The 129,167-nt window shown below is 50.5% G+C and overlaps 2 protein-coding genes and 1 long non-coding RNA gene across 5 annotated transcripts; 2 read left to right on the top strand and 1 right to left on the bottom strand.

Moving 5' to 3' along the window:
• The first annotated feature begins 23,674 nt into the window (after positions 1-23,674).
• Positions 23,675-36,647, top strand: LOC117089371. The gene is made up of 3 exons (XR_004439568.1): positions 23,675-23,805; positions 31,697-31,702; positions 36,526-36,647. It is a non-coding gene; the product is annotated as an uncharacterized LOC117089371 (long non-coding RNA).
• Positions 36,648-42,473: 5,826 nt separating this feature from the next.
• On the top strand, positions 42,474-83,991 carry DTX1 (deltex E3 ubiquitin ligase 1). Its single transcript, XM_033220513.1, has 10 exons — positions 42,474-42,745; positions 43,257-44,251; positions 63,196-63,886; positions 79,127-79,188; positions 79,494-79,655; positions 79,968-80,029; positions 80,723-80,881; positions 80,975-81,136; positions 81,249-81,338; positions 82,683-83,991. Exons 2-10 carry the CDS (start codon positions 43,993-43,995, stop codon positions 82,905-82,907), a joined length of 1,872 nt encoding a protein of 623 aa, XP_033076404.1. The 5' UTR covers positions 42,474-42,745; positions 43,257-43,992; the 3' UTR covers positions 82,908-83,991.
• A 1,261-nt stretch (positions 83,992-85,252) lies between these two features.
• RASAL1 (RAS protein activator like 1) lies at positions 85,253-123,664 on the bottom strand. Of its 3 annotated transcripts, none has more exons than XM_033220510.1 (21): positions 123,305-123,662; positions 118,498-118,554; positions 115,714-115,827; positions 115,462-115,523; positions 108,218-108,347; positions 106,093-106,174; positions 105,859-105,990; positions 103,513-103,601; positions 102,069-102,186; positions 101,771-101,924; positions 101,340-101,404; positions 100,942-101,054; positions 98,144-98,336; positions 94,209-94,346; positions 93,208-93,352; positions 91,517-91,689; positions 89,978-90,115; positions 89,755-89,890; positions 87,904-88,024; positions 86,593-86,645; positions 85,253-86,034 (listed from the first exon to the last, which is right to left on the bottom strand). In XM_033220510.1, exons 1-21 carry the CDS (start codon positions 123,367-123,369, stop codon positions 85,895-85,897), a joined length of 2,418 nt encoding a protein of 805 aa, XP_033076401.1. In that variant the 5' UTR covers positions 123,370-123,662; the 3' UTR covers positions 85,253-85,894. The 3 variants fall into 3 exon arrangements, with proteins under 3 accessions (XP_033076401.1, XP_033076403.1, XP_033076402.1); XM_033220511.1 differs by lacking the exon at positions 85,253-86,034 and adding an exon at positions 86,049-86,222 and having other exon boundaries at positions 123,305-123,664; XM_033220512.1 differs by lacking the exon at positions 86,593-86,645 and having other exon boundaries at positions 85,886-86,034; positions 123,305-123,664.
• Between the last annotated feature and the right edge of the window lie 5,503 nt (positions 123,665-129,167).

The following is a 129,167-nucleotide window of genomic DNA, read 5'->3' as shown; positions in this document are numbered from 1 at the left end:
TGATTTAAGCAATGATGTCTATGTAAAGAAACCCCAATAAAAACTCTGGACAGTGAGGCTTGGCGAGCTTCCTGGTTGGTGAACATTCCAATGTACTAGGAAGGTAGAGCATCCTGATTCCACAGGCATGAAGGCTCCTGAGCTCTGGACCCTTCCAGTGCTTGCTACCATACATATCGCTTTATCTGGCTCTTCATTTGTATTCTTTATAATAAAATGGTGATTCTAAGTAAAACATTTTCCTGAGTTCTGTGAGTCATTCTGTAAATTATCAAAACTGAAGGAAAATCATGGAAACTCCCAAGTTTGTAACCAAGTCACACAGAGGTGTAGGTAGCCTGGGGACCCCATGTATGGCTGGAGTCTGAAAGAAGGGTGGACTTGGTGAGGACCTTGCTCTTTAAATTGTGGAATCTACACAAATTCCAGGTAGTCAGTGCCAGACTTGACTTAAATTGCAGGACAGTCAGCTGGTGTCACAGATTAGGTATTAGAATGCACCACTACTCTTATCCAGGACGCAGGCAAAAGAAGTATATATGAAGATGTCGAAAAATGGAGGAATACAGGAAACAAGCATGAGAAGAAAAAGCAAGAAAAATTTTTAGAAAGTTTTTTAAATAATAAAAAACACTTAATGAAAGAATGACCACTTTAAGTACACATCTACTCAATCTACAACTATTACCGGGGCCTTCTGGATACCCAAACTTGCACTAGATACATAGGCAGGAAACAAGGAAGAGGAAACTGTAAGACGCTGCCCCCATCCCCATGGGGCTTGGCTGGAGGAACTGAAACACATAGCCCTAAATCCCTTAAAGAAAAATGAAGGGCTGGGCTTGGTGGCTCATACCAGTAATCCCAATACTTTGGGAGGCCGAGGCAGGCGGATCACTTGAGATCAGGAGTTCGAGACCAGCCTGGCCTACATGATGAAACTCCACCTCTACTAAAACTACAAAAAATTAGCTGGGCTTGGTGGCGGATGCCTGTAATCCCAGCTACCTAGGAGGCTGAGGCAGGAGAATTACTTGAGCCTGGGAGGCGGAGGTTGCAGTGAGCCAAGATCTCACTGCTGTACTCCAGCCTGGGCAACAAAGTGAGACTCCATTTCAAAAAAAAAAGAAAGAAAGAAAAGAAAAGAAAAATGAAGGGCAGTTTACAACACATGCCAAGTGAGATGTATATGATGAGAAAGACCATAAAGAACAAGGTGAGCTGCTCAAAGCCACACAAAGACAGAACGGGACCATTTCAGTCTTTCTCATCAATGTCTTCTCAGCACTCAGTAGACATTTAAATTCATTAAAAGCAAAGAGAATAAAAAGTTCACAGTAATCGAGAAACATGCAGTCATGGGTCACTACTGGAAGTAGCTAAGGCACCAACCCTTTCTCAGAAAATTGGCAACAAATGGCCCTGAATAGGCAATAATTAAACCCAGCCTTTCTTATACAAATTGTATTTCAGTATTAAAAGAGCAGCCATAACTGATGAGGAAATTTTATTCTTTTTTTATGGAAGAATTCCATTTAATACGTGTTTAAAAGATGACAAATTAGAAACATCATCATTTTGTAGCCGTAATAGGTTTCTTGCCCAATGCACACAGCAAGTCAATTGACTGAGACACCAGGTTGCAACAGACAAAGAGGTTTAATTGTAGGGCTGCCAAATGCAAAGATAGGGGGAAACCTCAAATCTGCCTCCCTGAAGAGCTGGGGGCTAGGATTTTTAAGGGTTTGGGAGTGGGCCAAAGTGTGGAGATCGTTGATTGGTTGAAGAGTGCAGCGTGAAGTCACGGGATAGGGAGAGGAAGAAACTGTGTTCTCATAGTACTGCTGACTCAGTGCCTCTGTTGGGGTCTTCAAACTGGTTGCCATCAGCTGTTCTGCTGGAACTCAGGATCAGAAGAACATCTTAGGCAATTCTTAAACAGAAGCCTTATGATTTTGGCAGGGTCTAGCTGTGTCACCCAGGCTGGAGTGCAGCAGTGTGATCTTGGCTCACTGCAGCCTCCATCTCCATCTCCCAGGCTCAAGTGATCCTCCTGCCTCAGCCTTCTGAGTGCTAGGACTACAGGAACATACCACCACACCCAGCTAATTTTTGTATTTTTTTGTAGAGACTGGATTTCACCATGTTACTCAGGCTGGTCTTGAACTCCTGAGCTCAGGTGATCTGCCTGCATCAGCTTCCCAAAGTGCTAGGATTACAGGTGTGAGCCACCATGCCTGGCCAAAAGCCTTATGATTCTAATGTCAGAGATCCTATAGGAACAATGGGGATGTAAATGGTCAGTATCTAGTGCTCCTGACATTCAGTTACAAGGAAGCGGACCAAAGCACAGCATGATTAATGCTTAATTACAATAATATTTCTGTCCAGAATTCACTTTAACCCTATGAGGACGGCTTTAATTTTGCAACCTATGATGAAATAAATTATTTAGGCAGAGATTGTCAATGGATGAAACCATTAGATGAAATGATGGGGAAGGCTATAATGGGGTGGGGAGATGTCACCTCCCAAATCCACAGGGTTTATTTTTATTTTTTTATTTTTAATGTTGAGACAGGGTCTCACTCTGTTACCCAGGCTGGAGTACAGTAGCACAATCACAGCTCACTGCAGCCTCAATCTCCCAGACTCAAATGATCCTCCCACTTCAGCCTCCTGTGTAGCTGGAACCATAGATGCACACCACAACACCTAGCTAATTTTTAAAATTTGTTTATAGAGATGGAGTTTCACCATGTTGCCAGACTGGTCTCAAACTCCTGATGTCAAGCAATCCTCTCACCTCAGCCTCCCAAAGTGCTGGGATTACAGGCATGAGCCACCATTCCTGGCACCAAATCCACAGTTTAATCTCAGTGTTAGCAGGAGGAACAGCCAAACATGGTGGCCTCCAGGCATGAGACAGTACAGAGCACACAGCACAATCCATTACGTGTTCTTGCCAAATCGATTTTTTTAATTTGGGAGCAACATTAGCTACGAGAAACATAAGCCATTAAGTTAGCAAATTCCAGAGAAAATGTATAGGCCAGACAGACTTCAAAGAAAGAGAACAACAAAATATGGAGAAACCAGGACAGAAATGTGGAAGGGTGTGCATTCTCCTAACCACAACAGGGAAACGAGCCAAGAACCTAACAAGAATCCAGTTAAGCAGAGTTCAAGGGCAAGACCCCAGACCTATAGTTCCACCCCAGTTACCCTAGCAACCAGGTCCCCACTTACATCAAAGGAAGGAAGCAATGACTAGATGCAGGACTACTGATGGCAAGTGGCCAATGGCCAAAGGGGCAGTTTAGGAAGAATTTGAGCGACCGACCACAAATAAGGTCACCAGTGGGGAGAGGTTGTGGATAAAAGGAGCCTGCATGCTGGAGGGCTTTGGCTGCTCTGACCCGAGGCTCCTCCAGCTGAACTTAGTCAGATCACAGTAGGTAAGATGCTATCACTCCTCAGTTCCATTCGCTGGCACCAGTGCCTGGGATAATCCTTAGATGGGGAAAGGTGAGGAAGGAAGCTCTCCTTTGCCTTGTACTGCCCTATGTGAGTTGGGCTGGGTGCACTGGAGTGCTGTGTAGACCTGGAGGGAAGAATCTGGCAAGGAGAGCCGGATACGAGGATCCCAGCAACTCATCACACCCAAGAGGGTCCCATCCAAGCAACAATGTCCGGCATGCTCATCTCAGATGGAGTTCCTCAAAGAGGTGCCATATCCAAGCCACTGTCCCTTGGTTGTAAGGCCAGGCTGGGAATTGCAGAGGGGAACTCGTCATGTTCCTGAGGGAATGGGGATGTGGGGCTCCAACTGGCGGGGCAGGGAGTTATCAGCAGGAAAAGGAGAAAAGCTCAGTTTGCGGGCAGGGATGCTTACGAAATAAGATCCTTTGCCAAGGCTCAGCCAGGAGAAAAAGGCTCACAAAGGGCTTAACTGAAGCTCTGGCCAGAAGGGAAAATATTCCACAGTTGAAAGAGCGAGATAAAAAGGCCTCGGTGCACCTGTGTCCTGGGTGAGGTTCTTCAGGGTTCTTTAGGGCCCGAGGCCGATGGAGGCAGAGTCTACATAGAACTACGTTTTGTGGTGTTCTGGGGAAAACCTTTCGACTTGGCTGTGCTATTCAGTATGGCTGTATAGTGCTTTTGAATACGTTAGTGATGTTGTCATGTGTTCTGGACCATCAGTGGAGCCTACCATTCAAAATTCAGATATTGTCTTTGCAGAAAATCTTAGTGTACATTTTTGTGGTATCCAAAGAGGTGACACTGTGATTGCAAAAAGCCCAAATGATCCAAAATCAAGTATTTGTAAAAGAGTAATCAGAAGGAGACCAAATCCTCACCACTAGTCCATCAGATTTCTTTAAAAGCCATAGTTATGTGCCAGTGGGTCATGTTTGGTTAGAAGGTGATAATCTACAGAATTCTACAGATTCCAGATTCCAGGTACTATGGACCTATTCCGTATGGACTAATAAGAGAACAAATCTTCTTTAAGATTTGGCCTCTGGGCCGGGCGTGGTGGCTCAAGCCTGTAATCCCAGCACTTTGGGAGGCCGAGACGGGCGGATCACGAGGTCAGAAGATCGAGACCATCCTGGCTAACACGGTGAAACCCCGTCTCTACTAAAAAATACAAAAAACTAGCCGGGTGAGGTGGTGGGCGCCTGTAGTCCCAGCTACTCGGGAGGCTGAGACAGGAGAATGGCGTGAACCCAGGAGGCGGAGATTGCAGTGAGCTGAGATCCGGCCACTGCACTCCAGCCTGGGCGACAGAGCAAGACTCCATCTCAAAAAAAAAAAAAAAAAAAAAGATTTGGCCTCTGAGTGATTTTGAGTTTTTGCCTGCCAGTCCTAATGGCCACAGATTTTCTGATGATTGGTAAGCATTTATTCTTTTGACTCGATTATTGTCTCGTGTTCATGTGAATTTATTACTCCCATTGAAATCATGTACTTACCAATAAACTATTTGCTATTCAGAAAAAAAAAAGAAAGGCCTTTGGCCAGGCACAGTGGCTCACGCCTGTAATCCCAGCACTTTGGGAGGCTGAGGTGGGTGGATCACCTGAGGCCAGAAGTTCAAGACCAACCTGGGCAACATGGTGAAACCCCGTCTCTACTAAAAATACAAAAAAAATTAGTCAGGCCTAGTGGCATACCTGTAATCCCAGCTACCTGGGAGGCTGAGGCACGAGAATTGCTTGAACCCGGGAGGCAGAGGTTGCAGTGAGCCAAGATGGTACCACTGCACTCCAGCCTGGGGTGATAGATCGAGACTCCATCTCAAAGGAGGATTTGGCCAGGATGATGGCTAGGATAATGGAAGAATGGGGTGGCCAGCAGGTGACCACTATGAGCTCAAAGCTCAATTCCTTCTGATAGCAGGAGAGAAAATGCCACTAAACCCATGGGAGGCAAGGAGTACAGGAGAGCAGAGGAATAGCCCCCCAAAGATGTCCATATCCTAATCCCCAGAACCTGTGCGTATGTTATCTTACGCAGCAAAGGGGCTTTGCAGATATGACTAAGGTCATGGATCTTGAGATGGGGTGACGCTCCTGGATTATGCAGGTGGGCCCAATCTATTACCTGTTATTTTGATGCAATTACTTTTGCACCAACCTACTAATCACCTGAGTCCTTAGAAACAGAGGCCCTTTCCTAGCTGAAGGTAGAGAGATTCACTGGAGAAGAGGCAGGAGAGAGACCTGAGCTTCTGTCACCGGTTTGAAGATCAAGGGAGCCATGGATCAGGAAACATGGCATCCTTCAGAAGCTAAGAACAGCCCCAGCCAACATCCAGCATGCATATAGGGCCCTCCCCCCTGCAACCACATGGAACAGAATCCTGCCCACAAGAGTGAGTCTGGAAGCAGCGTCTCCCCAGAGCCTCCAGAAAGGAAGGCAGCCCAGCTGTCACGGTGATTCCAGCCTGGCGGGGCTCAATCGCCCACATTGCTTGGTTTACGACCCCTTCCCGGTATCACCCTAACCTCTTGATTTCCTCATTGCTTCTCCTACTATTGACACTTATCTCTTGTCTCCCTCGTCTAAGGACCCTTGGGATTACATCAAACCCTCTGCTAAATTCTTAGCTGAATCATATCTGCAGAGTCCTGCATGCCATATAAGGCAACATATTCACAGGTTCTGGGGATTAGGACATGGACATTTTGAGGAAGTAATCATTCAGTCTACCACACTGGGTGTATTACTCTGTTCTCATGCTGCTATTAGAGACATAGCTGAGACTGGGCTATTTATAAAGAAAAGCAGTTTAATTGACTCACAGTTCTGCATAGCTGGGGAGGTCTCAGGAAACTTGCAACCATGGCAGAAGACACCTCTTCACAGGGCAGTAGGTGAGAGAATGAGTGCCGACCAGAGGAGGAAGCCCCTTATAAAACCATCAGGTCAGGCCAGGCGCAGTGGCTCATGCCTGTAATCCTACTACTTTGGGAGGCCAAGGCAGGCAGATCATGAGGTCAAGAGATCGAGACCATTCTGGCCAACATGGTGAAACCCTGTCTCTACTAAAAATACAAAAATTAGCTGGGCATGGTGGTGTGCACCTATAATCCCAGCTACTCGAGAGGCAGAGGTAAGAGAATCAGTTGAACCCAGGAGGCGGAGGTTGCAATGAGCTGACATCGCACCACTGCACTCCAGCCTAGCAACAGAGCAAGATTCCAGAAAAAAAAAAGAAAATCAGGTCTCATGAGAACTCACTCACTATCACGAGAACAGCGTGGGAAAAACCAGCCCCATGATTCCATTATCTCCACCTGGTCCAGCCTTTGACACGTGCGGATTATTACAGTTCAAAGTGAGATTTGGATGGTAACACAGAGCCAAACCCTATCACTGGGCATTAGCAAACAGTTGGTATTTAAACCATGACACTGGAGAAAGAACCTAGAAAGTGAGTGTAAACAGAGAAGAACAGGCCTGGGCTGGGCAGTGGCTTACACCTATAATCCCAGTGCTTTGGGAGGCTGAGGCAGGAGGATTGCTTGAGGTCAGGAGCTCAAGGCTGCAGTGAGCTCTGATCAACCCACTGCACTCCAACCTGGGCAACAGAGCAAGACCCTGTCTCTGAAAATTAAAGAAAGGAAAAGAACAGCTCCAACGACTGAGACCTGGGGTTTCAATTGCCCCAACCTGTGTCAAACTCTCTTCAAAGACCTCCAAAGTCCCACCTGTTTCTCCTCTCCCCTTTCTTCCTCCCCCATCTAGACAGTCTCTGTGCCCTGGAGAGGAAGAGGAAGAAAATGGCAGCCCACTCCACAATCCCAGTGCCAGGAGGCCTGAAGCCACAATATGCTACAACAAAAGTACCTTAGAAAAAATTTACAACAAAATGACTGGGCATGGTGACTCATGCCTGTAATCTCAGCACTTTGGGAGGCTGAGGCAGGTGGACCGCCTGAGGTCAGGAGTTCAAGACCAGCCTGGCCAACATGCCAAAACCCCGTCTCTACTAAAAATACAAAAATTATCCAGGCGTGGTGGCGGGCACCTGTAATCCCAGGTACTCCAGAGGCTGAGGCGGGAGAATCACTTGCACCCAGGAGGTGGAGTTTCCAGTGAGCCAAGATCGTGCCACTGCACTGCACCCTGCAGCCTGGACAACAGAGCAAGACTCCATCTCAAAAAAAAAAAAAAAAGAGGAAAGAAAAGAAAAGAAAAAAGAAAAAATTTACAAAAAAGTAAAAATATAAATGCAGCCACAATATACCTGGAGCTCTGGGGATGTGGGGCTCCAGGGACACAGCTGCCACCCACAGCACACTGGGCAGGAACAGTCACGCCCAATTGCTGGGCTAACAGCCTCCTGGTGAATTAGGAATGAGGACTCGCCTTCATCTCTGCTTTGTCAAAATTCCTCCAGGAAATGAGTAAGATAAAATTCATCCCATTCTTGTTCCTCCATGCCCTGCCTCTTCCTTCACTGAGCAGTTTTCCTCCTGCAAACACAATGCTCATGTCAGAAAAAAAGAGACAGAACTACATCATTCAACACCTACTGATTAAATGCCAACTTCTGAACGCTGACATCTGATGCTTCTGACGTACTCTTGATAGATTCACATTTTACAGAGGCGGAAAGGGACTTGGCAGTTGCAGAACTGATTCAAGGCTGCAGAGCTTATAAGAATCTGGAATTTGATCCAAGCTGGAATTTGATTCTTTCCTATGGCAGCTGTAACAAATTACCAGAAACTTAGTGGCTTAAAACAACACAAATATATATATATTCTATTACAGTTCTGGAGTTCAGAAGTCTGAAATGGGCCTCCTCGGCCTTCAGTACCTCTAAGATTTGTGTCTAGCATGCTTTTCAGAGATCCACTGCCTATTTGCAGTGAAACCAAGGTATCAATAGAGCTGCTTCCTTCTAGAGCTCTAAGGGAGATCCATTCTCTGCCTCTTCCACCTTCTAGAGGCCACCTGCATTCCTCAGCTTACAGCTGCAATTGCTACAATCTCTGCCTCCATGGTCTCATTACTTTCTCCTTATACCTCTGGCTTTGACCACCCTCCCTCCCAGCCCCACTGCTTCCCTCTTATAAGGACCCATTCCTAAGGTATATACCCAATGAAAATATATATCTGATATGGCTCGGCTCTGTGTCCCCACCCAAATCTCATGTCGAATTGTAATCCCAGTGTTGGAGGTAGGGCCTGGTGGGAGGTGATTAGATCACGCAGCTGTTTCTCATGAATGGTTAGCACCATCCCCTTGGTGCTCTTCTTGAGATAGTGAGTGAGTTCTTGAGAGATCTGGTTGTTTAAGAGCGTTTAGCACCCCCGCTGTCTTGCTCCTGCTCCCACCATGTGAGACATCTCGCTCCCCTTTGCCTCCCACCATGATTGGAAGCTTTCTGAGGTCTCCCCAGAAGCAAAAGCTACTATGTTTCCTGTAAAGCCTGCAGAACCATGAGCCAATTAAACCTTTTTTCTTTATTAATTACCCAGTCTCGGGTATTCCTTTAGAGCAATACAAGAGTATATAAGAATACCTGAGACTGGGTAATTAATACAATATTTTTTAAAAATTTGCATTCACATGTTCATAGGAACTCTATTCATAACGACCAAAAACTAGAAACGACCCAAATGTTTCAACAACAGAGGAACAGAGTAATAAATTGTGGCAGAGACATGCAATGGAATACTACCTAGCAAAAGAGAAGGAACAAATACCAATAACATGGAACAACATAAATGAGTTTTGTAGGCTTAACATTGAGTACAGAAAGCCAGACACAAATGAGTGCAGGCAGCACAATTCCATTCACATGAAGTTCAAGAATAAGCGAACTACTTTCGGTGATAGAAATCAGATGCTGATTACTGGACAGTGGTTGCGGAGCAGGTGGAGTAAGGTAGTTCTTTTAAGCACATTTTTAGCATTTGCTAATCTGTCCATTTGTGTTTCTGTACTTTTATGTATGTTTGCCATATTTCACACAAGAAAAGTTAAAATTTTACATTTTCTTCATTACCTGTAAGATCTGTGTCTAGCATGCTTTTCAGAGAGTCACTGCCTATTTGCATTTATCTTTCTAATACCACCTGCCCGTGTCCTTTGTCCACCTCTCTAGGTTGGTCTCCTTTTACCTAGATTTGTGCAAGCTCTTTCCATATTAAATAATCCAGCCTTTTTCACTAGTGCTGCAGGCATTTTCCTCTGGTGCTTTGTTTATACATTCCAGTCATTAAATTGTGTGATTTTTTTCCTTTGAGTTTTATGTCATTGTTAGAAAGCTCTCCACTTCTGGGACTTCGTTTGTTTTAGTTTTTACATTTTCATTTTTTATCTGAGAATTTTTTCATGGCTTTGTCCAGAATATTTTAGTGTAAGAAATCACACAGAAATTCGGCTTTATTTTATTGCTAAGGCCAGTTACCTTAACATCTTACCACTTTCTCACAGGTAAGTGGTGCTAGCTTTATCATACACCTAATTTCTTTTGTATTGGGCATGGTTTTGAACCTTCTCTTTTTTTCTTTTTTTTTTCAGCAGAGTCTTGTTCTGTCACCCACACCAGAGTGCAGTGGTGCAATCTTGGCTCACTGCAACCTCTGCCTCCCAGGTTCAAGCGATTCTCCTGTCTCAGCCTCTTGAGTAGCTGGGATTACAGGTGCTTACCACCAGCCCCAGCTAACTTTTGTATTTTTAGTAGAGACAGGGTTTCATCATGTTGGCCAGGCTGGTCTCGAACTCCTGACCTCAGGTGATCCACCTGCCTCGGCCTCCCAAAATGCTGGAATTACAGGTGTGGGCCACTGCGCACGGCTCTGAACCTTCTTTTGTGTCACTCATACATCCACCACCCATTCCTGCACCAGGGTCTTCATGGAAGAAAACTCCAGCCAATTGAACTGTTATCCTGCTATGGAATATGTCTTTCATACACACACACACACGGACTGACTCATGCTTCCGCTTTACCTGGAATATCTTTACCCCATATCTTAGCAGCCACATTCCCATATTTCAAGCATCATGGCAAATACCACCTCCTTTAAGTCTTTCTTAATCTTCTGAGTGATGTGCACTCAAGGGAAATCTAGCATCGTGGCTTTGGACATATTAACAAAGACTATTGCCATGATTATTTCCAAAGACTATGTTGTTCTGTAGGAAGAGAATTTTGGATCTACCAATAAATCAACTGACATCTCAATGGTTATTGAAGGGAAGTTCATCCGTCTGCAGGTAACCCCTGCTGAGATAGAGCTAGAATGAGAACAAGAACTGACAGTTGTATAACTTTGCTGGTTGCTAAAGTATTAAAGTGTTGCATGATATGGTGTTTTGGTCCATTCTCACATTGCTATAAATAAATACTTGAGACTGGGTAATTTATAAGGAAAAGATGCTTAATTGGCTCACAGTTCTGCAAGCTGTACAAGAAGCATGGCAACATCTGCTTCTGGGGAGGCCTCAGGAAGCTTCCAACCATGGCAGAAGGCAAAGGGTGAACAGTCACATCACATGGTGAAAGCAGGAGCAAGAGAGTGAGGGCAGGAGGTGCTACATACTTTTAAACAACCAGATTGCATGAGAACTCATGCACTATTGTGAGGGCAGTACCAAGGGGAGTGGTGCCAAACCATTCATGAGAAATCTACCTCCATGATCCAATCACTGCCCACCAGGCCCCACCTCCAACACTGGAGATTACACTTCAATGTGAGATTTGGGTGGGGACACACATCCAAACTATCTCATATGCCACGGTGCGTTTGCTCTAGATTGTAAGTTTCTTGAAAGTAGAAATAAAATACATCTTTGTGGAGGCCAAAGCAGCTCCATCTCAGACACTAATCCACCATATGGGCTTCTGGTTAACCCCAGGTCCAAGAGGGCCCCTAAAATTTCCAGCTTATCTATTGTTCCTTGTGGAAGAGCTGGTACTTGCTATAAATCTTACTCTCAGGTCAAACCACCTCGATGTTTTCTATGTCAATTGCCCTAAGCATCCCCTCTGAATCACTCTTTCTCTATGGTATATAAGCCCTGGGTCTGGGAGTAATGGTGAAACTGCCTTTGCAAAAATTCTAATAGTGAGAAAATTATGACAGTGAAGAGATCTGACCTAACCAACTCCATCTTGCCTTTAACTTCCAAGCTTCCTTGTTCACTCCTGGGTGTAGGCTGAACTAACTTTGGGGAGGAATTTAGTTTAGAGTTTAGCTTTAAAGCAAAGGTGATAAGATTTCCTTCCCAAAAGAAACTCCCTCCTTGCTTAGAACTCAAACCACCTTTGTAAAACCAACACATTAACCACAAGATTAGAAATTGTAGCTCAGGAGTCGTGCAACCAGAGGCCACAAGATTCCTAACCTCCCCAGTTGCGCCTAAGGATAATGTTACTATTGTAAGACCTCAGACTGGTGTTCGAGATATTTTTCAGCCACTGAATTCTGATGGATCAGTTGGTCCCACCCAGACCAGTAAACTGCCTCATCTGGCCTTATGGCCCCCACCCAGAAACTGACGTGGTACAAGAAGACAGTTTCAACTCCCTGTGATTTCAGCCCCGAACCCACCAATCAACGTTCCTCATTTCCTATTCTCTGTCTGCCAAACTATCTTTTTTTGAGACAGAGTCTCACTCTGTTGCCCAGGCTGGAGTGCAGTGGCACAATCTTGGCTCACTGCAACCTCCACCTCCTGGGTTCAAGCGATTCTCCTGCCTCAGCCTCCTAAGCAGCTGGGATTACAGGCATGTACAACCATACTCAGCTAATTATTTTATTTTATTTTTTTAGTAGAGACGGGGTTTCACCATGTTGGTCAGGCTGCTCTCAAACTCCTGACCTCGTGATCCATCCACCTCGGCCTCCCAAAGTGCTGGGATTACAGGCGTGAGCCACCATGCCCGGCTTAAACCCTTAGCCTCTGAACTTTCAGGGAAGCTGATTTGAGTAATAATAAAACTCCAGTTTCCCGTTTAACTGTCTCTATGAGTATTAAACTCTTTATTGCAATTCCCCTGTCTTGATAAATCGACTCTATCTAGGCAGTGGGCAGGAGAACCCACTGGGCAGTCATAATAGCGTGGGGATCCACCATCTGGTCTTCCCACTGCCCAAGACACAGACATGGCTTTGGTTTGTAAGACACTATTAAGTATTTTTTCCTAAGAAACTTGATTTACCAGCCTCTTTCTTTGGCCTCTCAGCTTCTTCCAACTTTTGGGGATAGGTTTACATAGACCTGCCCACTGCAGAACGACCTTGTATTCATGTATTTAATCACTGACGTCCAAGGAGATTGATCAGCAGAAGGAACTTGGAATATCCAGTAAACTATAATAATGTTATTTGCCTCCTGTCTCAAAATGCTAACTGAAAAAAAAAAAAAAAAAGCCAGATATTTGACTAGGTTCATTCATCCAAAACACGCCTAGTTGTGATGTGCTTCCTTGAGTACAATGACCAAGTTGAGTCTTACTAGGTGGAATTTAATGGTGTCTGTAATCCCCACTGCAGGGGCCATTGAAAATAATATGCTAAGAATAGATAAGGCTCAAGGACAGTATCTCTAGCTAGTTGCACTTTCAATGAACTCCAGTAGTCAAGGACAGTATCTCTAGTTGAACTTTTAATGAACTCTAGTAGGCGCCAAGAAGGCAGACAAAATAAGAAAGAACTTAGAGACAAGGAACTAAGCAGAAGGTTACATCTGGGTGCAGAAAGTTTGTTTTGCATTGTGTTATTTTTGCTGAGGTGGGATTTATGGAGTATAAATACAGTGAGGCGGAGGCTCCAGGCGCGGCCGCCATGTTCTCTGTTTGTCTTTGTCTCTTGTGTCTGTTCATTCTCCACCACCCCCGGCCCGGGCCCCAAGACCCACTGTTCCAGCATTCCAGAAGTCCCTCTCTGTTTGACGCTTAAAAATAATACCACAAGCAGTTACCATTTCCCAAGCTCTCTGTGTGTGCTGGACACCTAGGAGACATTAGCTCCTTTAGTCCTCACAACAGCTCCCTGAGTTTCATACCCCCAGAGCAGAGCTCACAGGGGCCACGGGCATAGACTCTGAAGCAGGGCTGTCCAACAGGACTTTCTGCAATGATGAGAATGTTCCAGATCTACAATGTCCAACTCTGTACCCAACAACCACATTGGCTACTGAGCACATGAGATGTATGCCTGAGAAAATGAATTTTAAATTGTATTTAATTTTAATTAGTTTAAACTTAAATGGCCTCCAAATCTAAATCCCAGCGTTGCCACTTACTGAGTGGGCTTGGGCAAGGTACTGTACCTCACTAGCCTGGCTTTCCTTTCTGTTAAATGTTAGGAACTGAATTGTGTCCGCCCCTCCCCCCCCACCCCCACCAAAATCATGTGTAAAAGCCCTAATCCCCAGTACTATTTTTTTTTTTTTTTTTTTTAAGACAGAGTCTTGCTCTGTTGCCCAGGCTGGAATGCAGTGGCATGATCTCAGTTCACTGCAACCTCCCAGGTTCACACGATTCATTAAGTAGTGATGGTAAAGGAGGTCATGAGAAAGGGGAAGTCATGACATCAATACAATAAGACCAGTGTCCTTATAAGAAAAGGATGCAATGCCAGGGGTACATGTACACAGAACACAGGAAGTGTGAGGAAGCAGGAAGAAGGTGGCCATCTGCAAGCCAAGGAGAGAGGCCTCAGGAAAAACCAATCCTGCTAGCACCTTGACCTTGGACTTCCAGCTTCCAGAACTTCGAGAAAACAAATTTCCACTCTTTAAACCACCCAGTCTGTGATATTTTGTTATGGCAGCCCTAGGAAACTAATACAGTAAGATAAGAATTATAAGAATTGGCTAGTCATTTTGGTTTGCACCTGTAATCCCAGAACTTTGGCAAACTGACGTCAGAGGATTGCTCGAGGTCAGGAGTTCGAGACCAACCTGAGCAATATAGTGAGATGAGACTCCCTTGTCTCTACAAAAAAATTAGCCAGATGTGGTGGCATGCATCTGTAGTCCCAGCTACTCAGGAGGCTGAGGCAGGAGGATTGCTTGAGCCCAGGACTTCAAGGCTGTGGTGAGCTGTGATTGTGCTACTGCACTCCAGCCTGGATGACAGAGCAAGATTCTATCTTTTAAAAAAAAAAAAAAAGTGTAAGAACTGACTTGCAGGGATTGTCGTGAAAGTTAATTAACAGATATGCAAAGCACATGGCATAGTGCCCAGCACCTAGTAAGTGTTCACTAATAGTCACTAATGTTATTATCATTACTGATGAGCAGGCTGAGCTCAGAGCAGGAGGAACTTGCCAAGGCCACAGAGCCAGAAAATAGGAGAACTAAGTCTCAAACTTGGTTCTATCTGATGCCAAGGGACACTGTTCTGCTCTGCTACCTTCCTTCCTTCTTCCCCACCTGGAATAGGAGACCCCTAATCCCTATTTGGTGCAGATAGATGGCACACAGTGGGAAGAACACAAACCCACTGCTACCTTCCAAGTCTGTCTCTTCCCAGTAAGGAATCTTGGCACATGGATTCCAGGTATTATTCTGGGCCCAGATAAAAAACTAAATGTCCTGGCCGGGTGCGGTGGCTCACGCCTGTAATCCCAGCACTTTGGGAGGCCAAGGCGGGCAGATCACGAGATCAAGACCATCCTGGCAAACACGGTGAAATCCCATTTCTACTAAAAATACAAAAAATTAGCCAGGTGTGGTGGTGGGCGCCTGTAGTCCCAGCTACTCGGGAGGCTGAGGCAGGAGAATGGTGTGAACCCGGGAGGTCGAGGTTGCAGTGAGCCAAGATCGTGCCACTGCACTCCAGCCTGGGCGACAGAGCCAGACTTTGTCTCAAAAAAAAAAGAAAAAAGAAAAAACCTAAGTGTCCTATCATGGAAGTCTCTTAAGGAACACCAGAAGACAGGAATGGAAATGTTCACTGGCTTAAACATCTGGTTCCTTGGCATTCCCAAAGATGAGACTAATGTCCTATTGATGCAGGACAGGTGAGCCCCAAAATTGGGGCTTAGCCCAGGAGGGTTCTTGGCTTCACGCAGGAAACAATTTGAGGCCTAGCTAGTGGTGTTAGCAACTTTTATTGAAGCAGCAGTGCACAGCAGCAGCAGAGGTCCTTCTCCTTGCAGAGCAAGGCTACCTCACAGGCGCTACGCCCAGAGTAGCAACTCAGGGGCAGTTCTGCAGTCGTGTTTATGCCCATTTTTAATTATATGCAAATTAAGGGGCAGGTTATGCAGAAATTTTCAGAAAAAGAGGGGTAACTTCTGGGTTTTGGGGTCATTGCCTCAGAAAGGGATGGTAACTTCCAAGTGTTACCGAGGCAATTGTAGACTGCAATGGCACAGGTGGGCATGTCTTACGGAAAGGTGCTTTTGCCTCTTCCCTGTTTCAGCTAGCCTTCAATCTGGTCCAGAGTCGGAGCCTGCCTCCAGCAACCAGTCCCGCCTCCTACCTTTCTAGTGACTCCAGAGAGTGTCCGAACCTCTGGCTGTCTCATCTTGGTCAGTCAAGTTAGACACAACCATGCTTGTTTCTGTCAGGAATGCTCGAGTCCACCACATAACCAATTCCACTGCCAAAGCTGGGGCTGATTTCTGGCCAGGGGCCCCCAAAGACTTCTTATCCTCAGTTAACCTAAACACACTGTTTGAGCCACTCATACACAGAAATACTACCAAGAGAAACGAGGCATCTACCAAAACCAGATTACTTCTTTTTATTTTTTTAACTAATTAATTAATTAATTTTTTGGAAATGGATTCTTACTCTGTCGCTCAGGTTTGGAGTGCAGTGGTGTGATCTTGGCTCATCACAACTTCCACCTCCCAGGTTCAAGCGATCCTCCTACCTCAGCCTCCCGAGTAGCTGGAATTACAGGCACGCATCACCATGCCTGACTAATTTTTGTATTCTTAGTAGAGACAGGGTTTCACCATGTTGGCCAGGCTGGTCTCTAACTCCTGACCTCAAGTGATCCACCCACCCCAGCCTCCCAAAGTGCTGGGATTACAGGTGGGAGCCACTGCACCCAGCCAAAACCAGACTACTTCTTGCCACCACATAAGGCCATTCCTGAGAAGGAAGTAAGGAGCCTGCCCTCAAATGCTGCATAGCCTCTCCTCTCTGAGGGGGAGAACATTAGTACCTCCCAGGAAATCAAGCTTTAGACTAACACAATTCAGCAGAACAGCCAATATGGTCATTGGAGCTGAAGAACTTTTCATCTGATGAGCCTCAATAATCAAGAAAGTGATTGGGTGCAGACAGGAATTCTGTCCCCACTCTTCCATGAAGAAACTTGACCTCCATTTTTTTAACTGGCAAAGACAATTGTATATATTTATGATGTACACCATGACGTTTTCAAATATGTATACATTGTGGAAACCTAAATCAAACTATTTAACATAAGCATTACCATATATACTGATACGGTTTGGCTCTGTATCCCCACCCAAATCTCATGTCCAGTTATAATTCCTAATGTTGGGGGAGGGACCTGGTGGAAGGGGATTGGGTCATGGGGGAGGATTTCCCCTTGCTGTTCTCGTGACAGTGAATGAGTTCTCATGACAGTGAATGAGTTCTCATGAGATCTGGTTGTTTGAAACTGTGTAGCACATCCCTCTTCACTGTCTGTTTCCTGCTCCACCATGGAAAGACGTGCTTGCTTCCCCTTCACCTTCTGCCATGATTGTAAGTTTCCTAAGGCCTCCCCGCCATGCTTCCTATACAGCCTGCAGAACTGTGAAACAATTAAACCTCTTTTCTTCATAAATTACCCAGTCTCAAGTAGTTCTTTATAGCAGTGTAAGAACAGACTAACACACATATTTTGTGTGTGTGTAGTGAGAACACTTAAAATCTACTCTCTGAGCAATTTTCAAATATACAATACATTGTTATTAACTACGGTCACCATGTTGTACAATAGTTCTCTTGAACTTATACCTTCTGGCCTCCATGTTCTAGTTTCTAAAATGAGTGTGTTACATTAGCAGGATAACTAAGTTCCCTCCCAGTGCTAAAATGTTAAGTACAGAAGAAGAGAATTCTATAGTAATCTCTAAAAGTACTTTAAACCACTATTAAAATTTCCCTTTATATAGTAATGATGCAATAGGAAAATGAGTGTAATCTTATCTTTCATTGTAATAGCCTAATCAAAAAGAAGACAACACTGAATGTAATAAAATTGTTAACTGCTCTGGGCTTGGTGGGCAGGTTGAGCAAACGCAGTGAGAAGGGGTGAAGGGAAAAGGCGCTCTCTCTGATCACAATGAGAAGACAACGGTGCCTCCATCCATCATCATGCAGGGGCTCAGAGAGTTGAGAGGAGCCCCAGGGTCAAGGGCTTAAACTTTCTGAGCTTTGAACCACTTGGGCAAACCACTCACCCTTCTTGCCTCCCAAAACTGACTTCTCTAAAACTATGAAAACTTCAGTGCTACCATGGATTAAAAAAAAAAAAAAAAATACAGTGGCTCACACCTGTAGTGCCAGCATTTTGGGACGCCAAGATAGGAGGATCACTTGAGGCCAGGAGTTCAAGATCAGCCTGGGCAACTGAGCAAGATCCCATCTCTGCAAAAAATTGAAAAATTAGCTGAGCGTGGTTGTGCACTGCTATAGTCCCAGATACTTGGGAAGCTGAGGTGGGAGAATTGTTCGAGCCTGGGAAGTCAAGGTTGCCATGAGCTATGATCACACCACTATACTCTAGCTCAGATGACAGAGCAAAACCCGTCTCAAAAAAAAATTATAAAAGATCTTTCCACCTAGTAATGTTTAACACTGAGTAGTTGGCAAAACTTGTCTGGGTATCAAGAGTGACTTGAGATAGGTAGGGGGATGGGCAGAGTTTGGGGGTCCTGAGATAGAAGGACCAGTGCTCTGAGGCAGTGCTCTGGGAAGGATTAACAGCATGGCACCCCGATAGAGATGTGCCCCTAAACAAGGAATTCCAGCCTGAACAAAGAGGCCCATTCCCCAGGCAGTAAAAAGAAACAGTTGAGGACCACCCAGGTGCCATATGATTGGAACAGTGGACATTTCAGTGGAGCCCAAGTTCAGAGATAGCCAGTGGCCAGGGACTCAGCCCCTCCTTTGCACTGCAGAAGATCCCTTCACCAGGGAAGAAAGTCCCAAAAACCACCAAGGTGGAATTTTCCACTCTACATGGATGGGAGCCTGGAAACAAAACTAGGCTGATTCAAAGAAAGCAAAGACACGTGTTACGTCTAGCACACCTGAGTATGTGGGCTGTGAGACATTCTCATGCCATTCTACAGGGGGCCCCTTCTGTTCTTTCCTACTTGGTGGCTGGTGGGACTTGCTAAAACTCCTCACTTTTAATATCTTCGTCCTTAAATCTGGATCTTCTAGAGGGATTGAAGAAGGATAGACCATTCAATCCAATCTTCTTTTTTTTTTTTTTTTTTTGAGACAGTCTCACTGTGTTGCCCAGGCTACAGTGCAGTGGCATGGTCTCATTTCACTACAGCCTCCAACCCTCCAACTCTCAGGTTCAAGAAATTCTCATGCCTCAGCCTCCCAAGTCTCTGGGATTACAGGTGCTTGCTACCACATTCAGCTAATTTTTATACATTTAGTAGAAACGGGGTTTTGCCATGTTGGCCAGGCTGGTCTCAAACTCCTGAATTCAGGTAATCTACCCACCTTGGCCTCCCAAAGTACTGGGATTACCAGCATGGGCCACTGAACCCAGCCTTTTTTTTTTTTAGCTCGAGTGCAGTGGTATGATCTCAGCTCACTGCAGCCTCCACCTCCCAGGTTCAAGTAATTCTCATGCCTCAACCTCCCAGGTAGCTGGGGCTACAGGTATGCAGCCACCACACCTGACTCGTTTTTTGTATTTTTAGTAGAGACAGGGTTTTGCTGTGTTGGCCAGGCCAGTCTCAAACTCCTGAACTCAAGTAATCCACCCACCTAGGCCTCCCCAAAGTGTTGGGATTACAGGCATGAGCAACTGCGCCTGGCTGATCCAATCCTCATTTTACAGTAAAGCAAACTGATGTCTAGAGACTTGGAGCCACTTGCAAGGTCAGCAAGTCGGTGGCTGGGCTAGGACTTGAACCTAGGTCTCGCACTCTACCCTTGAATTCAATTCTCTTTTGGCTTCTACTCTATCTCCATAGCCACTTATCTCAGTGATCCAGTGGGTTTTGCTGGTTCATTGTTCCATACTTGCTATGCACTAGAGCTCTCTCTATGGAACACTTTTGTCCATTTCATAGGGAGCGTTTCTAAGATTCTAACATTTCTAAGGCAGGGGGCGTTTCTTTGATGGGAGATTGCAATTGTTGAGCATGTTGTCATGTAAAATAGCTTTCCATCAGTGGACATAGGGAGGAAGACGGAGAAGTTCTTTGCTGTCCCTAATTTCCCCTGCTTCCTCCATGCTCACTATTAAAGGAAAATCCTGGTTTCAAAGAGTTTCGTGTGTTATCTTACTTCAAGCATGATAACCCACCTGCACAGGGTGGTTGCACACCCGTGGTCAGTATCCTGGGCCCGCCAACATGCAAGTCCACAGGGTGGCGTCTGTCCTGCTCATGCCTCATCCTCCTCTCTCTCTCCATCTCCTTCCCCCATCTCCCTCCTTTTCTCTTTGTGCCTAACTTTTTCTTCTACTCCTGCACTCTTGGCTTAGGGTGGCTCTGCTCTTGCTGCCATCTTGTGGTATTAGAGAGAATTAAATTAGCCTGAGCAGGACGTAGAAAAGTCCTAGAATATGGTTAAGTACAGTTAAAGCCACTGTAATGTGATTAGGGAAGGGAGGTCCATTCTGAATCTTGATCCACGTAACCAGGGCATCTTTAAGCACTTGAGTGTTTCCACGTACTGTGCATTCGCTACTCACTAGGAGTACAGAAGGATGAGCTGGCCAAAGGCTCAGAAACAACCTTTATTCTTCTAATTTGGCTTCCTACAAATTGAGGGACACTGGATGGGCTCTACCAAATTAACCCACTGTGGTATTTTTGAGATCGTTCTGTGCTATGTATTCGAAAGACAGGTCTTCCCTATCGACCTCAAATTTGACCATTATGGATGGATTCACGTCTTGAAGTTCTGAAGGCAGTCCCATTTTTAAGAATTACCTCCTAAGGTGTTAATAAATGGAACAATATTGTTCACAGATTGGAAGACTTGATGTTGTTAAGATGGCAATACTACCCAAAGCAACACGCAGAGTCAGTGCAATCCCTATCAAAATCCCAATTGGATTTTTTGCCAAAATGGAAAAACTCATCCTAAAATACAGAATTTCAAGGAATCAGAATAGCCAAAACAATCTTTCTAAAAAAAAAAAAGTTGACTGCTCTGATTCCTTGAAATTCCGTATCAAGATTTGATACAGAGCTACAATACAGTAATCAAAGCAATGTGGTACTCACACAAAAATATATATGTGTGTGCGTGTATATCAATAGAATAGAACAGAAATGAGAATCCAGAAATAAGCTTTCAGATCTATAGTCAGTTGATTTTCAATAAGGGTGCCAAGACCATTCAATGGAAAAGAATGATCTCTTCAATGAATGATGCTGGGAAAACTGAATATTCACACACCAAAGAACGAATTTGGATCCTTACCATACACCATATACAAAAATTAACTCAAAATGAATCAAAGACCTAAATTTTAAAAGCTAAAACTATGAAATTCTTAGAAGAAAACACAGAGGAAAATCTACATGACCTTGTATTTCTTAATATGACGTTAAAAGCCCAGGCAACAACAACAAAATAGAATTTATTAAGATTACAAACTTTTGTACACTAAAGGATACTAGCAAGGTAGGAGATGGGGCTTGACTCCAGAAGCAGGGCTCAGACACTGGACCAAATTGAGGACTAGCTAAAACAGATCTGGAGCAGAAGCAGAGCAGCTTTCCATAAGACACACCCACTAGTGTGCCATTTCAGTTTACCATTACCAAGGCAACACTCCAATGTTACTGACCCTTCCCATGGCGATGACCCAACAACCCAGAAGTTACCACCCTCATCCTAGAAATGGCTCCATAAACCGCCTCTTAATTTTCATATAATTAGAAGTCGGTAAAAGTTTAACTGAAGAACTACCTCTGAGCTGCTACTCTGGGCATGCTGCTTAAGGGGTAGCCCTGCTCTGCAAGGAGCAGTACCCTGCTGCTACTATACATCACTGCTTCAATAACAGTTGCTGTTTAACACCACCAGCTCGTCCTTGAATTCTTTCCTGGGTGATATGGTTTGGCTGTGTCCCCACCCAAATCTCTTCTTGAATTGTAACTCCCCCAATTCTCACATGTCATGGGAGGAACCCAGTGGAAGGTAATTGAATCATGGGGCAGGTCTTTCTTGTGCTGTTCTCATAGTAGTGAACAAGTCTCATGAGATCTGGTGGTTTTAAAAAGAGGAGCTCCCAGGCCAGGCATGGTGGCTCACGCCTGTAATCCCAACACCTTGGGAGGCCGAGGTGGGCAGATCACGAGGTCAGGAGATCGAGACCATCCTGGCTAACACGGTGAAACCCCATCTCTACTAAAAATACAAAAAATTAGCTGGGCGTAGTGGTGGGCACCTGTAGTCCCAGCTACTGGGGAGGCTGAGGCAGGAGAATGGTGTGAACCCAGGAGGCGTAGCTTGCAGTGAGCTGAGATGGCGCCACTGCACTGCAGCCTGGGTGACAGAGCGAGACTCCATCTCAAAAAAAAAAAAAAAAAAGAGGAGCCCCCCCTGCACAAGCTCTCTGTCTTTGCCTGCCACCATCCGCCTAAGATGTGACTTGCTCTTCCTTGCCTTCTATCATGATTGTGAGGCTTCCCCAGCCACGTGGAACTGTGAATGCTCCATTAAACCTCTTTCCTTTGTAAATTGCCCAGTCTTGGGTATGTCTTTATCAGCAACAAATACACTGGGCAAAGCCAAGAACCCTCTAGGGCTAAGCCCCAGTTTTGGGGCTTGCCTTTCCTGTATCACTATTAAGAGCATTGAAAAGACAGCTCACAAAATGGAATTAAAATATTTGCAAACCATATATTTGATAAGGATTTAATATTCAGAATATATAAAGAAGTATAACTCAACAACAAAAAGATAAAACTGCAATTCAGAAATGGTCAAAAGACTTGGATAGACATTTCTCCAAAGAAAATATGCAAATGACTAATGAGTTTATGACAAGATACCCAATGTCATTAGTCATTAGAGAAATCCAAATCAAAACCATAATGAGATACCACTTCATACCCATTAGGATGACTTTTTTTTTTTTTGAGATGGAGTCTCACTCTGTCACTCAGGCTGAAGTTCAGTGGTGTGATCTCAGCTCACTGCAACCTCTGCCTCCCAGGTTCAAGCGATTCTCCTGCCTCAGCCTCCTGAGTAGCTGGGATTACAGGCGCATGTCCCCACACCTGACTAATTTTTGTATTTTTAGTAGAGACAGGGTTTCACCGTGTTGGCCAGGCTGGTCTTGAACTACTGACCTCAGGTGATCTGCCTGCCTCAGCCTCCCAAAGTGCTGGTATTACAGGCATGAGCCATTGTGCCCAGCCAGCTATAATTTTTTAATGAAAAAATAACAGTTGTTGGAGAAGATGAGAAGAAATTGGAACTACTATACACTGTTGGTGGGAAGTGGAAATGGTGCAGCCACTGTAGACACAGACTGGCCATTCCTCAAAAAGTTAAACATAGAATTTCCATGTGATTCAGCAAATTCACGCCTAGATATAGATCCCAAAAAGTTACAAACAAGGACTTAAACAGATGTTTGTACACAAATGTTGATAGTGTGCTGTTCACAACAGCCTGAAGCTGGAAACAACCTGAGTGTCCATTCACAGATGAGTGGCTAAACAAAATGTGGCACATAACACTATGGACTATCATTTAGCTGTAAAAACAATAACATTCTGATACAGACTACAACATGGATGGACCTCAGTGCTAAGACACAGTGCTAAGAATGAGCGTGGTGGCGCACACCTGTAATCCCAGCACTTTGGGAGGCCAAGGCTATCCATGAGGATTGCTTGAGCCCAGGAGGTCAAGACCAGCCTTAGCAACATGGCGAGACCCTGTCTCTCCAAAAATAGAGAAAAAAAAAAAAGTAACCAGATATGGTGGCAAAAACCTGTAGTCCCAGCTACTCAGGAGGCTGACGCAGGAGGATAGGTTGAGCTCAGAAAGTCAAGGCTAGAGTGAGCCATGATCGTGCCACTGCACTCCAGACTGGGCAACAGAGCAAGACTCTGTCACACACACACAAAAAAGTGCTAACTGAAAGAAACCAGACACAAAAAAAAATACTTCATAATTTGAAATTCAGAAATCATACAGACAAAAAGTGGTTACCAGGGCCCGGGGGAAGGAATAATGAGAAGTTACTGCATAATGGGTATGAAGTTTATGTTTGAGATAATGCATAATGGGTATGAAGTTTATGTTTGAGATAATGAAACAGTTTTCTAAATAGGTAGAGGCAATGATTACATGGCATTGTGAATGTGATTAATTCCACTGAATTATATGTTACAAAACAATTAAAATTACAAATCTTATGTTATATATACTTTACCACCATAAAAACAAAAAAAATAGAAGTGGGAAAGACCACTTAACTAAACCCACAAGAATGAAAATGTCATAATAAATGGGAGTAAGAGAACAGGCTTGATTGTGGAGCTATCTTGAAAAATAACAGGCTGGGCATGGTGGCTCATGCCTGTAATCCCAGCACTTTGAGAGGCTAAGGCAGGAGGATTACTTGAGCCTAGAGTTCAAGACCAGCCTGGGCAACATGGAGAAACCCCATCTCTACAAACAAAAACAAAAGCCTACAAAAATTCGCTAGGGTTACACCTGTAGTTGCAACTACTCAAGAGGCTGAGGTGAAAGCATTGCTTGAGCCCAGGAGGTCAAGGCTGCAGTAAGCCGTGATCATGTCACTGTACTCCAGCCTGGGTGACAGAGTGAGAACTTTCTCAAAAAACAAAAAGGAAAAGAAGCTTATTTCTATGATATTTAACATATTTTATATTATGTTTCAATCAGCATATTTTACATTGTGTTTCAATTAATTAGTAACTCAAAACAGAGACAAAATGAGGAGCCACGGTGACTCAGGCGTATTGTCCTGGCGCATAAGGAGGAGACACTAGGCGTTCGAGGCCAGCTTAGGCAACATAGAAACCTCTCATCCATATAACCAAAAAAAAACAGAGACAAAAATTAAGTCTTCATTTTTTTCTCCCCCGCAAAAAATAATATCCTTCCCTTAAAGACACCCAAGCTGAGCACACACATACCTCTACTGTGGGGCAGGAGGGACGTTTGAGTGCAGTCTAATTCTATGATGGTCTGCTCCCTGGCGAATGATTTTGCATCTTGAGGTCTTTTGTTTCCCTAAGGTCATAAATATATGGGAAACCAAGAAACCTCTGGCCTCATAGGAAAAGTGGCTGTAGCACCATGAACAGTAGACAAGGCCAACTCCATGACCTGTGAGGCCCAGTGCAAGGTGAAAATGCAGGACCCCTTGTGGAAAAGGTCTTAAGAGTTTCAAGACTGGCTGGACGCGGTGACTCATGCTTGTACTTCCAGCACTTTGGGAGGCCAAGGTGGGAGGATCACTTGAGAACAAGAGTTGGAGACCAGCCTGGCCAATATAGTGAGACCCCATCTCTACAAAAAGTTTAACAATTTAGGTGGCTGTGGTGACATGAGTCTGTAGCCCCAGCTGTTTAGGAGGTCAAGGAGGGAGGCTCGCTTGAGCCCAGATCGAGGCTGCAGTGAGCCATGACTGTACTGCTGCACTCCAGCCTAGGTGATAGAGCAAGACTCTGTCTCAAAACAAACAAACAAACAAAAAGGGTTAAGGCTATACCACCAGAGTGTTTAACCACGGGCACTTCTGAGTGAAGGGCTCTGTGTGACACACCTAGGAAGCTGTCCCTGGCTGTAGCTAAGAAGCTAGAGTGTTCAGGTAGAAGTTCAGAGAAAGAAGAGGTACCTGAGTGGCCCCCAGGTACCAGTGGGGTTCACATAACTGAGGAGGACACAATCAACTGACGGGCCCAACAGCCATCCCCACGCCTTCTCGCCTGCTGCTTCTCACTGCAGGGGCTGAAAACCTGTCTCTTCTCAGAGTCTTTCACAGCTAAAGGGAGCCTTCTGCTGGATCCCCATGCTGACGGATGGGACTGATGGGGAAATCTGCTAGGAGGCTTCAGAGAGTTTTTACTTTCCTGATAAAAGGAACAGCCCAGCCACCACCACCTGGGTTCCCCTTACTTGCCCTTGAATGCAATATCAAGTCTGTGGCTGCAGCAGCCATCTAACAAGGACAAGGTGATGTGCATGCGACCCCACACACTAAGTGTGGCAGTGCAGAAGCACCTGCGTATGTCCTCCATCACACGGTGAGCAGCCCATACAAAGCTAGCACCCGCCCACCTCCAGGTCTGTCTCCTCCTGCCACCAAACCCACCTATCCCCATCCCTAACACTGCCATCTTCCTATGGGGCACACACTCCACGCTTCTCCCCGGCCTGCACCCCCATCCAACCAAACTTACCAGGCCCGGGTCAAGTTCCAGCTAAATGCTAGCTCATAACTCTTTCTTTCTTCTTCTTTTTTTTTTAATTCTTTTATTTTTGAGACACAGTCTTGCTCTGTCACCCAGGCTGGAGTGCAATTGTAATGGTGCAATCTCAGCTCACTGCAACCTCCGCCTTCTGGGTTCAAGCAATTCTCCCGCCTCATCCTCCCCAGTAGCTGGGATTACAGGCACCCACCATTACATCCGGCTAATTTTTTGTATTTTTAGTAGAGATGGGGTTTCGCCATGTTGGCCAGGCAGGTCTTGAACTCCTGACCTCAGGTGATCTATCCACCTCAGCCTCCCAAAGTGCTGGCATTACAGGTATGAGCCACCACACCTGGCCCATAACTCTTCTTACGGCTCTTGGGAAATCCTGTTGGACTAAATACACTGGGTTGCATCCCCATCTTATTCTTCACTCATCCAAGGCCAAGCTAGGCTCAGCCCTGGGCATCCTGTCCAACGCAGAGAGAACAAAAGCAGCTCACTCTTACAGTGTTCTGTGTGCTCAGCTCAAAGTTTTCATCCATCTTCATTGGACCCTTGCCTACGAGGTAGATATTTTCATCTCCATCTGACCAAGGGGGAAACTGAGGCTCAGAGCAACTCTCCCACCCAAGGTCACTGCCCAGGTCTTGATCAGGAAGTATTCCCACACTCACACCCTGGAATCCTCATTGTACAAGATTTGGAACCTCAACTCAGCTGGACGCTGGAGAGCCTCACTGTCTTCTACCTGCCTCCTCCTGCAGGCGACTAAAGGCTCACAGTCCTTCTTCTCCCTCCTCCCATCCCCACGTCCTCCAAGTCTCCTGCAGCAAACAGTCCAGAAAGGCCCAGAGCCAAGGCAGAAACTTCATTAGCAAACCACATTTCAGGGGCACTGTCGGGCCCTGCTATTTCAAAGCTGCTCTGAGTCCCGATATCCTACTGATGGGCAATGCGTGTCCCACAGTCCAGCTTGATTTAGAAGACTGAGATGGCCTCCTCCAAGAAGCCAGCAATACAGCTCACTGCAGACTGAGTGAAGAGGGATGGCCAGGGAAAAGAAGGAACCTGCGGCGGACCCTGATCTGGCCCAGGCGAAGGTGACAAGAGCAGCCGCTATTTACCGAGCACTCACTTCCCTTGTGCCAAAACCTTAGATAAGCGCCTCATAGCCCTGAATGCCTCCAAACTGCCCTCTAAGTTGAAGACCATTATTCACATTTTACAAATAGGGAAACTGAGGCCCAGGGACGTTAAGTCCCTTGCCCAAAGAGCCTGCACAAACAAGCAGCCTGGCAGAATTCTACCCTGGGCCCCCTCGACCTCCAAATGCTCAGCTTTTAATTCTTTAACTCTATGGACTCCCAGAAACCTGGTTTTGGGTAGGACACCCCCGGGCTAAGATGTCACTTTGCACAGAGATAAGGTTATAATGGCCATGGGTAATCAAAAACAAAAGTATTGACGAGGCACCATGGCTCATGCCTGTAATCCCAGTACTTTAGGAGGCGGAGGCAGGCAGATCACTTGAGGCCAAGAGTTCAAGACCAACCTAGCCAACATGATGAAATCCTGTCACTACTAAAAATACAAAAATTAGCTGAGCATGGTGGGGCACATTTGTAATCCCAGTTATTCAGGAGGCTGAGGCAAGAGAATCACTTGAACCTGGGACGCGGAGGTTGCACTGAACTGAGACCACACCGCCGCACTCCAGCCTGGGTGACAGAGTGACTGTGTCTCAAAAAAAAACAAAAACAAAAACAAAGGAAAGAGAAAAGAAAGAGAGAAAGAGAGAAAGAGAAAGAGAGGAAAGATAGAGAGGAAAGAGAAAGAAAGAAAGAAAGAGAAAGAAAGAAAGAGAAAGAAAGAAAGAGAAAGAGAGAGAGAGAGAGAAAGGAAGGAAGGAAGAAGGAAGGAAGGAAGGAAGGAAGGAAGGAAGGAAGAAAGAAAGAGGAAGGAAGGAGGGAGGGAGGGAAGGAAGGAGGGAGGGAGGGAGGGAGGGAGGGAAGGAAGGAAGGAAGGAAGGAAGGAAGAAGGAAGGAAGGGGAAAGAAAGAGAGAGAGAGAAAGAAAGAAAGAAAGGAAGAAAGAAAGAAAGAAAGAGAGAGAGAGAGAGAGAAAGAAAGAGAGAAAGAAAGCAAGCTATTCTCCCTTGAATGATAAGAAGCCCCCAAAGTCTTCCCACTGAGCCCTGAAGCCGGGGTGCAGCCCCCCACACCCAGACTGGGTTCCTCCCATTGTAGTCATGCTGATTGAAGACCCAGAGAAAGACCCTCACCCACGGGGGTTATTTTCAGGACTGCCATAACAAAATACATAGACTGGGTGGCTTAGAAACTACAGAAATGTGTTGCTCATAGTTCTGGAGGCTGGCAAATACAAGATCAAGGCATCCGCAGATTTGGTGTCTGATGAAGGCCTTCCTCCTGGTTCATAGGCAGCTGTCTTCTCTCTGTGTCTTCATATGGCTGAAGGGGCAAGGAAGCTTTCCAGGGTTCCTTTTATAAGGGCACTAATCCCATTCATGAAGGCCCCACCCGCAAGACTTAATCACCTTCTCACACCACCTCCTCACACCATCACATTGTGGGTTAGGAGTTCAATGTATGAATTTAGGGGTTGGGGAGACATAGACATTCAGTCCGCTGCACCAGTGCTGCCCAAAGCCTGGTGGATCTCATCAAGACTCCTCAGCTGCAGGTTGTTGGGGGCACCCCTCTTGAGCTACAGTTAACTCAGGCTGTGTTAAAATAGGCTGGGCTAGGTGGCTCACCCCTGTAATCCCAGTGCTTTGGGAGGCTGAGGCTGGTAGATTACCTGAGGTCAGGAGTTAGAGACCAGCCTGGCCAATATGGCAAAACCCCATCTCTATTAAAAATACAAAAATTAGCCGAGTGTGATGGTGCATGCCTGTAATTCCAGCTACTGGGGAGGCTGAGGCAGGAGAATGGGAATGGCTTGGACTCAGGAGGCAGAGATTGCAGTGAGCTGAGATGGCGCCACTGCACTCCAGCCTGAGCAACAGAGTGAGACTCCATCTCAAAAAAATAAAATAAAATGAAGATCCCAGTCTCATTACTGTAATGATTTCAAAGCAGTGATGAGTAAAGGCAATATATTTTGAAACAGCACCAACAAGTGAAATGTAATAGGAAACTATAGGATTCTATTCACGACACAGTCAGACACTACTCAGGCCATTGTGGTTTGTTGCCTATGTTCATAGTAGAAGCAAATGCTGTCTTTCAATTCGTGGTTAATGAGAATAAAGACAATCAATTTCCCCATCCAAGTTCAAAGGAGTCTGTGGTCCCCAGGCTGAGAACCCCAGCCAAGAGGTTCCTTGCTGTCTTCTAGGCTAGAGCTTTGGGATCTGAATGTGTCAGGGTAATGTCGCCTGGGTCTGCCAAATCCTCAATGAATCACCAAGTTCTCCCCTAACCTTCTTTCTCAAGGATCATCTCCCATCCCAAGATAATCCAGATACTGCCCTTCTACTCTCTGCATCTATGAATTCGACTCTTAGATTTCGCTTACTAGTGAGATCCTGCAGTGTTTTTCTTTTTGTGTTTGGCTTATTTCACTCAGTATAATGTCCTCCAAGTTCATCAAGGTTGTTGTAAATGGCAGAGTTTCCCTTTCGGAAGTCTGAATAATCTGTGTATATATACCACAGTTTCATTATCCATCATCTGCCCTGAACACCTGGGTTGTTTTCATACCTTGGCTATTGTGAATAATGATGGAATGAGCATTGGAGTGGAGCTGTCTCTAGGTATTCAGATTTAGTTTCTCACCCTGAATGTTGAAACCTTAATTTCCTGCAGGGTTTATCCCAGGACCACATCCAGGATTGTCCTAGGCAAGTTCCTGTTCAAGCTTGGAGTTACTCATCACCTCCTCGCTGAGGCCTCCGTGACTCCGTGGGATGCATTAGTGGTTTCTCTGTCCCAGGCTCCACCTCCCAACCCAGCACTGACCACCCCATCCCTGCCTCCACTGACCTGGTTCCTGGGCTGGAACTGGAGTGAGACTGACATGTGGCTTTGGGAGTTAAGGCTATGGAGAGCTGGTGTTGCGAAATGGAGCAGTCCCACTGCTTTCCTGCCCTGCCACAGTGACCCTGAGCCACGTGTTCTCTCTGGGGAAGGGCTGCCCTCCTCCTTAGAAGAACAAGAAGCAAGCTTGATTGTGTTTCGCCACTGCGAGTCCAGGGTTTGTCTGTTGTGGCGCTGGCATTAAACACCCTGGCACACTCAGACCTCAAAGCTCAAGCCTAGAAGACAGTGAAGCAACCTGGTAGACGGTAAATGATGAAATATTCTGCTTTTAATAATTTTTTTTGAGACTGTCTCACTCTGTCACCTGGCTAGAGTGCAGTGGCGAGATCTCAGCTCACTACAACCTCTACCTCCTCGGTTCAAGCGATTCTCATGCCTCAGCCTCCTGTGTGGCTAGCACTACAGACATGCACCACCATGCCTGGCTAATTTTTTTATTTCTAGCAGAGACTGGGTTTCACTATGTTGCTCAGGCTGGTCTCGAACTCCTGACCTCAAGTGATCCACCCAACTTGGCCTCCCAAAGTGCTGGGATTACAGGAGTGAGCCACAGCACCTGGTCAATAATGTTTTTGTTTAATTTTTTTTTAAGCTAGCTAACATTAACTGAGGTCATTCTGAATTAGGTATTGTTCTAAGAATGCAAAGTCATGAAGTCATTTAATCCTCACACCCCATACCTGTGGGACTGGTACCTATTATCTCACTCCGATTAACAGATGAGAAAACAGAGGCACAGAGAGGTATAGTAACTTGTCCAAGGTCACACAGCCACAAAGCATTGAAGTCAGAATTTCGACTCAGACAGCCAGACTCTGGGGCCCATATGCTCACTTCTTAACTAAGAATGGCAGCTGGGCATGGTGGCTCACGCCTGTAATCCCAGCATTTTGGGAGCCTGAGGCGGGCAGATCACAAGGTCAGGAGATCGAGACCATCATGGCCAACATGGTGAAACCCCGTCTTACTAAAAATACAAAAATTAGCTGGGTATGGTGGCGTGTGCCTGTAATCCCAGCTACTCTGGAGGCTGAGGTGGGAGAATCGCTTGAATCCATGAGGCGGAGGTTGCAGTAAGCTGAGATCACACCACTGCACTCCAGCCTGGTGACATAGCAAGACTCAGTCTCAAAAAAAAAAAACAAGGCAAGTGCAGGATTCACTAAAACGCTGCCACTGAGGCATGCAACCTCAGACAGAGTTGGTCAACGACTGCAGCCCTGGCGAAGCAGATGAGTGGTCTGGGAGCAAAGGAGCAATGAAGAGGCTCAGAAGGTCTCAGCCAGTCTTCAGCCAGGTAGCCGTGATAGGCTGAATAAGGGCCCCCAAAGATGTGCATATCTTCATCCCCACACCTGCACATACGGCAAAGGGGCCTTGCAGATGTGACTAAGTAAGGGTCTTGAGATGGGAGATGATCCTGGATGATCCAAGTGAGCCCAGTGTCATGACAAGGGTCTTTATAAGAGGGAGGGTCCTTCTAACAGGAGGCAGAAGGTCAGAGTGGAGAAAAATGTGACAGCAGAAGCAGGGAAAGGGACTGGAGGGTGCTGCTGGCTGTGAAGACGAAGGAGGGATATATATAATTTCAGAAAATTATATATATCCATGTATTGTGTTTGTTCGTGTGTGTGTGCGCGTGTGTGTGTGTGTATATATATATACACACACACACACAGAGAGATAGAGAATAAGAAGCAGGAGGAGGAGGAGGAAGAAGAGGAGGAGGAGAAGGGGGAGGAGGAGGAAGAGGAAGAAATCAAATATAAGGTTAACATTTGAGGAATCTGGGTGAAAGGTATAAATAATTTGTTGTACTCTTTGTAACTGCTCTATAAGATCTCAAATTAATTTAAAATAAAAATTTTAACAAAAAAAAAGGAAAGGAGCCAGGGTTCAAACTTGATTTGGGGCTTTCCATAGGAGACCAGGGTTGCACACTGGCTCCCAGGGTCCCAGAGTTGATCTCAGGTCAATCTGAGGCTCTCTCAAACTCAACTAAAACATACTCCACAAAAACGGCATGAGGATTAAGCCCTCTAGCCAGGAGAGTTATGGTGGTGATGCTTTCACTGAAGCAAAGGCTGTCTGCCTCATTTTTACTTTAGGGGAATTTAGATTTTGGTAGGTGGGATTTTCTTGGAGTCATCGGTGCCCATATGAAGGCAGAATAGGATATTGAGTTAGAATCCTGGTTGTACCATTTAGTTGCCATATGACTTTGAACAAGTAAATTGAGTTTTCCGTGCCTCAGTTTCCTCATCTGTAAGATGAAGATCAAAATAGTAGACATCACATAGGGTTGTTATGGATTAAATCCATTAAAATGTATGTAAAGAGCTGGGGACAGCGCCTGTCACAGGAGTAATGCTCTGTAATTGCTGCTTGTCATCATCACCACCATCACCACCAAGATTAATAGGATTTCCATTAAGATTCTCGATTTTAGAGTCAAGAAATCCAACTTGGAGCCAGTGATGCATGTAGCACTTATTCATTGGTGAGACTGAGTTAGTTACTTGTCCCATCAAACCACAGTGTCCTTATCTGTAAAATGAGAATGATACCAACCACTGGGCATGTGACATACTCAGCCTGCTGCTGGGCACACAGGAGCCCTCACTGATGGCTGGGAGAAAAATTACCTGGAAAACCCATTCAGATGGCTACTATTATTTTAATAAAAAGAAAGACAGAAAATAACAAGTGTTGGTGAGGATGTAGAAACATTGGATCCCTGTCCACTCTCGGTGGGATGTAAAATGCTCTGGGAACAGTATGACAGTTCCTCAAAAATTAAAATAGAATTACTCTATTGTATTTGCTCTGGCTGCCTTAAGAAAATATCGGGCCTGGCGCAGTGGCTCACACCTGTAATCCCAGCACTGTGGGAGGCCGAGGCAGGCGGATCACCTGAGATCAGGAGCTCAAGACCAGCCTGGCCAACATGGTGAAACCCTGTCTCTACTAAAAATACAAAAAAAAAATTAGCTGGGCGTGGTGGCCTGTACCTGTAGTCCCAGCTACCTGCTACGCTGAGGCAGGAGAATCACTTGAACTCCGGGGGTGGAGGCTGCAGTGAGCCGAGATCACACCACTTCACTCCAGCCTGGGCTACAGAGCAAGACTCTGTCTCAAAAAGAAAAAAGAAAATATCATAGACCAGGTGGCTTAAACAACGGAAATTTACTTCCAACAGTTCTGGAGGCTGAAAGTTTGGGATCAGAGTGCCAGCGTGGTCTGGTTCTTGTGAGACCCTCACCCCTGGCTTACAGGCAGCTGTCTTCTTGATACTCCCTCACAAGGTCTTTCCTCATTGCCTGTATGCACAGGGAAGGAGAGAGAGAGACATCCCTGTTTCTCCTCTTCTTATAAGGCCACCCATTTCATCAGATTAGAACTTCATCCTTATGACCCCTTTTGATTTTTTTTTTTTTTCTTTTGAGATGGAGTCTCACTGTGTCATCCAGGCTGGCGTGCGGTGGCGCCATCTTGGCTCACTGCAACCTCGCCCTCCAGGGTTCAAGGGATTATCTTGGCTCAGCCTCCCAAGAAGCTGGGACTATAAGACCATGCCACTATGCCTTGCTAATTTTTGTATTTTTAGTAGAGGCAAGGTTTCACCATGTTGGTCCAGCCTGGTCTCAAACTCCTGACCTCAAGTGATCCATCCACCTAGGCCTCCCAAAGTGCTGAGATTACAGGCATGAGCCACAGCGCCCGGCCCCTTATGATCTTAATTACCTCCTAAAAGCCCTATCTCCCAATACGGTCACATTGCAGGTGACGGCTTCAACATATGAATTGGGGAGAGGGGAGTCCAGTCTAGCTCGTATGATCCAGCAATCCTGCTTCTGGAGATACACCCAAAAGAAGTGACAACAATGTCTGAAAGAGGTATTCGTACACCCATAACTCATAACAGCTCTATTCACAACGACCAACAGATGGAAGCAATACAAAGGTCCACTGATGGATGAACAGATAACAAATAGAGAACCAAATGTGGTACATACATACAGTGAAATACGATTCGCCCTAAATAGGAAGAGAATCCCGACACAGCTACAACATGGGGAAACCTTGAGGACATTATGCTCAGTGACATAAGCCAGGCACAAAAAGGCAAACACTGCATGCTTCCACTTATAGGAGGTACTGGACTAGTCAAGTTCTTAGACACAGAAAATAGAATGGTGAGTGCTACAGGCTGGAGGGAGGGGAAAATGGTAAAGGTCTTGTTTAAAGGGTACAGTTCCAGTTTTGCAAGATGAAAAAGTACTAAAGATTGGTTGTAAAACAATGTGTATATACTTAACACTTAGCTTAGATAGAATTGAAATGGTAAATTTTATGGTATGCATTTTTACTGCAATAAAAAACATTAAAAATAAATTATCTGGAAATGTCTGCAGCATTAGAATGAGAGACCAAAATATACCACTAGGGGGCGCTCTACACACACACTCCCATTTTATTTCTTGGCCTTCCCTGCTGGACTCGGGCCGTCCATTTGTAGAGCGGGGAAAAGGACTACAGTTCCTCTCTCCTTTCTGCTCCCCACCCCTCCCTTCCCCAGATGGACCAGCTCTGCATAAGCAACACACACACACCACACACACACACACCCCTCCCCCCAACTCCCTCTCTTAGTGCCCTAGCCACACCAAACTTCCACCACACCCAAGGGCACACTAACTCTAAACCCCGTTCTTTCTCTGGGTCCCTTCCCTCCATGCTGGAGACACAGCGAGTCCCAGATTGAGTGCTCCCACCTCGCCTGGCTGCCCACAGGCCTTCTCGATGGCCCAGGGGCTGGTGAAGAGGGGAGAGGAGGCAAGGACCCATCCACCCAAACTATAGAGGAGAGAAACTGTGGTCCCCAAAGACAAAGGGACACCACACTGGAAATAGATCAGATACCTCATATCCCAGGTGCAAGAGCTCCGACGTCAGCCAGACCTGGGGTTTTCAGGCTCAGCTACTCACTGTGTATGCCATAACGTCTGCTGCCTCAGTTTCCCCACCTGTAAAATCTGTAATAACATCTGTCAGGGTTTTTGGGAGGACTAAAAGAGCATAATAAGGTGGCTCACAGCTGCAATCCCAGCACTTTGGGAGGCCGAGGTGGGTGGATCACTTAAGGTCAGGAGTTTGAGACCAGACTAGCTAAATGTACAAAGCTGGGCATGGTGGCTCATGCCTGTAGTCCCAGCTACTTGGGAGGCTGAGGCAAGAGAATCACATGAACCTGGGCAGAGGAAGTTGCAGTGAGCTGAGTTCATGCCCCTGCACTCCAGCCTGAGTGACAGAGTGAAAAACCCTGTTTCAAAAATAAAGAAAAGAAAAGAAAGAGTGTAATAAAATCCCCGTACCTAGAAATCACTCCATGAATGGGCTAACTACTATTCCATGCCCCTTAGCTGGTGCTGGCCTGGGTCCCCTTCCACCTCCCAGGGGCTTCTGTTATGCGAGCACCCACCCTTGAGTTTGCACTTTCTCTTAAGAAATCTTTCTTGAAGAAACTCACACCATGATCTTCTGACCACAGGGCCAGTGATTTCACCAGGTAGGAATCACTGGCTTACAAGTAATAGAAACCCAGTTAAATCACCTCAAGGAAACTGGAGTGCCTCATGGAACCTAAGGAAAAGTTGAATAGCCAGTCGCTGGAAAGAGCAGATTCGAGATTTGAACCTCTTGGGGAATGCAGGAAACATTCTCCCCCTCTTCTGCCCGCTCCCATGTCTCCATCTCTCTCCCTCCCTACGCCTGCTTCTCACATGGCTGCACTCACTTCCTCCAGCTTGCCATTCCTACAGCATGTCAAGCACCCTCCCACCTAGCGGCCTTTGCACCTGCTGTGCCCCCTACCCTATGCCCTCTTCCTCAGATCTCCCCTTATTCACTATTCTCTCCTTCAAGTCATGGCTCAGATGTCACCTGGGTAGTACCTTCCCTGACCAGCTGATTAAAGTTGCAACCCCAGTCTGGAAAACATGGCCAAACCCCATCTCTACAAAATATACAAAAATTAGCCGGGTGTGGTGGTGCACACCTGTAGTCCTAGCTACTCGGGAGGCTGAGATGGGAGGGTCAATTGAACAAGTGAGGTTGAGGCTGCAGTGAGTTGTGATTATGCCTCTGCACTCCAGCCTGGGCAAGAGAGCAAGACCCTGTCTCAAAAAAAGAAAACACAGCAATCATATCTCCACCCCCAGCATGAGCTGGATGATCTAGCCCCTCCCTGCTTACTCGCTTATTTCTTTAATCTTGGTCCACAAAAAAGGGGGTTAATAATACTTTCATCATCTTTTAATTAATTGGTTAATTTTAAGAAGGGCTGGGCACCATGCCTCACACCTGTAATCCCAGCACTTTGGGAGGCCAAGGCAGGAGGATCACTTGAGCCCAGGAGTTCAAGACCAGCCTGGGCAACAAAGGGAGACCCTGTCTCTACAAAAATAAAATAAAATTATTTTATGCTGGTATGTGTCCATAGCCCCAGCTGAGGCAGGAGAATTGCTTGAGCCCAGGAACTGGAGGCTGCAGAGTGCTGTGATCGCACCACTGCACTGAAACCTGAGCAATAGAGCGAGACCCTGTCTCTTAAAAAAGAAGAAGAATGTAATAAACACCAGTCAAACCACTACCCAGACAAAAGCTAGGATCTTGACAGTGACTTACATCTTACCATATGGTCCCCCAACCCCCAGCGCCATGTTCCCCTCTTAATCCTCATTCTAAATCCTGTATTTATTCTTCCCGTTTCCCTTTCATACAGTCTATTATCGCGTATGTGTGCCTATAATTTTAGTTGCCTTTGACTTTATAAAAAGGGAATATGTTTATGTAAGAGGAAATTTTTCATTGAATATTTTATTTCAAAGATCCATCCATAGTTCCTTCATGTTGAGTGCCGTGTAATATTTCATCGTGGGAGTTAAACCATAGTTTATTCATTTGCTCTCTCACAGATGGGCATTTGGGTTATTTCCCAGCTTTGGCCACTGTGAACAGAGCTGCTATAAACATCCTTCTACAGGACTCCTGCTGTGAATGGGCAAGAATTTCTCCAAGGTCCATACTCCAGAGTAGAAAGGGTGGACTGCAGGGTGTGTATGTGCTTAACTATCAGAGATAAAGCTGGGCTGTTTTCCAACATGGTTGCACCAAGTCACGTCCCCACCAGTAATGTCTAAGAGGGCTTAATTTTTCTCCACGGCACTTACATTACATGATGCACTCTATATTTATGCATTTATTTACTTTTTCTCTCCTGCCACCTAGAAGGTCAGCTCTAGGAGAGCAAGCATTTTGTGTCTTTTATTCGTCACTGTATCTTCAGTGCCTAGAATGGTATCTGGCACATAGTAGGTGCTCAGTAAACAGCATCTGATTAGATGAATAAATGGATGGTTCTAAATGGGCCCTAAAAGCTCACAGTATCGCATATGATTAGCCCAACTACCTAGAGACAGGTTGACAACCATCTCTCAGTTTTAATCCCTTAAATCCAGGAAAAGAACCATTGGCCAAAGCCTACAAATACCTGGACCCCCCAGCCAATGACATCAGTTTCTGAGGGTGGGGCTTGGACGTGGGTGATTTGTACGCACTCTGCAGGAGATTCTCACGTGACTCCAGCATGGAATCCAGCGTGGGACCCAGCGCTCTGGGGTGGGGAGGGCGTTCATCTCACCATCTCGCCCATAGATGCTCAAGCTGCCTTCAACTCTGGCTGTATGTGAATTTCAGAGCAAGACCCCGGAATGAATCTGTGCTCACCTGGAACCAGCCTCTGGCTGGTGATGGGGAGACACTGCTCCCAGGAGCCATGACCTGGACACGCAGCCACGAGAGCAGTGCCCACCCTAACCTCAGGCCTGCAGACCCTCCTCGCTAAGCAAGGCCGGCTGTGGGTATCACCCTTCTGAGGCTTCTCCAATTCCACCACCCATTCTCAGCAGGCAGCAAAAGACCTTTCACCACTCCCGCCCCACAAGTGTCCTGCAGGCCCAAGGAACACTCTGACTTCCAGGGGCCCCATTTCAGTCCCCAGAGACACCTAAACAGTCCTTCTCACTCTGTTTCTTGTTTTCCACTTAAACTTTTTCTCAGCTGCTGAAGGGGAGGTCACAGCTGGTCTGCACAGAAGGATGTAGAGGGCTGGAGAGAAGGGCTCAAAAGAGCCTAACTCACTTGGCTCCACAGGCTGGGGACAGGGGTGGCATGTGTCTCCCAGGGCTCATACCCTAATTGCACATGTCCCTAATGGGTGGCATGTGTCTCCCAGGGCTCATACCCTAATTGCACATGCCCCTATTACCACCTTCAGTGTCACTCGTTTTGTTTTGTGTCCCCTTCCAGACTCTCCTGTACTTAGACCAGGGCTGGACATACAGTAGGTACTCAATAAAGTCTAGTTAATTCCAGGCTCTTTCCAACACAAATCAAATCACATCAAATTTTTAGTAACTCCCCATGACTCAGGATAAAATCGCAAACCCATACTGGGTCTTCCAAGGCTCTGCATGGTAGCCCTGCCTCATCTGGCCCCAGGCTCACCCCCTTCTTTCTCAGGGGTTACTTGGTCTTCTTTCTGTTGCTCTAACACACCAAGCTCTTTCCCACCTCTGGGCCTTTGCACATCCCTGTTTCCTCTGATTTAATCATTCCCCCTCCTACCCCACTCAGCCACATTAAGACCTATGAATCCTTCAGGGAGTAGCTGAAACATCAACTCCTCTGAGAAGCCCTCCCTGATTCCTTAGACCGGATAGGACCCCTGTTAGATGTCCTCATGATATCCTGAACTTTTCCTTCATAGTCTTTGCAAAAGCTTGGAATTACACTTTGTGTGATTCTTTGATTCATGTCTGACTTTCTCACTAGACTCTGAGACCCAGGAGGGCAGGGACCATGCTGCTTGGGTTATATCTGTATCTCAGTATATAGCCCAGTGCCTGGCACATAGGAGGGCATCGGTATTTTTTGGATGGATGGATGGATGGATGGATGGATGAATAAGTGGATAAAAGGAAGGAAGGGGCCGGGCGCGGTGACTCATGCCTGTAATCACAGCACTTCGGGAGGTCGAGGTAGGCGGATCATGAGGTCAGGAGATCGAGACCATCCTGGCCAACGTGGTGAAACCCTGTCTCTACTGAAAATACAAAAATTAGCTGGGTGTGGTGGCATGTGCCTCTAATTGCAGCTACTTGGGAGGCTGAGGCAGGAGAATCGCTTGAACCAGGGAGTCGGAGGTTGCAGTGAGCTGACATTGCACCACTGCACTCCAGCCTGGTGACAGAGCAAGACTCCATCTTAAAAAAATAAATAAACAAAAAGAGGAAGAAAGGAAGGAAGGGAGAGACAGAGGAGGGGAAGGGAGGAAGGTGGGAAGTTTCATACATGAATGTATAGATGAATGGATTAATAAATGGATGGATGGATGGATGGATGGATGGATGATGGCTGGGTGGGTGTAGGATGAATGGATGATGCATGAGTGGGTGGATGGATGAATGACTGGACAGATGGGTGGGTGGGTGGATGGATGGAGGATGGGTGGATAGATGAATGGATAGATGGGTGGATGGATGAGTGGATGGTGGATGGCAGAACAAAAAAAATATGAGTTCGTCTCTTTCTGCCATCTTTCTGAGCTGCTATAATGGTGCATGTGAACGTCCTGGCCAATGCTCTCAATAGCATCAACATGCTGAGAAGAGAAGCAAACAGCAGGTTTGTGTTCCAAAATCGTCATCTAGTTTCTAAGTGTGATAATGAAACTTAGTTTATATCAGTGAATTTGAAATCATCAATAATCACAGAGCTAGAAAAATCACTGTGGACCTCACAGGCAGGTTAAACAAGTGTACAGTGACAAGCCCCAGTTTGATTTGCAACTCAAAGATCTAGAAAAATGGTACCCCTATCTCCTTTGGTTTCACTGTCCTGACAACCTCAGCTGGTCTCAGGGACCATAAGGAAGCAAGACAAAAACACGTAAGGGGGAAAATCCTGGGATTATTTTTCTAGGGATGTAATAAATTTATATAAATAAAATGCCTCAATGGACCAAAAAAAAAAAAAAGCAGTTCATGATTGATTGCTTTTGTCCTATTGACTTCCTCATTGGCATCTGAGCCATCCCTCCAGTGAATTGTGGGCTCCTTGGTGGCCAAATTCCTTCCCTCTCCTTGGAAATCTTTTCTCCCCAAGTTCCTGGGAGCAGTTTTGCATTCCCAGATGTTCCAAACCCAGTTGAGAGGGGCCATTAAGGGCCACGCTGTACCAGATCCTCAGCTGGATGCCATCCATTAGTCACTCAACAAACACAGAGGCAGCATGGTGCTATGGGAGGTGCAAAAGCATTTGGGACACAGATCCTAGCTCTGCCACTTACTCCCTGTGGGAACTTGAGTAAGCTACTTAGCCTCTCTGAGCTTCAGGAGGTTTTCTGTTTCCATGTGTAAAATGAGGACAATATTACCTTCCTTGTGGGGCAGTTGTGAAGAGTAGTAAGTATTTTATAAGTGCCTAGCACATAATAGGCACTCAGTAAATGACACCCTTATGTAATGGGCACCAGCTACACCACACCAAGATGAATATGATGGCTATCTCACTCTAGCAGGGACAGACTTCATTTAAGAGGCTAATTGTGATACAGGGTGTCATGTCAAGTTATGGGCAAAGGAACACCGAGGAAGATGGGATGAATTCAAGAAAGGCTTCCTGGAGGAGGTGACATTTAATCAGACCTTAAATAGCATTTGACAGGAAGTCCAGAGACTTGTGTTCTTTTTTCCAATCTGCTGCTAAATCACCACGCGACCTTGAGTCAATCTCTTCTCCACTGTGGGGTCCCCAGATCCTTCTATAACATAAAGTGGTTGAGCATCTGCTCTGAACCTGTTCAGTTATAGTCTCCTGTGAGAAGAATCTGCTGACAGCCAGTGTCCTTCTTCCCAGACACACAAGGCACACAATGCCTAGACACACAAGTTGCCTATAATGGGAGAAGGGGACTTCATGGACCCCAGAAGGCCATCCATGGACCCTAGGCTAAAATCCCAGAACTCAGTGATCCTGTGGGAGTATTGTCAGTCCTGTCATACTGCAGACTTGGCCCTGCTGTATGCAAAGCCTCTCTCTGTAGTCTGCAGCAGGAGAAAGAAAGCAGAATCATTGACCCAATATGAAAAAGCCCATCCAACACTGGGCTGCTGGTCAGAGCAGGCGCCTGGGGAGGCGAGGTCCCTCCAGCAGGCTGGAGAGCCAGAGCTGGGTTCCAGGAAAGCACCCCTGAGCAGCCTGCCCCTGCCCCTGCCTAGTGTATCCCCATCTGCCCTGGGGAGGCAGGCGTGGGCTGCTCTGGGCAGGCGCCCAAACAGGTCACTGACCTCCGTCAGCCACCCAGGCTAGAGTTCCCGGACGCATCCTTCATCTTCCCCAATCTAAACATCCAAAGGCCCCGGGTGGTCCACCCCCTCCCAGCCGAGGTGTGTCTCAGCTGCATCCAGCTTGCTGAAGGAGAGAGGAACTGGCCCTCTCATTTAACACTTGAGCCGCTGCCATTTCCAGTCATCCCTTCCATCCAACCAATGCTCACCCACCATTTATTGAGCACCAGTTGTTTGCAGGTGACTGTGAATGACATGGCAGAGGGCCTGCCCTTCTCTTCCTCCAGGATCTCACCTCCTGGCCAGGGTCCCCTCGCCTGGTCCCACCCCCTCTCACCTGGAGCAGGTGGGTGCTTTGGGGGAAGCGGGCTCAGGGCTGGGAACTGGGTACTGGCAGGAGATTCAGATCGGGGTTGGTGTCTGGGCACCGCTCTAAGCTTCTGTGATCCTGGGCCTGGGTCTTACTCTCTCTGGCTTCAGTCTCCTGATCTGTACTCTTCAGATTCCACGGTTTCATCTGAGTCTGAATCAGGCCTTGTCAGCACCCTCCCGCCCCCAGGAATAGTTAGAGGAGGAAAGGAGGCTAGCTCTGAATGCTTCAAGATCTTTCTTTAGACAGTCTCTGGATCTTATTCATTCATTCAAGCATTTATTGAGCACCTACTCAGTGCCAGGCCCTTGACTGGGAGACTGGAAATAAAGATGACAAAGATTCAAGCCAGCGACTCCTAAACACCCTACTCCCTGCCTCAAGCCCTGCTTGGGGTCAGAAGGCCCCTTGGGTTCTCGGGAGGGCCTGGTCGAGGATTTGGGGCGCCCTGAGACTCGCGTGTCAGCGCCGGTGGCGCTCAGGGCCGCGATCTGTCTCCTCCCCTTCCTCCTCCTCCGCCCCCTCCCCTCTCCCTTCCCGAGCACTGCCGAGGCCGCCTCCCACCCGCGGGATCCCGGCGGCCGCCAGCCAGCTCCTGCGTCCGTCCGTCGGCCGGGCAGTCTGTCCACGCGCGGAAAGCTCGGCGCGGCGGCCGAGGGGCCTGGGAGGGAACGGGCGCGGAGGCAGGACCGCGGCTCCCTCCCACTCCGGGGGGAGCCCAGAAGGCGGCGGTGCTGGAGCGCGAGCCGGAGCCGGAGCCGGAGACGAAGAGAGGCGGTGAGAGCGCGGGTGCTTAGGGACCCCACCCCCGGCTCCAGCTGGGGGCCCGCGAGCGGCTCGGCGACGTCTGAGCTGGGGAAGGGGGGCTGTTATCCCCAGGGCGGGAGGCAGAGACGGTCCAGCTCCTGGCTTCGCCCCCTCCGCGACGCGACCCCCGAGGGGCCCTGGGCCGCGCCTGCAGCTCCGCTCATCCCCTAGCTTCCCGACGCATCCCCGCGCACCCGGCATCCCCCCACCCCCCGGCAGGGTGAGGGCCCCAGGGGAAGGGAAGGCTCTGGGAGCTAAGGAGGGCACCCCCCAGGCGGAGAGTCTCTGAAAACCGCGCCCCCGGCCCCAGCCCTCCCTCCAGGCCTACCCCAAGGGAAAGCGGGCGGGGCGACCCCGTATGCCCCCCTTGCTGTCCCCCTTCGGTCCCCCATTGTTCTCAGCCGAACGCTCTCCTGGGAATGGGGGAGGGGGTGCTGCGCTCTCCTCTTAAAGAGCCCTCTCCCCTCTTGTCTCCTGGCAGGTCGCGAGCACGAGTGGGGTGGGGCGTGCCCACAGGCCCCCGCCCCCCTCGTCCCCCAGCCCAGCTCCGGAGCCGCAGTCCAGGCGCACCCCCTCGGGGGTCCGCGCCGCACCCCTCCCCCGTGTGTTCTGCAGCCACCCAGGCCTTCCAGGACACCGTGGAGAGGGAACAAGGGGGCAGGGACGCCCCCCTTCAGCAGGAGCCGTCGGAGAAGGGGGCCCGGACTGGAGGGAGGCAAGAAGCCCCACTGAAGCCAGGCGCAGGGTCTGGGACGCAGTTGGGAGTGCAGAGGGCTGACTGAGAGCCGCAGGAGCAGCAGGCTGTGGCCCAGGCCTCCTGGGTGACAGGCCCTGTCTGGCGGGGAAGAGGGACCAGAGACAACACTGAAGAGGCTGGACCTAGAACGGGGGCGGCTGCCTCACTCCCTACCTGAGCCAGCCGAGGGGGCCAAGGACTTTAGAGCTGTTTCCTCCGGCATAAGAGAGACACTTGCTTTCCAGGGCAGCACCCTTTATCCGAGAAGGCTCTGCAGGGAAGAGGTCTTTGCAGCCTGGATGGCCACCCCACATTCCTTTAACGGAGGCCTCTAGGCCTCAGAGAGAACCCAGAGTTAGAAAGGAGGCCAAACGGTCCTTGCTGTCCCCCTGGGGAGAGAGGAAGTTGCCGCCTGCTGCCAGGCCCAGGAGTAGCTGGGCCTGCAATAGTGGGGGACCTGGCCCCTGAGGCAGTGGCGGCCATGTCACGGCCAGGCCACGGTGGGCTGATGCCTGTGAATGGTCTGGGCTTCCCACCGCAGAACGTGGCCCGGGTGGTGGTGTGGGAGTGGCTGAATGAGCACAGTCGCTGGCGGCCCTACACGGCCACCGTGTGCCACCACATTGAGAACGTGCTGAAGGAGGACGCTCGCGGCTCCGTGGTCCTGGGGCAGGTGGACGCCCAGCTTGTGCCCTACATCATCGACCTGCAGTCCATGCACCAGTTTCGCCAGGACACAGGTGAGCAGACTCCCTACCCACCCCATGCCACCCGCCCTGCTGAACCACCACTACCTTGCAGCGTGGGCTGCTGAAAATCCCAGTAAATCTGATCCCAAATCCCTTCCCTATCTCCCTGCCTCACCTCCAGAAAAACAGGGCAGTCTAACCTTGTCCAGTTTAAGACTTGGATTCCAATACAGCCTCTGAGCAAGTTGTAGGGCCTTGGGCAAGTTGCATCCTCTCTCTGAGCCTCAGTTTCCTCATCTGCATAATGGGTAGATCAATATCTCTCACAGCTGAGTGAGGATTAAATAAAATGGTGCTCACTGAGCACAGAATCTAGAATAGCAGTAGCATGTGATTGTAGAATAGGGGCTTCACATGCACTTCCTCATTTAATTTTTTCTAAGAATCACAGGCAGTAAGTCTGTTTATTGTTGTATTATTATGAGTCCCATTTTATAGATGAAGAAACTGAGTCTCCCAGAAGCTGAATGATTTAAACTCAGAGCTGGGATTTAAACCCAGGTGGTTGAATTCCAGAGCCAAAACTCTTAACTGGTATCCTGTACTGGCTCCAAGTGTTGGTTCGGGGGGTGGAGTCATGCTGGTGGTAATTAATTGGGCATGGGGGCATTGGTGGTGTTGATGGGGGGGCTGGCAATGATGGAAGAGACAGTGTTAGCAGTTGTGTTGGTGGTGACTCAGTGATAGTATTGATGGTGGTGGGGTCTTGGTGATAATGGAGGGATGGATGATGGTGACGTGGCAGTGTTGATGATGTCAGTGCTAGCGTTAACCCTGGAATTCATTGGTGTTGGTGACATTGACAGTTGTGTTGGTGGTGGTGCTGGAAGTGGTGTGATGGGGTGGTGATGATGGAGAAAATGATGTTGGTGGCAGTCTTCATGGCCATGTGGTGTGGCTGGTAGCCCTGTGTGTGGATGTTACTTCATGGTATTGGTGATCCTGTTGTGGTTGTAATGATGGTGATGTTGATGGTTGTGTTGGTGGTAATGTGATAGGTGATGATGGTAATAAAAATGATGAGGTCCCACTCTCAGGCCTACTCTCTTTTGTTCTGGAGATTTGTCATTGTTTGGGAGATCTCCCTGAGTCACTGCCCAGTGGTATCTGTGACAAGTTCCGTGGGCAGTGGGGAGTGGTGGGATCCTGCCGTGTAAAAGCAGCCTAGAAATCCTTGGCACGTTTGACCCCCCAAGGACTAGCTGATGGGGTTTGGGGAAGTCCCTACGAATTCCTGGATGTCAGAACCACACGTAATAACCCCAGGCTAGTCAGGTGCTCTCCTTCTCTCTAGAGCTGTGCCAACCAACACGGTAGCCACCAACCACATGTGGCTACTTAAATGTACATTAATTAAAACTAAGTAAAATGTAAAATCCAGTTCCTCAGTCTCACTAGCCACACTTCAAGTGCTCATAGCCACATGAGTCTCGTGGTACCTTGTGGGCCAGTGTAGATCCAGAACATTGCGTTATTGCAGACACTTCTATTAGACCGTGCTAGTTAGAAAGAAGGCCAGCCTTTCTAACTAGCACAATCCAATAAAAGTTTCTGCAATGATTGGACGTTCCAATAGTCTAGAACATTGCTTGGTACCCACAGGGTGCTTACCATGTCTAGAAACACAGGTGAATTCTTAACAAATGGCTTATTGATGGTACAGATTAGTACATCTATGTTTCTGTAACTCCAGGCATTGACCACCATCACTGGTGGTGCCAATTGTTTGTGCATTCCATCGTGTGATTAGTTATTGATCTCTGCTGTGTGTCCATTTCTGTGCTAAGCACTGGAGTACAGCAGGGAGCAAGACAGAGTCATCAGTCGAGGTTTTCTGCTGGAGGACCTACACTGAAGGTCCCGGTGTGGTCAGGAAGCAAGCAAACACGCCACCGCAGAGACCATCAGTGGCAGATCTGAGAGCATGAACTCAACCTGGCCCAGGGGTACTCAGGGAAGGCTAGCCTGAGAAAGCGATGTTTGAACAGAGATCTGAAGAATGAGTGAGGGCGCCAGTGTCCCTGGCAGAGGGCACAGCCAGTGCGAAGGCCCTGGGGTGGGAAGGAGCAGAGGACATTTAAGTCCGTTCTGCTTGGGATGCATCTCCCATCAAGGGGAAGATGGAGCAAGATGCAACTAAGCAAGGACCAGATGTACAGGCCTGGACAGCCATGCAAAGAACTTTGAATTTGATCCAGAGAGTAGAAGTCATCATTAGCTCCCTGTGCCCATTCTTCCAGAGAGGCACCAAGGACCTGATGGAGGAATGGGAAGTGTTGCACATTGCCCGCCCCATTCTCTTTTCTCCTAGGGGTAGAGGGCAGGGCTGTGAGAGCAGAAGTGGGTGGACATCACTCCTTGCTAGGAGGCCTGGTGTTCTGCAGGTTCAGAGCTAATGCTGGGTGTAGCGATCCTCCAGGACCTAGCTGGTGGGGGATGGGCGCCGGGGTCCTTAGAAGCAGGGACAGACTCCCCACAAGGCTGCCAAGTTGGCAACTTTACCTTTGATCCTCTTATCTTTGGGGGGACCCTCATTTCTATTCCTAGCATCCCCTTATGTTCCCGAGTACCCAGACTTGCACACTCCCCTTTCATCAGGCCTCATTCTCTCAATAGTACTCCCCTTTTACGGTTCAGCCTCACTGGATCCCCCAGAAGTTCAGCTCCGGTCACTTCCCCTCACCCCCTCCCCAGAGCTGCTCACTCCACACCTGCCCCCTGTTTGCCGGAAAAGGGAAAAAAAACACTCATTCCTAAATGGACTCCTGGGAGCCTGCCAGGAACCCCCTCCCACCCCAACCAGAGAGGGAGGAAGGCCTGGAAACCTATTGCGGTTGGCAGGAGACCTCGGCTGCCTGGGAATCTGCTGGAGAGTGGGGCAAGAGGCTTCCTCACCAGACATGTGAGGGTTTCTCCACCGCTTTACCCAGGAGCAAAACAATGTCAAGAAAGGACGTCTTGTCCTCATTGGTAACGGACTGGGAAAGAGCCTCAACCGGCAAGGAGCAAACCTGAGTGCCAATGGTGTGACCTCAGGCCTCTCCAGATCTGTTTCCACATCCATGAAATGGGTGAGAGCATCACTTCTCCAGCAGCGTTCTCAGATTGACAGAGAGAATCTGGCTGACTTTATCCCACAAACATCAACGAATTATCTACTGTGCACGTAGCACGGGTTCACCACTGTGTGTATGAGAGACCAGCAAGAGATCTTAAATCTTTTTTTTTTCTTTTTTTGAGACAGTATCTCACTCTGTCGCTCAGGGTAGAGCACTCGGCTCACTGCAACCTCTGCCTCCCGGGTTCAAGTGATTCTCGTGCCTCAGCCTCCCAAGTAGCTGGCATTACAGGCAAGCTACTACATACCACACCCAGCTAAGTTTTGTATTTTTAGTAGAGACGTTTTAGTAGAGACGGGGTTTCACCATGTTGGCCAAGCTGGTCTTAAACTCCTGGCCTCAAGTGATCCACCCACCTCGGCCTCCCAATGTGCTGGGATTACAGGTGTGAGCCACCGTGCCCGGCCGTGAATCTTGAAAATATTATATTTCATACACACACACACACACACACACACACACACACTCCAACATAATGCTGTAAAGCCCAAAACTCACGTGTATGTGCGGAAATCAACACAAGCTTCTGTCTAGATTTTCTAATTGTAAAATTCTCGATATGTTCATTGAAGCTGAACTTTAATTTTGGGGGGAGACTGCCCTAGCTTTGCTAGTTTCCCAATACAGAAGCTGGCTGATTTTTTTCTGATCGCGTCAGATAATAAATCTTTTAAGCTTTGTGGGACCCACAGTCTCTGTTGTAACTATTCAACTCCATCAAAGCAGAAAAGCAGCATAGACAATATGTAAGTGAACGAGTGTGGCTGTGTTCTAATCAAACTAGTTGTGGACACAGAAATTTGAATTTCATATCTTTTTCACAGGTCATAAAATTTTCTTTCCCCCCTGCCAACCATTTAAAAATGTAAAAGCCATTCTTACTTTCTGAGCTGCACAATAGCAGATGGTGGGTGGATTTGACCTGTGTGCTGCAGGTCACTGACCCCTGCCCTCACATGTTCTTAACCTGAGCATGGGGTAAGACTGTGCTGGTGCCACGGAACACCCAGCATGGCTTCTCCACGCCTCGTGGTGTGTACCAAGGTACACGTGCGTATGCGTACGCACACACAGCACCAGCCTGTTCGCACAATGCTGACACACACACGCCCTGTGTATGTGCCTCTCGTGCAGTGCAGCCATGCGGAAGAAAGCCCAGGTGTCAGGCTGGGGCCACAGGTGAGAGGCCAGGCTCTGGCCCCACGGGGGCTGCTGTTTGTTCAGCCGGTGCCCCCTCACCTTTCCCCTGCTGGGCTGTTTTCACTGCTCCCTGCAGGGGGTGAGGTTCCCTTTGAAGCCCTCTAGGTCCAGAGCCCAGAGTCTGGACTGGAAACTGGGGCCCCTCCACGGGGAGGCCTGATGCTGTGACCCTGAGCTGGATGATATTAGATCAATCACGGTGGTGTCCCAGGCAGAGGGCTGGAGGGAGAGCCACAGCTGGGCGAGGGTGGGTGGTTTGCTCGCTTTGCAGTACTGAGCCAAGTGCCCGGTTTCCCTCAAAGCTTTCTTTCTTCATTTCCCTCTGTCTCCAACCATCCCTCCCACAGACAAAGATTGCCACATATGGGAAGCCTAAGGCCAAGGAGTGCTCAGCGGGTGGCTGGGCCGGGCCCAGGAGCCGTCAGGGTCTTGGGGTGAGGGGTTGGCTGCCACCAGCAGTGGGGGAAAGTTTTGAGATTGGCTTTCTGCTCCCAGAGAAGAGGCCACAACTTCCCTGGGGGATCATTTACATCCCCTGCCACTGGGACAGCCGCCTCACCCAGACCATAAATTTCCCAGTCCACACAGTTGGACAGAGGTGCGACTCAGCCACTTCTGCAGCAGCTCCCAGCTCATTCCCTGGCCTCGTACAGCTGGAGCTGGGGAGGGGCACCTATCTGCCTGGTATCTCCCATGTTGCTCTCCATGTGCTCCTGGAGGGGTGCATGGCAGCCTCCTGCCTACTCTGCTGATGGGATAGCTGAGGCTGAGGGAGGCCAGCTGGGGACCATCCACGGATGCCATATCCGAGGCTGCAAGCCTGGCCTTTTCTGGTGCCCCCAAGCTGGCCGACAGGTTGGAGTGGCAGGTGGTGGCTGGTTCCAGGATCTTCCAGCCTGCTTCTTTCCCCGGAAACCTTGAGCTTCACTCAGCCCTGGCCCCTGCCCTGAAAGTAAGCACTATCTGCGGACACTTAGGCTGGAGCCCCTTAGGCTGTTACCACCCAGATAGGAGGAGCTTTTCCCATCACCAGGGAAAGGACCTCTGGAATTTAGACACCAACTGGGGACAGTGAGGCCCAGAGAGGGTGAGTGACTTCTCCAAGGTCACACAGCCTACCAGTCCTAAGCTAGAGCCCAGGCCTCCCAGACAGGCCTTAGGGATAGAAAACAAGGTGACATTTAATGCCAGGGCTGAGAGAACCCCCTCCCCCTTCTCCCTTGAGAGTGCTCTTGGGGCTTGTTGTCGGAGTCTAGCCCAAGGCAGGGACAGCCTGCACTACCCTGGAGGCCTCCAGGGCTCAGCTCCTGGTTACAGGACCCTTTGGGACCCTCTCTCCAGCCTTCTCACTGGAGACTAAGGCTGGCTCTGATGCCAGGAGCAAGAAAGACTATGTGTAGGGGCAGGGAGTGGTCCATCTCTGGTAGCAGCAGGTCCAGCTAATCCACATGTGGGTGTCTCCCCAGCCACCAGTCACACGGTCTGTATTTCCACCATTGCAGACCCATGGTCTCTGGCTGCTCAGCTAACTCCAGAAGCCTGTTTTGAAACTATAAATTCATCGCTCATATTTGGTAGTCATTGGTGGCTTCTCAGTACCAGGTCCTGGGATGGGTCTTGGGGACTCAGACAGAAGGACATAATGCATTTCAGAGTCTAATCTATGCACTTCAGATCAATTTCAGAGTCTAGTGAAGGTGAAGGCAAATGCATATCATGGGAATAGCCTTTGAACCCTCTGACTCATAAGGACAACAGATACAGAACTAAAACCCAGCTTGACCCCTTGCTGGCTTTGTGACCATGGGCAAATTCCTTAACCTCTCTGAGTTTGTTTCCTCCTCTGTAAAATGGGGATAAGAATAGTCCCTAGCTGGGAGGGTTGTCATGAGGATTAAGTGAGATATGTAGGTAAAAGCATGGAGGATACAACTTTGCACATAGTAAGCACTCATGCTCAAGGAAGAAAAAGATGTAAATGCCTCACTAGGGAGATGCAGGGTGCGTTCAGCCATAGGGTGTGCACAGTGTATGCCTAGAGCCTCTGAGAGGAGGACTTCCTGGAGGAGGAATCCTTTGAGAGTGTGTGGTTTGGGTAAATAGAATGATGGGAGGAACACTTCCAGGTGGAGGAAATAGCAGGGGTCCTTCAGCAGGGTCCTGGAGGAGGGTCTCAGGCCTGGGTGGCAGAGGGAGGCTGTGATGGGAGATAGGGGATGGGTAGAGGAGGCCTCTTGGGGCCCACTGGGGCCTGGCAGGCTGGGCTGCCAGCTGCTGCCCTTTAGCAGCCAGGCCCCAGGGGACTTACAGCCACACCGCAGGACCAGCCTCATTAATCATGGGCCCTTGGAGCTGGAGCAGGTGGGGCAGGGGCAGCCTCAGGCACTTCCTACAGTCTGTCTGGGTTCCCTTCACCCAGTCAGCAGGCGTCACCCCCTTTTACACATAGTAAAGCTGAAGCTCAGAGGGTGGGGAGCCACCTGCCCACACTGGGAAAAGGTGGATCTGAGATCAGATCCAGCTCTGCAGCTGGGTGGGCAGGGCCCTTCCCAGGCTCGCCCAGGCCACTGAGTACCTTGGACAGCACCATCAGCGACCCGCCCACGCTGGGGGTGGCGATGCCCGGGACAGACCCCCCTTGCAGCTCTCTCCCTCTCCCTCTCCTCCCCTGACCCCTTTTTCCTCCTTCTTCCCTCCCTCCTCCTCTCCCGCTTCCTCCCATCCCCCGCCTCACCCTTCCAAAGGAGCTGTGGAGTCTGACCTGGAGAGGAAGGAGGAGATGGAAGCTGTGATGGGAAGTGTGGGGGCTAGAGTGGGGGAGGTGATGCGGAAGTGACAGGTAGCAGGACTGTGGAGGGGATGGTGAAGAAGGTGGTAAGGTGTGAAGGGCGAGGGGATGGGAGGGGAGATGATGGAAAGTGTGATTAGAGAGTGACGAGGAGGGGCCAGGAGGGGGAGGTCATGGGGAGGCCAAGGGGATGGGGCAGGACTGGTCACAGTGGCTCCAAGTGCCCATTCAGGCAGTAGGCAATGGGGCTGGGATCCCTAACTCTCTCCCCAGTGTGATGTTCTTGGGGCATGGGGGTGCCTGGGGTGCTCCCGGGCCTCCGCCCGCCACCTTTGTCTCTCTCCCTGGGCCTCCATCCTTCCACCTGGCTCTGGAATCACAACCAGTGGTAGCCAGTCCCCAGGACAGCTCCAGGCCCTTAGATAGTTACCCCCATGAGCCCACCCAGCCTCTGGGTTGACATAGACACCCCCACCAGCCCCTAGCTGCCTCTGGCTGACATCAACTGAGGACATGGGGCCTGGAACTTGGAACCAGCTGCCTTGGGGAATGCTGCTGGTGAGGGCCGGGCTATGGGTTCCCGTCCCAGTACCAGCTGCTTACTAAGAATCGTGGGGTGTGTAGGCCAGGTGTGGTGGCTCACGTCTATAATTCCAGCACTTTGGGAGGTCAAGGCGGGTGGATCACCTGAGGTCAGGAGTTCGAGACCAGCCTGGCCAACATGGTAAAACCCCATCTCTACTAAAAATACAAAAATTAGATGGGCATGATGGTGGGCACCTGTAATGCCAGCTACAGGAGGCTGAAGCAGGAGAATCACTTGAACCCGGGGGGTGGAGGTAGCAGGGAGCCAGTGAGCTGAGATTGCGCCACTGTACTCCAGCCTGGGCGACCGAGTGAGACTCCGTCTCAAAAAAAAAAAAAGACTTTGACCTTAAGTAAACCACACTCTCTCCCTGAGCCTCTGAGCCTCTGTTTCCTCACCTGTAATAGGGACCTGGTGATAGTACCGAACTCGTGTGATTGTGGTCACCATTCATTCATTCATCAGGAATTTCATGAGCACCTACTGTGTGCCAGGCAGTCTGGGCACCAGGAATGTCACAATCAACAGGACAGACACAAATCCCTGCCCTCAAGGTTCTTCTGTTCTGGGGGTAAGGGGTGGGGTGATGATGGGTGTGATACAGGAGGCTAGGCGCCAAGGAAGTCCCAGCATATAGGATTGTCCCCCACATTGGGGCCCAGGAGCTGCTGGGCTAGGAACTGAGTCGCCTCCAGGTCCCGCATGGTTGTGTCCTTGCTCGGCCACCCTGGCCAAGCGCCTCTCCTTCTCTGGGCTCCTTCCATCATCCCTCTGGAGCTGCTCCAGGCTGCTACTGCTGCCTGCACAGACAGCAGTGGCAGGCCGGTGACGGGGTGCATGAGGGAGTCTGGCACTGGGCCCTGGAGCTGAGCACCCTGAGATGCAGAACAAAGGACGAGGCAATCAAAGGAGGCTGCCAGGACAGTCCTGCCAGCAGCTGCAGCACAGCCACCTCTTGTCCCGATGACCGACTGGGCCTTTGTCCCCTCCCCCTCCAACTGCAAGCAGAGCACAGCAAGAGGAAGCGCAGAGTTTGCCTGGAGTACCACCTTCCCAGGGCCCTCCGCCTGGCTGCAGTAAGCATTGCCCTCCCCAGCTTCCTCTGTTCTAGGGAACAAAGGTTCATTCGTTCCAAGGTGTTACTCACCTGGCCCTGTGGAAATGACAGTCAGGGAGCCTGGGTCCAAGACCTGTCTCTAATTTGCCAGGTGATCTTGCCCAAGTTTCTCTCTGCAGCTCAGCTTACCCATCTACACAAAGGCTGCAAATTCAGATGCTTACAAGGCCTGGGCAACTAATAGAAGTGTGTGCAGTGTCTGGGAAGGCAGAGGTTTTTTAACTGTCTTGCTCTCCAGTGCCTGGTACGCAGCAGGTGCTCAGTAAATACTTGAAGGCATGAATGGGGCCAGCATAACTCAGCTCCTGCTCACTGTTTCCAAGGAGGCCAATCGTTGTGGCCCCACCCTTGGATATCTGGGGATTTCTGAAATCTGGACTGGTGTGAGTCTGCCCCAATTTTTAAATGTGAGGCCGATTGAGGTGGCTCATGCCTGGAATCCTGGCACTTTGGGAGGCTGATGCAGAAGGATCACTTGAGCACAGGAGTTTAACACCAGCCTGAGACCCCATCTCTACCAAATAAAAATGAAAAAAAAAATAGCTGGACATGATGACACACACCTGTGATCACAGCTACTCAGGAGGCTGAGGCTGGGGGATTGCTTGAGACCAGGAGGTGCAGGCTGCAGTGAGCGATGATAGCATCACTGCAATCCACCCTGGGCAACAGAGTGAGATCCTGTCTTAAATAAATAAATAAATAAATAAATATTGGTCACTATTTTTAAAATGTAAATAGCATGTGAACCAGAACAAAACCATATCTGCCCAGCTTGCAGTCTCGAGCCTAGTCATGAGCAGCATTCAGTTAGGTTCATTCAGATGTATTTGGTTATTCATTCATCCAACATTTTGCAAGTACCTACCTCCCCACACTCCTGACCACAGAGGGATGCCAAGGTGACTGTAAACCAGCCCAGCTTTGGAGAGACTGCCAGGCTGGAAGGAACACAGACACCTCCGCACCTAGTGAGCTATGTGCTTTGATGGCAGCATTGCAGGTGCAAGGTGCTTTGGCGGCCCCACAGAGCGAGTGGTTTGCCCTAAGGATAGCAGAGAAGATTCCAAGAAGACAGAGTGCTTGTGCTGAGCCAGAAGATTGAGAAAGAACTCAGCAGGGAGGCCAATGGGGTGGGGTGGGCAGGACACTCTAAACAGATGGAACAGCATATGCAAATACAGAGACATAACCACACACACGGTGTGTTCAAAGAATAGCTGGAATTTTGGTGTGGCTAGAGAGTGAGGCTGTGCAGACAGCTTGTGATGGGCTTCAGAGGCTACACTAAGGAGCTTAGACTGATTCCTAAGGGCACTAGGGAGCTATTGATAGCTGTTGAGCAGAGGAGTGACACAGTCAGCCTTGAGGCTGTGAAAAATCCCTCTGGCTGCCATGTGAGAATGCACTGCACATTGCAAAGAGTGGATACTGGGACATGGGGAGAGGAGGCCCCTGCAACAGTGCAGGCTAGCACTCTGGTGACATGGGCCAAAGGGCCGACAGTGGAAGTGGGGGAAGTTCAAATCCTGGCTAGATTCAGTCTTCACTTAGTAGCCCAGTAGCTATGTGACTTTGAACTTCAGGCAAATTGCTTCACCTCTCTGTGCCTCACTCAGTGTTTGTACAAGACAGTAATAGTAATAGTTATCATTATTATCATATGTTTATTATCATTATTATCACAACAACCTGCCCGTCATTTTGTGGCTGAAGAGTTGACTTACATGAAGCATTTAGAACAGCGCCTGGCACATAGCAGGCCCTCTGGGAGTGTTTATTATTATTATTATTGTATTATTATTATAATTATGCCGTTTCACAGATGAGAAAGGAGCAGCTTGGAGGGCTCAGGCGGTGGAGGACTGTCCAGCCCTCTGTCCCCTCCCCCTCCACTTCCTGCTTTGCTGGGGATCTGAATCCCCTGCTGGGTGTGTGGGAAACCGGGTGACCAGAAAGCCCCCCACACAGCCCATGGCATATGAGTGCCTGCCTCCGCCTGCCAGCAGCTTCCAAGGTGGTAGCCTCTCCGAGTGCCACGCAGCCCCTCCGCCTTCCTTAGGCAGCGCTGCAGACCCCCTCTCCTCCCCTCATCTCCCCACCGCCCTGGCCTGGCTTCCAGCAGACCCTGGAGAACCTGGGCTGGCTTCAACCACGAGGAAACCACTAATGGGCCACAGCTTAGCCTGATGAGTCCCAGAGGAGAGTTTGGAGGGAAACAGAACACTGCGGGGTTATCGATCTTAAGGCAGGAGCGGGCGAGGCAACCTGGATCCACAGGCTGCAGCTCCAATCCCAGCCCAGCCAGTGCCCCCAGCCAGACTTCCATGTCTTCTCAGGGAGCCTCAGTCTCCCCATCTGCTCGATGGGGCTAATATTAGCACACACCCCTGGGGTTGCTGTGAGGACTGGGAGATGACATGCGTGAGCCCCCAGCACAGTTGCTGGCACTGCGGAGCATTCGGTAAGGTGCTGGCTGTTGCTGTTGTCCTTGTTGTGGGAGAGAGATGAGCAGCCACGCAGATGCCAGCTAAGGGACTATTCCAGAAGGTCAAGTAGCAATCCGGGGTTTGCCGGACAGCCATGTCACTTACTTACCGTGCAACCACTGTGCCTCAGTTTCCTCCCCCAGAACATGGGCTCATGAGACTAAGTCAGAGGGAACAGCAAATGAAGCGAGGCGGCCTTGTGTGGGCTTCGGCTGGACCACTCACAGATGGCATCCGGTGCGCTCCTAACTGCTCCGTGCCTCTGTTTTCTCGCCTCTAAAATGGGCCAGCAACACCCCCGCCTCCGAGGGGTGCTAAACACACCCTTCAGCTTAAATGAGCTAAACACAGCCTGGGGCAGAAAAGCGTGCTCTTTCAGTGTGGATGGCTGTTAGTATTATGACTTCTGGGTTGGTGAAGGATTCAGTGACGTCTCTCACTGGGGCCCAGCCACTGCCCAACCCCCGGTCACAGGCCTCAGCCTGTGGTGGGACTCCCCCAGCCCGACAGGATGTCCCATGACTGCCTCCCACGTGCCCCCTTCCCGTCAGGGTCTGGGTGCCCCCAAACTGAGATCATTTCCCTCCGGGAAGTCAACCCCAAAGGGAGGGGTTCCCTGCTGGGCCTTGAAGCTGGCCCAGCCCAGAGAGGAACCGTTTAGAGTCTGAGGGACCGGCAGGAGGAAGGCTCAGGGGCTCAGAACCCTCCCCCTTCTCCAGAGTCAGCTGTTTCTTAAGGCTAAGACGTGGGGGCTGAGGCACCCACATACCCACCTCTAGGCAGCGGGGTCAGATCGGTACCATGCTCTAGGGCAAAAACCTCACATGGCTAAACAACGGAAGGTAAAGCTGAAGTAGTGAGCTCTCCATCGCTGAAAGTATCCTAGGCTGTGCTACCACTTGGTGAGGTTGAACCCCTTGGAACCAGTCCAGCCTGGGCCTGCCTTTACTCCATGAGTGTGGCATTAATCCCAGCCCTCTGCTCTCACCCTCCCAAGAGTTCACCTCTCTGGGCCTCAGTTTCCTCATCTGTAAAATGGAAATAGTCCTGGTCCCTCCCTGGAAGCAATGGTGTGAGGATGAAATGAGTGAGTGCAAGGAGATTGCTGAGTGCAGCATGTGCCATACAGTAGGTGCTCAATAAATGCTAGCCTTAGTTTCCCTGATTCTCCGTGATGGTCTCAGCCTCTAGGTTTCCAGCTTCCCTTTCTTTTCATCTCTCAAGCTAGTTCTATCGCTGACTCCATCTCTCTTTGTATCTGCTTCAGTTTCCCATGTTGGCCTTGGCCTGTCTCTGACAGTCTCTTCGATCAAGTGTGTCTCTCTCTGTCTCTCTCCATCCCACTGTCACCCTGTCTCTGCCCCAGGCATGAAGCAGTCACTGGCTGCTGTGGCTATGGCCGCCCCCACACCCGGTCTCAGGGGGCCCGGCTTGTGCAGTGCTCCAGCTGACACTGACCAAAGCCCCTTTCTCCGGTTCAGCTGGAAGAAGCCTGGAATTTTTCTGCCAAACATTTTTAAGCAACTAGGGAGGAGAGGGAAGGAGAAGACAACAAAGGCAGACACACAAAAACAGGCCGAGGCACGGAGCCTGTGTCTGTCATAGGCCCCTAACTGCCTGGGGGACCCAGGCCCTGTGGCCAGCATAGCAGGGTGCCCTGAAGGCCAGAGTGGGGTGTGTTCTGCTCCGGGCCACCAGCCTGAGGCCCAGCCTCTCTCCCAGGCTGAAGAAACTCCAGCCCCTTCTTAGACCCATTGTTCTGGCTGAAAATCTAGGCCACGGCCACTGCGGAGGAGAAGGAGCATTTCCACCACTGCTCCCTTGGAAATCTTGAGATCGAAGTCCAGGCAGGTCACCAGGGAACCAGCTGCCCACCCCCTCGGCCTGGTTCGCGGCCAGCCTGGGCCAGAGAGGCAGACGGATGGGCAGGCGGGCAGCGGCGGGCGCTGCAGGGTGCAGGGCCCAGCGGGGAGGACAGCAGCTGCCCTAATTACTCCCGCTCTCCAGGTTCCAATCTTGTTTCAAAAGGACTCCAGGGACACAGCCTTTAATAACTACCAGTAAACAGGCAGGAAAATCGATACCTGGTAAATAGAGCCCTGGAGAGAGGGAGGCCTGGGCTAGCTGGCCCTGATGAGCTCCCAGAGTCCTTTGCTGCAGAGCTGGCCAACATTGATGTTAAGAATCCTCCTCCCGGCCTGAGGGTCCTCCCCAGGGACCCCTCGACGCTTGGCCTCCACCCTGGGGGCTGCTTGCTCTCCAGTCGCCACTCCCTCTCCATCAAGCCCAAATTTTCCTCTTTCCCACTCCTCCAAGTGCCAAGTAGGTTGCCTGTCTCGGTTGCAGATGCCTTCTTTGCACCAGGCTTTGTGCCTGGTGCTCGAAACATAGTTGCGTATCTGACCTAGTAGTCTTTGTCCTCCCAAAAATCATCTACCAATGAGAATGACTAAGAACAAAAACAAATAATGACAGTGTGAGGACAGACATGCAATAAAAGACTGCTGCGTTTGCCAACTATAGCAACAGAACAGAGAAGCCCGTGTTGGAGGAGATGAGCACATGGAGGGCTTTGTTGGATGAACAGGAGTTCACCAAGTGAACAAGGGCTGGGGGAGGATGAGTGTGGGTAACGTACGTAATATCAGCCATTATAGCTGTATTCATTGAGTGCTTACTAAATGCTAAGTGTTCTGCTAAGCATCTTTGCCTATGCATTATCTAATTTTGTTCCCCCAGTAATTCTTTGGGGTAGATATTAACACCCCCATTTTATAGATAAGGGCACTGAGGCTATGTGTGGTGCCAGCCAGTTTTTGCACAAGACCTGAGAGACTTTTTTTTTTTTTTTTTGAGACAGAGTCTCACTTTGTTGCCCAGGCTGGAGTGCAATGGCGTGATCTCGGCTCACTGCAACCTCTGCCTCCCAGGTTCAAGCGATTCTCATGCCTCAGCCTCCTGAGTAACTGGGATTACAGGCATGTACCACCACACCTGGCTAATGTTTGTAGTTTTTAGTAGAGATAGGGAGTTTCACCATGTGGGCCAGACTGGTCTCGAATTCCTGACCTCAGATGACCCACCTGCCTCAGCTTCCCAAAGTGTTGGGATTACAGGAGTGAGGCACCGCACCTGGCTCGACCTGAGAGACTTCTGAGTTGTTTGAATCACTTCACTCTGCACCTCCTGTCCCGGCCCCTCCCCTGCCGAGCTCAGGACTTGGCACACAGGGGAAGTTAAATAAGGTGGGTTCCCATTGCTTCCCTTCCTATCCTGCACATTTTTCAGGTAATACACTGCCTTCCCCTCACCAGGAGCTCAATGGTAGTACTTCATGCACATCAGCCTTGAAGATCAGTCATCACAACCCCTCAGTTTGCAGGTGGGGAAACCGAGACCCTAAGAGGGGAAGACCAGCACACAAGAGCAGGTGGGGGCAGGATCCAGGGTTTTCTCTCTAACTCATCCCCTCCTGGGCCTGCTGTGGAGGAAGCCCCATCACCAGGGAAGAAATCAATCTGCACACACTCAATTAAAATGATAAATCAGGCATCAGAGTGAGGCTGCCCCAGAGGTGCAGGTGAAGTTTTTGTCTGATTGGCTGGAACATGATAGGCCCCAGGGACCTTATTTCCTGGGGCTGGGCCGCCAGTCGAACCTCTCGGCCTCTCCAACCCCGCCCCTCTCATATCAGCAGCCATAGCTCCATGCCTCGATTTCTCCAGCTATCGGGACCTGGCCAGTTGGCAGGGCACACCGCTAGTCTGTAGCCCTTGTGATTCTAACAGAGGAGAGGGAGAGGACAAGCTCTTTCAGCCCTGAGTAGGGACATACCAGTGCGGAACAGTCTGAGTTCCCCTATCCGGTTGCAGATCCCTGGGCCAGGCACCCGAGGAAGATGCCAATTAACAATGGAAAAGCCTTCTAGGTATTGAGGGCCTACTGTGTGCAGGCACTGTGCCAGGTGCTGGGAGTACAAGAGTGAGCAAAGCAGACAAGATCCCTGACTTCGTGGCTGACAGCCTAGAGTGAGTATACGCAGTGTAAAGAATGCATGCAGATTAATACATCTTGCCTGGCTCAGTGGCTCACACCTGTAATCCCAGCACTTTGGGAGGCTGAGACAACTGGATCACCTGAGGTCAGGAGTTCGACACCAGCCTGGCCAACATGGTGAAACCCCATCTCTACTAAAAATGTAAAAAAATTAGCTGGGTGAGACATACTCGTAATCCCAGCTACTCGGGAGTTTGAGGCAGGAGAATCATTTGAACCTGGGAGGTGGAGGTTGCAGTGAGCCGAGATCACGCCACTGCACTCCAGGCTGGGTGACAGAGAAAGCCTCTCTCTCTCTCTCTCCTCTCTCTCTCTCTCTTTCTCTCCTCTCTCTCTCCATATATATATATTCAGGTAATGCCAAGTGCCAGGGAGGAAAATAAAGCAAGCTCAGAGGACAGCAATAGGAGGGCTGCATTTTTAGATGTTTGAACACACACCTGTAAGAAAGAAGGGAGGAAACGATGAGAACATATGGGAATGGTGAGGTCATATTCCAGGCAGAGGGAACAGCCAGTGAGAAGGCCCTGAGGCTGGACAGTGCCTGGTGTATTTGAGGAACAGCAAGGAGGCCAGGGTGGCTGGAATGGAGTGAGTGACAGGGGGAAGTAGGCAATGTCAGAAGAGGACAGGACCCCACAATGTGGGGTTTCATTGTAGGTCATAGCAAGGACTTTGACTTTTACTCCAAGTGAGCAGAAGCCCGGGAGGATCTTGAGGAGAGGAAGGATGTGATCTGAGTTGCATTGAGCAGGACCCCCCTGGCTGCGGTGCGGGAAATGGATTACAGAGGTAAGGGTAGTATCAGAGGCCAGTCATGAGTCTACTGCAATGGTCCAGGCAGGAGAGATAACATGGTGTGGACTGGGTGGTGTGAGTGCAGTGGGGAGCAGTGGTCAGATGTGTATGTGTTTGAAGGTGGAGATGACTGGATTTACTGGCAGATTGGAGGTGGGATATGAGGTAGGAAATCAAGGATGAGACCAAGGTTTGGGGGTCCAAGGAAGAGCATCCGGAAGGGTGGAAGCTGCCAGGAATTGTGATATCAAGACTTCGGGAGGAGCAGGTTTGGGGCAGGGGAGAGCAGAGCTGAGTTTAAGGTGTCTGTTAGACCTCTCCAGGGAAGGGTCATGAACCTGGCTCCCAGGGGAGAAGATGGGGCTGAAGATGGCAGATTTTGGAATCATCAGCATAGACATGGTATTTATCTCAATTGATCCTCTTAGCAACCCCACAAGCAACTGTTGCTATAGCTGGCAAATGCAGCAGTCTTTTATTGCATGTCTGCTTGTGCCCATTTTCAAGATGAGAAAACGGGCCCAAAGATGTTGAGTTGCCTACGCACAGTCACAGAGCTGGAAAGTCAGAAAGTCAGGACTTGAAGTGAGGTCTGTCTGCCTCCCAGCCCTGACGTCTCATCCAGACCCTCTGTGGCTGTTCTCAGTCACTCCTCCCCTAAACCCTGTGTGAGAGGGAAGGGGTGGGTCATGGATGATCACCCCTCTTTTTGAGATGGGGCCACTGAGGCCTGGGGAGGTTTAAGGGACTTTCCCGCAGTTGAGGAGCAGTCGAGTGTGCAGTGTTTCTGCAGGTGTGCCAAATGAACCCAGCAAAAGACTCACTTCATCAGCCCCAAGACACAAAGCAGGCTAAAGGCTCTGAGAAGTCCTGCAGCCTCGACCTTAGGTTATCTCTGGTTAGCCCAGAGTTTCCTGTGGAGCCTTGCTGTCAGGGGAGCACGTAGAGCTTTGGCAAACACAAAGCTGTGGTTGAGAGTAAAGCCCCAGTGCCCTCCTTTATGAAAGGGGGCCCACCTGGCAGTCAGCAGGTGTTTGTTGAAGGAAGTAACAAATGAAACAAACAGATGAATGAAAATAACAAATAAGCAAATGAAGGAATGGACCAATGCAGGGATGAGCACAAAGTGTGAATGAATTTTTTTAAAAAATGGATCCATTTGTGACCTAATGAATTCATTCATTCATTCAACAAATATCGCTGGAGCACCTGCTGTGTGCAGGTGCTGGGGATACAGCAGAAAATAAAACAAAATCCTGACCTTGTGGCTATTACATGCTAGTGAGGGAGAGATGGACAGAAACCAACATAAATGGGTAGAATGTGAAGTATATCTGATGGAGAAAATGGAGCGGGGAAGGAGAGAGGGGAAAGTATGGGGGGGTGCACATTTTTAAAGAAGATGGTGGTAAATGAAGGAATGTCTGAATGCCTGAATACGGGAGTGGGCTGAAGATGGAGAATACATAAAGGTATCAATTTAAAAAAAAAAAGCATAAGGGGCCTAGGGGCGGTGGCTCACACCGGTAATCCCAGCACTTTGCGAGGCCAAGGTGGGTGGATCACCTGAGGTCAGGAGTTCGAGACTAGCCTGGCCAACATGGCAAAACCCCATCTCTACTAAAAATATAAAAATTAGCCCAGCAAGGTGGTGCATGTCTGTAGTCGCAGCTACTTAGGAGGCTGAGGCAGAAGAATCGCTTGAACCTGGGAGGCGGAGATTGCATTGAGCCTAGATTGTGCCACTGTGTTCCAGCCTGGGTGACAGAGCAATACTCTGTCTGAAAAAAAAAAAAAGTGGGGCCGGGCATGGTGGCTCACACCTGTCATCCCAGCACTTTGAGAGGCCAAGGCGGGTGGATTGCTTGAGCCCAAGAGTTCAAGACTTAGCCTGGGCAACATAGGGAAACCCTCATCTCTAAATAAATGAATAAAATAAAATAAAATAAAATAATGGATGACTGCAGGCAGGAATGAATGACCTAACAAAAGAATCATTGAATGAATGAATCATTGAATAAAGGAATATATGAATATGTGAACTAGGGCATGGATAAATGAATGAACTAATGCAAGAATTGTTGAATGACTAAATGAACTAGTGCTTGAATTAATGAAGGAAGGCATGAACAGATTGATGAATGAATCACTGAATGAGTGAGCGAACTATAAGGAAGGAGAGGACTGCATGGGGCCTCTGTGCATAGCCTTGGTCTCTGTCTGTGCCTGCCCCACCTTATCTTACTGTGGTCTGAAGAACCCCAAAGCCCCCTTTGCCCTCCCTGGCACCATCCAGGGCCTGTGATAAACCCCCACTCCAGTGTCTGTCTTGGCCCTGGAGAGATGGAGGGTGGGGGAGCCCTCCACACCTTGCTGGTTTCCTACCTCAGGCTATCTTGGCACCCCCACACCACTTGGTGGCTTTCCCACCCCTGTCCCAATCTATTGATCACGCGCACATGACCACCTCTCGCCCCAGTACTATGTGCTGAACCTTTAGCCCCGGCCCCCCTCACCCTGGCTCCCGCCTGTCCTGACCCTCCAGCCTGTACTGAACCTCATGCCTGGGCCTTGACCTCCTTGCTCTCAGTGCATGTGTTGACCCTCTCCCCAACTCTGGATGGACCCGTTGGAGGCCTTTGCTGACCCTCCAACCTCCCGCCCACCCCTGCCTTGCTGTGGCCCGCCCTTCCAGCTGCGCAGACCAGCGCTCGGCGTCCTCACCCGCGGCCGAGCCGCCCCCACCCGCTGTGCTGACGCCCCCTCCTCATTTCGAGTACAGGCACCATGCGGCCCGTGCGGCGCAACTTCTACGACCCGTCGTCGGCGCCGGGCAAGGGCATCGTGTGGGAGTGGGAGAACGACGGCGGTGCATGGACGGCCTACGATATGGACATCTGCATCACCATCCAGAACGCCTACGAGAAGCAGCATCCGTGGCTCGACCTCTCGTCGCTGGGCTTCTGCTACCTCATCTACTTCAACAGCATGTCGCAGATGAACCGCCAGACGCGCCGGCGCCGCCGCCTGCGCCGTCGCCTGGACCTAGCCTACCCGCTCACCGTGGGCTCCATCCCTAAGTCGCAGTCGTGGCCCGTGGGCGCCAGCTCGGGCCAGCCCTGCTCCTGCCAGCAGTGCCTGCTGGTCAACAGCACGCGCGCCGCCTCCAACGCCATCCTGGCCTCGCAGCGCCGCAAGGCGCCCCCCGCGCCCCCGCTGCCGCTGCCGCTGCCGCCGCCGCCCCCTGGAGGGCCTCCAGGCGCGCTCGCCGTTCGCCCCAGCGCCACCTTCGCAGGCGCCGCGCTCTGGGCAGCTCCCGTCACCGGCCCCGCCGAGCCCGCGCCGCCTCCCGGGGCGCCCCCACGGAGCCCGAGCGCCCCCGGCGGCGCGCCCACCCCGGGGCAGAACAACCTCAACCGGCCCGGGCCCCAGCGCACCACCAGCGTGAGCGCGCGCGCCTCCATCCCGCCGGGGTAAGACGGGGCCTAGGGGGAGGGGGTCTCTGTGTCGTCCGCAGGCAAGGACGAAACCCGGGGGTGGTTGGCCACTAGGGCAGGAGCAAAGATTACAATAATATTAATGACGGTAAGTAATATCCAGCATCCACTAAATGTTCATTTTGTGCCAAGCATCAACTAAGCACCTTTACATGTTCCCACGCATCTGTCTCCATGCATAAGGACCCTATGAGGTAGATACTGTCATCACCTCCAGTTCACAGACAGGAACTAACTCCCCCAAGATCAGACAATTCACGTGATGGGGCCATAATAGCAACATCAGCAATGGTGCGTGTTCCATGTTTATTATTTGCTAAATTCGTTATATGTATCACCTCGTTTATTCCGCCAAAATGTCTACCATGTGCATATTCCAGATGGGGAAGCCGAGGCTGGGAGAGCTATGGTGCCTTCTCAGGGTCACCGGGGAAGGGTAGTCCTTGGAGTCCAGACCTGTCCGATTCCAAAGTCTGTGTTGTGTTGTCTTAGGATTTTTAGAGGGCTTCAGAGTCCATCTGTCCTTGTCCCCGTCCATACCTACCTCACATGGTGGCTCGAGCAAGCATCAGCTGCTTGTCCAAAGTATTTCCCCATAGGCTGCACCTGAAATACCACAATTACTCTGGGTTAATACTATGGTTTGCACACTGGGCTCCAGGGACTCCTGGGGTGACCTGGAATCGTGGGGGTGGGGGAAAGCCAGGCAAACAAGAGTCTGTCTCTCTGCTCTTGTTTTAACGAGAGCAGCCCTTTTTGGAAACACTTTTATGAACTGGCTTTCCCAGCATGATTTTATTAAGGACGGGCACCCAGCTTATATCAAGTTTGCAAATTATTGGGTTAAGGTGTCCCAGGCCCCAGGATAGGGACCCAGTGAGCTGCTGTTGGGTGCCCACCCTGGACCCCAGATTCATTCCATCTGAGCAAAGAACCAAGGCTTGAGGGGTGGCAATGAGAGGAAAGATCAAAGACCTTGAACTTGGGAAAGACCAGGGGGATGTGGACTGTGGGCCACAAGAGGAAGAGAGGGCACCCAAAACCAACTGTGTTTCAGTCACCATGGCATGGCCCGGGGAATTGATAATGATGGCCGGAGATCACCAAAGCTCAGATCTGGATGTGATCTTTGGGGTCACCGCATCCAGGTCACCCCTTTTATTATGGGCAAACAATGCCTGGGGAAAGGAAAGGTCAGGATCCTGAACTAGGTGGCCCTATTCACCCTTTGTCCCTGTGGGAGTCTGACTTCCTGGGTTCAAATGCCCTCTTGGCCACTTCTTTTTTTTTTTTTTTTTTTTTTGAGATACAGTTTCACTCTGTTGCCCAGGCTGGAGTGCAGTGGCATAATCTCTGCTCATTGCAACCTCTGCCTCCAGGGTTCAAGCGATTCTCCTGACTCAGTCTTCTGAGTAGCGGGGACTACAGGTGCACACCACCATTCCTGGCTACTGTGTGTGTGTGTGTGTGTGTGTGTGTTTGTGGAGAAGGGGCTTCACCATGTTTCCCAGGCATGTCTTGAACTCCTGACCTCATGTGATCCACCAACTTTGGCCTCCCAAATTGCTAGAATTACAGGCATGAGCCACCACGCCCGGTCCCCCTCTTGGCCACTGCTGAGCTGGGAGACCTGGGACGAGTCCCTCTCCTTCCTTGAGCCTCAGTTTTGTCATCTGTCAAATGGGAGCAGATCTTCCCACCGTGTGAAAATGCTGCGTACCTGAACACAGCATCTACACTGGCAGTAGTTCAGGCATGGCCGTTAGGACTTATTTTTCTCTCCAGGAGGAGGGTTGGCATGGAGGGCGGGGAAGCTGTAATTTTCCAGGGACGCATCACAGCCAGCCACTACCACCTGCCTGCCTCACCCTTCCCTTCCCCTTTACCTCCTGGTCATTCCTCTCGGAAGAGAGTGCCATGGGGACACACAGAGGTGTGTCCCGTGTGACCTCAGCCTAGGGCAGGCCCAGTGCCAACAGAGAGGAGACTTGAGGGGGTCAAAGAAGACCCCTTGGGGAAGCCTTGTCCAAAACTGCAGATAGACTCACCAAGATCTCAGGAAGATCTCAGGGGGCTGAAGTATCAGTTATGGCCCTATAAAGACAGCAGCTGGGCTCTGGCTGCCTTACAGAAAGAGGGGTTGGAGGTCCCAAAATGACAAGAAGAATGGGTCCTAGAATGGCAAGCCAGAGAGAGTGTGGGAGGGGACAGAACCAGGAAAATTCCAGGGACCTCTGCAGTAAGAATTTGAGAACCTTCTCTCTGGGTCAATTTCTTGTAACCCGCAAGAAGACTAGAAATCAGAAGGTCGTAGCCAGAATTTTCTTGGAACAGAAAGAATGGAATGGAATGGAATTAGAATACATTGGCATGTGTAATGCATAGTAAAAATAAGAATTGTTACATGTAGTCTGGGAACAGTGCCTCATGCCTGTAATCCCAGCACTTTAGGGAGCCGAGGTGGGCAGATCACTTGAGTCCAGGAGTTCAAGACCAGCCTGGGCAACATAGCAAAACCCCATCTCTACAACAGTAACAAAAAATTAGCCAGGCAGGGAGGTGTACTTGTAGTCCCAGTTACTTGGAAGGCTAGGGTGAGAGGATCACTTGAGCCCTGTAGGTCAAGGCTGCAGTGGCCTATGATCACACCACTGCGCTGCAGCATGAGAGACAAAGCAAGACGCTGTTTCCATAAAAAAAAAAATGCTCCATGAATATTTTGCATCATTTCTGCATACGTTGAGTAGGTTGCGAGGTGAAATGAATTTCTCAGTCACTGATGAAATATTTGAGGTGGATGTAGTGGCTCACTTTGGGAGGCGAAGGTGGGTGGATCACTTGAGGCCAGGAGTTCGAGACCAGCATGGCCAACATGGTGAAACCCCATCTCTACTAAAGATACAAAAATTAGCCAGGCATGGTTGTGCACGCCTGCAATCCCAGCTACTCAGGAGGCTGAGGTGGGAGGATTGCGTGAACCTAGGAGGTGGAGGTTGCAATGAGCCGAGATCACGCCACTGCACTCCAGCCTGGGTGACAGAGTGAGACTCCGTCTCAAAAAAAATTTAAAAAAAAGAGATTTGAAAGCTACTGTTCTAGAGGAGGCTGAAAAGGCCTGTGTCCCCCAAGGGCACACAGACAGATGGGGAGACAGACCTACAGCAAGCAAAGGGTAAATGAAGACCATCTCTGGATGAGACAGAAGTGCTGGGGAGGTAGTGGGACAGGGCGGTGTGGGAGTTCAGGGAAAATCCCTCTGAGGAGGTGGCCGGATGCGGAGAACAGCTGACCCAGGCAGAGGGAACAGCATGAACAACTTGAAGAGGGCTCGAAGGGCATGGTGTGTTCAGGGAAGGGCTAGAGGTGTGGGAAGGACTGGAGTGTGAGGCGCCAGCAAGAAGGGGAAGGGCACCCCAGGCAGGGCATTGCAGGTGCAAAGGGGCAGAGGTAAGAATGAACCCAGAAGGTTCTGGAGACCACCGGGGGATAGAGGCTCCCTTCTGGAACAGTGGGGGCTGAGACTTTTTTCCCAAATGGGGTACAGGGCCAGGTTGGGTGGCCTCAGGGAAGCCTGGGCTTGGTGCTGCCATCGGTGGGGAGCTATAGAGTGTGCTTGAGCTCTAGAGGGCTGTAGTGAAAACAGTTTTATCTGTGGGGGTGCAGATCGTTAAACATGTCCTCCTCTGACCTGCCAGAGCTCTGTTGTCTCCAGCCACATGCCCCTCCCCCACAGCCGACATCATTTCTCCTGCCCCTCCCTTTGGGGACTATTTCTGACCCTCCCTAAGCCCAGACATTGGCCTGGAAAACAGGAGATGTGGGGTGGGGGAAACGTTGCAAGAACTCCCTCATCCCTCCCCACCCACACAGATTCTGCCCAGCCTCACTCCAGCCCCTCTAACTGACCCTCTCCAGCCAGACAAGCCTAGCTCAAAGTCCCCAACCCTCCATCTCCAAGAAACCCCCCCGGAAAAATCCCTCTGGCTCTCAAGAACCGTGGAGCCTGTTGCTGGGGAAGGGGAGTAGGAGGAAGGAAGATGGGGGTGGCAGACCCTGGCTTCTCCTGCCTAAAGCTTTCCATTGCTGAGGTAGCTGAGGTCCAAGTGCAGCCTGTGAGGGGAAAGGGATGGAGGTGGGGGGTCTCTGAGGAGCCGGGCAGACACTGTCACCCTCGTCCCCAAACCACCTCCCAGCCCTCCCCACCCTGGTCTCTTTGTTTCTATGTCTTTGTTTTTTGTTTTTAGAGACAGAGCCTCACTGTTGCTCAGGCTAGGGTGCAGTGGCACAATCATAGCTCCCTGCAGCCTCAAACTCCTGGGTTCAAGAAATCCTCCCAACTCAGCCTCCCAAGTAGGTGGGACCACAGGCACACACCATCACACCCAGCTAATTTTTAAAATTTTTTTGTAGGGACAGGATCTCACTATGTTGCCCAGGCTGGTCTCGAACTCCTGGCCTCAAGCATCCGCCCGCCTCAGCCTCCAAAAGTGCTGGTAATTACAGGCGTGAGCCACAGCACCTGGCCTGTCTCTATGATTTTAAGTCTGTGTTAGTTTCCTAGGGCAGCAGTAACAAGGTAACAGCTTAAACCACAGAAATGTATTCTCTTTCACATTCTTGAGACTAGAAGTCCGAGATCACGGTGTCGCAGGGTTGGTTGTTTGTGAGGCCTCTCTCCTGGGCTTGTAGATGGCATCTTCTACCTGTGTCCTCATGTGGTCTTCCCTCTGTACCTGGCTGTGTCTTAATCTTCTCTTCTTAGAAGGACACCAGTCCTACTGGATTAGGGCCCACCCTAGTGACCTCATTTTAACTTAATTACCCCTTTAAAGACCCCGTCTCTGAATACAGTCACATTCTGCAGTCCTGAGGCTTAGGGTTTCAACACATGACTTCTGTGGGACACAGTTCAGCCCATAACAACGTCTCTGTGTGTCTCTTCTTTTATAATTTGCCAAATTTTTTTTTTTTCGAGACAGAGTCTTGCTCTGTTACCCAGGTTGGAGTGCAATGGTGCAATCTCAGCTCACTGCAACCTCCACCTCCCAGGTTCAAGTGATTCTCCTGCCTCAGCCTCCCAGGTAGTGGAGATTACAGACAGCTGCCACCACACCCGGATAATTTTTGTATTTTTAGTAGAGACGGAGTTTTGCCATGTTGGCTAGGCTGGTCTCGAACTCTTGACCTCAAGTGATCCAGCCACCTCGGCCTCCCAAAGTGCTGGAATTACAGGCATGAGCCACTGCGCCCGGCCAATTTGGCAATAATTTTTTTTTTTTTTTTTTTTTTTGAGACGGAGTCTCGCTCTGTCGCCCAGGCTGGAGTGCAGTGGCTGGATCTCAGCTCACTGCAAGCTCCGCCTCTCGGGTTCACGCCATTCTCCTGCAATTTGGCAATCATTTTAATGGCAAAAACCGCCATTTCTTTTGCACCAAACAATATCTCTGTGTGTCTTGGTCTCTTTCAGTCTTTCCATATCTCTTTGTAGCTCTGTGTCTCTCTCTGTCTCTGTCTTCCACCTCTTCCTCTCAGTCAATCTCTTCCCTTCCCTGGCTTCCTTCTGTCCGCCCTCCTTCTCTTCCCTCCTTGACCCAGACGGATCCAGAGCCCTTTACAGGTTGGGTGACCTTGGACCCACTTGAGGCTTGGCTTCTCTAGCGTCAGTTTCCCCATCTGTCAGAGCTAAAACCACCACCTCTCACACAGGCAGACTCAGCAAGGATCAGCATGTGAGGGAGTTGTGAATTCTGCAGAGATCTCCAATGTCATTCTCACCTCCATCCTCATCTCAGCCCTGGATGGATAACAGGGAAGGAGACCCAGAGAGGGGGATTGACTCGTCTAGGGTCACATAGCCAGTGAGGGCAGAGCATCCACCTGGCCAGGGTTTTTTCCACTTGCCCCTGTAACAGACAGGGCGGGGAGCCAGCTGACAGCCTGGGCCTGGGGGACCTGCGGGGGTGGGGAAGATCCGCCCTGTCCCCTGAGGAGTCAGTGTCCAGTGTGTTGGAACACAGCTGTGGAGCAGAGGAACCACACTCAGAGTTTCCATCCCACGTGGTGGGTGGGAGGACAGGGATAGCTGCGGGCCTGTTTCCATTTATCGAGCGCTCCCTATGTCCCTGGCTCTCAATTTCATGCCTTTTTTTGTGTGTATGAGACAGGGTCTGACTCTGTCACCCAGGCTGGAGTGCAGTGGCGCAATTATAGCTCACCGCAACCTCAACCTCCTGGGCTCAAGCAGTCCTCCCGCCTCAGCCTCCTAAGTAGCTGAGACTAAAGGCATGCACCACCATGCCTGGCTAATTTTTAATTTTTGTAGAGATGGGCGTCTCACTATGTCGCCCAGGCTGGTCTCAAATTCCTAGGCTCAAGCGATCCTCTTGCCTTGGCCTCCCAAAGCACTGGGATTACTGGCATGAGCCACTGTGCCTGGCCATTTACAGGCATGTCTCTCTTAATTCTCACAGATACTCAATGTGGCAGGTTCTATAATCCCCATTTTTCAAATGAGGAAAATGAGGCTCCAAAAGACTAAGACATTTGTACAAGGTAACACAATTAGGACTCAGATTCAGAAACCCAAGCTGACTCGCGTATTGGGGATGCCCTATCTCCAGCCAGCCTGTGCTGTTTTGGATCGTGGTCCCAGAAGCCCTGCCCTGATTCCTGTGTGACCCTGCCTAAGCTCATCTGCCTCTCTGGTCTTCAGTTTTTGCACCTGTGAAATGGGACTGGCAACACAGGCCCACATAGTCCATCATGAAGCCAGATGTCAGGCTTGGATTTCTCAGGCTCGCATCCTTTTTTTTTTTTTATGGAGTCTCACTCTGTTGTCCAGGCTGGAGTGCAGTGGCGAGATCTCCACTCATTGCAACCTCTGTCTCCCAGGCTCAAGCAATACTCCTACCTCAGCCTCCTGAGTATCTGGGACTACAGGCGCATGCCACCAACCCAGCTAATTTTTTACATTTTTTGTAGAGATGGGGTTTCATCATGTTTGCCAGGTTGGTCTCCAACTCCTGACCTCAAGCAATCCACCCACCTTAGCCTCCCAAAGTGCTGGGATTTCAGGCGTGAGCCACAGTGCCCAGCCAGGCCTGCACCCATTTAAATCCACCCTTGTCCCTCCCATCTCTATCAGATTTGTACAACATTGCCAAGCTGATCATTGCTAAAGAGATGTCATTTAAGTTTCCATATCTTTGGTTCTTAGTTGAGCCTGAGAACTTTTTCCTGTTTACTGGCCATGAGTGGTTCCTTCTTTTGCCAATTACTTGTGTATTTATTTGGCTTATCCTTCTCTGGAGCTGTTTATTGCTTCCTTATTAATTTGCAAGTGTTCTTCTTGCATTAAGAGCATTAACCTTTTGTCTCCCATCTTTTCTGTAGTTTGCTGTTTCTTTATAGCATATGTTCATCTGTTTTTTAATTAATTAATTCATATTTATTGAATAATTTCTATGTGCCAGGCACTGTTTAGGGCCCTGGGGACACAGCAGTGAACTAAACAGACAATCCTTCCTCTCTTGGAGCTCACATTCTAGCAGGAGACAAACACAAAACAGAATAAATTAATTGTAGAATATGGTAAAAAGTAGTAACTGCTACAGAGGAAAAGTATAGGAGAGAAAGGATGTAGGGAGTGATGAGAAGGAAAGGCCTCATGGAGAACATAATACCTTCTTGAGCAAAGATGGAAGGAAGTTAAAAAGCAAGGCATGGTCCAGGCACAGTGACTCACACCTGTAATCCCAGCATTTTGGGAGGCTAAGGTGGGAGGATCATCACTTGAGCCCAGAATTTGAGACCAGCCTGGACAACATAGTGAGACTCCATCTTTACACATTTTTTTAAAATTAGCCGAAAAATTAGCTGGGTGTGGTGGTGCTCACCTGTAGTCCCAGCTACACAGGAGGCTGAGGTGGGAGGATCACTTGAGCCCAGGAGGTCAAGGTTGCAATGAGCCAAGATCGCGCCACTGCTCTCCAGCCTGAGAGGCAGAGCAAAACCCGTCTCAAAAAACAAACAAACAAACAAAAATGCAAAAGAAGTGGGGGAAGAGCATTCCAGCATTCCAGATAGCAGAACAGTGTGTGCAAAGGCACTGAGGCAGAGTGGGCCTGGGGTGCCTGAGAAGGCTGATGTGGTTGGAGAGGCTCAGGGCAATTGGCGGGAAAGAAGTCAGAGAGAAAAAGGCGCCGAGTCACACATAGGGCCTGGAAGGTTGCGGTGGGGACTTCGGCTTTTGCTCTGCATGAGAAGGGAACCAGCAGGGCTGTGCGTTGGGAGAGACGGGTGTGACTGTTTTAACAGGCTCACTCTGAATGTTGAGCATAGACCGCAGCAGGGCTAAAGCAGGAGCCCAGGGGCAAAGGGACTTTGTTGTGGTGGGTGTGCTTTAGAGTTTTCCTTCCTTTTTGTGTTTTCTTTTTTCTTTAAATTTCTTGCAGTGATTTTATGCTTTTATTTAAAAGAATCCACATTTTCTTTCTCCAGATCTTCCATAAGTATTACATTTCAGGGGTCTGAAAATGTTAAAGTACTGACAGGTACGCTGTGAAGTCAAGGACCCCACCAGGCCCCTGGCTGCCCACCCTCCCCCACTTTCCTGCCCCACTAGCCACTGGTGTGCAGTGACTGTCACCCCGCCTCACCGCTGCCGCAAGGTCAGACCAAACACTCCCCCCACCTAAAGCACTTCCTGCCCTGCTCCCTGGGAGACCAAACCACACACACTCCTGTCTGCACGTGACTGCCCCGGGGCCGTGGGAACAGCTGGTCCTGCCCTCCCCTCCCCTACCTGACCCGTCCTCCCTGCCCCCAACCATCTCCTCCACGTTCCTTCCCCCACAGAGAGCTGGGCAGGCTGGAGGACCAGGAGGGTGGAAAAGCGTGACCCCCACAGCCCCCATACCTCTAGATGAATCTGAGCCTCCAATACCACTCACCCCTCAAAAAGTCTCCCTAGGGGAATTTTACTTCCTTTAATCTCTAGAAGATGGACAGGGACAGAGGTAAGGGGTCCCATTTCACAGAGGGGACACTGAAGCCCAGAGAAGCTCAGAGGTTTGTCTAGGAAGACAGAGGTGCTGGGGTAAGGAAAGGGGAAGTGAGGACCCCAGACAGAGGCTGAGGAGGACTCCATGGGTACTGGGCTTGCGGTGACGTCCTTCATGTCTCTGCAGTGGGGGTGGCGACGGGGACTTGGCCCCAGGCTGTGTTCCTCAGGACTGTGGGGGGAGGAGGGTAGAAGCAGCTACAAGGCAGAGACAGCCCTAAAAGTGGGGAAAGGTGACAGGCTCACACCCGTAGAAAGGAGAAAAGGGGAGGCTGGGGGGTCCCCAAAGCACTGTTCAACTCCCTTCCCCCCATAATGTAACATCCTCACTTCTGCCCCTTCCTCACCCACTTGGACCCAAATGACTGGGTCATGAGCCTCCTGGGGGCTCTTTGGGGGCTGCTGGATAAGTATGAGGTATCCTGAAGGGGGCCAAGGCCAGTGGGGGGCCTGGAAACTACCATTAGAGAAAGTAACAAGTCTAGGCCTGCTGGGGGTGGGAGGGGAGAGATAAGGAGACCAGACTTTGGAGGAAGAGGACTTGGCTGCCCTAAAGGGAGGGTCAGTTGTCAGTGTGGTCTCCTGCATTCCGGGGTCCTGGGACAGAGAGAGGTGACCAAAGCAGACCGATGGATCCACTTAGACAGCCCTGATCTACCCTGCCCAGGCCTGAGCCAGTTCCAGGATCCAGGTCAAAGACTTCAGCCCACCTGTAGAGCACAGAGGGCTCTCAAGGCTGGCTCAACTCCAGATGGCTCCACAGACCAACCTGGTGGGGTCATCCCTGGCCCCTGACTCGGAAACTCCAGGACCTGGTGCAAGCTGTACCACCCACCAGCTGGGTGACCTTAGTGAAGTCACTTCCCTTCCTGGGCTTCAGTCCCATCATCTGCAAAATAAATGACAAATAGAGTTCATCACATGTGCCATCTCTGCTCCAGTGGCAGTGACTTCCTGAAGCACTGTGTTGAGGAGGATTCTGAAGTTGCATCTTGGCTTAGTGGTAAGGCATGCCGGAATTGATTAGTAATGCCTGCCGTGGGTGCTAGGAGGACAGTAGTGGTATGCACTCATATATTTGACATTCCTGCTCTAACTTTGGCAGAAGAGGCAGGGGTGGACCAGATCACACAGGGCCTGGTCATGCTTAAAAAGGGATAGCATTAGGAGATATACCTAACATAAATGATGAGTTAATGGGTGCAGCACACCAACATGGCACATGTATACATATGTAACAAACATGTACCCTAGAACATACAGTATAATAAATTAAAAAAAAAAAAAGACTTTATAATGTCAGGTTGTGAGTAGTGCTATGAAAAAAAAAAAAAACTAAGTAAGGTAAGGACAAAGATGGGCTTTTTAAAAATAAAGTGGTTGGGCCAGGCGCGGTGGCTCACACCTGTAATCCCAGCACTTTGGGAGGCCGAGGCGGGCGGATCACAAGGTCAGGAGATCAAGACCATCCTGGCTAACACTGTGAAACCCCGTCTCTACTAAAAATACAAAAAAAAAATTAGCCGGGCATGGTGGCGGGTGCCTGTAGTCCCAGCTACTCGGGAGGCTGAGGCAGGAGAATGGCATGAACCTGGGAGGCGGAGCTTGCAGTGAGCCAAGATCGTGCCACTGCACTCCAGCCTGGGAGACAGAGCGAGACTCCATCTCAAATTAATTAATTAATTAATTAATTAATTAAAGTGGTTGGGGCCAGGCACAGTGGCTTATGCCTGTAAACCCAGCACTTTGGGAGGTCAAGGAGGGAGGACTACTTGAGCCCAGGAGTTCAAGTCCATACCAGCCTGGGCAACATAATGAGGCCCTGTCTCCACAAAAGGTTTGTTGTTGTTGTTGTTGTTGTTGTTGTTTAAGCTGGGTGTGGTGGTGTGTGCCAGTAGTCCCAGCTACTCAAGAGGCTGAGGTGGAAAGATCGCTTGAGCCCAGGAGTTCAAGACTGCAGTAACCAATGGTTAAGCCATTGCACTCTAGCCAGGGCAACAGAGCAAGATCTTGTCTATAAATAAATAACTAAATAAAGTGGTCGGGAAGGTGTCTCAGATAAGCTGACATTTGGGCAGAGACCTCTGCTAAGTGAGGAAGTGCACCATGAGGATATCTGGGAAGAGCACCTCGAGAAAGGGTCAGAAAGTGCAAAGGCCCTGGGGTGGGAATGTGCCTGGCATGCTTGAGAAAGAGCAGAGAGACCAGGGTGGCTCAAGTGGGGTGGGAGAGGGGTGAACACACAGGAAATGAGGTTCAGAGGGTAGGTGGGGGCCAGATCAGGAGGCCAGGTATTACCATGAGCAAAGTGGGAGCTGCAGGGGGAGTGAGAGCAGAGGACAGACGGGATCTGATTCAGGGCTGGGAAAGGCACAGAGGCTTGCATGGTAGTGGGGCCCAGGCCTGCCTTCTGGTCAGAGCAGGTTTTGGGGAGGGCCTGAGGGACTCCTCAGGTCCTGTGCCAGGCTGGGCCCACAAAAAGGCAGAGCTAGGGGTGAAGGCTGGCTCCCCTTCCGGGAGCAGCGGTCGCTTGTCCAGGCAGGAGGATGTTCTCACTGACTCGGAGGAAACAGCATGTCCCACATCAAAAGGGGGCCGGGCGGCTCCCACGCTCAGGGTTCGTGGGAACTCTGCTACCCTGGGTTCTCGCAGGAGGCCTGCAGATAGAGAGAGGCTGGCGACTACCTCGGGACTGTCCCCCAAGCTCACTGATGGGTAAATAAATAACAGCCCCACCATGACACCCCATGCGCAGTGCTCTTCCCAGGAGCAAGACTGACTTTTGTAATCTAGGGCTATGTGGTGTTTAAGGGGCTCCAGAAATTTTAGGGCAGCTGAGATCTAAATCCTTCCTTTCTTGGAGTACCCTCTATCTAACTCTTAGGCCAAACATTCAGCAAGAGCAGGGTTACCCACTGGACCAGACTTTGGGCATTATATAGACCTGGGGTAGCAAACTGGCTTTACTGATTTATAGAGGCTGCCTGGAGAGCTGTACTGAGGACTCTGCTAAGCTTGAGAGAGTGCTGTGATGGATTAGTGATGTCTGCCACAGGTAGGAGACCAACCAGTGGTGGTATGCATGCTAAATATTTTTCTTTCCACCCATTTTATTGGTAGCTCTGGAGAAAAAAAAGAGATATTTTCTTCTTGTGAGACAGAAAGGAAGAAAGAGGTGTGAGAGAGACCTAGACTTAACTGTGTCTGCACTAGAGGTGCTTGAAGAATGGGCAGGGAAGAGGAGAAGCTTGAGGGAAATACCTCTATGCATTCCTATAAAAGTATGGGGAGGGAGGAAGTTAGAGTGGTGAGAGCTGCCCACCTCAGGAAGGTCCTGGAGGATTATGACAGACCCTGAAAAGGGTCAAATGAATACTCAGCGCCCCTTTTCATGGGCACCCCGCCGCAGGGTGCCCGACAAGAAAATCAAGACACCTTCACTCTTATCCCAGTGCCAAATGATGAGCTTTACATATTTTAACACACTTAACCTTCACAGGACTCTATCCCCATTACAGATGGGGAAACTGAGGCACAGTGCTTTCTTCCCACCTCCACTGACCAAGTCCTGGGGGACCCAGGGTACCTGCCATCCCATCCTGCCTCCCTCGGGAGCTGTGTTCATTGACTTCAGTCACGCCACACCTCCTCCAGGGGCTCAATCCAGATGTCTGCTCCAGACCTCTCCACAGCCCTCAGAGGGGTCTGGGATGGGAGTCCTGGCCACATGATACTAGCCAGTATAGCTGAGCAGCCACTGAGTGGGGGCGTGTGCGCTGTACCTGTGTGCATGTGTGATTGTGTATCTGCATGTGTACGAGTGTGGGCCTCCCAGGCTGAGTGTCTGTGTGTCAGTGTCGGGAGGTGTGGGTCAGAGCATGTGCGCATGTGTCCTCGCGTGCAGTGAGTCAGCGTGTCCTCCCGTGCCTCCATGCATGATGTGAATCAGTACGCATGAGTACTTCCCCACAGGCAGTGCGGAATTGTGTGTCTGTGTGTGGATGGCAGGCCGTTCTGCAGGCTGCAGCGTGCCAGGTGCATGTGAGGGCTGAGCGCGCCAAACTCTGGGTTTGCTGCCCACTTTACCCAGCTCCGTGCAGCTGGGGAGAGGGGCGGCAGTGGCAGGTGCAGTACTGGTCTACATGAGCCACCCTCTCTTGTCCATGGAGTGTCCTTCCAGGGGAGAGCTGTGTGTGCTTCTGTGTGTATTTGTGTGTCCCCATGTGTGCACGAGTCTCTGTAGGTGCGGGGAGGTGTTCCCTGGAATATGTGAGTGTGTGTGTATCTTAATCCATGTATGTTCATGGCGGGTGTGCCCTGAAGTATGCCTGTGTGTGTCCATGTATGTGTGCAGGGTGTGCATTCCGTGGTGTGTGCAGTGCATTCCGCAAGTAGACGGATGGGGAGGGAGGCTCCCTGATATGTGTGTCTGTGTGTGTGCATGTATCTGTGGTATACGTCCTGGGTTGTGTGTGTTTGTGTGTCTGTGTACTTAAACATGTGTGTGTAATGTGTTCCGGGGGGTATGATAAGTCTGTGTGATCTTCTCCACGTCTGTGTGTATATCTGGATCTGTGGATCTGTGTGGATGGTGTGTGCCCTGGGTGTATATGTCTGTGTGTCTGCACCCACTGCAACAGTACCCAAGCCTGCCAAGGGCACCATTTGCTTGAAGATGCTTTCTGGTGCCAACTGTGCCTGCCAAGGACAGGTGACCAGACAGCATTGGACAGGCTGTGACCTGAACAGGCATGTCAAGAGCCAAGGCGGCTGCTGCAGCTCCTTCTCCAGCTGTCACTGCTCCCAGCCCTTCCTGCTCCCTCTCATGGCACATCCCCCAAGGCCTTCAGGCTGCCCCCTGGATTTCAGAACACCCCTCTTCATCAGAACGTATCCAGCCAGGGTTCCATGCCCATCAACAGCAAGACACCAGTTTCCCTGCATAAACAAGTGCTGAAGCCAGGAGGACTCAGACAGACACACCGTACACATCACTGCAAGCTCTCCTTGAGTCCTCCCAGTGACTCTATAAGTGAGGTGTTAATATGCCTGTGTTACAGATAAGGTAACTGAGGATCAAGAAGTTAAATGACGTGTTCAAGGTTGTCACTACAGCAGTTTTGTGGTTTCCTCTCTAAGATGGAGAGAAGTTACACCGGGACTTAGTGCCTGAGAAGCAGACAGGTGAAATTACTCGGCCAGGATTGCACAGCTGACAGTGATGATACCGATGGCTGTGCTTTCAGTATCTGTTAGGTACCAGGAACTGTGCTTGGCCCTTGACACATATAATTTCGCGGAATCCTCACAGCAGTCAAAAAAAAAAAAGGTACCATATTATCCCCGTTTTACAGACCACCCCTTACAAGAGATGAGATTGATGTGCTGTGTGTCACCCAACTCATTAGTGGTTGCACTGAGATATGAAAGCAGCTCTGACTGACTCCAAAAGCCAAAGCTCTTTTGAGGGCCAGGAGAAGAGGAGAGTCAGGATACCTTTTCCTAGGGGCTCTTCATTTGAAGAGAGGATAGTACCTTGTCACGGAAACTGACATCAGTAAATATTCCAGAAGAGAAAAAAAAAAATCATCACCAAATGCTTTTGAAAACCTGAATTTATCATTGTTAATGATATGTTCTTATGCAGGGCTTGTCAGAGCCTTTAATATGCTCAGATATGTTGTGAATTTCAGAGAGGGAGACAGTGACGTGTTCCTAACTTACTTGATTCCTGAATCCTTCTTTCCTGGAACATTTTATGGAGATTAATAATGCTACATCTAACAAGCTTTGAGAGATGCTAAAATAGTTACAACACTAGTAGTTGGGTTTCAGGCACAGCGGCCAATGAAAGGAGCCCTCAGAGCCAAAGCGCCCTCTCGAGGGAGGAGCTGGCTGTAGGGTAAGGAGGGGTCTGCACTAAAGTCTTAAGGGTGCATCCCACTGGAACCTGGGCCGAGGTCCTGGCCACCCCCGCCCCATAATAGGATGTCAGAGTAGAAAGAGAGTTTCCTGGAGGTCACTGCAGTTGGCAGAGAGAGGTACAAAGAGGCCAGGGTGTGTGCCCAGGAGCCAGAGACAGAAGGCAAGCTAGGTCCCCTGACGTGGCGTCGGGGGCTGGAGTCCAGCAGCGGCGTCTCCTCTTCTCCCCGCAGGGTCCCCGCGCTCCCGGTGAAGAACTTGAATGGTACTGGGCCGGTCCATCCAGCCCTGGCAGGTGAGGTCTGGCCCGGGGAGGGAAAGAAGGGCGGGGCCCACTAGAAGGCAGCCCGCCTGTCACCCGGTGACCCCGCCCCCGAGATAGGCCGGTGGGCGTGGCCCGGAGGAAACGCCCCTTCCAGTGGACCCAGGACACGGGGTGGGCGTGGCCCGCAGAAGGCCCTTCAGGGGCCTTCAAGGGGCTGAGTGGGTGTGGCCCGAGAGTGCAACCCTCCCACCCACAGGAGGGCCCCGGGATTCCCAGGGCCAAGGGTCTGGGCGGGGATGGCGCCCCGCCCTCTAACCGCGCCCCCCGACCCGTAGGGATGACCGGGATACTGCTGTGCGCGGCCGGGCTGCCCGTGTGCCTGACGCGGGCCCCCAAGCCCATCCTGCACCCGCCGCCAGTGAGCAAGAGCGACGTGAAGCCCGTGCCCGGCGTGCCCGGGGTGTGCCGCAAGACCAAGAAGAAGCACCTTAAAAAGAGTACGCCCTCCGCCCCCTGCCTCACACGAGATGAACCCCACTAAGCCTTGACCACAACTGTGTGACCTCTGGTCTCCAACTTATTCTTAGCATTTACGACCTCACCTCCATTGCCTGATCTCAGCTCTCCTTGCCCTGGCCCCATCTTTCACCGGCTCTTGTTACAGCTAACCTCCAGCAACCCCTGACCTCTGATCCTGACCAACCCTTTCCACCCTGACCCCTGCCCTCTGACCGCTGACCCAGTTCTGAGCCAAGCCTTCAGGGACAGACTCTGGGTACCCTCAAACCCACCCCGCTGTGTCCCTGCAGGTAAGAATCCCGAGGATGTGGTTCGAAGATACATGCAGAAGGTGAAAAATCCACCTGATGAGGTGAGGAGGGGGTGGGGGGGTGGGGGGGTGGGGGGGTAGGCGGGGAGGGCCCTGGCATGGAGGGGGCAGGAACCCTCACCCCTCCTCCTGGGTTCTGGGTGATACAGAGCTCTTCTAGTTTGTTCCTTTCTTCACTTTATGAGGTTTTTTGATGAATAGAAATGCTTACGTTTAATGGACTCACGTTTATCCATCTTTTGATGATTGAGTTTTTGTGTCATTTTCACCCATATTTTCCACTAAATGTTTTTAAGTTTTGCTTTTGATAGTTAAGCCCTTAATTCACCTGGGGAGTGGTGAGAGAGCCATCTTCCTCTGTGACATATCAGAATTCAATATATGGGAAGGGGCTGGGCGCAGTGGCTCATGCTGTAGTCCCAGCTATGTTGGAGGCTGAGGCAGGAGGATCTCCTGAGCCCAGGAGTTCGACTCTGCAGTGAGCTATGATTGCACTGCTGTACTTCAGCCTGGGCAACAGAGCCTGTCTCTTAATAAAAAATAAAAAATAAAAATAAAAAGAAGAAAAGAAAAGAAAACAATGTATGGGGCAGAGCGTGTGTCCTGTCTCCCTTTGCCAAATGGGCGCCAGAGAGAGTGTGGTCTGCTGCCTATGGTGACCCGCCAAGGGGCAGTGCTGACCCAGTAAGTGCCCCCCCTTCCCAGTCCTCAGTCTCCCCTGCTGCCCACCTGCAGGACTGCACCATCTGCATGGAGCGGCTGGTCACAGCATCAGGCTACGAGGGCGTGCTTCGACACAAGAGCGTGCGGCCTGAGCTCGTGGGCCGCCTGGGCCGCTGCGGCCACATGTACCACCTGCTGTGCCTCGTGGCCATGTACTCCAATGGCAACAAGGTGGGTTGGGCGGGACAGTGGCTCGGGAGTGGGCAGGGAACGAAGTGGGGTTGGGGGGCCACTGGGAACTCACTGCCAGCCTCCCCTGCCCAGGATGGCAGCCTGCAGTGCCCCACCTGCAAGGCCATCTACGGGGAGAAGACGGGTACGCAGCCACCTGGGAAGATGGAGTTCCACCTCATCCCCCACTCGCTGCCCGGCTTCCCTGACACCCAGACCATCCGCATCGTCTACGACATCCCCACAGGCATCCAGGTGGACTCCCATTCTGCCCCAGCCCTCACTCCCCTCTGACTCCTCCAGATGCTCCTCTGCCCTGCCATCACCTGTTCATGGTCTAAATCCCTGCTACTGTCCCTCCCTGCAGGGCCCTGAGCACCCCAACCCCGGGAAGAAGTTCACCGCAAGAGGATTCCCTCGCCACTGCTATCTACCCAACAATGAGAAAGGCCGGAAGGTGGGTGCCCAGCCATGAGGGCACAGGAGATAGGCGCAGCCAGGGGCTCCAGCAACCACTGGCCTGGGCCTGTGGTCCCCATCATTCCCAATCCCTGCTCTCACATTCCTCCCCAAAGCAGCACCCAAACAGCAGCGACCATGGCCACTGGCTTCACACATCTTACCTCCTTTCCCCAGCCGCTGAGGTCAAGGTCCTGACCCCATTTTATAGACAAAGATGCAAGGCTTCAGAGAGGGCAAGTCACTTGACCACACAGAAACTGAGTGACAGAGCTTGGATTTGAGCCCAGGCAGTCGAAGCTCTCACCACCACCCTACAGGCTGTCTGATTTGACTTTCTGCTTTTCAAGAGCAGCAAGAAATCCAGATTTTCATGGGAAATCTCTAGGCTTTTGAATGTTAGTAACTAATTTACAAGTTGCTCTTTAATATAGTGTGGAGTCCAAACTAAACAGAGCAGAGAGCTGCCAGATACTTTCTTCACCCCAGAAAAAAAACAGGCAGGGCTGGGTGCGGTGGCTCATGCCTCTAATCCCAGCACTTTGGGAGACCGAGGCGGGTGGATCACAAGATCAGGAGTTTGAGACCAGCCTGGCCAACATGGTGAAACCCCATCTCTACTAAAAATACAAAAATTATCCGGGAGTGGTGAAGTGCGCCTGTAGTCCCAGCTACCCGGGAGGCTGAGGCAGGAGAATTGCTTGAACTCAGGAGGCAGAGGTTGCACTGAGACGAGATCACCCCAATGCACTCCAGCCTGGTGACAGAGCAAGACTCCGTCACAAAAAAAAAAAGAAAGAAAGAAACAGGCAGGCCCAGCACAGTGGGGCATACCTGTAATCCCTGCACTTGGGGAGGCTGAGGTGGGAGGCCAGGAGTTTGAGACCAATCTGGGCAACATAGTGAGACTCTGTCTCTCCAAAAAGTTTGTAATTTTAGCTGGGCTTGGTGGTGCCTACCTGTAATCCCAGCTACTCGGGAGGCTGATGTGGGACGATTGTTGGACCCCAGGAGTTCGAGGCTGCAGTGAGCTCTGGTGGCACTACTGCACTCCAGCCTGGGCAACGCAGCAAGATTCTGTCCCCGCTGCCAAAAAAAAAAAAAAAAGGAAAGGAAAGGAAAGGAAAGAAAAAACAAACAAATAACTTGGAAAGAGCTTTTACTGGCAGTTCAGGAAATACAAATGTAAAGGAAATGGCAAAGCCGGCAGTACGTAGTCGGTGCCAATGGATGAAACCATAAGGTAGCCATGATGTGGCAGGGGAGGGAGGGAGGCTGAGGCTGGTGGGCTGGAGGCTGCCTGTGACCTCCGCCCAGCCCCACCGTGTCCCTGTCCCCCCAGGTGCTGCGGCTGCTCATCACGGCCTGGGAGAGAAGACTCATCTTCACTATCGGCACCTCCAACACCACGGGCGAGTCGGACACCGTGGTGTGGAACGAGATCCATCACAAGACCGAGTTTGGATCCAACCTCACAGGCCACGGCTACCCGGACGCTAGCTACCTAGACAACGTGCTGGCCGAGCTCACAGCCCAGGGTGTATCCGAGGCTGCAGCCAAGGCCTGAGGCCCAAGGCTGCCCACCTTCCTTCCTGCTTTGCCCCTGGTCCGGCAAATGCCTCCTTCGCCAGGTGTGTCCTGGTGGCCCAGGTTCAGGGCTGGGGAGGAGCCTGCGGAAGGAGCCGCAGCCATTCAGGGGACCTGCCTGGTGGCAGCTGGGATGAAGAGAGATGGCATGTCAGGCTGGCTCCGAATCATAGCTCCCTGAGAGGGCCGTGCAGAGAGTACTGGAAACCTCCCTACCAAAAAGACAGAGACCCGCCCCCTCACACACAAACACACATGTCCTGTTGAACTCATGCACGCACACCCACGTGCCTCTACTTGCCCCCAGGCTGGAAGAGAAGAGACAGACCCCATGACCCCCCCATGTGGATCCCCATCTGTGTCTCAGTTGCATCTGTACAGCCTTGTCTGCAAACTGGAGGATGCAGGGCAAGTTCTTAGGGGCCTGCCAGGGCTCGGGGGGCAAACAGGGACTTGGGAAACTCAGTGTACCCCCGATGCCTCACCCATTCCATGTCATCACCCATGTCTGCCACCCACTGATTGGGCAATTGTGGGCCCATGGGGTGGAAGCCCCCAGATGACTGGGCAGTTCTACAAAAGAATGGCCAGCGCAAGCGGGGACTAGAGGGTCCTGATTTTGTGTTTGTCCCTCTTCATCTCTCTGGACTCTGATCTCCTTCTCCCTTCCCATCTCCAGGCCTTCTGTCTGTCCCAGATAAAGGCACGGTTCTCCCATCCTCCCTATCCCATCCTCTCCACCAAATCGCTCCCAATTTTAAGAGCCAAAGGCTGGCGCTTCTGACTTCAGGAGCGAGAGGAGGAGGCCTAGTTTGGCCCATGTATTTTAAAGCAGAGTGGACAGCAGAGAGTCAATTTCCCTTTCGTTGGGAGTGGGCAGTGGGGTGGCTAATCGTCTCCGGCCAACCAGGGGCCCGTTGCCCAGGCAACTCACCAGCTCTGCCTCTGCTGATTGGCTGCCACGGTGGGAGTCAGCCAAGATTTAAAGGTATGCCAGCGATTGCTGTTTTCAAAACCTACCAGTCCCACTGTGGGTGGAGAAATAAATGGTCTTTCTCCTCCTCGCCTGGTCTTTTCCTGCCAAGAGAAGGGTGGGTGGCTCTGTTCCTGGGGGCTGCAGTCAGCCCCATTGGGGAGTAATGGCTTGCAAGAGAATGGCAACTTCAGGGTCATTACCTCGGGCCGGAAGGGGTGGGGGCAGTGGAGCAGTGACAGACCCTCCTAGTCCTAGTCTCCAAGAATGCAAAGGTGAAAGTACCCTTCTCTTTCACAAGAGCACGAGGCAATGTACACGTCTGCTCCCTGGCACAATGACAAGAGACAAAAAACAAGGAACTCGGGCTGAGAACTGGGAGCCTCGGGGAGAATACAGAGGAGCTGGGAGACACTGTGATCAGCTCATCAGGATCTCGGAGCTCGTCAGGACCCTGTCCTTGGGGAGGAGGGTCAGGTTCTAACTAGGGAAAAACAGGGATGGACCCCAGCCTTAAATCAGCCTCTGTGCAACATGCCAGGACGCCCCTGCAGCTCTGGTGGATGCTGCGGCTTCGGGCAACCCCTGCTGGCCAGCCTCGGGATAGCGCCGTGTCTTTCCTGGTCTACTTGATCCCCTGCCAGGTAGGCTTTGGTTTCTGTCCCACCCCCTAGTGACACAACACCGGAAATGAGTCCTTGGAGGCCCTTCCAGTTCTGCCAGTCACGTGTTCCCAAACATTTGTACTCCGTGGTTCATTCTCAGACAAAACCTCAACCCAAACCCTGGCATATAAAATTGCAAGCCAGGCACTGTGACTCACGCCTGTAATCCCAGCAACTAAGGAGGCCGAGGCAGGAGGCTCATTTGACGCCAGCAGCTTGAGACCAGCCTGGGCAACATAGCAAGACCCCTCATCTCTACAAAAATTTAAAAATTGGCCAGGCGTGATGGCTTGCACCTGTAGTCGCAGCTGCTCTGGAGGCTGACGTGGGAGGATCGCTGAAGCCCAGAAGTTTGAGGCTGCAGTGATCTATGATCATGCCACTGTACTGCAGCCTGGGCAACAGAGTGAGACCCCGGACTCTAAAAATAAGATAAAATAAAATTGCCCACTCCCCAAGCCTATGGTCCTCAAAGCTGATGCTCATCCAAATGACCTGAGGAATCTGTTAAATAACCCTGATTCTTGCCCTCATATACCTTCAGATTCTGAGTCAGTAACTGGCTGGGCCTTAGAAATCTGCATTTCTAGCAGACATTCCAGCGGGTAGTCTTTGGCCCACAGTCAGAGAAACCCCTCCCTGGCTCCTGAACTACCTCATTGGAATCCAGTTTGAAAACCACACATCTAGACTTTCCCTCCTCTTTTTATACAGAGTAATCTGAGACCCAAAGAGAGACAAAGAGCCTGGCCCAAGGTCTCCCAGGCTCCAAGGGTCTGAGTGTGGCACACTGGACCCCCACCCAGCCTTGGTTCTTCCTGAGGGTACCTAATTCTGGAAGCTTGTGGTTGGGGTCCTAGGCCAAAGGCAGGGTACAGAAGAATCAGTGAGGTTATAGGGATTAACAGACACAAAAACAGGAAGGAGTGAGCCCATTTAGTGCCTATCTGGGGCAACAACAACATGGGCTTCAGGAATTCAGGTCCAGCTGTATCCAGCAGCTCAGAGCCAGGCTGGCCTCCTTGGTATGGATAGAGGCCAGTTTGGTGAAGCAGAGACCCCGGTCTCAGTCAAATAAGTCAGATTCCTTATCCTATCCACTCCAGTCTGAACCCAGAGAGCGAGATTCACTCAGTGCAAAGCTGGCCAAAGGGCTTCCATGCCCTGAGTTCTGGACTCAAGGCACACAGGACTAGGTACATCTCTGGGAGCCTCCAAACCACAGAATCAAAGAGGAACAAGGAAACAGGAGATTCCTGGGGCAGGATGCGCTGAGGAGAGGGCCCCCCACCTCCTTGCTCCTCCTTCCAGGCTAGCTGTGGCATTTCCTTAGGGGCCGAGTGGGCCCAGGGCCGCCTTCCCTCGCTCTTGCTGCTGGAACTCCTCATGGGCACGATCCAGGTCTGCGAGCACCTCCAGCAGGCGGGCAGCTGCTGCTCTTTGCCGGGCCAGGACCTCAGGACAGGCCCCTAGGAGGGAGACAAGAGGCCACAGGAGCTCAGCCAGTCCAAGGCAGGCTGCTGTAACCCAGACCCAATGGTTTCTCACGCTGCAGATGTGCCTTGTGCCCTGAGAACCCTAAAATCCATAAGAGTCCCCACACACAGCCCTGTGGCCTGATGATGGACTGGAAACACAGGAGACAGTGGGGAAGCGCCTGTGAGGAAAAAAGGACCTCCTTAACCCTTTAGCTTACTTTTTTTTTTTTGGTGGGGCGGGGTGGAGTCTTGCTGTGTTGCCCAGGGTGGAGTTCAGTGGCATGATCTCAGCTCATTGCAATCTCCTCCTCCTGGGTTCAAGCAATTCCCATGTCTCAGTCACCCCAGTAGCTGGGATTACAGGTGTGCACCACCACACCCAGCTAATTTTTAAATTTTTAGTAGAGACAGGGTTTCACCATGTTGGCCAGGCTGATCTCGAACTCCAGACCTCAAGTGATCCACACACCTTGGCCTCCCAAAGTGCTGGGATTACAGGTGTGAGCCACTGCACCCAGCCTTTACCTTCTGTGGTATAAGAGCCCTTACCTGTGTCTGCCTCCCAAGTTGTATCCATATTAGAATCCTCCAGTAATTTCAGCCTGGAAGGTGAGAGGGAGAAAGACAAATCTGGTCCCTGATTCCCAGTCCTGATTCCTACCCCAGAAATTCTCTGAGAAATTAGTTTTCCTGAATCATCACCATCACCATCTACCATTGTCATTATCATCATCATCATCTACACAGCAAACATTTCTAGAGTGCCAGATACTATTCGAAACCTTTTACATGTTTAACTCATTTAATTGTCATGACAAACTCATATGAGGTAGGTATTTAGTATTAGCTCCATTATGCAGATGATCACTGAGACACAGAGAGGTTAGGTAACTTGTCTAAGGTCGCACCGCATCAGCAGCATCATCATTACCACTTACTGAAAGCTATGTGGCCAGGCACCTACAAAGTGCTCCACCTGTATTAGCTCATCTGATCCTCAGGACAACCCACAAGGTCACCACCATTAGTATTCCCCTTTTCCAGACGAGGAAACTGAAGTACAGAGAAGTTAAGCAACTTTTTTAAGATCACACAGCCTGGTTGGGTGCAGTGGCTCATGCCTGTAATCCCTGCATTTTGGGAGGGCGAAGGCAAGACAAGTGGATCACTTGAAGTCAGGAATTCGAGACTAGCCTGGCCAACATGGTGAAACCCCATCTCTACTAAAAATACAAAAACTAGTCAGGCATGGTGGCGGGTGCCTGTAATCCTGGCTACATGGGAGGCTGAAGCAGGAGAATCGCTTGAACCTGGGAGGCAGAGGTTGCAGTGAGCCAAGATCATGCCACTGTACTCCAGCCTGGGCAACAGAGCAAGACTCTGTCTAAATAAATATATAAAATTTTTTTTTAAAAAAAAAGATCGCACAGCTAGTAAGTGGCTAGGTCAGGATTGGAACCCAGGCAGGTCAGCTTCAGAACCCACTCTGTAGTGAGCTGGGACAAATCTCTGTCACCAAATAACAGTGATAGTGATCCTCATGCCAGGAAGGGGAAGAGATCTATCCAAGGGCATTTAGCAAGCGCAGGGGGCCAGGATTTTATGTCAATTGTGCCAGGGTCTCTGGAGCCCCAGGTATTAAAAGATCCCAAGACCCAGTTCTGTATGAAGGACCCCTCCCACCGAGGATGCTTCCCAAGCCCTGACTGCGTAGACACCCAGTCCCCACCCTGGGCCAGGCCCCCAGGGAAGATCCACCAATGCACACGAAAGAATGAATAAATGAACACAGCAAGGCCACGGTGGGGGGCTGGCTTGGATGGTCATAGGAGGTGAAGTGGGATGGGTGGGGGCACCCACCTGAGCTGGTCCCGCCCCAGAAGCAGCTGCCGATACACCATCTGGGCCTCAGCATCGGGATCCAGTGGGTCACTCCAGTCCCCCAGGGTGACAGCTGAGTGTGTACGGCTGCAGCCGGCGGCTGAGGGGACACAGTTTCATTCATCAGTAATGCTCCCTCCCCTTCCAGAAGCCTCCACAACCAGGTTGTCGCCAAGCCGTGCTCCTTCATCTAAAATCCCTCGTCAAACCTACTATTTCTAGGCCACATGCGGTGGCTCACACCTGTAATCTCAGCACTTTTGGAGGCTGAGATGGGGGGATCACTTGACCCCAAGAGTTCGAGACCAGCCTGGGCAACATAGTGAGACCTCGTCTCTACAAATAATTTAAAAATTACCCTTGGGTCTGGAGCAGTGGCTCACGCCTGTAATCTCAGCACTTTGGGAGGCCAAGGTGGGTGGATCACTAGAAGTCAAGAGTTTCAGACCAGCCTGGCCAACATGGTGAAACCCCGTCTCTACTAAAACTACAAAAATTAGCCAGGCATGGTGGTTCATGCCTGTAATCTCAGCTACTTGGGAGGCTGAGGCAGGAGAATCGCTTGAACCTGGGAGACACAGATTGCAGTGAGCTAAGATTGCACCACTACATTCCAGCCTGGGCAAAAGGGTGAGACTCCATCTCAAAAAAAAAAAAAAAAAAAAAAAAATTAGCCTCACATGGTGGCACATGTCTGTGGTCCCAGCTGCTTGGGAGGCTGAAGTGAGAGGGCTGCTTGAACACAGGAGTTTGAGGCTGCAGGGAGCCATGATTGCACCACTGCACTCCAGCCTGGGCAACAGAGAGAGGTTCTGTCTCAAAAACAAAAATAAAAAAACCCACTACTTCCTTTGAATCTTACATCCTCCACTCTCATCCAGCCCCACTTCTGCTCCCTAGACTTTAGCAGTAGCCTCGCCTCTCCCAGTACTCCTCTCTCATTCTAGGCTCCAGTCACAAAGACCTTTTTCCAACCGTCAGCCTACCTTGTCCCAACCTCCAGGCCTTTGCTCATGACACCTGCAACACTTCCTTAGCCCCAGCTCCCAGTTCTGTCTCCAACGTCGCTGCTTAACTTCTGCTCTACTCAGGTTGCATTTAAGCAGCACCTCCTCCAGGAAGCCCTCCTTGAGTCCCCATCCTGAGGCTGGGTCAGAGGCATCCACTGGAATCTCAAAAGCCTCATGTTGGCACTTATAACATTGTATTAACAAAAGGCCGGTCATGATGGCTCACACCTGTAATCCCAACACTTTGGGAGGCTGAGACGGGCTTATCACCTGAGATCAGGAGATCGAGACCAGCCTGGCCAACATGGTGAAACCCCGTCCCCACTAAAAATGCAAAATTAGCTGGGTGCAGTGGCACACACCTATAAACCCAGCTACTCAGGAGGCTGAGGCAAGAGAATCACTTGAACCCGGGAGGCAGAGGTTGCAGTGAGCTGAGATTGTGCACTCCAGCCTTTGCAACACAGTGAGACTCTGTCTCAAAAAAAAAGAAAAAAAAAATTTGGGTTATGCACTCATCTTCCTTGAGAACAAGCTCATGATGTTTAGGCGCCACGGGATGCTGGCACCTAGTGAGTAGAAATAACACGTCGCATGCACCAAGCAGCGTCCTATGCTCTTTGTGTAAATCAAGTCATTTAATTATCACAACTCCATGAGAAAGGCACTGTTATCAACCTCATTTCACAGTTGAGGAGACTGAGGCATAGAGAGGTTGAGTAACTTGCCCAAGGTTGCACAGCCAGCCCAGGCGGAAGTGGGACACCCACTGATTGACGGGTACAGCCGGCAGAGCCTGCAGTCCGCGCTGCCCCCTCACCTGAGCGCTCAGCCTGGAGGCAGCAGGTCCAGCGCGCACTGCGGAAGGCACCGGGGTGGCAGGCGGCCAGCTTGTCCGGGTTGGGGGCGATGGCCTTGCGCAAGGCCGAGAGCCACTGGTTGAGCTCGTTCACATTCTGCAGCGGGTGGGAGGCGATCAGGGGGTGGGTGGGAACCGAGGGACGCCCCAACCCCACCCGCTCCCCATCGCGGCGGGGTCTCACCTTGCACTGGAGGTAGGTGGTGTGCAGCGCCCCCGCGCCGTCCTGCGTCACCACCTGCATCACGTGGGGCAGTTGGAAGGCGCCCTCGTCTACGCGCTCCACCGCGCGGATGTGCGACACGGGGATGGAGTGGCGCGTCTGGGGAAGAGGATTGTTGCTACAGGATGGGCTGGGGGCTAGGGCTGGGGGCTAGGGCCGGGGTGGGGACAGCTTCCGTCTGGTTGTGTGCGGCAGGTGGAGTCAGTTCCCAGAGGCGGGACATTCAACTCTGTAAGTCTGTGCTCTGTGTGCTCGTCCATCCATCCATGTGAGCTGTTGGGTGAGTCCTGCTCTATCCTTTTTTTTTTTTTTTTTTTTTTTTAAACAGAGTCTGGCTCTGCCGCCCAGGCTGGAATGCAGTGGCACAATCTGGGCTCACTGCTACCTCTGCCTCCCAGATTCAAGCGATTCTCCTGCCTCAGCCTCCCAAGTGGCTGGGATTACAGGTGTGCACCACCACGCCAGGCTAATTTTTTGTATTTTTAGTAGAGATGGGGTTTCCCCATGTTGGCCAGGCTGGTCTCGAACCCCTGGCCTCAAGTGATCCACCCACCTCGGCCTCCCAAAGTGCTGGGATTACAGGCGTGAGCCACCGTGCCCAGCCACCTGTCTAAGTGACAACTTCTCTGGGAATCCGTTTCCTTGTTAATAATAGCTACCACTTCTATGGTGCTTGGGACTTTACATTGATCAACTTATTTAATTATCACAACAAACTTCTGGGGTTGGTTCTGTTATTCTCTCTATCCTGCAGATGAGAAAACTGAGGTGCAAGAAGATAGATGACCCTTCCAAGGTCACTCATCAGTTGGACCCAAAATTGGAACCCAGAGAAATGACCACTAGAATCTCTGTTCTCCTGATAAAATAGAAACAGTAAGCGTGGACTCCCTTCCCAGCATTAGCTGTCATCATCTACTGGTGTGCACACAGCTCCCCATTCGGGAGACTCCAGCACGTGTCTCGGGGCATTCTAGTCACGAACACCAGCCCCACAAGGGCAAGACTTTCACCTGTCTTGTTCACTCCTATATCTCTAGTGCTTAGGACACTGACACATAATAGGCTCAATAATGTTTGCTGAATGAGTGAACGAGTGAATGAATGCTTGGATGAATGTGCCTGAACATCTGCACATGTTCCTAGTGAACACATTCAATGTTATGAGTCTGTCTAGCATGTGCCCTAGATCCGGGTGGGAGCATTGGAGAGCGGTTCAGCATCGTCCCTGTCCTGTGTGCCTCCACATCTGGGAGGCATATCCCCGCCACCGCATGTGCACATTCTGAAGGATGTGTGATGGTGCCTGTTTGTGTCCTGTGCCCACATTGGCCTGAACTTGTGAGCAGAGCCTGTCCTGAGAGTTTGTCATTGTTAAGTTGTTATGGCACCTTGGGGCCTTGCCCCACTGTGGGCCTCAGTTTCCCCCTGTGTACAAAGAGGCAGCATCCTGAAAAAGGCCACCCCTGGAAAGCCCTCCATTGTGGACGGGAACCCCACCTGCCACTCAGGACTCTTGGAGAAGGAGAGGGTCTCCCCGCTGAGCCAGACGTAGCGCTTCTTGAAGGCAAAGCGCATGGCCAGGCCGGCGGGCTCCTCCTTGCGTTTCAGCAGATAGCCTTCTCGAACAATGGCTGAGGGCGGGAACAGGGCCCGGGCTGGGATACCAGCTTCTGGGAAATGGGAGAAGAGAGGTGGTAGACAGTGAGCCCTCCCTATCCAGGCTTACCTTACTCCACTAGCATGCCCAGGGAGGACCTCAGTGGATGGGCATGGTTCTCTGCTCCCCTAGAGGTGGGAGGATGAGCACGATGACTTCAGACTCCACTGCCTCAATAGGGAATGCAATCATGGAGGCCAGGAGGAGGGGGCGGGCAAAGTAGCCCTTAAAGACCTCTCTCCGGCCGGGCGCGGTGGCTCAAGCCTGTAATCCCAGCACTTTGGGAGGCCGAGACGGGCGGATCACAAGGTCAGGAGATCGAGACCATCCTGGCGAACACAGTGAAACCCCGTCTCTACTAAAAAATACAAAAACTAGCCGGCGAGGTGGTGGGCGCCTGTAGTCCCAGCTACTTGGGAGGCTGAGGCAGGAGAATGGCGTGAACCCGGGAGGCAGAGCTTGCAGTGAGCTGAGATCCGGCCACTGCACTCCAGCCTGGGCGGCAGAGCGAGACTCCGCCTCAAAAAAAAAAAAAAAAAAAGACCTCTCTCCAACCAGAGAAATCTGCAGACAGTGTGCAGGCAGCCAGCAGGGGTAGCCACACCCTACGGGTTCCCACCCAGGCAATGTCCTGCATCTAATCACACTCAGGGAGCCAGGACACAGCCCCGCCACCCCATCCCAGCACCACAGGGACCCCACCATGCCACAGCCAGGCTCTACGTTCTGACAGGTTGCTCCAACGGGACTGGGATCCAACTAGGTCATGACCTGAACCCCACGTTATGGTATGGACTCAACCACAACTTTTCTGCTCCAAATCATCCTGTGATTCTGTTTCACTCCAAGTCAAAGCTAAAATTCTTCCCAAGGCCTATGGGGCCCCACATAATCTGGCCCCCCACCTCTCTGGCCTTGCCTCTTTGCCTCCCCACTGCCCCCACATCACTCTTCTTCATGGGTGTCCTCAGTGCCGCTCTCTGTCCCACCCCAGGGCCCTTGCACATGCTGTGCCCTGCCTGGCACTCTTCCCTGGGATTCTCACGGCTCTCTACCTGTTCCCTTTCAGGTCTCTGTTCTTTCCTCCTCTATTTTTCCCCCTTAGCACTTACAGCTCTGTAACATACCACATAACTTGCTTATTTATCTTGCTAATGGCCTGTGGTCCCCAACAAAATAAAACCTCTGTGAGATCAGATTTTCTCTGTCTTGTTCACTGCTACATCCCCAGCACCTAGAACTGTGCCTATTATTTAGTAAGCGCTTAATAGATGTCAATTGCATGCACACCATGCCACGATCCTGCCCACAGCCACATCCCCACGTTGGCTAGGATGGCCTGGAGGACAGCACCTGAGCTCTGTTCATCTCTGGGGCCTAGCACAGTAAGTGTCAGGAAATGTTAGTTGACTTGACTGACCCACAGATTCACATTCTCAGTGCTAAGGAGCTGGCGGGGGAAAGGGGAAGTCCCTGAGTGGTGTCCCAATTGGGTTGAGAAGCCAGATGTGGCAGGACCACAGGAACTCACCTTCATCCCCATCCACATCCACCAGCCGGTCCAGGAAGTCTCTCACACGTGAGACGCTCTGCAGCAGGAAGGGGTGCAGGGGGGCCATCCACAGTTCCTTGCCCTGGCCCAGCTGCTGGCCCAGGTTTCCGATGCTCTGCACAGCCTGGAGCAAAGAAACGAGGGATGCTGGGGCCAAGGTCACAGCAGAGGGGAGGGCCCTCTGTGGACTGCTGGCTCCCAAATCAGTGCTCAATAAAAGAAGACTCTTATTGTCAGGCACAGTGGTTCACGCCTGTAATCCCAGCACTTTGGGAGTCGAAGTAAGCTGACCACTTGAGGTCTGGAGTTCAAGACCAGCCTGGCCAACATGATGATACCCCGTCTCTACTAAAAATGCAAAAATTAGCCAGTCATGGTGGCTCACACTTGTAAATTCAGCTACTCCAGAAGCTGAGGTGGGAGGATCACTTGAACCCAGGAGGCAGAGGTTGCAGTGAGCCAAGATCGTGCCACTGTACTCCAGCCTGGGTGACACAGTGAGACTCATCTCAAAGAAAAAAATAAATCCATAAGAAGACTCAACACCTTCCTTGAGTGATATCTGTTTCCCCTTCCTCTTTTTGGAATCTGCACCCCCCAGTGACCTTATTCTGTTCCCTCCAAAGCCCAGACCCTCCCCCAGCCAGGACTGCTCAATCCTACCTTGCATACTGTCATGCAGAATCTCAAGTTGTTGCCCTTTGCAAAGGATGGTCTAATTCATACTAAGGTGTGAATGACTGCTAGCCTGCTTTCCACTTTCCTTCTGTAAGGGTTGGGTTTTCATTTCCAAAGGGGAAATTGGAGTGCATAATGACTGCCTTCACCCTTGGGATGGAATGCTAATGGTCGTGTTTCAGACTTGGCTTTCTTTGGGTGTTCTTTGGGTCTTCTGCGGGTCTGGCCTCCCAGCTCTGCTCCTACCATGCTTTTTTCCCTGGCTAAGAGCACCCAGGATGGGGGAACCCCACGGCTGGCACCTTGGCAAGCAACAGCAGTGAGCGGCTGGTCTGGGGGTCCGCGTGTTGGTCCCGCAGGTCAAACAGTTTTGGGGTAAGGATGGCGGGCGCGAAGAATCGCAAGAAGAGAAATCCGCTGATGGCCAGGTACTTCACATCCTGCTGGGAGGAGCAGCAGGTAAGAGGAGCCCCCCAAACCCATTTCCCAGCTGGGTAAACAGAGGCAGCAAGGACTAGAAATTCGTGGTGCAAAGAGAAGTGGGATGGGGAATTGACCAGGAAGCCACAATGGCCGACCGAGGAAGTTTTTCCTCTCTGGGCCTCAGTTTTCCCACCTGAAAAATGAAGTAACAAAACCAATCCTACAAAAGCAGATTTGGCCAGATGTCCTCAGAGTTGGCTTTGTGCCAAGCACTATGCCAAGAGCACAGCCCTAAGAGGGAGGCACCATCATGATTCCCATTTTACAGATGAGGAAGCAGAAGCTCAGAGACATCGAGCGATTTGCCCAGGCTCACACAGCTAATGAGTGACAAAGTCAGGATTCAAACCCAGATCTGTGATTTATGGTAATAACAGCAGCAGGACAGATACCTCTCTATACATTCGCTTATTTAATACTCACCCCAGGAAGGATTATATCTCCATTTTACAGCAGAGGCAACTGAGGCCCAGAGAGGGAAGGTCCCTCACCTAAGGCTACACGGCTATAAGTGGCAGAGCCAGGAGTTGGACTCAGGCAGGATTTGAATTTTTTTTTTTTTTTTTTTTTTTTGAAGCAGAGTCTTGCTCTGTTGCTCAGACTGGAGTGCAGTGGCACGATCTCTGCTTACTGCAACCTCCACCTCCCAGGTTCAAGTGATTCTTGTGCCTCAGCCTCCTGAGTAGCTGGGATTAAAGGCGTATGCCACATCTGGCCAGTTTTTGTTTTTTGTGGTTTTGTTTGTTTGTTTGTTTAGTAGAGATGGAGTTTTACCACATTGGCCAGGCTGGTCTTGAACTCCTAACCTCAAGTGATCCACCCACCTCAGCCTCCCAAAGTCCTAGGATTACAGGCATGAGCCACCTCGTCCAGCCAAGGATTTGAACTCTCTGTTCTTTACCACACTCTCTTACCATTCAACACCAGCTACCAAGGAGCCCTCACCAAGTATTAGAAACCAAGCCTGAATTATCACATTTAGTCCTCAACCCCGTGTGGGTAGATAAGTGCTATTATCCCATTTTTTCAGATGAGGAAACTGAGGCTCAGTAGTGAACCCAGTCTAATGGGCTCCAGAGTCCATCCTGTGTGCACTTCCCCACCTCCAACCTCTGCCCTCTACAAACTAGAGTATGGTTCCCCTCCATGTGAATCCGGGGCCTGGCCCATCTAAAGGTAAGGCTGGTTCTCCAGCATCAGCAGAGGTGACTCAGGGAAGGGTGCCCCTCCATCCTGGGTGCATCTTGCTCCCCCAGACCAGCTCCCCACCCACCTCTCACACTTGCCCGGCTATATTTAACCTGAGAGTCTGCGCCTGTGTTTATTTAGAGGTTGTAGTCACACGTGAAACAATGCCCTCCCCAGGGCATGTGCCACCTTCCTGGGGCATCTTGGCCTTGACAGTGAGCCCTGCAGGAGCTGGGTACCTGGAACTGCCCAGAGGGAGCACATTGTCCTCCATCTGGAGCCCTGAACTGTCCCCAAGGCCACCACTACCCCACCGCCATCTGTAGTCCAGGGTCATTTTAGTCTTCCCATCAGCTCATTTGTTTCCTCCTTTTTGAGGGCGAAGAACCGGTGTCAGTGCAGCAGAGAAAGGGGCTTCCCTGGGTTCCCCGGGCCTGAGAAAGTCCCTACTCCAGGCCCACCTGGGGCTGAGAACTAGAGGACACTTGGGTGTCACTGATATTGACTCACCACACAAGATCTAGGCTGTCTGGGGAGCTGGCCTCCTCCCTTTCTTCCCTGTTCCCTGCCACAGCTGTGCCCCACTTAACACCTCTGCTGGCAGCCCAGGTGAGAGCCCAGCAGGATGAGGTGTAAGCCAAGCTACATCTCAGTGTCAAAGCCCAGAGCTTACTCCTCAACCGGGGCGAGGGGAGAGACCCCAGCTGGGAGTCTAGAAAACCCTTGGCCAAGGTGTTTTACCTCTCTGTTCCTCAGTTTCCCCATCTGTAAACAGTAAGTGGAGAGAGATGTGGCATAAATCAAAAGCTCTCAAATGAGGCTCTAGGAAGTGGGTTACGACACTGCCAACATGTAACAGGTCTCAGATCTTTCTGCAAAGTGAACCCTGGGTCTGATACATCAGCACTACATAAGAGTTCATCTCAGCCGATGTTATCTGCAAGTGAGGACAATGACAGCCACCTCAGGAGGTGTGCTGAGCATTCAACCAGGGGGTCGCAAACTGGCCAGTCCAACCACAAATGTTTTGTAATGCTTGACCCAAAATTCTTTTGTGTTTTGGTTTTCAGGTAAATTCATGCTGACATTTTAAAAATAAGAGTCCAGGCCGGGCACAGTGGTTCACGCCTGTAGTCCTAGCACTTTGGGAGGCTGAAGCAGTGGGATTGGTTGAGGCCAGGAGTTTGAGATCCTCCTGGGCAACACAGTGAGACCCTGTCTCTACAAAAATAAATAATTAGCTGGGTGTGGTTGTGCACCCCTCTAGTCCCAGCAACTCAGGAGGCTGAGGTGGGAAGATCACTCAAGCCTGGGAGATAGAGGCTGCAGTGAGCTATGATCGTGCCACTGCACTCCAGCCTGGGCAACAGAGCAAGACCCCATCTCAAAAGTTAGTAAGAAATACATACATACATACATACATGCATACATACATATATACATAAATTACAGACCTCACATAAAATCCAGAATCTCTAAAGATCTGGCAGTACTGGGCTTCCATTTCTATACAGCAGTGATCCCCTGGAGCTGCCCCCTTTAGACAAGCTCTGGGGGCTCCAGTTGGTCACAGTCTGTATGACTCCCTACCACCCCACACGCTACCTAATTTGTTCTTGTGCCTCACCTGCCTGAAGCTCACAGCATCTGAGTTTTCAACTTTTCTATCCATTAGTATAGCACTACACCTGCAGAGATTTATTTTTAGACTTTATTCTGGGTGTTTCTGAGCACTTACTGTATGCCAGATCTGCATTCTTCTCTCTTACTTCCTCTCTCTGTCTTACATCTGGAATTTTAAGAAGCACTTACTTTGTGCCAGACTCTATTATTTGCTGGTTATGAGCACAGGCTCAGAAGCCAACCTGCCTGGGTGAGTGTCAGTCCCAATATCACCCCTTTCTACCTGTGTGACTTAAGCTCTCTGGGCCTCAGTTTTCTCCTCTGTGAAATGGGAATAATCCTGGTATCCACCTCACAGGCTGCATGTGATGATTAGATAGGGTAATAAATACATAAATCACCTAAAACAAGATCTGGCCCATGGTCAGGCTACCAGGCTATAGAGTATTAGCTGCTATTATTATATTTATTATTATTTGTTTTATTTATTTATTTATTTATTTTGAGACAGAATCTATCTCTATCATCCAATCTGGAGTATAATGGTGCAGTCTCCTCTCACTGCAACCTCTGTCTCCTGGTTTCAAGCGATTCTCCTGGCTCAGCCTCCAGAGTAGCTAGGATTACAGGTGTGAGCCACCATGCCCAGCTAATTTTTGTATTTTTAGTAGAGACAGGGTTTCACCATGTTGGCCAGGCTGGTCTCAAACTCCTGACTTCAAGTGATCCACCCTCCTCAGCCTCCCAAAGTGCTGGGGTTACAGGCATGAGCCACCGCACCCGACCAATTTTTATTATTATTATCATTCTTGGGACCCGGACCCTGCCAGGAAAGCTATCCCCAGGCAGCCTGAGTTCTGGTCCCAGCTCTGTCCTGACTCCTCCGAGTGACCCTGGACAAGCTCCAGCCCGTCCCCAGGCTGGGCCTCCCATCCCGGCGCACCTGGTGCTCTGGCTCGGGGAAGCGTTCCTCCACGCGCCGGTGCAGCTGCTTGAAGGCGAGGCGCATAGTGGGCGGGCAGCGCCCCACGGAGCCCACGATGGCGTCCACGATGGGCCCCAGGTAGCCCGTCAGCAGCCCCAGGCTGGTCTCCCGCATCTGCTCCTCCGAGGGCGCACCTTTGAAGGAGATCCTCCTGGAGGGGCCGGCGGAGCAGCTCAGACTCCCGACACAGCATTTGCCTGCCCCAAACCCTCCATCGGCCCCGCTGAACTCAGAGGGGACCCATCTTCCCCCGACCTCCGCAGCCTCCTTCCTGCCCCTTCCCACCGGGCTTCTTGCTGTTGCTTAAACACGATGAGCTCATTCCCATCTTGCAGCCTTTGCACTGGCTCATCTCCCTCCCCCAGAACACTCTCCCGTTAAATGTTAAATCTCCACAAGACTCCCTTCCTCACCGCCTGCAAGTCTTTGCTTAGATGTCCCCTCCCCTGTGAGGCTGCCCCGTCCTCACCCTCTGGAATATTGCAGGCCTCTCACCTCCCTCGTTTTTTCCATTCCCTGGTCCCATTCAATAACCTTTTTCCGACCAGGCATAGTGGCTCATGCCTGTAATCCCAGCACTCTGGGAGGCCAAGGAGGCAGGTCACTTGAGACCAGGAGTTCAAGACCAGCCTGGCCAACATAGTGAAACTCCATCTCCACCAAAAAATACAAAAATTAGCCCAGTGTGGTGGTGCACGCCTATAATCTCAGCTACCCGGGAGGCTGAGGTGGGAGAATCACTTCAACCTTGGAAGTAGAGGTTGCAGTGATTCACTATCGTGCCACAGCACTCCATCCTGGGTGACAGAGCGAGACTCCATCTCAATAAATAAATAAATAAATAAATAAATAAATAAATCTTCTTCTTCCAGTTGCTCATTATCTGTCTCCCCCCAGAATAGGGACTTGGGACTGTTTGTTCCCCACTGCATCCTCAGTGTTCAGCCCAGAGCCTGGCACTCAATCACTGTTTTGTTTTGTGGATGATAGAACAGCATTTTTCCATCTGCAATTATTGTGTTCCTTTCTTTCTCTACAGATTGAGGGTCTGTCTTGCCCACACCCAGACTGAGAGCTGGGGGTTCGCAGCTCCACTGTGTCCTGGACCTAACGTGCTGAGCCCTGGACTCGTCTCTGGCACAGTCTCTTTTAATCCTAACAGCAACTTGATGGGGTAAGTAGCCTTACTTGTTGCCATTTAACAGACAAGAAAACTGAAGCTCAGAGAGGTTACTGGGGAGATGGTACAGCTGAGAATAGAACTCAGGACTGCCAACTCCACAGCCTGCCTGCCACCCTGCCCTGCCCAGGTCCCCAGATACCCCTGTCCCCATGGGTGCCCACTGAGTTTCCTCCATCGTTATCAAGTGTGCTAGGAAATGCCCTCGACTTGGAGTCTCACAGGTGGACTGTGCCCTTCTGCTTAGGGCCTGGGATCAAATCCCTGCTTTGTAACTTCCTGGCTGTGTGGCCTTAGGCAAGTGACCTTCCCTCTCTGAGGCTCAGTTGCATCATCAGTAAGAGGGGTCGTGATGCCTGCCTCTAAGGTAGTGAGAAGGTATGGACAGCACAAGGAATGATCCTCTCCTGTCTCTGCCACGGTCCCCAGTGGATATCCCAGCAACCATTTTCCACAGCCCTAGGCTTGTGGGCTAGATAGGAGAAGGTTCTGGAGAGAAAGGAGTAGGAGCCCACGGAGGGGTGGAATGACACCCTAGCCACTGCTCTGCTTCCTCCCAATCTCATTGAGCACTCCACGATCTCCCTTGCAGGCAGGCCCACTCAGGGACCGCCAACACCACAATAATAAAGATCACTAATGTTGGGGACCCCCAGCAGCACAGCAGTAAATATCATAATGTCAGGGATCCCCAGCAGCACAGTAGTAAATATCGCTAATGTTGGGGATCCCTAGCAGCACAGCAGTAAATATCACTAATGTCAAGGACCCCCAGCACCACAGTAATAAAGATCACTAATGCTTGTGGAGCACATGCATGACTCAGTTAACGGAGTAGAGGTCATGAACTCCACCTTTCAGGTGACAATATTCTCACCAGCTGAATAAGGGACATTTTAGAAGTAGTGTGTGCATTAAGTGGAAGAACATAGGATCAATATTTTGGGTTTTTTAATCTTAAAAAAATCTGATTATGCCAGGCGCGGTAGTTCACGCCTGTAATCCCAGCACTTCGGGAGACCAAGGCAGGAGGATTGCTTGAGCCCAGGAGTTTGAGACCAGCCTGGGCAATGTGGCAAAACCCTGTCTCTGCTAAAAATGCAAAAACTTAGCTGGGGGTGGTGGTGTGTGCCTATAGTCCCAGCTACTCCGGAGGCTGAGGTGGAAGAATTACCTGAGCCCGGGAAGTTGACATTGCAGTAAGCCGTGGTCACATCACTGCACCCCAGCCTGGGTGACAGAGTAAAACCCTGTCTTGAAAAAAAAAAAAAAAAAAAAAAACAAGAAAACAACTTAACCACTAAGGAACAGAAGTTTTGGCAACTTTGTCCACCAATAGTGGCAGAGCTAACATTTGAACCTAGGGAGCTTAGCATCAGAGTCCTGACCATAACCCCTATACTACACAGCCTGAAGACCTAAGGATGTGTGTGTAAGGCTTTGAGCTCAGCCACCGAGCTCCTGAGCAGTCGTAGCCCCAGAGTGAGTGGCAGTCAGCAAGAACCCAGCCCCCAGACAAGGCTCCAGGTAGCCAAAGGGGGCCATTGGAGGGTCAGAGTCCTCAGGCTTTGCTCACCGGGTGCGGCCCAGGTCCATCTTGCAGGGATCTAGCTCCATGTACTTCTTCTCCTCAAAGACGCGGCTAATCACAGGCTTCAGGACCTCGTGCAGGTAGGGCATGCCCACGAGCTGGGGGCAGGGAGCACCACACGGGGTGGGGCTGAGGGCGAGGCCAGGGCATGCCCATGAGCTGGGCGCAGGGGGGACCATGCAGGAAGAGGTTCAGACAGAGGCCAGGGCTGGGGTGGGGGACACACCCGGGTGCAACTCAGGGCGAGGCCGGGCACCAGCCACCGGCACTGCAGCTCGACTACTCAGCCTCTGAAGCCAGCCAAGTGAGGGAGCCAGGGAAGGCACTGGGAAGGAGGTTCCCAAGGAAGCTGCACCCGGTCCCCCAGGCCTTCACCTACTCACCTTCATAAACTGTTCCATCGACTTGGATGCCAGGGAGTTAGAACGGAAGAGGGTGTTGGGGTCCACTGGGAGGACAGGAGGAAGTGTTTGCTGGGATTTAGGGAGCTAGACCTAGTTCACCCCACTCACCCAAGGTGGGGGTGATGATTCTTCCAGCCCCAAGAATCAGGAAGACCCAAAACGTCAACCCCATTCACAGTACAGAGGCCCAGAATGGTTAAGTGAACTGCCTGAGGTCACACAGCTCACAAGTAGCAAAACCAGGGCCTGAGCCGCAATTGGGCTCCCAACTGTCTGGGGTGCACAGCACAGGGACCCACAGAAAAAGGAGCCCTTTCCCTCTGCCTGATGCCTCCCCTTTTCTCCCCAGGGACCCTCCTGCAAGCCCACCATTGAGGGCGGTGATGTCAGGGGTTGTGCAGGCAACTCACTGGTCCGAGCCACCTCACGCCGGGTAAGATAGTCCAGAAAGCGTCCAGCCAGTCCCCAGCCAAGAAAGAGTTTCACCAGCTTGGTGGCAAGGTCCTGGCGGCAGTCCCCCAAGGTCAGCTCTTCCAGCAAGGCCAGGGGGCTAGCAGTGTCCTCCTGGGTGGGGGCGGGAGACAAAAGTGACCTCGGCCCCTGAGACCCCAAAGCAGATGAGCCTAGATGGGGCTCCGTGAGGCAGGGGGAGGCCAGGATCCAGACCCCCGGCACTCTCCTGGTAGTATTGCATTGCTACACACCCACCTCTGCTGGCCCCAGCACAGACTCCATGAGCAGCTCCACGAGAGGCTGGTAGCACTGGGAGGGCAGGACGCAGTCCTCGATCAGGCGTACCTTCACTCGCAGGGCACCCAGGTTTCCCCTGTCCAGGATCAGATCACAAGAAAATGAAAGATCTGGCCGAATGTGATGGCTCATGCCTGTAATCCCAACATTTTGGGAGGCTGAGGTGGGCAGATCACTTGAGGTCAGGAGTTTGTGACCAGCCTCTCCAACATGGTGAAACCCCATCTCTACTAAAAATACAAAAATTAGCCGGGTGTGGTGACACACGCCTGTAGTCCCAGCTACTCAGGAGGCTGAGGCAGGAGAATCACTTGAACCTGACAGGCAGAGGTTGAGATCGTGCCGCTGCACTCCACCAGCCTGCATGACAGAGCGATACTCTGTCTAAAAAAATAAAAAAGAGGCCGGGCACGGTGGCTCACGCCTGTAATCCCAGCACTTTGGGAGGCCAAGTAGGGTGGATCATGAGGTCAGGAGATCGAGACCATCCTGGCTAACATGGTGAAACCCCGTCTCTACTAAAAATACAAAAAATTAGCCGGGTGTGGTGGCAGGCGCCTATAGTCCCAGCTACTCGGGAGGCTGAGGCAGGAGAATGGCGTGAACCCGGGAGGCGGAGCTTGCAGTGAGCTGAGATCCGGCCACTGCACTCCAGCCTGGGCGACAGAGCGAGACTCCATCTCAAAAAAAGTAAAAATAAAAAATAAAAAAGAAAGAAAAGAAAATGAAAGATGCTCTTATGGGAGATCGCATGGGCAGATGTGGAGAGCCAAGAGAGGCCAATAGGAACACATGGGAGGAGGTCGGGAGTTTGCAAAACAAGACAGGTGTAGGCAGGTATAGACAAGTGTGGACAGGTGTGAACAGGGGTAGGCAGGTGTGAACAGGCATAAATAGGAATGTATACAAACAACGTAAACAGGTGTGGCCAGAGTGGATAGATGCGGCCAGTGTGCACAAATATGTAAAGGATGTGTGGACAAGTGAAGATGAGTGTCAACAGTGTGAACAAGCGTGGACAGGTGTGAATAGGTGAGGCCAGTATAAACAGGTGTGAACTGATGTTGATGGGTATAGATGGGACAGGCAAGTGGAGATGGTATAAATAAGTGTGTTCAAGAATGAACAGTATGGACAGGTGTGGAAGGACCCAAAGTTCTGAATATATATCAAGTGCGAGCCAACGTGTTTGCACATGAACAGGTGAATGGATGTAAAGTGAACTCCTGTGGACTTATGTAAACACCTTGAGAGACATTCCATAGACAGTTGTTAAATGGATGAATGCATGAATGAAGTGGCATAGGGATAATGCATGGGCTGGCATGGGCTCTGCCCACAAGCTATGGATGCTGCCGGATATGGCTCCAGCCTGGCCACCTCCCTCTGCACCCACATTTACCCAGAATCCTCCTCGGCTCGGGGAAAGGGCAGGAGGCGGAACCAGCCATTGGGTGGCTTCTGCTGGAGGGTCTTCGGAGAGAACTCCACCTTTTGGGAGAGACACACAGACCCTCAGCCAGGTCATGGCCTGCCCTGCCCGGCTCAGGTCTCACCTAGCCCTGAAGAACAGACTGCCCACCCACAGAGAAGCAGAATGGCCTGCCAGGGGGCCCCTCCTTCTCTCCTACAAGTCCCAAATTATTAGCTCCTGCCAGGACACTGAGGGCTTCCGAGGGCCTCCCAGGGACACTTAATTTACAGTTGAGGAAACTGAGGCTCAGAGACATGGAGTGATTTGCCCAAGGTCACACAGCTGCTAGAGATAGCATGTCTGGACTGAGTGTATTTTCAGCTCTGTTTAGGCACATAAATTTCATCTATCAAAAGGCATAAGGACAGCCCTGGAGGCACTCAAACTCCACCCTCTCTCTCTTTTTAAATCACTTTATAGAGATGTAATTCACATCCCAAACAATTCACCTTTTAAAAGTGTACAATTCAATGATTTTTAGTATATTTACAGAGTTACCGCAATTAGTTGTGCTGCTGATTCCAGAACATTGTCTATGAGCCCTAAAGAGCCCGTACTCATTACCAGTCACTTCGTGCCCCCCAGCCCCTGGCAACCACTAATCTACTTTCTGTGTCTGTAGATTTGCCTATTCTAGATATTTCATATAAATGGAATCATATGTGTTTTGCGGGGGCTGGCTTTTTCCACTTAGTGTAATGGTTCATCCATGTGCCAGTACGGTAAGTCCTGACTCATAACACATAAGGAAATCAAATGTACCATGAGCTAATTACTACAAACAAGAATTAAGGCTGGGTGGGTGGCTCATGCCTGTAATCCCAGCACTTTGGGAGGATGAGGTGGGCAGATCACTTAAGGTCAGGAGTTCAAGACCAGCCTGACCAACATGGGAAAACCCCGTCTCCATTAAAAATACAAAAATTACTCAGATGTGGTGGTGTGCACCTGCAATCCCAGCTACTTGGGAGGCTGAGGCAAAATAATTGCTTGGATCCAGGAGGTGGAGGTTGCAGTGAGCTGAGTTCATGCCACTGCACTCCATCGTGGGCAATAGAGGGAGATTCCTTCTAAATAAATAAATAAATAAGTAAATAAATAAATAAATAAGAGTTAAGTTCCTACAGCATACAGTATGTCATTTTGCTTAAGGCTGTAGTTTCCAAGAACCTATGGACCGGGCATGGTGGCTCACGCCTGTAATCCCAGCACTTTGGGAGGCCGAGGTGGGCGGATCACGATGGTCAGATCGAGACCATCCTGGCTAATACAGTGAAACCCCGTCTCTACTAAAAATACAAAAAATTAGCCAGGCATGGTGGCGGGCACCTATAGTCCCAGCTATTTGGGAGGCTGAGGCAGGAGAATGGCATGAACCTGGGAGGCGGAGGTTGCAGTGAGCTGAGACCACGCCACTGCACTCCAGCCTGGGCAATAGAGCGAGACTCCGTCTCAAAAAAAAAAAAAAAAAAACCTATGGATGACATTAAATGAGGACTTACTGTACTTCATTCCTTTTTATGACTGAATAATATTCCATTGTATCAATAGACCACATTTTGTTCATCTATAATGGACACTTGAGTTTTTTCCATTTTGGGCTGTTATGACTAATGCTGCTATGAACAGCAATGTTAGTGAACATAAGTTTTCATTTCTTTGGGGTACGTACCTAAGATTGGAATTGCTAGGTCATAGAGTAACTCTATCTTTAACTATTTGAGGAGCTGCCAGGCTCTTTCCAAAGACAGGGAAACCAAGAGAAAGAACCTGAGCCCAGGACTTCTAGGAGTAGGAGTTAAGGGCATAGGTCTGGAGTCAAAAAGATCTGAACTCAAATCCTTGCTCTGCCCTTTCTTAGCCATATGACCTTGAAAAGGCCACTTAGCCTCTCTGAGCCTCAATGTCCCCATCTGTCAAATGGGGATAGCAACAGTCCCAGCCTCATAGGGTGGCCATGAAGGTTAAGTAATGAGGCTCTGTGGGAGGGACACTCCGCACAGGGCCAGCACACAGTCATCTGTCATGCTCTCATCCCAGAATGAAAATTTGGTCCCACCCTGTGATCTTGGGTAGGTTCCTATACCTTTGACAGCCTTGGTTTCCTCACCTGTAAAACAGAGCAATGTAACTGCATCACTCCTGCCTAACCAGGGGAACCTGATGAGGCAGCTGCACATCCACCCTTCTGAGAGCCAGGAGGCTCAGCCCATCTCCCTTCCCCCTTGGAGGCACTGGGGAGCCATGAAGGGTGTTGCAGGGAGTGAGGCTCACCATGCCCAAGAAGTCATTCTTGCCCACCATGTCCCAGTCCCAGAGCTCCACCCGCAGTGGGGACGGGGCACCTGGCATCTCCCGCAGCTCCAGCACTTCATCCCAGTGGGGGAAGCGAGTCTTCTTGATGGTCTGTGGGCGAGGGAAGTGGTCTGTGAGTGGGAGAGCTGATGGGGACCCCTGCCCCACCACCAAATGCCCCACTCCTTCCTGGTTTCATTCCCCATCACTCACTGAGGTCTCCAAGCTCTGGCTGCCCCAAAACACACGTGCAAATGGGTCAGATGTGCCAGAGATGTCTCTGGGAGCCAGGTCCCTGGGAACAGATGGGGAAAGGAGTGAGGGAACACGACACCCGAGTTGGGCCTTGGAAAGGCTGTTAAGAGTATATCATTCCAATGTTGCTGGTTTCCAAGGCAATTAACTGTTCCATTGTAGGGGTCGGTCCAGCTGGGGACACCCCTAACCATGCCCGTCCAGACCCAGGATCTTCCTGTCACCACCTTATGAGAAGGCACTTGTATATCCCTATTTTTCAGATGAGGAAACTGAGGCACCAAAAGGTCATATCCTACATCACAAAGCCCAGCAAGTAGAAGTGCAGCGGGGAAGGTGAAGAGAGAGCCTCAGATTCTCTGGAGGCCCCAGATGGGAAAGTTGATGCAAAGGTTCAAAGCCTTGCTCTGTGCTCATTGGCTAGGAGACACTAGGGAAAGTCACTTCCCCTCTCTAAGTCTTCATTTCCTCACCTGGAAAATGGGAGTAATAACAGAGCAACCTCATAGAGCCAAGAGTTAGATGGGATGATGTGTGTAAAGGGCCTAGCATAGCACCTGGCAGGTGGTAGATGATCGGTTCATTTATTCATTCAACAAACACCCATGCCCACACCTTGTCTAGGACCTCCTTGCCGTTGGTTGCCATGACAACCCAAAAGTCTTACTCCAGGCAGCTTCTCCATCCCTCCTTCTTGACGTTCCCCAAACCCAGGAACACACCACCACCCCACCCCCACACCAGGGGCTGCTTCCTTCTTCCTCCTGATCCCTTCCCACCCCTGCTCAGCATCCAAAGCCTTCTTTGGTTTCCTAGGAGCTGGCCCGGTTGCTAAGCGACAGCAATCAGTCCCTCTCATGCCTGCAAGGATCCTGCACAGCCTTGTGGCTGGGGAAGGGGCCATGGGCACAAGTGAGCCTCTGCCCACTGCTGAGTCCCTCAGCCTGTCACCTGCCTCCCTGGTTCTCCCTCAAAGAGACTCTAGGGAGCCCCAGCTGGGGCCAAAGCTGGAAGCAAAAATCTGGAGGTGGTGGAAGAGGCTCAGAGAGGGCAAGGAATGGCTTTATGGTCACACAGCAAGCTAGAAATTGGAGGTCCTCTCCGATCTGGGCAGGGATTTGCCTAAAAGTGAGAGCTGGGAAGGTGAAAAAAAAAAAAGGCAGAAAAACAGGATGAGAGAGGAGTGGGGGAAGGGTGGAGATATTTGAGGGAGCAAAATGACAGAGAGCTGAGGAAGGGAGAAGGAGATGGCCATGACAAGTAGGCAAGAGGGAAAATGGGTGTCCCATGAGCTGGTGCACCTAGAGGGTCACCTGTGGGTTTTCCTGGTCTTGCGTCCATCTTGCGTCTGACTTTTCTTTGGGACAGGACCTATCTCCTTCTTACTACTCCCTCTCACATGACTTAGTGGGGGCCAATCCCTCCCTCCGCTCCAGTAATGGGCTTGTCAGTCAGGCCTGACCCATTATTCAATGTAATTGGTTCAGAGACAGGCATGCACCCCAGCCTGAGCCAGTAAAAATTCATCCCAGGACACTGGTTGGAAATGGTAGGAAACAGAAGTTTTTTTTCTGTTGGAGTGGCTAAGCTGGCAGGGCGCCAGACTGGAGCTGCTAGGGCCACCTCTCACCTAGGGAGAGGTTGCCTAAGAATGAAGCTAACTCAGAGACCAGCAGAGCTAAAAGACACATTCCTAATGGCATCGTTTGAACACCTGGACCCAGCCATGCTTGAAGCTACATGTCAGTCATATAAGCCAATAACGTAGCTCTTTTGCTTAAGTCAGTATGAATTGGGTATTTGTCAGTTATAATTTAATGACTACACCTCCACACTCACCTGTCACCTGTCATCCTGAGTGTCTGGTCTGTTGCTGCTAGTCCCTGGGGACTCAACAGGATTTTTGCCCCCAGGAACTTACAACCCAGTGAGCTTGGACTGTTTGTCCACACAGGGAACCTGACTGTCAGCCCAGAAGTGTGCTAGGAGTGAGGAGGCCCCAAACGCCAGGCAGCAGGGGAGACCCAAGGGACTCCTGCTCATTCTCAGACCACCCTCCACACCACCTCCACCTTGAGCATACCTGGCCTGAAGCACATGGCAGCGAAGGCAGCGGCCCCGCCCATCCTCCAGCATCTGCACTGACAGGCAGATCTCACCCTGCACTTCTGCATCTGGGTCCACTCGGCTCAAGTTAATCCAGCTGTCAATCCCTGGAAGGCACAGGCACTAACTAACGTTTATGAAGTGCCTACCATGTACTGGGCATTGTGTTAACTTAAAAATTCAATTAATGTTATTTTCATTATTATTATTATTATTATTATCATTAGAGACAGGGTCTGGTTCTGTTGCCCAGGCTGGAGTGCAGTGGCACGATCTTGGCTCACTGCAACCTCTGCCTTCTGGGCTGAAGCGATTTTCCTGCCTCACCCTCCCGACCAACTGGGACTTCAGGCATGCACCACCATGCCTGGATAATTTTTGTGTTGTTTTTTAAAGATGGGGTTTCACTATATTGCCCAGGCTGGTCTCGAACTCCTGAAATCAAGCGATCCACCCACCTTGGCCTTCCAAAGTGCTGGAATTACAGGCATGAGCCACTATGCCCTGCCTCAATTAAAATTAAAAAATGTGTTAAGACCCTGGCTTCTGATAGAGGTGCTGTAATTATCCCCATTTTCAGATGAGGAAAATGAGGCACAGGGAAGAAGAGTTTTGTCCATGGTCTCACAGCTAGTAAATGGCAGAGCTAGAATTTAAATGCAGGCAGTATAGTTAGTTCTAGGGCCAATGCTCGTAGCCATGTGCCATCACACACTTCACCCTGGTATAGAAAGAACTTCATCATGTAATCCCAGCATACTCTCCCCTCGAAAAAATCTTGGGCATTTCTCCCTCTCTGTATCTCTCAACACTTTGAAGATATTGTTCCACTGACTTCTAGCTTTCCATCACCAGGCTGGAGTGCCATGGTACAATCTCAGCACACAGCCTCAGCCTCCCAGGCTTAAGTGATCCTCCTGCCTCAGCCTCCCCAGTAACTTGGACTACAGATGTATATCACCACAGCCAGCTAATTTTTTGTGTTTTTTGTAGAGGCGAGGTTTTGCCATGTTGCCCAGGCTGGTCTCAAACTCTTGAACTCAAGCTGTCTGCCTGCCTTGGCCTCCCAAAGTTCTGGGATTACAGGCAGGAGCCACCATGCCCAGCTTTTTCTATCTATTGTAATTCTAAGGACTATGTCTCTGATGCACTGCAGTTTCATCACAATGTGTCTAGATACAGATTTTTTAAAATCCTGCTTAGTAGAGATTGTGCTTCTTCTATTTATGGAATCATATCCTTCCTTTAGTTCTGCAAAATTCTAGATGATTGATTTTTAAAAATTATTTCCTCTTCCCAATTTTTGTTAAAATTTTTGCCTGTCTCTGATTTTTAAAATTCTATCCTTCTCGAACTCCAATTAAATAAATGTTAAACCTCCACAGTTATTTTCCATGTCTCTGAACTTCTATTTTATCTTTTTCTCCTTTTCCTCTGAAACAAATTCTGAATAATTTCTCTAGACCTTTCTTCCAGTTCACTAAATCTCCCTTTAACTATGAATAATCTGATGTTTCACTCAACCACTCCATTTTTTATTTCAACAATTACACTTACCTCTAAAAGTTTTATTTGGTTCTTTTTTAAAATCTGCCTGCATAATTACTTGTAATTTATTGCTGTTGTTGCCAACCTTTCTTGTGATTACATCTTTTATTTCTTTAAATCTGATTCTTTTTAAAAATCCTGCACATTATGATTACAGAATCTAAAGTCTTTGTGGGTCTAAATCAAATGATTATTGTTTCTGCTGACTATTGCCCATGGTGTCTCATTTCCTTGTGTGTTTGCTGATCTTTGATTGTGAAGTCGTGTTTGTTGAACTTACTCTGGGAAACCTAAGGAACACGCTTATCCCTAGAGAGGAGCAGGAGTTGGTTATTCCGGGACCCCTTGAGGGTCTCAGCCTAAGGGAGAATTCTTATGTTGAGTAACATCCACCTTGCCCCTAGTCCAAGTTTTAGTCTCTTTGTTGACTGTAGAATTGATATTGACCTTTGCTTTCAGGGAAATCCTTCATGGTTTCCTTGCTTTTTGTTTACCATTCCCTGTTAGGTGTTAGCTAATGGTTTTTGTTTTTGTTTTTGTTTTCGTTTGAGATGGAGTCTCACTCTGTCACCCAGGCTGGAGTGCAATGGCATGATCTCAGCTCACTGCAAACTCCGCCTCCCAGGTTCAAGCTATTCTTGTGTCTCAGCCTCTCGAGTAGCAAGGATTACAGGCACCTGCCACCATGCTCGTCTAATTTTTGTATTTTCAGTAGACAGGGTTTTCACCATGTTGGCCAGGCTGGTCTCGAACTCCTGACCTCAAGCGATCCGCCAGCCTCAGCCTCCCAAAGTGCTGGGATTACACACATGAGCCATCCCACCCAGCTTCATGATTCGAGATGGAAAAAATACTGAGGGATTTCCTGTTCTGTAAAGAAGTTTGGCCTGGCATGGTGGCTCACACCTGTAATCCCAGAACTTTGGAAAGCCGAGGCGAGCTGATCACCTGATGTCAGGAGTTTGAGACCAGCCTGGCCAATACGGCAAAACCCTGTCTCTACGAAAATACAAAAAAAGTTAGCCAGGCATGGTGGTGCACTCCGGAAGCTGAGGCAGGAGAATCGCTTGAACCTGGAAGGCAGAGGTTGCAGTGATCTGAGATCATGCCACTGTACTCCAGCATGGGTGACAGAGCGAGACTCTGTCTCAAAAACAAAACAAAAAAAAAAAAAGTTACCGCAAGTCCAACAATGTATTAGGAATCCTATTTAATCCAGCATCTCACTGTTGTGTAGCAGGAAAGCACTTTCGAGGACTGAGTCCCTCCAGCTGCTGAAAGTAGAAGTCCCATTTCACATCTCTCTATCTCCACTGTTGCCTCCACATTTCTGTCCCGCTTAAATAAATAAAAAACACCCATATGCATGCAGACACATGGACACATTCCTTCTTTTCTTGCTGCCTGTTCTGTGGAAATGTGTTCTGTTTTCCTATCCACGTCCACAAGTTCCTGGAAGCCAGGCCTCATACTTCACTCATATAATTTCACTCCCCTGAGAGGATGTTTGTTTGTTTGTTTGTTTGTCTTTGAGATGGAGTCTCGCTCTGTCACCCAGGCTGGAGTGCAGTAGCACGATCTTGGCTCACTGCAAGCTCCGCCTCCCAGGTTCACACCATTCTCCTGCCTCAGCCTCCCAAGTAGCTGGGACTGCAGGTGCCTGCCACCATGCCCAGCTAATTTTTTGTATTTTTAGTAGAGATGGGGGTTTCACCATGTTAGCCAGAGTGGTCTCGAACTCCTGACCTCGTGACCCACCCGGCTCAGTCTCCCAAAGTGCTGGGATTACAGGCATGAGCCACCGTGCCTGGAGGATGTTTGAGGTACACTAGGTACAGTTCAGTGGGCCGATTAAGAGCACAGATTTTGGAGGCAGACACAACCTGGGTTGGACTCCGATTTCTGCACCTTCTAGAAGGAAGAAGTCACCTCCCCTCTCCATGCCTCTGTATATTGGAGATTATTTTGGTGGACACTTCACCGGCGTGTTGAGAAGTAAATGTAAAGTGCTTAGCACCATGCCTGGCATATAGTAAACCCTCATGAAATAGGATTATAATGATGATCAGCACATAGTAGGTTTTCAACTAATTCCCACTGAGAGAAATAATGCATTATTCAATAAATGGTATTGAGACAATTAATAGTCATGAAGACAAAAAGTAATAAAGTTTTATCCTTACTATACCTTATATCTAGGTAAATTCCAAATAGATCAAAGACGTAAATGTGTTTTTTGTTTAATGCAATAAATGGCCAGACATGGTGGCTCACACCTATAATCCCAGCACTTGTGGTGCCAAGGCAGGAGGATTGCTTGAGGCCAGGAGTTCAAGAACAGCCTGGCCAACATAGTGAGACCTTGTCTCTACAAAAAAAAAAAAAATATATATATATATATACACACACACACATACACAACACATATATATGTGTGTGTAATACATTAATGTTAGAAGGAATTATGTTTTAAAATGTTCCTCTTAATCTTAGAGTTGGGAAGTTCTTTTTAGTTCTAACAGAAAATTCAGAACCAAAAGTAAATATGATATTAAATATAGAAAAAGAAATTTTATACATGAAAAAAGTATAGGCAAAGTCAAAACATGAGAGACAAAGGGAGAAAAAATATTGCAGCTAATATGACAAAGAATTAACTCCCCCAATATGTAAAGAGCTCCTACAAATCAATGAGAAAAGGCAAACAACCTAGTGGGAGGGGGGGAAATTCATGTATGAGTAGACAATAAGTGGAAGAGAAAATAAAGTGATTCTTCAAAGCTGCATATAAAAAAAGCTCATGGACAAGTGCAAAATGAGGCTGGGCTCAGTGGTTCCCGCCTGTAATCCCAGCACTTTGGGAGGCTGAGATGGCCGAATCATGAGGTCAGGAGATCGAGACCATCCTGGCTAAAAAGGTGAAACCCTGTCTCTGCTAAAAATACAAAAAATTAGCTGGGCGTGGTGGTGGACACCTGTAGTCCCAGCTACTCAGGAGGCTGAGGCAGGAGAATGGTGTGAACCCAGGAGGCAGAGCTTGCAGTGAGCAGAGATCATGCCACTGCACTCCAGCCTGGGGGACAGAGCAAGACTCCGTCTCAAAAAAAAAAAAAAAAGAGAGAGAGAGAGAGAAGTGCAAAATGAACGTATGCTGCTGAGGCAATATTTCACCTATCAGATACAAGATCAGAAAGTTTGATAACTGGCTGGTCTGTGTGCGGTAGTATTTACAACTAATTGATCACAAAAAGTTTGATAACTGTTTGCGAGAGTGTGGGGTGAGTGAATTGTTACCTCTTCCATGGAGGGTGATATAACAACAACTATCAAGTATGCAAATGTGTGTACTCTTTAATTCAACTCTAGGAATTTATCTGACTGATGGATATAACTTACATATGTGTGAAATTTTATTTGTACAGGCTAGTTATTGTAGCATTGCTTGAACCAGGGAAAGACTATGAACTCCCTAGATGCCATCAATAGGGAACTAGTCAAACAAATAATGGTAAAGCCACACAATGGAGCATCACGATGCCGTCCCAAACGAAGAATGCGGAAACTCTGACAGCACTGTTACCGAAAGATCTCAGAGATACTTAGTGAAGTAAAAAGGCAAGGTACAGGCCAGGTGGGGTGGCTCATTCCTGTAATCCCAACACTTTGGGAGGCTGAGGCGGGTGGATCACTCGAGGTCAAGAGTTCGAGACCAGCCTGACCAACATGGTGAAACCCCATCTCTACTAAAAATACAAAAATTAGCCAGGTGTGGTGGCAGACCCCTATGATCCCAGTTACTCATGAGACTCAGACAGGAGAATTGCTTGAGCCCAGGAGGCGAAGGTTACAGTGAGCCAAGATCACGCCATTGCACTCCAGCCTGGGTGACAGAGCAAGACTCCATCTCAAAAATTAATTAATTAATTAAAAAATTTTAAAGGCAAGATACAGAGTAGAGTGTAAAAGGCTGCAATTTGTATAAGCACAGAAAAATGCGGCTTTTTTTTTTTTTTTTTTTTTTGAGACGGAGTCTTGCTCTGTTGCCCAGGCTGGACTGCAGTGGCGTGATCTTGGCTCACTGCAAGCTCCGCCTCCTGTGTTCACGCCATTCTCCTGCCTCAGCCTCCCTAATAGCTGGGATTACAGGCGCCCGCCACCACACCCAGCTAATTTTCTGTATTTTTAGTAGAGACAGAGTTTCACCTTGTTATCCAGGATGGTCTCAATTTCCTGACCTCGTGATCCGCCCGCCTTGGCCTCCCTAAGTGCTAGGATTACAGGCGTGAGCCACCGCACCCAGCCAGAAAAATGCAGTATTAAGAGCACAGACTCGGCTGGGTACAGTGGCTCACACCTGTTATCCCAGCACTTTGGGAGGCCGAGGCAGGCGGATCACTTGACGCCAAGAGTTCAAGACCAGCCTGGTTTCACATGGTGAAACCCTGCCTCTACAAAAAATACAAAAATTAGCCAGACGTAGTGGTGCACACCTGTAGTCCCAGCTACTTGGGGAGTTGAGGTGGGAGAATCACTTGAGGCCAGGAGGTTGAGGCTACAGTGAGCCAAGATTGCACCACTTCACAACAGCCTGGGTGACAGAATGAGACACTGTCTCACAAAAAAAAGCACAGACTCTGGAACTAGGCAACTTTGGTTCAAATCCTGGCTGTCTGACTTAATAATGTAATCTTGAGCAAATCATTTAACCCTCCGTGCCTCAGTTTATTCACCTATAAAGTGGGCATTAATAATTACAGCACCTACCTCTCAGGGTTATGATGAACCTACCTCACTGAGTCCATACATGTAAAGAACTTAGTGTTAAGAATAATATTTATACATATGTATTTATTACATATAAACATATGTTGTATGTTTATATTTATATATACAGTATATAAATGTTTGCTGCTATTACTATTTTTAAATTATATTTAGTAGCGAGGGCGTCTCCCTATGTTGTCCAGGATGCTCTCGGACCCCTGGGCTCAAGCGATCCTCCTGCCTCTGCCTCTGCTTCCCAAGGTGCTGGGATTACAGGTGTGACACACTATGCCCAGCCTGCTATTACGACTGTTACTTGCTTATATATGTTTAAAGTATTTCTAGAAGGACACACAAGAAGCTGACAATGTCAGGAAGGGAACAGAGTAGCTGGGATGCTTATTGTAAAATCTGAATATTGAACTAGGCAAACAAATTAACTGCTCAAAAACTAAAGACAAGGCTGGGCATAGTGGCTCACACTTGTACTCCCAACACTTTGGGAGGCCAAGGGGGGAGGATTGCTTGAACCCAGGTGTTCAAGACCAACTTGGGCAACATAGCAAGACTCCATGTCTACAAGATATTTCTGAAAAAATTAGCTGGGTGTGGTGGTGTGCACCTGTAATCCCAGCTACTCAGGAGGCTGAGATGGGCGGATCGCTTGGGCCCAGAGGTTCAAGATTGCAGTGAGCTATGATAGCACCACTGCACTCCAGCCTGGGTGACAGAGCAAGACCTTGTCTCTAACAACAAGAATTAAAGACAAACAAAAAGTAAAGACAAAAGCAACAAGAGAAATAAGTTTCCACTGAGGGCTCTGTGCTTCCCTGTGCCACGTGCTATGCCCCTGCAAATGCCCACCCTGGGCATGGCCCCCTCCTCCCTCTGCCCGTGCCCCTCGCCCACCTCTGGGGTCAGCTGTAATCGCCTCCCTGCTCAGCGAGATCTTGCCGATGACGTCGTCGTGCCTGGAGGAAGGTGGGCACGTGAGGGTCCGAGTCAGGGGTCCCTTTGCCCCACCCAGAGAGAAGTGGGGGCAGGTGTCAAGGTCTGGGTGGGAGGGCACACCCTCAGGGGTGTGGACCCACATCCCCTCTCCCCTCAGGTGCCCAGGCTTGGGTCCCCAACCCACACATTCCAGTTTCCCCAGCCACACACCCGACGGTGTCCTCGTCCAGCACGTAGAAGGCCAGCTGGTGGAAATCCAGAGGCAGGTGCACAGTGTACTCCTCCCCCCAGAAGGGGCCCAGGCTCCTCCAGACAGTCGCTGTCCTGTGAAAGGAGGTGCAGGGGGCTGGGGGTCCTTGGGCCACACAGGAGGCAGACACCTGGAGACCCAGACACATACACACACACACACACACAGAAATCCAGACAAACACACACACTCAGAGACCCCCACACGAACCCGGCTAGGGGCCCAGACACGCACACACACCCAAGGACAGCCACTCCAAGATCCTAGATATGTACTCACCCAGGGACACTGGAGCATGTACCAATCCAGGCATAGACACACACACACCCCCCAACACTCACATACCCAGAGTATCAGACATACACCAGAGATCTCAACACACACACACACAGAGGCACATACACAAAACACACGCATGATCCTACACACACACACACACACACACACACAGGGCCCCAATACACAACTAAGGTCCCAGATACACAGAGACCAACAGACACGCACAGCGACCCGCAGAAACATATGTGCAGATATACACACACCGATTCACACTGAGACAGAGTCGCTCACAGATACGTCAAGGAGGCCAGAGACAGAGACACATTTACACATAAGCAGATACACATATGCACCCTCAGAAAGTCCTAAAAATATGTGCCTTTGTGTTTGGAAATACAGACACGAGGCACATGCAGATAGACACACAGAAAACAGACACAGTCATGAAAATAGACATATGTCAGGAACACAGAGACACACTCGGAGATCCAGAGACACACACTCACAGCTTACAATGATATAAAGCAGATACACATAGACACACACACACACACAGAGTCATACAAACACAGTCACTGACACACACACACACAATTCCATTCCTTCATTTGTTCATTCATTACTCCACAGACATTCACTTGGACTATGGGCCCAGCCTGTGCTGAGTTCCAGGGATCAGAGGAAGAGGTGTGAGGGTTTACCCCACAGGTCCCCCTTCCACAAGCAGGCGCTGTCTCCCAGCAATTAGGACATGATGGGAGAAGTCCTGGGATTGGAGTTAGCTCGATGGCCCCTGGTTGGGTCTTGGGGGTAGGGTCGGAGGGGATCAGGGAAGACTTCCTGTAGGAGCTAGTCAGGCAGCGTGGGGAGACACAACGAGCACAAGGACAAGTATTCCAGAAGGCTGGAACAGCATGGGCAAAGGCCCTGTGGCAGCAATAAGTTTGGTGAGCTGAATAGGAAGGTGACTGGTGGGAATGGGGGAGGGAGAGGGGCCAGGAGACAGGTGGTGAGCAGGGGACGGAGCACTCAGGGCTTTGAAGTACACAGTGAGCGGGAGGGAGGCACAGGAGGAATGGGGACCAAGACAAGCCCAGAAACAGGTGCACACGCACAGCATCTCTGCCCTGACACCCCTGCATGGGTTTTTCCCTTTACCCAGCAGAGAACAAAGATTCTGCTTTGCCCAGTAAAGACACAGCCACATTTGTGGATGCAAAGTTTGGTTCTCATACCTGTTGCTCCCTTCCTCCCTCCTTTCACCACACTGTGCCCTAAGAAAGAGTGCACATATGTGCACGCGCGCACATACACACACACACTGCTTTCTTCGTCCAGCCCAGTGGCACCAACCTCAGATGGACCCCCAGTGCTTCCTCCCAAATACCCTCTTTCCCCCAACCTGACCTTTCCCAGTCAAAGGTCTTCTGAACATTCCCCAGCTCCTGAGCTGAAAGGCTTCTTACAGCCCAGAGAGGGAGAGACAGCAGCCTGGGGTCACACAGAAAATCAATCTGTGGGGTTGGGGTGGTGTCAGGGACTGTATCAAGGGGCCAGCATGAGCACAGGGAGGACAGTGGAGGGAAGTCAGTGGAGAGGGGAGCTGCAGCTGGCCCCTCCCCCAGGCAGGCTCCCCACCCCCAGCTCTGAGCCCATCTGGACCTGAATAGGAGCATCCTGAATCCTGCTGTCTCCATAGGAACCAAGGCCTCAGCCACCCACCAGCCCACCCACCCCCATCAGGCCCCTGAGAGCTCTCCCTCGGCCTGCGGGGGTGGGAACCAAGCAAGACCCAACCTGATGTCCCCCTGCAAGACTCACAGACACCCCAAACATCCTCACACCCTCACATGTGTCCACACCAGTGCCTGTGTGACCAAATTGGCAGGCATTGGTGTTCACATGCATGTGCAGGGCAGCCATGTGCACGTGCATGTACACATACACTACACTGGTACACACACATGAGCCTGTGCCCTGCACACCCACGAGGACATATGCACATGGTCACAGGCGCTCACACTAGCCCCGAAACATCCCCCACCCTTGCAACTCACAAGCAGGCCCAGCTGGGCAGGTGCACACACAGACACACATGCACGCGCCCATGCACACAGATATCCCCAGTGCCCGCAGCACCCGGCAGGCCCGGAACCAGCCAGTCCAGTCAAGCGTGAGTTGCCCGCCCCCAGGGAGGCCACTGTAGGAGGCACAGGCTGGCAGCGCTGAGTCAGCCCCAGGGAGCCAGCAGGGACAGCATCAGGTCCAGAGGGTGAAGGCAGGGCTGGTTGGGAAGAGGAGCTGGCAGTCCCAGCTGTGCACAAATCACCCCCCTTCAGGCCTGCGAGTCCCCCTCAGGGTAAGCACCCCTTTAAATGTGAATTATTGGTCCCAGACTCCCCAGGTCTAGAAAGAGACCCTTGCCTTCCTCCTCTCCCCCCAGGCCTGGTGTCGCCACCCCTCACCTGGCCACCACCTCGTCGTCCACTTTCACTAGGCAGTAGGGGTCGCTGCTCCCAGACCTGCAGAAGGAGGGGGTTCAGGGAGGAAGCAGGTTGACAGGGCAGCCATGGGTGGAGGGTCCCAGTCATGACACAGGCAGGGGAGATGGACGCACAGAGAAGGGGACTTGCCCAGGGTCACACAGCAAGTCCAGCTCAGAAGTAGAACCTCAGGAGACCAGCAGAAGATGTCACAGCTGCCCAGGCCACCACATCTGTGCGCTCTGGGCTTCCACCCATAGAAATAGAATCGGGAGGCCTGAGGCCAGCAGATTCAGAGTCCTGGCCCCGAAAAGCCCAGTGCAGAGGCCCAGAGCATGTCAGGGGGAGCATCTTGAATGCCTGGCTTCACCACCCTCTGGCTGTGCCATCTCAGCAAGTCCCCTTCCCTCTCGGCCTCAGTTTCTCTGCTCTATAAATCAGGTGTGATGCTCACACACATACCTCCTGGGGGCTGGAGGAACTCAAATGCTGGGCTGGATCATGCTCTGGCCCCCAGCTCTCCCCTGCAGGGGCTTTAATGCTGTGTCCCCAGCTTTTCATTTCATTGGGAGCTTCCCTGGGGAGGGGACTCCCCATTCCTCAGCCCTCTACAGGGACAGACTCAGCGGACCCTCCCTACAGGCAAAGACCAGGGAACCCAGGCCTCAAAATCAACCCTCAAAATCTCTTAAGATGTGCTGCAGCCCCTTAAGTAGCTATAAGTCATCTGCCAATTCAGGCCAGCTCCATCCCCCCTTCATAATAACAGTCACCTGCAAATCCCAAGCTGTCTAACAGGCCCCTCACTTCCTCCTCCATCCCATCACACAGGCCTCCTTTGTCTTTCATCAGGCCCCGGGCCAGCCTCAGGGCCTTTGCACCTGCTGTTCCCTTTGCCTAAGACACTTTAGCCCTGATACTACCATGGCTGGCTCCTTCCTGCCATTCAAGTCTCAGTCCAAAGTCACCTCCTCGAGAGGCTGTCCCTGGCCACCACTGTCCTGTCTAAAATGACCTCTATCTAAAATCATCTTCTTTCTTCTTCTTCTTTTTTTTTTTTTTTTAAGACAGAGTCGGCCGGGCGCGGTGGCTCAAGCCTGTAACCCCAGCACTTTGGGAGGCCGAGGCGGGCGGATCACGAGGTCAGGAGATCGAGACCATCCTGGCTAACACCGTGAAACCCCGTCTCTACTAAAAAATGCAAAAAACTAGCCGGGCGAGGTGGCGGGCGCCTGTAGTCCCAGCTACTCAGGAGGCTGAGGCAGGAGAATGGCGTGAACCCGGGAGGCGGAGCTTGCCGTGAGCTGAGATCCGGCCACTGCACTCCAGCCCGGGCCACAGAGCAAGACTCCGTCTCAAAAAAAAAAAAAAAAAAGACAGAGTCTTACCCTGTCACCCAGGCTGGAGTACGGTGGTGCGATTTTGGTTCACAGAAGTCTCTGCCCCCCAAGTTCAAGCGATTCTCCTGCCTCAGCCTCCCGAGTAGCTGGGATTACAGGTGCACACCACCATGCCTGGCTAATTTTTTGCATTTTTAGTCCAGACAGGGTTTCACCATGCTGGCCAGGCTGGACTCCACCTCCTGGCCTCCAGTAATCCACCTGCCTCGGCCTCCCAAAGTGCTGGGATTACAGGAGTGAGCCACCGCGCCCAACCTCCCTTATTTCTCTATGTGTTTAGTGTCCGTCTCCCCACCTCCCTGCCACTTCCAAACTGTGAACTCCTGGGGAGAGTCTGTGTCCCCCTTTTCCCCACCTCCGCCCCCACATCTAGCATGCATTGGCCCTCCAGAGCTATTTCTGAATGACTGGGTTTATGGAGTGCTTTTTCTGGAGGCAGGGAGTAATAGTGGAGATAGGACTGGAATCCAATTTTATGGTCTCCCACTCGCGTTCTTAAACCAACGCCCCCTCTACCCATCCAAATGGCCCTCTCCCTCGATGCTCCAGCACCACTCCCTTGATCTCTGCCACCGTCTTTCTGTCCAGTTTGTATAGATCCACAAACGCCTCAGGAAAGAGGGATGTTGGCGCTAAGAGTTGGCTCCAACCTGAACCTATCTTGCTGGATAAGCCCTTCCCTGTGCCTCAGTTTCCCTCTCTAGACTCCTTCCCTTATCCCCCTCTGGCTGGACGCTCCAATGCCTCCATTTCCCTACCTGGCTTCTATCCCTGAACACTTTAGACAGGTGATGGTCCGTGTCTTCATGAACTTCTGCGGGTCCCACCTCTGAATCTCCTTCTGTGGAGTGCCCCAGGCCTCAATTTCCCCTTCTGGCTCCATCCCAAATCCATTGGACTGGGTAACCCCATAAGCCTCAGTTTCCCCATCTGGGCTTCACCCTCAGACACCTGTGGCTGGGTAATGCCCTGTGTCTCAGTTTCCCTCCCTGGGTTCTCCACCCCTAAGCTTCCTTTATGCAGGCTCCCATTCCTCAGTTTCCCCAACTACAGATGTGGAGTCAGATGGGCTGGGATCCCAGTAGCAGAGGGCTGGGAGACACGCCCCATCCTGCAGAAGCAGCCTGACCTCCAGGCCCTCCTGGGAGCCGAGCTCAGCACTAGTCAGCTGCAGGGCTCTGACGCATGAGGGCCTTATCAGACTCCTATCAGGGAGGGCAATGGTGGCAAGAGGGAGTGGCTTCTTCCAGACCCCTGATCTCTGCAGACTTGTGGCCTCTCCCACGGCCCCTGACTCAGCTCAAGCTTGGGAAAGCAGGCCCCTCAGCCATCGCTTGCCCAGTCTGGTTTGGGCATGGAGTAGTCAGAGTTCAAATCGCAGCTGGGTGATCTTAGGCAAGTGACTTTGCCGCTCTGTTCCTCAGTTTCCCCATTTGTAAAATAAGAGATGCCAATTGGACTATATGAAGTGTTAAGCACAGGGCCTGTCCATGCTAAGCCCTTGGTGACTGACTGCTACTATTTTTAATAGTAAAAACTCTAAAATTACCTGAAGAGGCCTCCTCCCAGGCCAGAATGGACGCCCCCAAAACCTGGCAATGCTTTAGGCAGAGTCTGGGCCCTTTCCCTTAGGAGAAGAGGGAAAAAACACACCCCACCTAAGAGCCCCCATGGCATCCAAGCCTACAGGAAGCCTACAGGAAGAGCCCCTTTGAAGAAGGGTGCTGACAGCTGGGGAAACTGAGGCACAGTGGCTGGACCCCCCCATCCCCAGCTGGGGCTAAGTGACTCCTCCCTACCCTTGCTCTAGGGCATGACCTATTTCATAGCTCACTGGCCCAGGAATTGGGGGCAGGAAGGGTGGTCAAGAGCTGCAGGAACCAGGCATGACTCAAGTCCCTTCTCCAGAGAAGCAGCAGGTTACCATGAGCCAGTGTCCAGGTGCAGGGGAGACACCCATCGCCCCCTCATGACCTCTCACCCGGACTGGTAGAGGGGCCAGAGCTCAGTGAGTGAGAACCCTGTTTCTGGAAAGGACTCCTTTCACCGCCTAGCAACTGCCAGGCCCCCAGCCTGGCCTCAATGCCCTAACAGTGTAGGCTGTCTCATTCCCAGGGGCTCTGAGGGGACATCTCAGAAAGAGGGGGGCTTGTCCAGTCACTGAACTGTCACAGCCCACACTCTGCTTCTCATTCAGGGCGTGTTTATTTGGAGTAGCCGATGAGGATGAAGGGTGGCAAAACTTGCTCTCAACAGCTGCCCCCTTGACACAGCTGCAGTGTTTTGGGGCTTGGGAGTGTCATAAAATCAGGCAGGAAAGTCCTCTCTGGGAGTCCACAGCTTGGGGAATCAGCACAGAGCTAAGATTGAACCTCGACACAGGCGAAGGCTCCCAATACATGCTCCTGCTCACCTGGGCCACAGGGGAACTCCTAACAGGTCTTCTACCCTCCCAGCTGGATGATAGACCCCAGGCAACCAGACGGGACTCGGGTCCAGAGCTCTCATTGCCCAAATGGAAACCAAGGCCCAGAGAGAAGCAGGTTCAAGGTCACACAGCACATGTCCTCCAGAGGATCCCACACCTGTCGCAGGTGCTAAGGCCCTCAGAGCCCCTCCTGGGCGCTAGGCCAAGCAGGAGGGGGACCCCCACACACACATTCTGCTGATTCAGCAGCTGCTGACTCAGCCCCCGGGGGAAGCATATCTCGGGACTTGGTAGTGAAGGGAGTCATAGGGTCCCCCAATCCCATCGCATCTGGCTGAGGAGGGGCTTGCAGCGGGGAGTTGGCTCTTCAAGCAGTTCAGCTCCCCAGGAAGGCCCACACGAGGCTGGGAGCCACAAGACTGGGGAGCTCAGGGCTTGGGGTAAAAGGGACCCTGGAGGGCCACCTGGTGACACTCTGCAAACCTAAGCACCAGATCCACACAGGATGTTGGGGCTTATCTGATCCCAGGCCCTCCAAGGGTCCTCCCCAGGGTTCGCTTGCTAGGCCCCCACTCCAGCCTGGAGAAGCCGCCTCCAACACATGACTGGACTAAGGAAGAGACCCCCCGGCTTTGTCCCTCCCAGATCTGACAGAATCTGGTCCTCTAATCCCCTCTTCAGCTCTGGAAGACCCCCTTTAATACATCCCTGGAACAAAGACATCCCCTCCCCTGCCCAGGGGTGGGGCGGGACATCTGCTAAGTCTAGGTGCCCCCCTCCCACCGGGACAGCCATGGGCATGGGGCCTCTCGCCCCTTTAAAGCGGATCTGCCCCAATACCAGTCTTAGACAAGAACCCCTCGCCCTCCTGCCAACCCGCTCTGGCACGCGGAAAGGACGATCCCGGCCCCACCCCAGGCCTTGCGCGCCCATCACCCCCAAGCGCCCGGGAGGTACTCACACGTCCTTGGCGGGCAGCGCGCGGCCCTCCACCACGCGAACATTCAGGGAGCTGCTCTTGGCCATGGCGCCTAGCCACAAACTTTCCAGGCAGAAGGGCGCTCAGGTTCCGAGGTTGGACCAGGGGACGTCTACATGTCACCTGTTTCAAGCCTAGCGCCCTGCCTCGGGGTCCCGGTGCCGCCTGTCCAAGACCTGGGTAGCTGGACGGGAGACTTCCGAAGGAGGAGAAGGTGGAGGTGCCTGGGGAGGGAGCGCCCGTCCGGACTCTACAGGTAGGAGCCTTGCTGCAAGCAGGAGGAGCGCGCAGGGGGCGCAGCGGGCTCTTGCCTAGGCGTCTGGAGCTCCAGGCAAGCGGGCTGGGCGGGCAGGGGGCGGGAGGGGCGGCCCAGGGACCTCCCCCCAATCCCGCCTCCCATGGGGTACCCCGCCTGACCCCGGCCCCCCTCGCGCGCCCTCTGCCGGCACCCCAGTCATGCGCGCCAGAGCGCACGGGCGGCGGAGACCAGGGTGCACTACCAGGTGGGGAGGGGCCCCCGTCCTGATGGGCGTGGCCGCTGGCTCCTGGTGAGTTGGCATTGGGCTCAAAAGACATGGTCTGTGTCCCCGCCTGTCCCTCATTCAACATATTCACACTTCTCCGCCCCCACCCCTCCTTGCCTACCATGCAGACACCAGCCTCCTCTCTCCAATCTCCGCGCCTCCGGTACAGGAGCAAGTATTATCGGTGGGTGGGAGGCGTCGCGAGAGAGGGTCGCATGTTCCCTGGGTCGCATGTTCAGAGTCAAGGGAGGGGCCTCGAACATCCCCTTCCATCTCGTTCTAGTTTCCAGTTAAACACAGAACCCAGACTCTGCTCTAACGTCACGGGCTGGCACTGCGGAGGAGGAAGCCGCGGCTGGATGGGGGAGGGGAAGGCTTGAAGGTAACCACTACAGCGATGATAAAAAGTCATCTACAGTTGTTTGAACACTTCATGGGTGCCAGGCACTGTTCTAAGCGCTTTACTGGAATTAGCTCATTTTTGCCTTCACAGATGTGCACTACACACTGCTGCACTATTACCCCATTACCCGCAGCTTATAGATAAGGAAACTGAGATTCAGAGGGGTTAAATAACTTGGCGGAGGGCTCACAGTCAGTAATTGATTTGTCTTCCCGGGTTCGAATCCTGGCTCTCCATTTGGTAGCTGTCTGGACTTGGGTAAGCCATTCAACCTCTCTGTGCTTTGGTTTGGTTTTCTCATCTGTTGAGTGAGGATGACATCGCATTTCAGTCACAGGATTTTGAAGGAGTTAAATGAGTTAATGAAGATAAAAGTCTCAGGACAATGACAAGTACCTAATACACATCCAGAAAGTGTTTGATATTCTGATTGTTGTCTTTTGAGGCGTGGCCCACGCGTCACCTCTCCTGGGAAGGCTTCCAGAATGCTCTTCCACTCCAGGCAGAGATTTTCTTTCCTTTTTCTCTGCTCCAGTGGCTCCAGGTTTGTACATTTCTCTGATTTTAAATGATATATGACAGGCAGGGCCTGTCCCAGGACAGATCTGTTCACACACTTATTTCTCCCTGTGAGTTCGTTGTTGACCTGCCCAAGACCTCTTAGAAAGGCCAGGCACCAGTGGGAGTGCCCCTGCAGATTGAGTGCAGGAGCCGACGCCCAGACCGGCGGGACCAGGAGTGCCCTGCCCGGCTCTGCCAGCAGCCCAATGGTCTGCTTCCCAGTCTCCCTATTTGACTCCCCACCCAGCACCCCAGACAGGCTGATGAGGAACTCAGAGCCCTGGAATTCCTTCCCCAGCTGGTGGCTGCCTGGTGAGTCTCTGACCCACCAGAGATGGGGTCTCAGTTAACCCCATCTGGGAAATGGATCTAGCAGAACAGGCTCCAAGGCTTAGAAGTATTGCAACATCCTCAGCAGGGCATGAGGGGTCATCCAGGGTTAGATCCAGAACAATAATAGCCCAAAGGAGTCGTTAAAGACCCCCTCCCATTGTGATTTATTTTTATTTTTATTTTTAGCCCAGCTGGAGGGCAGGGGCTCCATCCTGGCTCACTGCAACCTCCACCTCCCGGGTTCAAGTCCCTGCTTCAGCCTCCTGAGTAGCTGGGACTACAGGCACCCACCACCATGCCCGGCTAATTTTTGTATTATTAGTAGATTTTTGTAGCTTGTATTTTTATATCACCATGTTGGCCAGGCTGGTCTTGAACTCATGATCTCAAGCAATCCACCTACCTCAGCCTCCCAAAGTGCTGGGATTACAGGCGTGAGCCACCGCGCCTGGCCCACTGTGATCTTTATCAGTTACCCCAAATCCTCCCCCAAAGAAAAGATACCACCTAAGGTGGTGAGGGGAATGGTACTTACGGTATTTGCTATGTAACTGCAGCTTTAAGACAAGAATCCTGCCCCCTGCCCCCGCCGCCCCCCACCACATACATTTAGTGGAAACTACCGTTTGAGCCTTTTTCTTCCGTGAGCCTGCAAAGACCTCAGACAGGCCTCCAGATCCCCAGGACCCCTGTTGGAACCTCCCGATGATGGAACCTGAGGGGCCTGTTCCTACAGCCCCCATGGGATGCCAGCCAAACTGCCACGCAGCAATCTTGGCCCATCTTCCAGAGCTAAGCAGGAAGTCACATACCCAAACACCCTTCCCCAGCTCCCCAGGGGGAAATACCAAGGATATAGACTGTGCCAGCTGGGCCCCCAGCAAGCCAGCTCTGTCACCTGTGCAATATCTGGAGTGTGACCCCACAATTTGCCTGGGGCACTGGCCACACTCCCCAAACTTTCCACATGGCCCAGCCATTTCCTGTTGTTCTGAGAAGCTCTGACTTGAAACTAGCAGGGAGTTGGAGGTTGCCTAGGGCAGTCAATGTCAAGGAACCAAAGTGGGAAAGGCAGACCAGAGAGAGTATGTGGCCTGCGGGGGACCATCCAGCTAGGCAGGGCGAGGGCAGGCTCGTGATTCTCCCAGGGTTATTATGAGAGTTAATCTCGAGGGCAGAGTAAGGCACTTAGCATCATTCCTGGCACATAGTAGGTGCTCAAGGAATGGCCAAACCCCAACCCCAAGCTCCTTAAAGGCAAATTCATAACCATCTTCTTGCCATCTCCCTCCATAGTCTAACACTCATAAGATACACACAGCAGGTGCTTCATAAAGACTTAAGTGGGGAGAAATGCTGAGTTCAGGGTTTACCAGAAGAAGGTTTAGCATCAGGCTGACCTGGGATTGAACCCTGGCACCTGCACTTCCAAGCCAAGTGTTCTTGGGCAAGTGAGTTACTCTCTCAGTGCCTCAGTTTCCTCATCTGTAAAGTGGGGATACTGATGGCATCCACCTCTAGAATGAGCATGAGGCTGGAAAAGAAATAAGTGCCAGATGTTTAGCACAGCCTGGAATACTGCAAGCACTCAATAAATGTCATGGCCATTGTGGGACGTCCTGTGCCTGATACTGAGCCCCATTTGGTGGCTTAGCTCTGAGGCTAGGTCCTGGAGACATTGCCCAGGTGAAATGCAGGTCCAGCCCCAGATTCCAGGCATGGACGAAGGCCCACACTTCAGTGGCCAGGGCAGTTTCAGATCGCTGAGCTGGGGGAATCTGAGGATTTTCATCCTGGCTGAGAAATCTGATACAGAGCTTCCAAGGTCAGGGCTCCGGCCTTCCCAATGGGCCCTCTGTCCAGGACAGGCTGAGTCTTCGCTTGATCTGAGATGCTGGGCCCGGGGCCCAGGGAGGGCTCACAGACATGGAGGAGAGAGGGCTCCTCATCCCAGAAGAGGGATCAGGACTGGGCATGGTGGGGTGTCCTGGAGCCTGCTCCCAACGGCACTGGAGAGCCGACTACGCTCATAACTTTCCAACTCCATGTTTAGCCATATCACATGGGAACTTGAAATTGACTAGGGTAGGATTTACAGTATGGAAACTGGAAAAAGCTACATTTGTTTCTGAAAGCCAGTTTCCCAATACACTACTAGGCACAGGAATCCCTAGTCACATAACTCTCTAGATACCGTTCCTGAATTCAACACCCTTAAGACTTTTCTCATATCCTCCCAATCTGCTCCCCCAACACACACTGCCTTTGCTTGATCAGTCATTTCCCTCAAGAAGGCCTTTATAGGACCAGGCATGGTGGCTCACTCCTGTAATCCCAACACTTTGGGAGGCTGAGATGGGAGGATCGCTGAGGCAAGGAGTTTGAGACCAGCCTGAGCAACATAGCAAGACCTCGTTGCTACAGAAAATTTTAAAATTAACGAGGTGTGATGGCTTGCACCTGTAGTCCCAGCTACTCAGGAGGCTGAGGCAGGAGGATGGCTTGAGCCCAGGAGTTCAAGGCTGTAGTTATGATAGTGTCACTGTACTCTAGCCTGGGCAACATAGCAAGACCCTCTCTCTTAAAAAATAAATAGATAGGCTGGGCATGGTGGCTCACACTTGTAATCCTAGCATTTTGGGAGGCTGAGGCAGGAGGATCACTTGAGCTCAGGAGTTTGAGACCAGCCTGGGCAGCATAGTGAGGCCTCGTCTCTATTATATAATTCTTTTTAATTAAATAAGTAAATAAGACTAGGTGTGGTGGCTCATACCTATAATCCCAGCATTTTGGGAGGCCGAGAGGGGCAGATCACTTGAGCTCAAGAGTTAGAGACTAGCCTGGGCAACATGGCAAAACCCTATCTCTACTAAAAATATAAAAATTAGCCAGGCATGGTGGCATGTGCCTGTAATCCCAGCTACTTGGAAGGCTAAGGCGCAAGAATTACTTGAACCTAGGAGATGTAGGTTGCAGTGAGCCGATATCGCACCAGTGCACTCCATCCAGCCTGGGTGACAGAGCAAGACTCTGTCTCAAAAACAAATAAATAAATAAGTAAAACTCCTCCCAATAGGTTAATAAAGATTATAAGAGATGGTGGTGGGGGGAAGTAAAGCACAGATATCAATGTAAATGAATACTGTATAGCTCTCTCAAAAATGTTCTCAAGGAAGATTTAATAACAGGAAAATACTGAAAAAGCATAATGGTGAGGAAAAGGTATATACAACCATATACACAGTGTGAGTCTGAGGCCATAAAATATTCTATGCATGTATGTATAAGATCTTTTGTTGAACAAACGTGTATTGAGTGCCTACCACGTACTAGATGGTAGGGATATAGCGAGGTGCAAGTGAGGGATAAGACGGCCTGGCGCCGCTCTCCTGGGGCTCTCAGTAAAATAGGAAAGCAACAAAAGTAACACAGCTCAATAATATACTCACAGAGAGTAAAGAACGATGCGAAGATGATGGAGCAGACATGGGGGCTACAGCTGGAGCTGGAGGGATTCCTTACACACTATAGCATGTACTTTTTTTTTTTTCTTGAGGTGAAGTCTTGCTCTGTCACCCAGGCTAAAGTGCAGTGGCACGATCTCAGCTCGCTCTGTTGCAGCCTGGGTGGCTGGAGTGATCTTGGCCCACTGGGAGGTAGAGTGGCACCTCTGCCTTCTAAGTTCAAATGATCCTCCCACCTCACCCTTCCTAGTAGCTAGGATTATAGGCGTGTGCCACCACGCCCAGCTAATTTTTTGTATTGTTGTTGTTGTTGTTGAGATGGACTTTCAATCTGTCCCCCAGGCCAGAGTGCAGTGGGGCAATCTTGGCTCACTGCCACCTCTGCCTCCCGGGTTCAAGCAATTCTCCCAAGTAGCTGGGATTACAGGGGTCCGCCACCACACCCGGCTAATTTTTGTTTTGTTTTGTTTTGTTTTGTTTGAGACCGAGTCTCACTCTGTCACCCAGGCTGGAGTGCAGTGGCACGATCTCAGCTCACTGCAAGCTCCGCCTCCCGGGTT

The sequence above is a fragment of the Trachypithecus francoisi genome, unplaced genomic scaffold (genome assembly GCF_009764315.1).
Source record: "Trachypithecus francoisi isolate TF-2019V2 unplaced genomic scaffold, Tfra_2.0 Lachesis_group11, whole genome shotgun sequence".
In the NCBI taxonomy this organism is placed as follows: domain Eukaryota; kingdom Metazoa; phylum Chordata; class Mammalia; order Primates; family Cercopithecidae; genus Trachypithecus; species Trachypithecus francoisi.
Note: the sequence above shows the minus strand (reverse complement) of the source record. Positions and strands in the feature narration are given on the sequence as shown.

Excerpts from the sequence above, each read along its gene's own strand:
- DTX1 (XM_033220513.1), top strand. The coding sequence starts at position 43,993 with ATGTCACGGCCAGGCCACGGTGGGCTGATGCCTGTGAATGGTCTGGGC. Across the intron at positions 80,030-80,722 it reads TGAAAAATCCACCTGATGAG|GACTGCACCATCTGCATGGA; the intron begins GTGAGGAGGGGG and ends GCCCACCTGCAG. Across the intron at positions 81,339-82,682 it reads ACAATGAGAAAGGCCGGAAG|GTGCTGCGGCTGCTCATCAC; the intron begins GTGGGTGCCCAG and ends CTGTCCCCCCAG.
- RASAL1 (XM_033220510.1), bottom strand. The coding sequence starts at position 123,369 with ATGGCCAAGAGCAGCTCCCTGAATGTTCGCGTGGTGGAGGGCCGCGCG. Across the intron at positions 115,828-118,497 it reads GACGACGAGGTGGTGGCCAG|GACAGCGACTGTCTGGAGGA; the intron begins GTGAGGGGTGGC and ends CTCCTTTCACAG. Across the intron at positions 91,690-93,207 it reads GGATGTGGATGGGGATGAAG|AAGCTGGTATCCCAGCCCGG; the intron begins GTGAGTTCCTGT and ends CCCATTTCCCAG.